Source organism: Eucyclogobius newberryi, unplaced genomic scaffold (assembly GCF_026437365.1).
Source record: "Eucyclogobius newberryi isolate DKJ021-1_F unplaced genomic scaffold, fEucNew1.0.hap1 SCAF_4, whole genome shotgun sequence".
Classification (NCBI taxonomy): Eukaryota; Metazoa; Chordata; class Actinopteri; order Gobiiformes; family Gobiidae; genus Eucyclogobius; species Eucyclogobius newberryi.
The window spans coordinates 12,415,401-12,537,296 of record NW_027316056.1 but is presented as its reverse complement, the minus strand read 5'-3'; the positions used below and the strand labels follow the sequence as shown (position 1 = coordinate 12,537,296).

The following is a 121,896-nucleotide window of genomic DNA, read 5'->3' as shown; positions in this document are numbered from 1 at the left end:
GCGCATCTGTCAGGTGGAGGTGAGACCAGCGCAGCCGCGTCCACAGAGGCTCGGGGTTAATGGTATACAGGCGGCAGGTGCTAAAAGCAGCTGGCTCCGGGGGAACTCTAGGGGCCTCAGGTGAACGAACTGTGGGTGTGTGGAGAGCAGGGCCCAGGCTGAGTGATAGAGGACCGTCCTGTGCTTCAGACGCCGACTTTGATGTTAGTCAAGCCTGACAGTGAGACAAATAACATTATAGACCGAAATGACAGGCGGGAGGATTACGTCTGTCACGGCAACAAATTCTATGTGAAGTATTGCAATCGAAAATATATTTGAATCCTGCAGCACATCTTTGGACACTCGAGAGCAATGTATGTGTATTATTCATGTACTACACACCTATTTTTTTTAATTGTTTGAATTTGATTACAGTTTGTATTTGTTTTTGTCTGTGAAGCTCCTTGTGAGATTTTCTACATAAGTGTCTTGCCTAAGGACAGTTTTGCACCGTCCATCGTCCACATCACATGGCCAATAAAAAAATTAAATATTGAAGATCATGTATATGACACTGATGAGTGGAAACATACAAAGCAGAATAAAACACACTTTACAATAATTATATATTTTTAAACCCTTTATCTACGAGTCATTAACTTAACAGTAATTATCTGACCCCATGAGCTCATATGTTGTTGTTCTTTATGGTAAACAGAGAAGCATTAGTAAAAGGCAGAATAAACTGTCCAATCTGAATGTCTCCCAAAGACTGAAAAATATAAATATTAGGAGTTTAAAGGAACGGCAGGAGGAAAAGCAGCTCCGTGTTTTTTTCAGTCCAAAAATGTGTTTAAAACTTTAAAATATAGCCAAATGTTTTAACAAAATTGTAGGTCTTGTAGTCATTAGTTCCCACAAAGCTGATCCTCAAGCAAACGTTCCAACCTTTCTTGTCCAAATTAATTTACGTCCAAAGTAAAAAGTGATGATGTAGTTCACTGTTGAATCCATAAACTTAATAATTATGTAAATTGACAAAAGAGTATTCGTCTGAAGAACTAGGACAAACCTTAAAAATGTGTTATTCCGGACTTATTAACTGATGATTACACAATTTGTCAAATGTATTTATTCATTTTTAATTGGCAACATTGTTTCGCAAAAAATCGTATGAACACAAATAATCCGCATCAATTCATAATACATTGCACTCCCTCAATTAATTCAAAATGTAGTCAATATTACACAAAAACATTGAAGTGCCATCAGTTTGTGCCCATGAAATACCTGCATCAAGCGATCCTACACCTGCAGCGACGTTACGCTTCAAAAGTCTGAAATAAGAGACAGAACAAACGAGGCGATAAAGAAAGACTGAAACACTTGGGACACAGTGATTTCCTGTTGCATGCCAGATCCCCAAAATGTCCGCTGTATGCTGAATCTCATTCTGTCCACACGCAAGTCCAGTCCATTTTATTACAGGTTGAAGGAGGCCAGCGGAGGACGATGTTGGGCTGGCGGAGTCCGTTTGTTTTCCCTGAAGGAGGACATGTAATCAGCCGTCGTGACAAACCTACAAGAGGTGAAAGTAAAATATGGTAAAATACACACGTCTCTGAGGAAAAACTAAATATGAAGGGTTACAAAGTGTATAGAGAGAAACTGCTACACATGTCATAGTAACTAAGGCCAGAGGGCTTTCTAGGGCACGTCATATTTTATGTTTTACTTAACAAAATACCAAAGTGGTGGTGTTCAAAGTAGTTTAAGAACGCATGGTGCAAATTCAATGTATGGTAAGTATTCTGGTAGAGTCTACTGCCTGCATGTACACCCAGGGTACAGTATACATGCACCCGGGGTACAGTATACATGCACCCGGGGTACAGTATACATGCACCCGGGGTATATTTTACATGCACCCGGGGTACAGTATACATGCACCCGGGGTACAGTATACATGCGTTCGCAGTGACGTCATACAGCCGGGACTTCCTCATAGCGGCCATTTTAAAAGGGGAACGCGATATATAAAAACCAACACGACTGCATCCTTTTCTACGGCATAATGAGCTACGAATACTTTGATCTTTGGACGATAACGGCAAACTAAGGTACACGACAAAGCTATCATTTCTTGGTCAGTCAACAGAGCAATGTCCTGACAGATTAAGCAGGTTTTTGGCATTTTGGCCTCATATTTCCTGGAATTCATATGTAGTAGACGTGCTGTTGTGCCCCTTTCAAAATGGCGGACTTGGTTGCCACTGCACAAGTTCCTGGATGTGCGAACGCATGCATAATTTCCTGGAGACAAGAATGCTTCAAAGTCTCAATCACCTTTTAAAATACACAAAATATGCAGTAGACTCTATCACAGTTTGGTTTCTACTTCCACTTTTTTCAGGCAGAAGTGATAATAATCGTCATATTTAAGTTTCAGCTTTTGTACGTCTACATCGATACAGCAGCACTTTGTTACCATGACAACAAGACTGATGCAGCGTAAAGCGGACGGACAAGAATAAGCTATACGCTTTTGAAAACAATTTACGATTAACAATAAATACAATTCTAAATAATGTGTGTCATAGATAATAATTTAACACCAGAAAGAAAAAGCGTAGTACGTCTCCATGAATTCACTTGTAGATCAAATAAAGAAATATATCAGTTTTCAGACCTCCTGCAAACACTCGATGCATTCCCGCGTGCGCTCTCTCTTTTCTAGGGCTCTCTCTCAGATGACACGTCGCCATCGGCTCCGCTGCTGGCGTTGTTGGTGTCTTGCCTGGCCCTCAGCGCCGCTTTCTCTCGGCCCGACTCAGAAGGACCTTTGGAGCGAGTCTTTTCTTTCCTCTGCTGCTGCTTCTCCTGCTTGGACATCTTACAAAGCACAACAACCGTGAAGGAAACCCAATCGGTCTGTCGCTAATTTCAACAGGTCAGCAGCTTTTATTGACGACATCTGAAGGTTTACAGTCGAAATAGTAAATGGGACGGTCTGGATTTTCTTTAATAGCGGTGGTGAAGATGCTCGTTTTCATTGCACCACAGCATATTGTTCTTTGCTTAATTATGTGCATTTTATCCAAAGACATTTTATTGTCCATTATATAGTAATAATACAGATATTTACAGTCGAAATGCTTCAAATCACGATCAAGAATAATAATGTGTAACCTGCTCGTCGCCAAAAAGCTGTTCTTGCTTTGCCTGGAATGTTCCGCAGTATGGCACTAAACGTATAAATCTTCAAGTGAGAAAAGTGGGTGGCGCTCACAGGCAGATTTACAGCAAATATCCATTTTCAAGGTATTATTTTAGCAGAAAGAGAAGTTTAATGCCACAAGCAGGCGGCCCACGACCAGAAAGGTTTCATAGTGCACCTTTAATAAAGTGAAGCATAAGCATCAGTGTGTGAGCCTGATCTTATGTTGTGATGTAGTGAGAAAAGAACTAAATAGATGAATAAATGGGGAGGTGACAAGATGTAGAACTGACTGTTTTTTCTGCTATTTTAAAATAAAATAAGAATACTGGTAATAATAATTCTGTGCTTTTACATGTTGTTTCTTAAATATCTCTTGTTTAAAAATGTTAATGTTTTTGAATAATTGTTTGCTGCAAGTTTCCCACTTTGGCCCAGGTTTCGATCTCAAAGGCTTTTTTTTACCGGGTTCAATAAAAATTTCATGATTACAATATATTTACGATATTAATTTCACGGTACGATATGAAGATGCAAACAGTATCATAGAATTTATGATTTTTCTTTTAAAAATGCCTTGACGTGACTTTGGTGTGAATAATAATCATATTCCAAACACTTAAGATATAAAAGTGCTTAATAAAAATAGTTATTTCTTCATATTGTCTGAAACAGAGCGAAGAATCATGGTCTATGTAGTTCTTACTGTGTTTTTGTAACTGCTGCTGCAACAAAACAATGCCTTTAAGAAGAAGCTTGTAATGATATATATTGTGAGAATCTATGATATTATTGAGAGACTTTTGATGATAAATGATCACGATATTTCGGTTTATTGTTAAATCCCCATAAATGAACCAAAGCTGCCGTTTACCTGTTTGGGGTCAGTGGGTCCAGAGGGCGAGTTCAGTTCAACGGTCACAGGTCCATCATTCTGAATGTCAACCTGCATCTTTGCCCCAAACTGTCCATCTACAAACACACAAACAACAACAACAATATATACAATGTTACTAGACTTTTGTGTGGTGGTGGTATCATTTAAGTGGTTTTAAATTTCATGCAGTCGTAGTCGATGAGATTAATGGCTCTACTCTCTGAACGCAGTGCAAGCTTCGATACAAAAGGCGCCGTGTCATCATATTGTCTTTATACCGGGGTGGCTAGGTCTAATTAGACTAGAACTAGGTGTTCTCCACGCGTCCTCCCTCGCGGCCTGACCCACTTCACCGCCTCTGCCACAATGAAAGGGCCCCACGCCTCCCACTCTGCGAACCGACCTAACCTTACTATGAAAAAGAAGCAATTAAATACAACAGAAAACACCAGATCAATGCAAAATTACACTTTGAATACTGACTAGGATGACTTAGCAAATCACAAAAGTGTCAATTATTTATGAGATTATGGTCAGTGACTTTAACGACCTGTGTCCCCACAGAGCTGTATTCTGTGGAAAACCTGTCGATATCTCAATCAAATGTTCAGACTCATACAAACGTTATTGTCGATGTCATTTTTCGACAATAGAAACACGTAAATGAAAAGCAGCAGCGGAGGGAGGATCAGTTCTGCAGTTTTCAACAGGAAGTCAATGGAACGGTTTCTATAATTAAGCCGTTTTGCTATTGTTTCAGATTAGATACCTGGAAAAAAATTCCTATTAATGCTCCTGGATGTGTTAAAATTGAGAAATAGAGCAATAATATAGTTTTGTTTTAGACCTGTGTGAAGAGGACACGAGGCAAAATGCAAAAACACGTTTCTTTTGCAAGTTTTTGAAGTGAAATAGAACATACACAAAAAAACACTGTCTTTTTTCATACCATCTTATTTAGAGCATAGAACTATACAGGAAAATATTCAAAATGTATATACTGGCATCGGCATTGATAATAAAAAAGCTGAGAATTGAATCAAAACCACAAGAAAGACAATTGCATATGTTTAGAACTTGTTCAGTCTATGCTTTTGTTTTAATTACTGAGAAGAGAAAGTTTTGAAGAGTCAATACGTTATGCTGTTTATGCTTTGGTGCAGCCACAAGGGGATTTCAAGGAGTCACCTTTAATGAGCTCTGGTTTGTAGGAGCTTCTCATGTTCTCGAGGATGCTGTAGTAGAAGGGCTGGGCGAGCTCTGCAGGCATGGCTGAGTGGAAGTCTGGCTTGTTGCCCTTTAAAATGCACTGCAGCGTGAACTGGCTCACACACAGCACCTCAAACTCTTTCTCCATCACACTTTTAGTCCACATTTTGCCGTTCTCATCTTCGAAGAGGCGCAGGTTGAGGATCTTGCGAACACTAAAAAAGGAAGACATCATAAAACGACTAAATATAGATCAAGAAAGATTGCTTGTTGTCACCATTAAAACACAAAACAGTTTGACGATGTATTTTTAGAAAAGCGGCTCAAAAATAGATTAAAGCTACCAGTTATTTCAATATTCAAGGAAATCATACCAGTTTGCTTAAATCCAGGTGGTGACTTTCTTTTTTTGGACAGGCAGAGTATAATAAAAATAGAATACAAAAATTGTTTGTATTAAATATTGTATGAAAAGAGCCCTTGCTGGGGCTGGGGCATGTGGTGAACTAATTTGGCTCAGTTCATATCTAATCCCTTACATCTAATGCTAAGATAAAATATTATTAAATGATTCCCTTTTGTCAATCAATCAAAGAGAACTATCAAGTTGTTTGGCATTTTAATTAAAGTCAATATTTGTAACAACCTCCTGACAGGGTAGTAAGTATGGAAATGGAAACATTAATCAATACTAAAATTATATATATATTTTAATATAATGGCCTGGATCTCTAGCAAAACTAGCATAAAACCACATGCTAATATGAAGGCTTTTTATGTAATGAATGACTAACAAAACGGGATTTTAGTCTTAGGGATTTAGGTTTTGAGTAGTATACGGGCGTGCGCACACACATACACTTAAGAGGAACAATTCTTACTGTCTTGTCACAAAGAATAATACAGTGTCTACAACAATCGGTACTTATACTTACATGTAGTCTGCATCCTTCTGTGTGTCATCCACAGATATACCCAGCAGCACACACAGCCCTCGACCTATTGAACTGACCTGTTCCTCTCCAACTGCAAGGAAAGTTTGTTTATGAATTATTGAACAGGGATTTCAAAAGATCAAACTCATTCAAAACAGATTTAACGACAGTGTCAAGTGCAAAGATGATGAGCGACCTTGATCTTGAACTAATGCCATAAATGTAAACAGACTGGACAGATGTAATCCACAACAACTACAGTATCTTACTATTTTAATGTTTCTTATAACTAAATCTTCACTTTTAAATAGAACATTAGGGTGATGTACAATCAAGTAATGTTATTAGGTGTACGTGAAATGCCTAGTACAAAATATACTATATATTTTTATTTATTTTGTTAATACAAAAAAGAAAGAAAGAAATGGCACCAAAACATAAAATAAATCATTTTCTGTATAGCTTATGAAAGGATAGTTGGTTAACTATGGATAGCAATGAAATTACAATTTACTATTAGAAATATACATTTGTGTATGTAAATCTGGCTACCAAATAATTGCACATATTCTATATTCAAGGAATATGCCTAATGAAAATACAAGTAATGAAGACTAAAACTAACCAACTAAATAAATTATCCCAAAATTTACGATTACATTTTTTTATACATTTTAAATTCTTAGCATTGTTATGAACAGCTTTCGTTTTATTATTGAATGAGGGCTACTCATGGAGCTAAGGCTAAACATGCTAGCTCAGTCAGTTAGCAAACATGCATGATCAGTTACATGAGTTTATCTCGTTGTATTTTTGGGGATGAGCGGAGGTAAAAGTGGTACAACTGCATGTCACTCACCTGTCACAGAAGCTTTAGTGACTCTCTGGACGATGGCTTTCATTGTGGAGCAGTGTAGTGCTTCTGGTCAGGCACGAGCTGTCAAAACAACTTCCGTAAACGCGTGGACCGTTGTCGCCCTCCAGTGGACATAACGTGTAGCGCGCGAATCTGAACAGCAGTGATTTAGTTCAAAACATGTTCTCCTTCTGATACAAAAGACATCAACCGTATATTCTGACAAGATGTATTTTAATTTTCCACTTTATGCAGTTGGATAACTAGACTCAAAGGTCAGAATAAAAACATATGTTGCACAATATCCAAGGCCAAACCGGGGTCAAATGCAGTTTGATTCTGCATTAACGGGAAGTCAAAAGTTCCATTTCTATCATGAAGCCATTTTAGATAAATTCAGATGTTTACATCAAAATGTAAATGAATGAACTATGAATGTTGAACTCAGCACTAGAAAAAAAAAATCATGTGTCTTCTTTAGAAATCTTCTGTGTTTTTTTATTTGTCTGATGAAACAGAGATATCATTGGCACGTCATACTTTATTGAATACATCATCATTAGTTTGTGTAACACAGTAGTGAATGCAGGTTGTTTGAATCAGATTATTTAGATGAAGATATGATTTAAACACAAAGATGCAAGACACACATTTCAGCAAAACTCAGAATGTAAAATCTCATCCAATCATTTCTTATAGTCTATTTTTCCAGATATTTATTTGCCATTGCCTCGGTCTCCAGGTGCAGCTCCACCGGTGAAGGACTCGATGAAGTTCATGATTCGCGTTGTGAACGGCACAAAGTCTTTCTTATAAATAATCACAGAATTAGTGTGAGCGGTTTGATAAACCACTTCATTCGGATTCTTTGCTTCTGGTTTTGGGGTTGGTGGTTCTGAAACAAAAAATACAGCCAATTACAATGAATACATCTGTAAATAATATACTGAGGTCAAATAACAAGCTTGAGTCATGTAGTTTGTAGTAGAAGTAAAAGTATATAGGTTCGACTGCCGGGGTACATGGGGCCTTTCTTTGTAAAAATATATATAAACAGTCTGTGTCCTAGTCCTTCTGGGTGCTCCATGTACAATCCCAAGTCCCACCCTGGGTAAGGTTGTTACAAGTGTCAAAAAATCAGATACTAATTATTTATAAATATAGAAACATAGAAATTAGATATTAATTTGAGCAACCATCTTCACTTAAACAAATTACATAACCAGTATCAAATGTGACCTTTCCTGAACAGTTTTACAAAGAGCTTAAGCTTAATCAGAAGTACAATTATTTTGAATAGAAAATGCCAGTCTATTATCTAAAACATTGACCTAATAAAAAAGAAAACACTTTTTAATTATTGCAGTAAAATGTCAGAACAAAAGATTAGTTGCCAAAAATGCAATAACACCAAGACTACTAGAAAACACTACTATAGTTTTGTGCTGACAATTACATTAAATTTGTGTTGTGAGCCTTTTTGAACAGCAATACAATCTATAAGAAACAACATAGTTTCAAGTTTGTATCACTGCTCCAGTCTAAGCTACTGTATGCATCAGGTTATGTGATTTACTACAAAAATATGTAGCCTTTAACATAATCAGACATATTTAATAGACATGTAGCACAGCCTGAGAAGTTCTCACTTCACTCCACAATGTTAGCATTATTTTTCTTTAAATCACATTAGATCTCATTTACATTCCATTATGTTTCACATCGCACATTGCTAATTTAGCTTGCATTGTTTTGGTAGTTATTTTGGTGTTCACTGTTACTGTATACCGTTTAGTTATTGTAATTGGCTTGAAATTTGCTTAAGTTAGTGATTTTACTGTGTCTTTTTAGTGTAATTCCTCCCCTTTGTGTTGATTTTGAGTTAGTCATTTTTGTATTTAAATCCCTCTTTGTTTAGTCAGTTTTGTTTCTGTTAAAATTATGGTTTAGTTGGGCCCAATTTTGGATTATTTAAACAATTTTGAGCCTCTGTTTTATAATTGTTTTGCCTTCATTATTTTCCTTGCCTTTTACATTTGGTCCACTACAGCTGACATAGTGTGCGGATCAGTCTGACGTAAATGCCATGTTCAGACGCTGTTGTGTGTTGTTGTGTGTTACTGTGTGTTACTGTGTGTTACTGTGTGTTGTTGTGGGTTGTTGTGGGTTGTTGTGGGTTGTGTGTTACTGTGTGTTGTTGTGGGTTGTGTGTTACTGTGGGTTACTGTGTGTTGTGTGTTACTGTGTGTTATGTTTCTCACCTAGATCGTCGTATTTGCCTGTGTATTTGAAGTAAAAGTAAGACCCGACCATGGTCCACACTCCCAGCGCGTACAGAGCGGACATCCTCGTGTTCCATTGCAATACTTTCTTCGTCTCCATCTCTGTGTGTCTTCAGTTCAGTCCATTCACGGAAACTATCAGTGTTTTTGTGATGAATGTCAGGTAAATACAGCGAGTGCGTTTAGGGCGCCGCCATGACAGTTCACCCGGAACGGTTAGGGCTAGATCAGACCCTTACAAACTCACGGAAGTCGGATACGCCACAATAAAACTTCCGGCATGTTTTTTTTTTTTAGATATGCGAGGGAGGGAAAATAAATAAATATATGTATGCCCCTATTACAACGTGTAGAGAAAATAATGTACAGAAATCCTATGATCCTAAAGATGAATAAAATGGCTCTAAAAGCCACAAGACCAGGTAAGAATTGTTGATAACCTATTGACTGCCCATACAAAAGTTCAAGAGTTACAAATACTAAAGATTAATATGCAGTATTTAAGCATGTCCAATATATGGCTGCAGTGGACAATGTCCTCAGGACAATGTCTTGGCCCTCGGGCCTCCTAGCTTGTAAATTGGCCCAAATTACCAGTACTTTTTTACGGCAAGTTTTTGTCCTCCTACCTTTATAAACCCAAAAACCCCAAATTCTACCTTTTGAGGTTCTCTGTAGTGACTACCAGTCTATGGCCCTCAATCGGATCTCTGCTTTGTCTGTGTTTGTATTGTATTGTATTTGCAGCCCTTGAAAAAAGTTGTGACACCTCTGATTTATTAAGTATCTAGAACTAGTAAACCCGTTATTACTGGGAGTGAACTGTTTTGGGCCCCTGGATTGTCTCTGCTGTGATGTGACTGCAGTATAATTATTACCTGTAAGGTCATGGTTAAAGTGCACTTTATTGTCACCCGAGGGAAATTTGTTGATGGGTCTGCATTTGACCAATCCTTCAGTGCCTCTGTGGCCACAGTGCAGCGCCAAAGTTTTATTTAGTTTTATTCTGTGACACTTCAAAAGAACGCAAAATCAGTCCTTTCTTTGAGACGCTGCATGATCTGAGGCGGTTAGGGCTAGATCAGACCCTTACAAACTCACGGAAGTCAGAAGTCAGGCGGTGACTGAAATGGAAGTTACTGGCCCCAACATGGCGGCGACCGAGACCGGTCCCGCTGATACAGCTCAGGCAATAATTTTCTCTCTTGGGTTCGCTCTTTTGTCCCTAACCCTAACCCAGTGTCTGAAGCGTATCGAGGGCCGCCATATAATTATTGTCTTTAAGATAGTGATTTGGGCCGCCACGAGGGCCGCCATATTGGAGCCAATTCTGACTTCCGTGAGCCAGCTGTTGTCTGATCTACTTCTGACCGATCTGAGGCCGCCTCTCTGTTCTCGGGCTCGTGGAGCGTTCAAGTTGACACTAGGCTGTTTCTCCGCCCCTCGGCTTCAGCTGCCTGCTCTCGCAGATCATCCAGCCAGAGATTTCAGCTTCTTAAACAAGCCTATTCTGGCTTTCAGCAAACGGCGTTGGGACGTTACAAAAATGGTCATGCTGATTTGTCGAAGCAGCAGAAGAAATCTAAATTGTGTTAAATGCAGCGTTAAGTCCTCTTTCTCATCCACAAATGTACAAAGCGCCATTGAGTGCAGGTCTGTATTTCTCCCAAAAGAAGACAAATTACAGCCGTTGGCACCGCCATGTGTGTTTTGGTTTGGGTTGTTTTGACTTTTGCCCAAACCACAATGCTGCTCTGTGATTGGTTCCAGTCCCGTCTGTGGGCCCTAAATACCATGTGATTGGCCCGTTTACCTCTGGTGCGGACTGCAAAGGAATCAGTGGGAGCCTAAAAAGATAAATTCTGACACCGCACTCACGCCAGCAGCGATGTGAGCGACTTAAGAGACCAGCTCCCATTCATTTACAGTGTCGCCTCACGGAGGGAGGAGATTAGAGGACGAGGAGTGCGATGTGATAATATCATAGATCGATGGGTGTGATCCAGACGATCAGAGAGCATTTAACTTCTGAAGTCAACTTCATGCAAATTCAGATCGCTGAGGAGACAAACACTCAGTGAACACCTTTTGACAGACAAGGGATTGGTCGAGGCACAAAACGCGCTCCTAATCACCCCCTCCCTTTGATGACTTCCTGTAGAGAGCAAACGACAACATGAGAGTGAACATCAGGAGGGCGAGTTTGTTGCTTCTGGTGTGAGTGTCAAGAGTTTGTGAACTCACAAAAATTGCGAGAATCAATCCTGCTGGCAAAGTTTGGAAACCGGAGTGTCCAGAGAAAACCCACCTAGACACAATGTGAAACAAATAAACTCCACAGAACCGGAACCTTGTTGTTGTGAGGTGAGAGTGCTACTCGCCACTCTGCCACAACATATTTTGTACAACAAAAGCTCAGATATTATCAAAAGTTGCCTGTTTTATTTGACATTGGCTCCGTAGCCTATAATCATGATCACTAATATGTCTATTTTGTTACTAAGTTACTATAGAAATGCTCGATACCAACACCACGATAATGTCAATGATACAAAAAGACCTACGACTAATAGAACCATGTGCACTTCTGATATAGATCTCTTGTTTAAATGTGTAAATGATTTAATTGTGCCCTAGACAGCCTTGAAAAAAAGGTTTGGATCTCAATGTTGTTGTTGTTTACCTGGTTAAATAAAGGTTAATCGATAAATAATACTCTTCAGAAACAGTTTGATCATTCTCTTTTTTCAGTATCTAGTTTTGACCCTAGTTTTAGTGTGTATTTGTCTCGAGGTATTATTCTTTTACAAGCCTACGCAGAGACATAAACCTGTACATTCCAAGTCTTCAGAGCTTTCATAACTGTTACTTCAGGGCTATTTCTTCAGATATAAAAAAAAACCTGGAACCCTCTGACATTTCCATCAGTGGTTCTCACATGATCACATTTTATTGTGCAGATCTATAGGGCAGCTCGGTGTCGTGTTGCAGCTGTGTTTCAGGTGCGCATGAGTCAGATCGCAGTTATTAGCCCAACACGCGCTCAGATAAAGGTCAGGGCTGACAGCTGAAGAGCCTCCCAGCTACAAATCTTCTGCACAAAAACATGTTCAAATCTGTCCATCAGTTTTTCAAAACATATTTCTATCAAAGAGGTCTTAAGTCATTATTGAATCTACAGCCAATCACAGCAAACTATGACAAGCAGCTTCATAACAAGATGGGCAGTGTTGTGTTTTTTTAAATATAATTGACGATGTGAGACAGGCTTTTACTCTAACAATGTTCAAATCTAAGCTAAAAACAGTTTTGTTTAGCTGTGCATATGACTGAAAGGATTTTTCTTTGCACTCTTCTCTTTTATGTTTGTGATTTCATTAGTTTAGACAATCAGTTGGATTGATTTAAAAGGGAGTTGGACTCCGAAAACACGTAACCCTTTGTGGCTAGGTGTTTTTTTAATTTTTATTTAGTTAATTTTATTTTATTTCTGTTTCTGTAATTTCTCTGTGATTTTAATGCATTTTTCCTGCTGTGAAGCACATTGAATTGCCTTGTGTTTGAAATGTGCTCTACAAATAAACTTGCCTTGAATTGACTGTTTAAAAAAGGGCTGCAACAATTAATCAGAATAACGATAATCAACTAACATTTGATGATTGTTTATCATTATCTGAATTATAAAAACACATTTTTATTTTTTTTAAAAACAAATACAGTTTCATTATTAAATCAAAGGGACGAAATAGGAATTCATAATTTGTTGTCATAAATTATATATATTTGTAAATTATATGTACAAAGAAGCCTTGAGTCAGTATCTTTATCTGGTTTGTATTTGAAAATAATTTCATAAACTGAGCCAACAATCAAAGGACTGGACTGTAATTATTACTGACATATGGAAAATACATAAGACTCTGGACCAGGCTATCTCATGAGCGGAGTCTCCTCTCCACAGACCTGACCTGCTCTATGTCTCCATGGAGATTGCAAAGTTTATGGTCTTACTGAGGAACATTCCAGGCAAAGCAGAAACATCTCCATTTAGACAAGCAGAGGAAGTTGCCCCTTTAAATAATCATAATCTGGATATAACATTTGAATAGTTATTTATATCTTAAATAATCCTGAGGCTTCTTTTTGTGAGGACAATTCAATTTTATTTTACAATACAATTGTGTCAGACTGTGTGAGAAATGTCCCAGAAGTTATTGTGACAAATAATACAAGTGCCAATAATTCACTCTTTTGTGGGTCTAAAAGGTGTGTGTAAAGATGGCACAATGTTTAATTTTAGTGTTAAAATTATTGTGAGAAAAAACTCACTTTATCGATTATTCACGATGACTGAAATCATGACCAAGCCTTAATATTTTTAATTTTCTCTCATTCCCATTATCTCAGCCTTACTATTCTTTAACTTTGGGATCAGCTTTATGAAATAAAAAGATAAAAAAGGTATTTTATATTAAGATGGATTTTTTTGGAGTCAGATTGACGCTTAATTTTGCATGCTAGTTATTTTTTAGCTCTTACGATTATATTGTAGCCTGAACAATCACGGTTATCAATTAACCTGTGTAAAATGTAAAAAAAATAAAAATATTTGTTTTCTTATTTTATAGAAACAAAGCGGTACAGAAAATGCAGCCCGTCCAAGAAGCCGCCAAGTGAGATAAATATTCTTTACATTTCATTCATCAAATAGGTCAAAATGGGGCAACATTTTTTTTATCAATGGTATTTTCATTTCATTAAATAAAAGTTTGATTTTAAGTTAATTTGCTTCATCATCTTAATAACTTCCACTGACTCATAGTCAACCTGAAACACGCAGAAAAATGTGCTTCTTTGAACATTTGGTGGGCACAGAGAGGCTGAGTCAGTAAAGCTTGTGCGAAGTGTGAAACTGCTGTCCAAACAAGATGGAGTGACTCACGCAAAGGGTATCTTTAATTATAAATTCATTACGACATTTATTGATTCTCAGGCAGAAGGACCTGCACACGGCACTAAAACTGTGGCCTGCAGGAGAAATTCAAATATGCATGATTCATGTTTAGCCTTTGGACATTTCTCCTGGTTTTATATGGCCCTTTACAGCAACAAAGTCAGTGCTTTTCAATCGAATCTATATTCTGAATAAAACCATCATGAAAAATAAATTAAAGAAAGAAATTGAATAGTGATTTATTAAAAGCAATTAAATAGACTTATATGCAACTATTTTCAGTGCTGTGCTTTATTCTAAAAATGTGTTGCAGCATTTTGTGCCAAACGGACAAAACCAAAATGACGCTCTGGATTTCAATTGTGTGTGTAAAAATATGAATTTGATAAGCTCCATTGAAAGTCACTATAAAGAGGCAGCTAAAAAGATTTAGATAAACAGTCTGTTGAGCTTAATCTCCAAAAAAAAACTGATTATATTTGTTTTGCCAAAGAGGACTCAGATGTTATTTTGCTGCTGCTGCTGCTGCTGTATTCTTCTTTCTAGATGTACCTATTATATTTAAATAGCTCAGTGAGCACAATATAGAAATGTGAAAAGGATAGAAATGATATGCCAAGCTTTTGTGCCTTTTCTGTCTTTTATTTGATTTATCGAAATGAAACTTCCTGTTATCCTGATTATCCTGACCAAAATAAACTAAAACAAAACGAAAAAGTTATCATGAAGCGTCTTTGTCCCAGCTGTGGTTTAAAAAAACATTAACGATAATGACTGACAGCAAATATGTACATGTGATGTTTGTTCTGCAGGAGCAGGTGTGTGTGTGTGTCTCTGTGTGTGTGTGTGTGTCTCTGTGTGTGTGTCTCTGTGTGTGTGTGTCTCTGTGTGTGTGTGTGTGTGTGTGTGTCTCTGTGTGTGTGTGTGTGTGTGTGTCTCTGTGTGTGTGTGTGAGTGTGTGAGTGAGTGTGTGTGTGTGTGTGTGTGTGTGTGTGTGTGTGTGTGAGTGTGTGAGTGTGAGTGTGTGAGTGAGTGTGTGTGTGAGTGTGTGTGTGAGTGTGTGAGTGTGTGTGTGTGTGTGAGTGTGTGTGTGAGTGTGTGTCTGTGTGTGAGTGTGTGTGTGAGTGTGTCTGTGTGTGTGTGTGTGAGTGTGTGTGTGAGTGTGTGTCTGTGTGTGAGTGTGTGTGTGTGTGTGAGTGTGTGTGTGAGTGTGTGTCTGTGTGTGAGTGTGTGAGTGAGTGTGTGTGTTGTGTGTGTGTGTCTGTATGTGTGTCTGTGTGTGAGTGTGTGTGTGTGTGTGTGAGTGTGTGTGTGAGTGTGTGTGTGTGTGTGTGTGTGTGAGTGTGTGTGTGAGTGTGTGTCTGTGTGTGAGTGTGTGTGTGTGTGTGAGTGTGTGTGTGAGTGTGTGTCCTGTGTGTGAGTGTGAGTGAGTGAGTGTGTGTGTGTCTGTATGTGTGTCTGTATGTGTGTGCGCATATGACTGAAAGGATTTTTTCTTTGCACTCTTCTCTTTTGTTTGTGATTTTATTAGTTTAGAAAATCAGTTGGATTGATAATTTTTAATTTAGTTAAATTTATTGTATTTCTGTTTCTGTAATTTCTTTGTGATTTGAATGCATTTTTCCTGCTGTGTGAAAGCACTTTGAATTGCCTTGTGTATGAAATGTGCTCTACAAATAAACTTGCCTTGCCTTGCCTTGCCTTATGTGTGTGTGTGTGTGTGTGAGTGTGTGTGTGTGTGTGTGTGTGTGTGTGTGTGTGAGTGTGTGTGTGTGTGTGTGTGTGTGTGAGTGTGTGTGTGTGTGTGGTGTGTGTGTGTGTGTGTGTGGTGAGTGTGTGTGTGTGTGTGTGTGTGAGTGTGAGTGTGTGTGTGTGTGTGTGTGTGTGTGTGTGAGTGTGTGTGTGTGTGTGTGTGTGTGTGTGAGTGATCTGTAACGCTCCAAAGTTCTTGAATAGAATAGAAATGTGTGAGGCTCAGGTAAAGGCCCATTACCAGAACACAGGCCGCAGCTCTGTAAACAAAATCATGAATGCAGTCCTGTTTCCTGTTTCATAAAGAAGTAAGTTGTATTTTATTACACGCTCCCAACTTAGTAACTAGGCAGACAATCAAAATGTATGACAATAATATGAAAGAATTGTGTCTGTCAGAGGAACACAAATGGATGATAAGAATGATAAGCTGTTGCCTCATGCAATAACAATATGCTTTATTCAAGTTAAACTCCCCATACTATTAAAATAACAGGTTTTCTGAATGATGTTTTCCATATATAATTATAAGTGTGATGTTAGATTCAATGTACATCTCAATACATATAGAGATTTGTCAGATAAAATGGCATCGCTCTAGGCTGAGCTTTTAGATGGTGAAGTTTACATTCCTCAGATAGTTCTTGAGCGTTTCTCTGTGTGTGTTCCCCACAAACAGCTTTATGATTACCAAACAACAAGCCATTAAATAAATAGGTGCCTGTCGAACAATCACTTTTACTGTGAAGATAACGTTGGTGGTTTGTCTTGGGCTGGGCCGGGGGCGTCTTTCACCTGCTCCTGTACCTGTCACAGACTTCTCTGTCGGGACACGCCGAGTCTGACTCAGACTGAAGCGAATACTTAAGTGAGAAAGTCTGCAGCTGCTGTCACTCACCCAAGCCTGTTCCTCTGGGAATACGGCACTTTGGATTATCGCTACAAATGAACCAAAAGGTAAGAAAATATACTTTTGTCTGATTTTATATTTGGTGTTAATATTTTCTTTTGTACCCTGTGATTGGTTGAACTGTTGCTGCGAGTAAAGAAAGTTCTATAGTGTGATGAAATACAGAAAGAGAAGTTTGATAACACTAGAGATATTTTCTAATCTAAAAGTCAAACATTAAGATGCTCCTTTTTTCAAATAGATTGCATGAATAATAACCTTTATTTAACCAGGTAAGAACCCAAGATCAAGACCTCTTTTTCAAGGGTTACCTGGGCCAAGATATAAAGACATAACAGCACGAACTTTAAAACATTACACATTTAAAATACATTTAAGAAAATAAATTAAAATCTACATTTGAAAGCACAGACTATTTTTTTTTTTTTTTTTTTTTTTTAGATTCTCTTTTAAAATTGAACAAAACCCCCTGATTGAGACCATTTCACACAATCTCAACTCCGACTGAAAGGAATTCCAAGCTGCAGGAGCAGCATAGGAAAAAGCTCGCTTCACCCAGTCAGTCGTCACACGAGAGACAGACAAACCAAACAGGTCGTAATGGCCCTCTGCTCTCTGCACCAGGACACACATGTAGGAAGGTGCACAGCCTCATATAAGTTCATCCACTGTGTGGGCCGTCCAGCCCTGGCATACGTTGTACTGGCCTAGAGTTCACAGTGATGAGTGAGCCTCCCACAGACTGTTGTCAATCTAAATGTACAGTATCCTTGTTTCAGAATCAGAAAAAGTTTATTTCCATTATCAATGAACAAAATTCACAAATATAGGCCCCTGCTTTGGTGATTCGGTGCAACATAAAACAATGAAGAATAATAAAGCATCAAATATAAAATCAAAAAGGGCATGCATTAAAAAAAACAACAACAAAGATGTCAGACATTTTGCAGATACCAGTATGTACAGTATGTATAGGGCATTGCCATAATCCAACAGCCATTACCAGACGTTTGCAGGCTTCAAGGGTAAAACGAGCTTCATTACGATAGTGAAAACAAGGTGTAATCATCCGTATTTGAAGCTGATTTTGTAAACGAGCTTTAAAAGAGAGCTCCTGGTCCAGTATAAACCAAAGGTGCATAACACTGGAAACAAACACAGTAGGATTAACCTGAGAAGTCAGTCATCATCAGTTCCAGTAATGTTGAGCAACAGTAAAGTATTAGTATTATATCATCAGCATAAACATGGTACATAAAATCAGATAGCTCAGCACAACATTGGGCCTTAAATGGAACCCTGAGACACTCCCTTGGTCATACTCGGAAGAGGAGAGAAAAGGAAAAGGAGGCCCTGCCAATTTCACGCATAGTATTTTATAAATGTAAATAATGTTATAATTATTGTATAAATCAGGCACAGTCTCTGCCAGTTTTTTTCTTCTTCTTTCTTGGCCGGAGGCTTTATTCAAGAGGGCAGTGCAGCATGAAATGGGGACGAATTTGGGGAATGACATGGAGCAAATATTCAAGAGCAAGATTTGAACTCACACGCAGCAGCCTGTCCCATATGGCAGGAAACCACCTGTTTTTAAGTCATTTCTAAAAACCTCTGTACTTTATGGGCACCTTGCTAATCTTCTGCAGGTTTGTCTGTGTACGGCACTTTGATTGTTGACGCGTTATGGGCTTTATAAATACAGTTGCTGGTGATGGTTTACATAAGACATTTAATTCATATACAGACGTTCCCGGCAGAGTTGTGCTGACAGAGCAGTGTTTTTGTGCTTTTGGGACATGATAACTGCTGGTGCTGCAGGCCACATCCTGCTGCTCTTACACTCACACGAAACATTCATCAAAAAGTGTCAGCCTCTGCCGTGAAGCAATGCTTTTAATTCACCCGTTTTAATCTTCCAGATCTTTCACAAAAATATCGCCTGCAGGAACTCAACTTTCTGGAGTCTGCCCAAATGTCAGAGCAGGTTTAGGCTGCCCGTGATTAATGTTTAGTAAAACAAAAGTTTTGACTAACCATTCAGACAGCGACAAATGCAGTTTGTGTGCAAATAACACATGTTTAAAGCAATAAATGTTATTAGATGCAATTGAACAATCATTAAATCAGTTAGATGGTAATAAAAATCATTTAAGAATATATTTTTTCCTCAATATGAACTTCTTCTATGTTTGGTGACATCCATCAGAAGTAGATTAAGTGTGCTTCCTACCTTCAGTGGAATGGTAGAAGGAGCTGCACAAAAGGCCCCCAGCTGGAACCGGAGCCCCTGGAACAAAATCTTTCCCCCTCAAATAACAAAAAAGATATGTAAATCCTTAGCATTTACTTCTGACAAATTAACAGCTATTGGCTTGTGTTTTGTGGCCACAGCATTTCCCAATCTTTTTTCTATTTCAATTGTTTTCTATTTTTAATTTGGACAACCACAGTACAACCTGTAAATATGTATTATTGGGAATCCTATCTTTTCCATGTGACATGAGAGATATTGTTAATTTTTGTGCTTTACAATTGACTCCACATTCTTGTCCTGAAGCAGGATACGCCTTTTCTACACAGCTTCAGGGGAGTTCTTTAAATCGGTGAGACTTCTAAAGGCTCAAAGACACAGAGCTGAAAGAAAAGAAATACGATCACACAAAACCAAAAAAGAAATGCATTCAGAGGTTTGTTTGCCTTCAGGTTATAGGCTTTTTCACCACAAAGTAAAGAAAATCTGCCTTCACTCAGCTCCTCTATAGTTCAAACTACAACAGTCTAATAGTAGAAAAAGCTTCAGTTGTAGTCATCTGGACTCAGTTTGAAAAAATAGACGTTTCGACTCTCATCCAAGAGTCATTGTCAATAACAGAATTTAGGTCGAGAACTCCGATATTAATACTGTTCTGTGGTAAGACCCGCCCATTGGGAGGAGCCTTCCTGAAGTAGCACAGAAGAAATACAAGTTCAGGACCACAGAGCGCCGTGCATCTCCATCTTGAAGCCTCTAATCACTCGTTTGAAGACGGTGAGGTGAAGGTTTTAAGCAGGGAGAAAAGATGGTTTGAAAGAGGAGTCAAGGAAGCTATTTTTGTTAAAAAAGAAAGACCTTCTTTAAACAGAAATGGAGGGCTAAGATTTAATCTTCCTGTTATTTATAATGGTATACTGAACCCCTGGAAAGGTGGTAGAGGACCAGGACATTCAGATGCTAATCAGGTACTCAGGGTGGTTGAGCCAGGGTCTCACAAAGACAAAGAGGATTCTAATAGCCCATTAAGATTCTGAATAGGCTAGCTTGGTAGATACAAGGGGGAGTTTCTGTTGAAACAAACAACTCCTTCTACTTCAGGAAGGCTCCGCCCAATGGGCGGGTCTTACCACAGAACAGTATTAATATCGGAGTTCTCGATCTAAATTCTGTTATTGACAATGACTCTTGGATGAGAGTCGAAATGTCTATTTTTTCAAACTGAGTCCAGATGACTACAACTGAAGCTTTTTCTACTAGGGAACACGCCTGGACGAATGAGGGATTACACCGACATACAACAGTCTAAATGTATGATGTGCTTTTGTGTCACAGAAAGACTGAATGGACACAGTCATCTCCAAAACGGTCAGCTCCAACGGAGGAGGGACCAAAGGTAAAGGCAAAATACATCAAAAAATATAATGCAATTCATAATATTAAGTTGTATTTATGAGTTATTGCATAAACTAAAATTGTGTGTCTTTGCAGTGGTCAAAACAACAAAAGTCGTTACACAAAGTAAGCACTTATTTGTCTTATTTAATACTAAAGATCGACTGATGATTTTATAAGATAAGATAAGATATTCCTTTATTGTCCCACATGGGGAAATTTCATTGGTGCAACGCAGGTAGATACAGAGGTAGATACAGAAGAACAGATCACTTATAGGAAGTCTGAAAAACACTTTCAGTAGAAGATCTCCTATAAATAAATAAAAACTCCCATAGACAAATAAATAAATAAATACCATTGCATGTGATCCCGACAGTAATTGCACATGAATATGTGTCACGACAGCACATAGATTGCACATGAATTTCACAGTAATTGCACATGAATTGCACATGAATTCCAACAGTAATTGCACATACGACAGAATTGCACATCAGTATTAGGTTAGGTCAGTATTGCGAGTGTTCAGTACTAACAGTTTTTGTTATAAAGTCTGACAGCAGCAGGAAGGAAAGACCTACGGAACCTTTCCTTCACACATCGAGGGTGGATCAGTCTCTCACTGAAGCTGCTCTCCAGAGTGGACAGAGTGTCCTGCAGGGGGCGACACTCATGGTCCAGCATAGATGTGAATCTAGCCACTTTTATTTAAGATTAAATAAAAGTGTTTTGTTTTTAACTACATTAATAGCAACAGCAACCTCAGGGCTTATTTTGCATTGCCCTTTGTATAGAACAATTTGTTTGCTATCCAAACCAATTTTACAGTTTATTACACAATTCCATTTGAAAATTTTGAATACAATTATAATAACATGAATTACAAAAAAAAAAAGTACAGCCAAAACAAGTGGATGTAGTGCTGTAATTTTTTGCTTACTGAACCCATTGTTTTTATGTAAACACATTTAAATCTTGCAGTATTACATTTAATTACACAGAATTTTCCCCATTGTGTGGACAAATAAAGGCTATCTTATCTTAATGCTTTAACTGTCCTTAAATGAGTTTGAAGCCTGCACTAGTTTTGCATGTCACTGTTGGCACATATTTGACCTTTATGGGGCACATGGCTAAAATAATGTTCATATGAAAGTGTGTTGTAAATCTTTGCCGGGGCGTGACTCCTATACAGTTCCTATACAGGACAAAAATGTATTGAATTGCCCTATTAAACGTGTTGAGGCAGGAGGTTTTAGGGAATTCACTTGGATTTAAAAAAAAAATGCTTTGCAGGTCAAATACCAGTGTGATCTTGTGGTAAAAATATGATGTAATATGAGGCATTTTATTAACTTAAATCAGTCACTCTCTGCTATTTGTTGAGTTATCTGAGATTTCAACTTTGATAATCACATAAACTGTCAGCTTCATCTACTGCAGTGGTTCTCAAACTGTAGGACACGTACCACTGGCAGTAACTTGTCTAATGTGTAATACTGGAAAGCCGCTGTGGATGTTGTGATAAGTTTAAGCTTCACTGTTCTATTGATGAACTTGAGTGTGTGACTCTGTGTCTCTGCAGGTGAGTTCTCCTCATCTGCAGGAGCTTCAGGAGCTTCAGGAGCTTCAGGAGCTTCAGGAGCTGCAGGAGCTTCAGGAGCTTCAGGAGCTTTAGGAGCTTCAGGAGCCTCAGGAGTTCTTCTGTCCGGAGGCTCGAGCAGCAGCGGCTCTGTCCTGCTCTCGTCCTCTTCCACTGGCATCAGCAGTGGCTCAGCGGGGGCAGCAGGGGGCAGCAGAATGCTCACCATGTCCTCTGGGGGTTCTTCAGGAGGCGGGGCTTCTTTTGCTTCAGGGTGCGGGGCTTCAGCAGGTGTACGGGCTGCAGGGGGGTCGTCCTATGCATCCTCCGGGTTTGTGAGCAGCAGCAGTGGATGGGGGGCCGAGGGCAGGAGGGAGGGCTCTGGGGGCCTCGGGGGCCTTGGGGCCGTGACTGGGTCCTCAGTCACCAAGAGCTACAGCTCTGGAGCTGGATCTGAGTCCAGGAACCTCTCCTCTGGGGGCATGTACCACGCTTCAGCCAAAGAGAGCAGGAGTGCTTTGACCGCTGGTCTGTCGGACGTGTTTGACGGTTAGTAACACGTTAGGGGTCATTCATGATTTAACCTGAAAGTCCAGCTCTGTCCCTCAAAGTACATAAGAATGACCTGTGGTGCATGTGATATATTGGATTCTCAGATATTGTAACTTATATCCTCTCTTATGATAATGTGAGTACATTGTGTTATGCACATGTATTTACTGTATTATACAGCCAAGTCTGATATTGTATGAAACATGAAACATAATGTACAATTATCATGTTCTCATCAATATATTCCATGTGTCAAATACCATTTTTCTGTTCCAAAAAAACATGGTTTTCACCAGATTACAGATAACTGCATACTAAATGATTGATGAAGTCAAAACAAATCATTAGTTTGTCCCATGTAAATAAAGAATAACATAATTTTACTTATCATGTGATTAAAAGTACATGTAATTAAAAACTCAGGTTTATGGAATTAAATATAAACAGTTATTTGTCTCATTTTGTTACAGAAAGTTCAAGCACCAATTCCTCCCCTGAGTACAACAGGAAAGACTACAGTAAGTGTAAAAACACCCTCGATCTACTTCACTCTTTTGAATCTGCCTCAAACCTGTAACTTTTTCAGACATGACCAACACAACCTCAACTACGACCACTAGAGGGCGCTCTCAGACCAGAGGTACAATAAATACCACAAAATGACCATAAAATTAGATTCAAAGGTGTTCGTTGTCAAATGCATTGTAATGAATACAGATTAAATATAAATGTATTTATGTGAAATAGCAGGTAAAGATATAGTATTATGTACAGTATATTAAACAGTAAAAAGCACAAGTTTAGAGAAGGAATTTCGAATTAGAATTTTCGACACAACCTACTAGTCTGACAGCGTTTATTGTAAAGTCGTGTTGATTTTGACAAAACTTTTTTAGAGAGTGAAATCAGGACACGTCTTCAGAGTACTTCTCCACCTGGAACATGTGAGTCCAATTATTCAATATCCTTACATTTAAAAAAAAACATACATTCTTGTCAATTTGTCTGCTCCATCTCAAACATCCTGGAGCTGTTGAGTAACCCGGTCTTTTTATATGACGCTGTTGTGGCTGAGCAGGGACTGAACTGGACGACGTGAAGCGTTTGCTGAGAGGAAACCGCTCCACCAGCATCAGCCCCCCTCGCTCCCCCAACAACACTCTCCCAATCCCCAAGAAGGCCAGTGTGGAGAGCAGGACCCTGTCTGAGAGCACCGCGGGAGGTCAGTGCGCTCAATACATTACATCTATTACTTCCCAAAGGTGCACTATGTCACTTTTTGGCGGCAGGTCCTTCACCAGCTTCTGTTCACATATCCAGCTGGCCTTTATTCAATCCCAGATGTTTTAATACAAAAAAAGTGCATTCTTAATTACCACAAAATATATTGTAATGGTAAAAACATACCCAGGACATGCAATAATGTCACATTCATGTGCATATAACTGATGAAAATAGAGTGTTTATTTTACCATATACTGTAGAAATCAATAATCTATGTGCGGCGGATCCGTAAACCAAGTAATAAAATAACTAAGGCCTTATTAGTATTATCTTGTCTAGCTGTTTTTATTTTATTTTATCTTTATTTTTCCCCTCCATTCCTTATTAAGAAATGAGGTTTTGTCTATAGGAGTTTTTGTATATAAGAGTTTTGTTTATAAGAGTTCTATTAAGAGTGTTTTTTAAACTTCCTATAAGTTATTTGACTTTTCCTCTGTATCTATCTGCGTTGCAACAATGGAATTTCCCCATGTGTGGACAATAAAGGAATATCTTATCTTATCTGATCTTAGGACAGTAATTTGATGTTAAGTAATCCTGTAAATCACAATTGAAACACCAAAGCATACCTTAAATCAGTTTCAATTCGCTCAACTTTTTATTTCTGCATCCATCTTCTTTCACTTCATCCAGGGCTGAGGCTGACAAACCATACAATGTTATAGAATGATTAGTTTATGGACGTCTTGTGTAAGTGTTTTGTCTTGTGTGTGCAGATCAGTATGGCAGCGTATGGAACGGCACAGCAGGCGGCACAGCAGGCGGCAGCTACGGCTACAACACTAACCTGGCCAACAACAACCTGGGGATGACCTCCACCATGTACCAGTCAGGTAGTAGACAAAATACTGAATCTATCAAAATACCGAATCAATCTATTTCAAAACAATGAGTTGGTTTCTAGGAAAAGATAAGAATCATAATCACAATGTAACAATCTCCTCTAATTGGCGTGTTGTTTGTTATGTTGCCCTGCGTGTTATCAAGAACTTGCATGTTACTACACTCTTATATTTTTGTCGTATTTGCACGTTATAATGATTCAGATTCAAATTTTAAATGTAATTCTTTGGCAGGAGTTCAGAACAACATGGCGATGGGAGCGCCCTCTGCTGGAGGAGGACTGTCACTGAGCAGCACAGGTGAGTCATGGAGCTTCTTCACCTGCACAAGCTTCACATCCGGGTCTATGGAAAAAGTGTATATTATATATTCGTCTGACCGGATGGATTACACTTTTCACTAAAACATATGTGAACATGAAAAAAAGTTCGACATTTTTTGTGACATTTATAATTGCACTTCCTGGTGGGACATGAGCGGCAGATGTGACAAAGGAAGAGATAATTCCATAGTAACTGTTACCAAGCAACCATTGTGCACAAGGGTCTATACCCACATAAATTACACAGTAGTTATGTTTATGAGAAATAATACTTTATTCTGTCTGATGGTCAAGTGGTTAATGCAGCAGCACTTATGCGCCACATGCAATCAGCCGCAGCGTTGTGTATTCAAATCCCCCCTCCGACCATTTCCTGCATATCATCCCGTTTTCTCGTTCTCATTTCACGCTAAGCCATCCAGTGTAATAAAGCCTTAAAAAAGGAGGGGAAATGAAACAAACTGACAAAAAATGTGTCAGTTGTGTGTAAATTATCTCTGCATTTTGGATGAAATGTCACTCATTGATGACACACTGTAGACAGAGGGATTGAACCCAGCACTACTTCCTATTTTATTTTAATTTTTTTTACAACTTGACTGATGATACTATGATACATATTTACCACAGGTTTTATCCCACCAAACCAAGTCATTATTAAAAAAACACGAGAACCTGTCATTTGCACTTTAAATATTTGAACGCTTGCTTGGGGCTAATCAGCTATGTGGTAATTTATGAGAATAAGAGCTATAATTTTAGACAATTTTGTTTCTGAAACTTAGAAAAATGAGTACGTCTCGCTTACTTTTATGTTTTGTTATGGACATAAGTTACCACACGCTGTTTAGCCTCCGTCGTGCCCTTAAACTCTTAATATTTGATTTTTTCCCCCAAAATGAATGAGAAATTTACCTATGGAACCAGAACAAACTTCAAAAGTCCTTTTTAATCTAACCGCCACCACCAGTGTCTTTCTCATACCCTCCAACGCATCGCTCGTCATTCCCCGTCAGATTTATCCGCCAATGTGATGTTATCATCTTCCTGATGCATTCCGCTGTCTCTTTTGAGTCTGTCCAGATTGAAACTACTGCATGTACTTCCCGCTCCCGCATGATTTGTTTTGTAAATACGTCAATGCGTTCATAAAGAAATCAATGTTCCACACATTCAGTGACTTTACATGCTTATGTTTTTTCCTCATCAGTGCCGCTCTATGGAGTTCAAAATAATCTGGCTGGTGCAGGTCCACTCCTGTCTCCCACTATCTCCACCGCACCAATAGGTAAAAGAATCGACAACTTTGCACACCATTGACAAATAAGTGTGCACCAATGCTTTTGAGCTGTATGTTATGCCACAATAGGGCTTTTTCAATGAATACATTCAATAACAGACACTAAATTGAAGGCTCTCTCAAAGTTATCTATTCATTTATGTTGTTTTACTTATGTCATTATCTTATACAGTATAAAAGGCCATTGTCTGCTTTATTGTTGTGTTAAAAGCGTTTTCAATTAAACTACTGAACTAGAAAAAGGCAAAACGGGCGCCAAGAAAATGATCAAATACCAGAGGAAGTAAAACAGTAATGATTCATCCTGTGCTCATAAAATATGTAATAATGTTGTCTTTGTACAGTGTATGGTGTCCAGAAGAACGTGTCGAGCAGCGGCCTGAGTCCAACCACTGGTGCAAAACGCATTATTCAAACATCGATTACATTAAGGATGAATATGTATCTCATTTCTTTGATTTGCTTGTGATTGCAGTGAGAGCCGGCAGTCTCATGAAAGACGAGTCAACGGCCAAAGATTTCAAGTTCGTTTTTGTGGAGAAGGAAAATGCTCACGTGAAGAAAGAGAGCGAGGGACTGGTCATGGCCAAAGACACAGGAAAGACCTTCTTGTCCTCTGCTCCTTCAAGTTTCACTGGTATCTACCTCACAAAAGCAACAACGTTTCCCAATACATCATATGAAATTGAAGATTTATTTTGTATTTAGATGGATATTCTGAAGATTCGCTGAAGAGGGAGAAACAGAAAATGTCCGCCAGCACAATGGAAGAAGGAACAGACATGAAATGTACAAGTTTTCTTTCATTTGCGGTGTAAATCCATGACTGTTGTGAATGTAATATTAGTGCAAAAGGGGGACATATTACCGTATATAAATATGAGCTTTTAGCCATGTTGTATTTACTTTAGATGGATTCCTGCGTGTTTGAGTAATCCTGTGTTGTCCTGCTTTTGAGTGCTCAGTTGTGTTCAGTCTTTTAACCCTCCTCCTACTGCTCTGTACTGTCTTATTGTGTAATTATTCCAAAAGTCAGACTTCGGGTCAGACATGTAGGCTTCCAAAATGTCACAGAGCCTTTATTCAACTATAAAACACAAAGAAGACCAACTGAATGTTCCTGAAAGAAAAAATACATTTGAATATTGCTGTTCACAATGATTGAATCTACGCAAATTAACTGTGTTTTTGATGTTTGTAGCGGGGAGCTTCAAGACATCTACAAAGGATAAAGCTACTTATGCAGGTAACACTGGAGAGATAATGGCAGCTGGGAATAGAATCGAAGATATAGTTCACGTGTATTACAAATTTGGAAACATTTTTTTCCCCCCAGAGATCCATAAAGATGATGCTGGTCCTGCGTTCTGCTCATGCTGCAGTTGGTGGAAGTGGTTGTTGGGCCTCCTGCTCAGTCTTCTGCTCCTCCTTGGACTCCTGTTTGGACTCATTGCATTAGGTGGGTTAGGACAAGTAAACATTTGGGCTATTATAAATATTTAGACCACAAAAGAGTCAACTGGAAGATATGATAGAGAGAAAAAGCGTAAGGTTTGTAGCATGCAAACACAAGCTGGTGGGTCTGATAAAGGGGAACTATCGGGCTCCAGGGCGTTTAAAATATGACACAAATAAAGCTGTAACTCACGGGAAAATCAACCGTTGATGAATCAGGACCAGTTCTCCAAACAAACAAATTCAAAAAGTATTTTATCTTTTTCCAAGAGACATTATCTTCAGCTTTGACTCAGACCATCTCTCCAGACACCAGCTTTACTCCTCCATTTAACAAAGAAAATCCAGACAGACTTTGAATTTTGAGACTCCTCTGTTTAGAGCTTGTTCCCACCTAAAATCAGAGTATATTAGACTGCAGAGGCCAAAACAGTGTCTCTGCTTCACAAAGAGTCCAGCCTATTGTTAATGCTCCAAAGGGTTCAGAAACATCTTCAGTTTGAAATGGGTTCATTGTAATCAGGTGTTTCAGGGAAAATAGCCCCTAGGTTTAAGAGGTTAAGTTGTTGTATAAGTAAAATAAGTTTATAAGCATCGGATAAGATCAGATCAGTGCAGTACAATACAATTTGAATTCCATAAATTGCAGTATTGAAGTCAATTTGTAAAAGAAAGTTTTCCAACAATGCAAATCAATTCATTTTCTATCATAATCTTGATGTGATGTTCTGAACTTTGGAATATTTTCAGTATCAAACTGCAACGCAGTAAAAAAGACAGTAATCAATACATTCTAATGTAATTACATCTGTTTAAAGCCATGTCAAGTGCAAGTTGCATTATTAATATGTTTTTGTACAATTTACACATTCTAAATGAGTATAAACCTGTTACAGGTGAAGAGGTCAAAAGCCTGAAGGAACGTGTTAATACTCTAGAGGCCATCACTGGTACTGCCTCAGCTCGCTCCAGCCGCCTTTACTCCTCCTCTGGAATAAACATGCTTGACCCTCTGGACACCACCTACATCGACAGGAGTTCTGCAGGAAGCACTCTGACCCGATCTGACCCCAACAGCATCAACATGAACCTGGGCTCAGCTGGGGCCGGACCAGGGGCCGGGCCAGGATCTAGGTCTGGTCAGGACAATGCCGCCCTCCAACAAACCGTGCAGCAGCTGATCAGGGCTGAACTCCAATCAGACATAGTGAGAGGTAAAAATAGGAGAAATGCTATGCAATATGTAAGACAATACAAATATACTAATTCAAATACATTTGTTAGAATCACTAAGAGGAGCAAAGGGTGATCCTGGTCCCAAAGGTATGTTGTTTTACATTTATACCTATTATTATCATCATCATCATCATCATCATCATCATCATCATCATCATCATCATCATCATCATCATCATAATCATCAGTAGTAGTAGTAGTGGTGGTAGTAGTAGTAGTAGTAGTAGCAGTAGCAGTAGTTGTATTATTATTTTTATTTTATTATCATAGTAATTACATCTATTATCACTATTTGTCCTGAGTTACTGAATAAACTGAGGACTGTTCTTTACAGGTGAGATGGGAGGTATAGGACATAAAGGTAAGCTGTAGAAATAGTTCATGTGTTTTGTCCATCAAAAGAAACCTGAATACTACAACATGTGCATGTGTGTATTTTCAGGTGAAAATGGCTTTCCAGGTTTACCAGGTGAGGCTCCTAAAATAAACAACATGCTATATTTAAGATTTTAAATTATTTTGTCATTTTTTGATAATTGTGTTTTCTGTCAGGTCCTCCTGGACAGATGGGTCACCCTGGACTGGAGGGACCACGAGGGGCAAAGGGCAGTGCAGGTGAGGTCATCTCTGAGGGACAGTTAATTGTCATCAGTAATGCCAACTGCATGGGTTAGATACTCTTGTCTGTGACGGCATTTCCACTATGAAAAAAACGATAATGTTATTATTAAATATTGTCATTAATTATGAAATATCTAAGTAAACAGACACACACATTTCCATATGGATGGAACATGTTTAACACATTCACTGTTTTTCTTGTCCAGGTGAACTTGGTCCTGAAGGGCCTGAGGGACAGAGGGGCCGAGAGGGACCGATGGGCCCCAGAGGAGAGACCGGTCCTTCTGGATTTGGAGCGAAAGGAGAAAAAGGTACGATGTCTGAAAATTTAAACATTATATTGTTATTAGCAAACAATATTTGAGAGACTTGTGTTTGGCAGGATCTGCAGGAGAGTCTGGCCGTCCTGGTCTCGTTGGTTCTCCTGGGCCTGTGGGACCTAAAGGTAAGGTCTTTTTTAAAAATATCAATATGTTTGTTAGTTTTAGCTAGATATATGCCATTGACTGCTGTGTGTTGTGGTTGGGTTTAGGTTCAATAGGAGAGCAAGGAGCTCCAGGAACCCATGGTAATGTTTCTACTTTTCAGTGTAACCTGAACACGTGTAGCTGAAGCTAACAGTATAATGGGCTTGACTGCAGGTGCTCCAGGTCTAAAGGGATTTGCTGGTGATGCAGGGGCTCCAGGAGCCAAAGGTACGTCTCTACAACATAGAGGTAGAAAATATTTCTTATAATATTACCGTATTATTTTTGGTTTCATGATAAAGGTGATCGGGGAACTCCTGGGACCCCTGGAACCAAAGGAGACCTAGGAGAAAGGGGCCCACGTGGACCATCAGGTGTGTGCTAAGTTTCCCCAGGGGCAGTGAGGAATGGGTCAAATGCCTTAACCTTAACAGACCAACAATCAACAAAAATACTGTTCTGTTTTAATGTAAGTAAGTAAGTAAGTAAGTAAGTAAGTAAGTAAGTAAATTTTATTTATATAGCACCTTTCACAGACAGAGGTCACAAAGTGCTTCACAAAACACAGAATAAAACAATAAAAACACAAAAAACTTACAGTGAACAATACATATACAACAATATACAGTAAAATCAATCCGTAAAACAAGTGCATTTAAAAGGCTTGACTAAATAAAAAGGTTTTAAGTTGACCCTTAAAAGCAGTAACTGAGTCCAGTGAACGTAGGGAGAACGGAAGATCGTTCCAGAGTCTGGGGGCAACAGCCTGGAAGGATCTGTCTCCTCTGGTCCGAAAACGGGTGTGAGGAACCAACAACAGTTTCTGGTCCAAGGACCTTAGTGAGCGAGAGGGAGTGTACGGTTTAATCAGATCGCTGATGTACAGACCTGACCATTTAAAGCTCTAAAAGTTAAAACAAGAATTTTAAATTGTATCCGGTAGGAGACCGGCAGCCAGTGAAGGGCTTTAAGAATGGGTGAAATGTGGGCCCTTCTATTTGTGCGAGTCAAGATCCTCGCTGCAGAGTTCTGGACCAGATGCAGACAAGACAGTTCCTTCTTGTTAAGACAGGAAAACAAACTGTTACAATAGTCTAAACGTGAAGACACAAATGCATGAATTATAACTTCCAGGTCATTTTGAGACACCATTTTCCTGAGCTTAGATATTTTCCTCAACTGAAAGAAACAGTTCCTCGTCAACAGCTTAGAGTGGTGCTCTAAAGACATGTCTTTGTCAAAGACAACACCCAAGTTTCTAAGACTTGGTTTAGCAGTCTGGCCTAAAACACCCAAGTACTGGTTTATCCCTGGTGGCTAATGGTTACCGTTTTGGTTGATTAAGGTGAACCAGGGCAGCAAGGAAACCCTGGCCCAGCTGGACCAAAGGGAACTAAAGGACTTGGAGGTAAAGACATGGTCAGACTTGTTCTTACCGTGAGAAAGTGGTGTTTAAATCCCTGCTCTTTAATAGGTGAACCAGGCTCCATGGGACTGCCTGGTGCAAGAGGACCACCCGGACTCCCAGGAGACATTGGGCCTCCAGGTGCCTCACTCAACACATATTAGGCTGTGTAATATATGAGATATTTGAGACAGCCTTCCTTATTGTCTTTTTCTGTTTCAGGGGTTGCAGGTATTCAAGGCCCACCAGGTAACATCAAAATAAATAAGTGCATGTTTCACTTCTTCAGCTCTAAGTTATAATCCTTTACATCTGTTGCTGGATTTCACAGGTGTTGCTGGAATTCCCGGCCAACCTGGAGGCAAAGGTAAACGTATTCTGAATGTCACAGACGGATGAAACATACAGTAACTACGGTGTGTGGAATATACTAAAATCAAACTTTTTTCTTATTGCAGGAGAAGCAGGTTCACCTGGAAGAGTGATGGCGTCAGGTGAGAAAACGTCTCACATTACACATTACTTCATTTCTTTCAATTTATCTTTAAATCAAAAGCATTTCTTGTGTTTCTGTAGCTGGCTCTGAAACTGTGGCAATCCCTGGCCCCCCCGGCCCCTCTGGTCCCGCTGGTCCCCCTGGGGCCCCAGGTTTGTCTGGCCCCGTCGGTCCGGCTGGAGTCCCAGGAGCTCCTGGTAAATACTGTCTGAAGTGAAGAGTGTAGATCAACACGCAAAAAAACTAAACATCATGTTTCACCATCTAGGTCCCAAGGGGGAGCCAGGGGACAAAGGGGAACCGGGTGCAAAGGGTGTAAAAGGTGAACAAGGGCAGAAGGGAGAAAAAGGAGAGAGTGGAGAGCCCGGCGCTGACATCAGCTCACAGTCTATCAGTGCCACACATTCCAGCAGTGAGTCTCTAATTATCATCTTCACAAACAGGTGAATGCTTCTACAGTTTACCTGTGTTTTCATTTATAGAACTTGGCTCTACTCCGGGTGCTCCAGGTCCACCTGGTCCTCCTGGACCCCCAGGGCCACCCGGAGAAGACGGAGTAGATGGTTCCCCTGGTAAGAACTACGTAATGTGTTGACTATATTCAGAAATAATATGTTGTGGTCTGCTCACTTTCTGTAACTGTCCATCCATCTATCTTCTCACGGTTATCTGGGGCTGCGTTGCGGTGGTAGAAGTCTAAGCAGAGACTTCCCCCACCCCAGACACTTCCTCCAGCTCTTCCGGGGGAGGGCGTTCCTAATCATAGTCTGTCCAGCATGTCCTGGTGCCCAAGCCACCTCAGCTGGCTCCTTTCGACATGGAGGAGCAGCGGCTCTACTCTGAACTCATCCCCCCTAAGAGAGCGCCCAGCCACCCGCTGAAGGAAACTAATTTCAACCGCTTGTACCCGCAATCCTGTCCTTTCGGTCATTACTTAACGCTCATGATCATAGGTGAGGTTAGGAACGTAGAGTAGAGAGCTTTGCCTTTCGACTCAGCTCCTTCTTCACCACAACAGTCCAATACAGGGACCACATCACTGCAGACGCTGTGAACAGTGAACAAGACCTGGATAACTCCTCCACTTGGGGCAAGGACTCTCCACCCACCTGGAGAGGGCAAGCCACCTTTTTCCGGTCGAGAACCATGGCCTCGGATTTGGAGGTGTTGATTCTCATCCCAGCCGCTTCACACTCGGCTGCAAACCGTCCCAGTGCATGTTGCAGGTCCGGGTTTGATGGAGCCATCAGGACAACATCGTCTGCAAACAGCAGAGATGAGATCCTGTGGTCCCCAAACCGGACACCCTCCGACCCCTGACTGCGCCTAGAAATTCTGTCCATAAAAACTATGAACAGAACCGGTGACAAAGGGCAGCCCTGGCGGAGTCCAACATGCACTGGGAACAGGTCTGACTTACTGCCGGCAATGCGAACACAGCTCCTGCTCCGGTCATACAGGGACCGGACAGCCCTGAGCAAAGGGCCCCGGACCCCATACTCCTAGAGCACCCCCCAAAGGACACCCCAAGGGACACGGTCGAAAGCCTTCTCCAGATCTGCAAAGCACATGTGGACTGGTTGGGCAAACTCCCATGAACCCTCGAGCACCCGATGGAGAGTATAGAGCTCTGTTGCTTTTTCTGTAACTAAGTTAATTTGATCATGTTTTCAGGTGAAAGTAGACCTGGCTCTCCAGGACGCAGAGGTCCTCCAGGCTCTCCAGGTACAGGACAGGTCAAAAAACTACAATACACACAGAGGGACTTATCACTTATGACTTATGTCTGTCAACCTCAGGTATCGGCATACCTGGACCTAAAGGTGACCAAGGAGAACCAGGCAGTTTTGTGCCTACATCCGGTAAAATCAAATCACTGTGGATCTGTGCAAAATGATGTCTGTATATCTATTTATGGAGCCTTATGTCTGTGGCTTTGTCTTTGCACAGAAACCTTCTTTGCAGGACCACCAGGGCCTCAAGGACCCCCAGGCCCCGTGGGTCCATCAGGTAATTGCTTACTTTTCTGTTTCAATTGATCCTATTGATCCAAAATAAATTTACCAATAAATCATAATTTCCTTTTTTGTAGGTGAACCAGGGTTCCAAGGTGAGTTTTTTTTAATGAATTTACTATGTACCGTATGTACTGAAATTATGTCATTAGCTCCTTCCTAATATTAATATTTAGGGAAGTGAAGTGAATAAGTGGAAACTCAAATTTTGTCTTGACAGAATTATATTTTCGTTTACAATGGAACCTACCTGGACAACTGAGGGATTACACAAACGTATTTGAGTGATAAATGTTTTTTCTGAACTATTCTAGGAGAACCAGGTCAACCAGGACTTCCTGGAAGCCAGGGAGAACCAGGCCTCGGTTTGTAAAGAAACAGTTTTTATTGAGCTTCATTGTGAAAATAGCTGTTTTCCTATCTGCATTTTGATACTGTATTATACCGATTACACCGATTTACACAATTTTTAGGTTTCCCAGGTCAGCCTGGAGAACCCGGGCCCCCAGGACCAGAAGGCCCCCCAGGACAACCAGGTGAATATTTACATACAAATGGAATCAAACAGTAAATATTAGGGTCCTGAAAGGCAGTTTTGGTGCAGCCTGTAGCGACACATAACAACCACGCAATACACACAATACAAAAAGCACATTGCATTATATGTGTGTCTATGACAGCTCCTGCTCCCCCACCGGGCCCTCCTGGCCCCCCCGGAGCCCCTGGTTCTCCAGGACATGACGGTAGTGGCTCTGCAGATGTGAGCCAGGCCATCGGAGACTTACTCCAGAGTGAGTTATTGGTTTCTGATAAACTCAAATATGATACATCTGATCTGTTAAATCAATGGTTCACACTCATGTGCAGGTGACAGTATCAGGCAGTACCTGTCTGGTCCTCCAGGGCCCCCAGGGCCCCCTGGAGCTTCAGCTCTCGGCTATGCACAAGGTATTATCATTGCCTGACATGGGTTTCAAACATAGCCTTTGCCCTAGATTAACACTTTTGCCTTTAGGTACAGGCCCTCCAGGTCCACCAGGAGCCCCAGGGACCCCAGGCATCCCGGGATCCCCAGGAGGGGCCCCTTCAGACGCACTTGTGGATGACATAACAAACAGAATCCTCAGCTACATTCAAAGTAAAATTCCTTGTGTGGGAAAATAGACGTTCTTGTTTATTAATTTGGATCCCCAAATACTTTTTATTTTGCTTAATTAATTGAAAAGCATAAAATGTAAATAAAATGTCTTATGTCTCATAGAACTTGTAACATCATAGGCAAAGTAAATTAAAATACATGCTGTATTGTGCTTATGCCACCAAGAGGCCTTGGCATGAGTGAGTGAATATGAACTCTCATGGGTGAGAGAGAGCAGATCTGGCAGTGACGCTGAATGTGAACATGATCTTAGAAATGCAGCTGCTTGTTTATAGCTCCAGAGAATAATAAAGCACTAAAAAAGTGTCCTCCTCTTATTTAAGTACAACACATGGTACAACACAATAGTACAAACAGAGAACAGATAGTTGTAAAACAGAGTACAAACAGTGTACTCTGTTTTACAACTATCAAAAGCTAATCACATACTCAATGTGTATGTTCAGGTCAAAGATATGACCCTGGTTCTGGGTCTCCCGGTGCCCCAGGGTCCCCTGGACCCCCCGGACCCCCAGGAGCTGTGTCTGTTAATGACATCGTGGCTCTCATGCAAAGTAATTGCAATCATTACTTGTCAGTTTCAGTAAATACAACTTTATACTGTAAGTCAGTTTGTTCCTTTAATTGATTGCAGGAGATGATGTGAGAAGATATGTTGGAGGTCTGCCAGGTCCACCAGGACCTCCGGGTGCTCCTGGAGGTGGAGGTTATTCTTTTAACACAGTGGAGGTAGCAGAGAGAGTTCTTGCTCTTATGAATGGTGAGTGCTAGCTTTATGAGACCTGGTTTCAGATGTAATTGTCCCTGACTGATGTGGTTGATCCTCAGAACGAGGAGTTGGAGGTAGCCAAGGACCCCCAGGACCTCCAGGACTACCTGGACATCCTGGAAGCTTTAATGGTACCTATTGAAATTACCTCTCAGCTTCATCTGAGTCCAGATATAATGACATTTATTTTTATATGAAAGCTATTGTAGGTCCCCAAGGATCTCCAGGGATCCCAGGATCACCTGGACCAATGGGACCTCCAGGACCTGTGGGACCCCCTGGAGCTCCAGGACTGGCCAACTACGTTACCAGTGACATCCGCGACTTCCTGCAGAGTCAGTCGTAGTTACTCTGTTTGTATAGTGTTTAAGAGTCAATATATTCACTGTTCTTTGTCTGTTTAAAGATGTTGCCTTCAGGGGTTCTATAGGGCCCCCTGGACCCCCTGGACCCCCTGGACCAATGGGACCACCTGGGCCTTATAGTGGACTGGTCTCATACGCAGGGCATGCTAACGGAGAAGTCCCCAGAGCTGCACTCCAAGACTACAAACAGAGTAGGTCGATTGTCTGTTACAAAGAGGGAAGAATCTGCTCACAAAAAGCAGCATCAATTTCACCAGAAATAAAAAGTTTGTATTCAGCACGGGCATTATTTTAGTTAACAGTTCATTAGTGTTGTACTCAAAATATGAATAAGGCAAAGACAATACACATATCGATACAGTGAGGAAAGTATATCAAGTCATATTTTAAATTGCTTTGTTAAACACAGCTGAATCTGCTGATCTGAAAGAGATGTATTCATTCATTCACTGTGTTTATGATGTTTATGGCTTTATGAACATGAAAGACCAATGATTTTTAGTAACATTTTACGACCCTTTTAAGGGATATGGCTGTCAGGATACGCACCTACTGTTGTTATAGATATTATTTCTACATTCAAATTTGTTAACTAAAAGTGTTTGCAGTTGATAGTTCAGGGGTGCCAATGTTTGGACTCCCTGGTCTCCCTGGACCTCCGGGACTCCCAGGACACAAAGGAGAGCCGGGTGACAGAGGAGACTACTCCAACATGGCCCTTAGAGTCACAGATTACATCAAAAGTAAGAACCACAGCCTGTCATAGGTCTGTGAGACTCGTACTTATCCAGTGGGTTTTCTTCTTGCTCCACTTCAGCCCATGGACTCCTGCGGGACGTAGGTTCTCAATCTGTGGTCCGAGGACCTCCAGGACCCCCTGGGCCTCCAGGTCCTGCCGGATTCACCCGATTGTTAACGAACCACAGAAATGCCACAGAGCTGGTTGATTATATGAAATGTAAGATTTAAAATAATGAATGTATTGTATTGTTCTTGCACATGGCTGAAGCTGTGCTCTTTTGCAGCTCATGGAGTTTTCAGGGACGTGTTAAATGAACACTACTCTCGCTTACATCATGGCCGCCCGGGCCCCCCAGGCCCTCCAGGGCCCCCGGGCTACAGCCGCGTGTTCGGTTCTGACACAAACATAACTGATTTGGTGGAGTACATCAAAAGTATGTATATTTAAATCTTTATCCTTTTTGTAGATGTAAAGTATAAAGTGGTTAAATGTGTTGACAGCGTATGGGGCCATGGAGGGAAGACCAGGACCCAAGGGAGATATGGGACCTCAAGGACCAAAGGGAGAAAGAGGTAACAGAAAGAAAATAACATTTAAAACATAGAACACTGTATGCATTGTACCCATTATTTTGTGCCAGGTGAAAGAGGACTTCCTGGACCTGAGGGACCCAGGGGCCAAAAAGGTAGATTGATATGATTAAACCATAAACAATAAAGTTACTGTGGGTGAAATCTGTGCTTTTTTTCCTTCAGAATATTCACTGACGACCAAAAGAAAGAGGCGGAGTCTCCGTGGAGTTTGAAATGTTTAAATTAATGTACAGTTTTTGTAAGATTTAAAGAGTAATTTTGTTAAATACTTTTTTTTTGCGAGGGGGTGTTGTTTGTGACTTAAGGGATGTTTTAACTTGAAATATTGGAATATTTTTATAGCACTTAAATAACTTTATTCGTTCTTGTACATTGTGTTGCAACACAGACATTTCCCCATTGTGACATAAATAACGGTTCACTTATACTCTAGTCGAGACAGGAATAATTTGACAAGACATTTGGAGTAGAAGAAAATGTTTATTTACATCCAAATGACAAAATTATGATTGACTATTAACATTTTTCTAAAACTATGCAATATAATAATGATTTAAATGAATATTGTGCATTCTTTACTGAATAAGCATTACAATAAATGATCAAGAGCTGCTAAAACTTACATTAAAATAAGCTGAAGCACAGGCGCTGGAGTGTCTAATTTCATTTAAATATCACTTTGAAAAGGTGCACAGCACTGCTTCATGTAACAGACTTTTGTACAAAACAAATGTGAAACCAGAAGAATGAAATCTGTGAACATGGCCTCAACCAGTCAGGTCCATGGTTTTGAATGTGACACTGGTTTTGCATTGTTACAACCCAAATAAAAAATATATTAAAATATAACGGCAATTCTTTTGACAGTATGTTATGATTCATTGACCCAGTAAACAGAAATATCTTGATGTTAATTCTACCCACATTGCACAAACATCCAAAAAGCCATTCAAAGGCTCTTAACTAACACATGCCAAAAATAAAATACAAATAGCTGACAAAGCCAAACAGGCAAAAGCTCCTTTAAAAACATGGTTACAATACCAAAAAGGCATTCGAAATGTGATTGAACAGACTGACGGTTACAAGGTCATAATAAACTTTAGAGAACATTCATAAATGACTACCTCCTGTTCATATAGTGATTTCCTTTGTGTCCAATTAACAGTGATCCTTCCCCGTCTCTCAATGTAAACACTTAATTAATTTCAACAGATTAAGTTGACCAGAACGACAACCCCAATTGAAAAATGTGACACTGCAAAATATAAATTAAAGTTACTACAATGTCACACTGTAAAAGTGGGATTTGTCACCAAGCCATGAAAAATTAGCTTCTACTGAATATCGAAACATATTGAAATTTATAAGGTTGGTCAAGATCACTTTCCCCCTATACTATACTATACTATACTATACTATACTATACTATACTATACTATACTATGACGAATGATTGGATTGACAAAATACTTGACATAAGCGATTAGCTGTGAGCCTCGTTTTCAGATTACGGTATTTTATTTGTACCATAAAAGTCCTCAGTCTTCCTTTGCCTTTCCTTGTGCAGAAACATTACACTAAGATCAACTTTCAAATGAATTAATCCTACCGTTACTGTTTTTTTTCCTAAGTTGTATTTACTGCTTATTTTCCACATGTGTTGCTATAAAATAAACCCTGAAATTCAAAGTTGCATTGACCCTAAAATCTAACAATACCTCTATACAATTCTATTATACATAGAAATGTCCTTCAATGAAAAGTTTACATTCCATTAAATATTCAACTATAAATCAATTAAAGCCTTTTAAAATAGTTTAGTGGTGTAAAAATGCTTAGTTAAAAAAAATAAGCAAAAGTGAAATGAAAGTAATTAAGAAGCAAATTCTATTTCTCAAAGAGTCAAATCAGGCACTCGATTCTCGATTTAAAATTCAAAATGTATAAAGAAGAGAAAAGTGGGTGTTCATTTTAGTGGCATTGTTCTAAATATTTATCTTACAAAAATCAAGTAAAAATGAGCTGGATATTGTCACTTGTAAGTCTTTCTTCATCGTATAAAGTGTCCAGAGATGAAGGAAAAACAGGCACCGTTTTGACCGTGTTTGAGGGTTTACATCTGTAGTATTATTGAGGCCTCAGTTATGAGGAGTGGACACTGGGGATGGGGTAGAATTTGGAGATGCGGCTTTGGGTCGAAGGGTTAAGGCACTCGGACTCTCCACTCATTCTGAAAAACACCTCCTGCTCCTGCAACTTCCGAGCAAACTCCTCCTCCAGGGCCTAAAAACAAAGAAAACAAAACATCAATGCATAGATTCTTTTGTAAATGTCTGTAAATTACGGGGTGGGTCATTATGTCATGAAGTTAAAATATTACTTACATTTTTACTAGAGCCTAGAAATTTATTTAAATAGGGCTCACGGGCTAAAGAGACTAACATTGGAGACCAGAGAGAACATAGCAAATGAACTGAAAAAAATATTCTGGAGAATATTTACAAATAAACTTGATTATTGAAATAGTTTTTGTTTTCTGACATTTTTCTTTAAAAAGGCCACTGTCTTTGTTATAAAAAAGGTATTTTTATTTGTGTCTTTTTATTCAAGAACACAATTTTCAAAATACAAAATATTCATGGGTCATGCACATGTTGTAGCTTGTGTAGTTGTGCAAGTACAGCTTCCTCTGACAGTTTCACACTTCACTGTGATTGGTTGAATCCACTTGTCACAGCATGACAGGGACCAATAGGATGAGAGTGTGAGGAAAAGTGTCTGTATGACGATATCACCAAACTATACTGTGACATGAATCTAATAACGATTATATTTGTATTGTCTTGTTTCACAGCCCTAGTGTAAATGATGTGACGCTCGATGTGTCACAAATTCATAACTGTTGTAAATACATATGAATAAAATTTGGTCTTAAAATAATTACTGTACATTGTTTTCTGAAAAGCTTTCCATAATGAAAAAGATGACCTCACTGATAATATGTTCTATGCCACACAGCTAGAGGGCGCTGTTACTCCCACTGCACTACAAGTACTGGCAATGGACATGAGACCCACTGAATACATTTGGGCTGAAAATTATTTAGATCATTGATTCCCAAACGTTTTAGTTTTGAGTAACCCCTATGTGTACTAATGTTTCTTTATTCATTAAAAATCAGTTTAAAAGTACATTTTTTTAATGTTATAAACCATTATATTTTCTGGTTTTAATTACATTTATTCCAAAATTATCAGATGTACTCAAAGAACATATAAAATTCAAATTCTATTTAGATCCACCTTTCTTTAAAATATGAACCCCTTGCTAAGTGCTCACGTAGCCCTGGTGGGAAATACAGATTTAAACCAGTCAATGATCTTGTGACATCTTCACAGTTTGAAGAACACACCTTCTTCCTGGGTCGTAGCTTCTCTCTCCACTCCTTCAGCTCCAAACTGTGCTCTTCGTCCAACTCTTTGAGCTTCTGTGTCTCATGTTCGATCAGCAGGTGGCACTTCTCATTCTGAAACAACAACAACACTTTAAAAATAACTTTCTTTTGTATATTGAATGAATTTGATGAAAAGGAGGAGTCAAGACTACACTTTTTCCTATACTTTACAAAGCAATATAATTAAGGAAAGTGTCGAAGCTCTGAAGGGAAGAAAGAATGTAATATTCCACAGGGGCAGACAAAAACGTAGATTTGTATGACATCAGACTACAGGTGGTTAATAGTGAAATAAAAACATCAAATCACACATAAATCATGGGCTTTATGAAATGGACTTATAAAACAATGCTGGCAAATTTGAAATAGTGTGTTTTGTGAGGCTTAGAGAAGGAGCAGAGAAGACCATCTGGTAAACAGGATGAATGAAACGTGAATGAAGCTAAATACAACTCCATGGTATGTTTTTGATGAGGACACAATGTCCGTACACTTTGCACATGTGCCATTTAAAAGTGTACAAACAACACGCACGTTCACGTTTGCGCCGCTGCATCTCACCTGCATCTGCTGCAGTTCTCTGACGTTGGCGTCACACTGGAGCTGCAGGTCTCTCATCTGGTTCTCGTGCTTCTGTTGCTGGTGCAGTCGCTCGTTCTTCTGACGCTTCTCCTCCTGAGCTGCAAACTGAGACCAAGACAGACAGAAATGTAGTTCAAAGATCCCATGTCATGCTATTTTTCTGCAGATCAGAGGAGGATGATATAGACTGTACACTAGCTAAAAACAGTGGGAATCAATCAAAAAAACACTTTGGGCACATATATGAAGCACCAATAGCACTGTAAGAAGGTTAAAGGCTCTGAAAAGTCAACTTTGCGTGATATGGGACCTTTAAGTGTAATTTAAGAGTGACACTGACTTTTAAACGTGGCATAGAATGTACAAAAAATACACATCAATAAATCCTAAAAGGTACACAGTAACTTTTCTGGTGGAGAGCCTGCCATGTTATTGTTATTTTAACTGAGGATTTAGTTGATAAAAAGACAGATTCATTTTAGTTACTACCTATTTTCGATAACTTTATGTCTTCTGCTGGTTGGCTGCAATAATATATTCCCAATAATAGTTTCTCAGTGGGAATAAAGTCTGACTCTGGAGATGTTATTATTGTTCATTTACTTTTTTTTTTTTTTTTAGCATCAAGCAGGTGTGGGACCCCATGAGAAAAGATACATGATGCATCTTCAAATAATATCATGAAAGGGCGTTCACTATTTTACATTTACCACATCAAAATTGTGACTAAAAAAGAAAAAAACAAAACTGAACTAGAACAGGACCAAACCTAATCTATGTGAACGCACCCTTAAACAAGAATAACCAGGCTAAAAACAAAAGGTTTGCTGCTCAATATTTAGACTTTCTTGTCACAAAAGGTCAAGAATATAGAAAAAGTGCAAAATGATAGTACAGTTTGTCGTTACTGGAATAAGAAACTATGCATTGTTGTGAGGCTCTGGTGTAAAAATGCTCAAACTGTCTGAAAGCGTGTGAGTTTCACCAGTTTGACGCGCTCCCGCTCCTGCTCGGCCGTGATGGTGGCTGCAGTGATGCGCAGGCTCTTCTTGAACATGGCCATGCGCGTCTTGGCCTCGCTGCGCTGGATCTTCGGGAGTCGAGTTCTCTCCTGGGTCTGTTTGTTCTTCAGCTCCTCGATCAGACGCTGGTTATAACGCTGCATCTGCTCCATCTCCTGCACCAGGACATTCATAAAGACAACAAGTCATCATTGTAGAGAGGGAAAATACCACTTTATAACGTTCTAACCTTGTTTATAACAGAGTTTGAGGAGGGAATAAAAAAACTCAACGTAAAGCAGTTAAAGTATCTTGAAATCCAGGACATATTTTTCTTGAGTTGGACATAATTATAGCATTTATAATGTCATGTAGCCAGTCTCATTACCAGAGGAAGTTGGCTTAATAGTTTTAGTGGTTTACCTTTGTAGCTGTACACAGTGTTTCCCACAGATTTATACGGACACTTGAGCTTTATTTCAATACTTTAACTGGATGAAATGTTTGAACTACTTTCTTGCTTTTACCAATCACAAAAGGACTGATTGAAAAAAATAATACAACAAGCAAAAAGCAGCTTGTCATTCTTTAGTAAACCTTTATTTTAGAGGAACATTATAAACATCAAACTAGCTGCTATATGCACATGTAAGTGGTTAATTTGATGTTAGATAATATTTATTTGTCCCCTTTGGTATTATTTGTTCCAAAAGCCAATTATGATTATAAAATGTCTCAATTTCCTACTAATATGCAGTAATAAGAAGTTTATTTACAGGAAAGAGAAATTAATGTCTAATTAGGATAATGAGGGCTGAATAAATATAAATTAACATAGTAATAATATATAAGATACTGACATAATAATACAACATAATGAACCATTTACATGCATACTAATTAGCTGTTAATTAAGATAACCTAATATATAATATAGTGTTACCCATCTTAATAACAGTTGATTGCTCGGATTGTTTTAGATTATCGGGGCATAAATTAGACTTTAGGGCCACTGCGTTTTCCTTTATTAATGGTAAACACTGTTTAACATTTAAATCAGGGGTTATAGAATATACTGGTTTGCGAAGGCACAAATAAATCAGTTTAAATGTTAGAAGACAGTTTAATTTGAGGATAAATGTGTGAACAGTGTGGCCCACCTTCTCGTGCCTCTTGAGCAGTTGGTGTCGCTGCATAAAGTACTGGTCTTTGAGCTGCTGCTTGAACAGCTGGTGCTTCTCCTGCAGGTGGCGCTCTTCCAGCTCCCACATTGCAGCTTCTCTGGCTACAGGGGAAAACGACAAGTGCAATTTTTATCTTTTTGATCTTTGATTCGTCAAACAAAACCGTGATAGTTCTGTATTGTATTGTTACATTTCATTCATTATGAATATGTTTTGTTTTTTGTGCTCAACTCTATATGGAAATAGTCCTGCTTTTTAACCAGCACAGAAATAAATTAGTCCAATATTGGTTCTGGTTAGTGATTTAAGTCTTAATAAAACCTTGACTTGGCCCTAGTTTAATCAGAATAATTCTTTTGACATGGAAAATGTATACAATGTTTTTGTTCTTGACGTTTGAAAATCACTATAAATAAAACATTGTGGATTTATTTACCGCTCTAAAACTATTATGTCGAAATACTCAACATGCCCCGGCTTTCCTTAATGAGTAATTGAGTATTAGAGAGGGCAGTGAAAGCTCTTTACCAGATGCTTCGCAAATTGGCTCTCGTGACACGGTTCTCAGGGACTTTCTGAGAACTGATGTTTGTGAAACTCCAGGCACCAAGTCTGAGATTAGTGCTTCAAGGAGCTTTAGACCGTGATGCAGTTTTCCTCTTGTGGACTAAAATGTTGAGGAGAGGTGGGCAAAAAATAAATCAAATGTATATCTCTGAATTTTCTGGAGCGTCCCGATAACAACAATAGGAAGATGTATTGTCAATCCAAGAGAAATGTGCTAAAATGTCTTACCAACAAAAGATCACACTTCATTCACTAACAATTTAAATAAGATGATATTTCTGCATTTTGATGTAGCTTTTCCCATTATTAAGGATATATTATTTAATTTTTGACTAAAACATTCACATAATTGACAATTCCATATATTTCCTAAGTTATTATTCATTTACTCTCCAAACTTTGTGGTGATAAACTATTACTACAACCAGCCACAGCTATGAATTTATTATTTTTAAAGATATTATAATGCTTTCCCATGAATTGCTTGTCTTCATAAAATGTTCCCTGTTTCTTGACTTAATAAATGTGCAAAATAATGAAATACACAAAGAGGTCTGGGTTATTGTATATATATAGTTTGTACCTCTGAGCAGCTGCTGTTTGTGGTTGAGACAGTCTCTCTCGATCGTGGCCAGTTCGTGTTTGTGCTGCTGAATGATCTTCTTCAGAGCAGTGTCCAGATCCTGCTGCTGCTTCTGGAGGAACTCTTGCTCCTGAAACAAAGTATTTCATTTAAAAATAATTGGGAAGTACCACATTTATTTAGTCTATTTCACTGGTTCTCAAACTGTGGTGTGACCACAAATACGGATCGTTATGCTGTTGTTGTATTTCTTTCATTTGGAGATCATTTTAACAGAGTTTTGGGACTACTTTGATTTAATCTTATTTTAGATCTGGAGGAACCTTTACTAACCTGGTTTAGCTGTAGTTTAGGCCTGATTTAGTTCTATTATAGACCTGGTTTAGCTGTAGTTTAGGCCTGATTTAGTTCTATTATAGACCTGGTTTAGCTGTAGTTTAGGCCTGATTTAGTCCTGTTATAGACCTGGTTTAGCTGTAGTTTAGGCCTGATTTAGTTCTATTATAGACCTGGTTTAGCTGTAGTTTAGGCCTGATTTAGTCCTGTTATAGACCTGGTTTAGCTGTAGTTTAGGCCTGATTTAGTTCTATTATAGACCTGGTTTAGCTGTAGTTTAGGCCTGATTTAGTCCTGTTATAGACCTGGTTTAGCTGTAGTTTAGGCCTGATTTAGTTCTATTATAGACCTGGTTTAGCTGTAGTTTAGGCCTGATTTAGTTCTATTATAGACCTGGTTTAGCTGTAGTTTAGGCCTGATTTAGTTCTATTATAGACCTGGTTTAGCTGTAGTTTAGGCCTGATTTAGTTCTATTATAGACCTGGTTTAGCTGTAGTTTAGGCCTGATTTAGTTCTATTATAGACCTGGTTTAGCTGTAGTTTAGACCTGATTTAGTTCTATTATAGACCTGGTTTAGCTGTAGTTTAGGCCTGATTTAGTTCTATTATAGACCTGGTTTAGCTGTAGTTTAGGCCTGATTTAGTCCTGTTATAGACCTGGTTTAGCTGTAGTTTAGGCCTGATTTAGTTCTATTATAGACCTGGTTTAGCTGTAGTTTAGGCCTGATTTAGTTCTATTATAGACCTGGTTTAGCTGTAGTTTAGGCCTGATTTAGTCCTGTTATAGACCTGGTTTAGCTGTAGTTTAGGCCTGATTTAGTTCTATTATAGACCTGGTTTAGCTGTAGTTTAGGCCTGATTTAGTTCTATTATAGACCTGGTTTAGCTGTAGTTTAGGCCTGATTTAGTTCTATTATAGACCTGGTTTAGCTGTAGTTTAGGCCTGATTTAGTTCTATTATAGACCTGGTTTAGCTGTAGTTTAGACCTGATTTAGTTCTATTATAGACCTGGTTTAGCTGTAGTTTAGGCCTGATTTAGTCCTGTTATAGACCTGGTTTAGCTGTAGTTTAGGCCTGATTTAGTTCTATTATAGACCTGGTTTAGCTGTAGTTTAGGCCTGATTTAGTTCTATTATAGACCTGGTTTAGCTGTAGTTTAGGCCTGATTTAGTTCAATTATAGACCTGGTTTAGCTGTAGTTTAGGCCTGATTTAGTTCTATTATAGACCTGGTTTAGCTGTAGTTTAGGCCTGATTTAGTTCTATTATAGACCTGGTTTAGCTGTAGTTTAGGCCTGATTTAGTCCTGTTATAGACCTGGTTTAGCTGTAGTTTAGGCCTGATTTAGTCCTGTTATAGACCTGGTTTAGCTGTAGTTTAGGCCTGATTTAGTTCTATTATAGACCTGGTTTAGCTGTAGTTTAGGCCTGATTTAGTTCTATTATAGACCTGGTTTAGCTGTAGTTTAGGCCTGATTTAGTCCTGTTATAGACCTGGTTTAGCTGTAGTTTAGGCCTGATTTAGTTCTATTATAGACCTGGTTTAGCTGTAGTTTAGGCCTGATTTAGTTCTATTATAGACCTGGTTTAGCTGTAGTTTAGTCCTGATTTAGTTCTATTATAGACCTGGTTTAGCTGTAGTTTAGGCCTGATTTAGTCCTGTTATAGACCTGGTTTAGCTGTAGTTTAGGCCTGATTTAGTTCAATTATAGACCTGGTTTAGCTGTAGTTTAGGCCTGATTTAGTTCTATTATAGACCTGGTTTAGCTGTAGTTTAGGCCTGATTTAGTTCTATTATAGACCTGGTTTAGCTGTAGTTTAGGCCTGATTTAGTCCTGTTATAGACCTGGTTTAGCTGTAGTTTAGGCCTGATTTAGTCCTGTTATAGACCTGGTTTAGCTGTAGTTTAGGCCTGATTTAGTTCTATTATAGACCTGGTTTAGCTGTAGTTTAGGCCTGATTTAGTTCTATTATAGACCTGGTTTAGCTGTAGTTTAGGCCTGATTTAGTTCTATTATAGACCTGGTTTAGCTGTAGTTTAGGCCTGATTTAGTCCTGTTATAGACCTGGTTTAGCTGTAGTTTAGGCCTGATTTAGTCCTGTTATAGACCTGGTTTAGCTGTAGTTTAGGCCTGATTTAGTTCTATTATAGACCTGGTTTAGCTGTAGTTTAGGCCTGATTTAGTCCTGTTATAGACCTGGTTTAGCTGTAGTTTAGGCCTGATTTAGTTCTATTATAGACCTGTTTTAGCTGTAGTTTAGGCCTGATTTAGTTCTATTATAGACCTGGTTTAGCTGTAGTTTAGGCCTGATTTAGTTCTATTATAGACCTGGTTTAGCTGTAGTTTAGGCCTGATTTAGTTCTATTATAGACCTGGTTTAGCTGTAGTTTAGGCCTGATTTAGTTCTATTATAGACCTGGTTTAGCTGTAGTTTAGGCCTGATTTAGTCCTGTTATAGACCTATAGTTGTAGTAAACAGGTCTGGTGGCACAAATACATTTTGAATCAATAATTCTCTCTTATACAACTTCAGAACGGTTTAGATTATATATTTAGGAAACTTTTTGAATAATAGTCACTTTTTATTCTTAAAACAATGCAATGGGGATAGTTCTGCACTTTTGTTATTGAGACACAAATTATTGGTTGTTTAATAAGGTTTTTAGCATAACATGCTGAAATCTGAAGAAAAAAAAATCAATAAATATAATAAAAACAAAATCACACTTTGTTGCTTAGAAAATAACTTTTGTTCATTTAAATGTTTTAATCAGATATTTATGTAGCATTTTTTAACTTCAAACTATATACTAAATATTAAAATGTTGCATATAGTCAAACCATTCACGATATTATTCCATTTTGATACAAAACAAAGCATTTGTAGGAGCTCAATATGAAACATAAATTCATCATTATAATGTATAGGGATTGGGTCGAGTGCTTTGTCCTTCTCTGCTGTGTCCAGCAGGCGGAGAGCCAGGTGGAGCAAGGACTAATCTGACCGATCAACCAAACAGAATGAACAATAGGCTGTTTCACCTGCTGTCGCCTCCATTCATGTGTCCTTGGCCCACAGCAAACTAGTCAGGGCATTTGACGGTGTACATTTCACTGTTTCAGTGCTTTGTTTTCAGTTTTCTGCACTTGATTTTTAAAAGCTCTATAAAAAGCTCTGTAAAAATATATTATATGACTTTTCTAGGGGAAATAACCAGGCGCCTTTAAATCATCCATTACTAAAACCATCAAATAACTTGTGTAGACATTTCAAAGAACTTCACTCTTACTTGCTTTTCATCCCATTTGGTACAAAAGTGAGGAGTTTTTTTTTTCTTAAAATGTTCATACATTTCCAGGTGCACATAGAAAGAAAGAGTTAACAGATTCACACATGGATTTAATTAAATAATTCATCATTTTGGAGCATCCTTTTGTATCAAAAAGAAAACAAAACAATCACCATAGCCAAATAATCAAATTAACTGATTTCTCTTTCTTTTTTTACACGCTGAACAGAGCATGGCAATGCGTATATGAGGAAACTGAAAGGACTGAATCATGACGTGGGCCGCTCCCTGTGGATCAGATTACATGAGCCAATATTAAATGCGACAATCCACTGGGGCTACAACTCATCGGATTAATATTAGCTGGAAAACAATTAAGCAGACTCTGCTCCACAGAAACAGTGCTGTTACAAACTCAACATTTCACAAGAAGAATAAAGCGTTTGTGAATTTTAAGAAAAATAACTCACTCAAGAGAAAAGACTATCTGTATTTATTTTTTGATTTACCTTGATCAAGAAGTTTTGGGATATTTTTATTCTGTCAGTGTGATTTTATTTGTATCCCTCCAATACTCTTTAGGGGAAATTTATTTTATTTTTATTTGATACATAATTACAATAGAATATTTTTTTAATGGTCAAAAAACAAACATACGGTACATAATAACGTGTGTCACACCAATGAAACAGTAAAGAAAGTAGAGAGAAAGTATAAAGTATAAGAAAATAGAGATTGGTTTATGCCTTTGAATTTTTTCAAATATTTGAAATCCATGAAAGGAAGTGAAGCAAATCGAGAATACACTCCAAACAGATTATGTGTTACCTCGCCTGATGGAGCTTGGATAATGTCATCTTTGATATGTTTCATTAGGGCGTTTGTCACAAGTTTTGGAGAAAGTCGTACTTCCTGTTTGTCCAATGTCTGAACCGCCGTGAGTGAAATAAATTAAAAAAGGAGATAAATGAGGCGTTGATATATTTGAGCGATACAGGAATAGTAACGTGGTGTGGTTTTAGCCTCTGGTTGTCTAAACACCGCACACAAAAACCCAAACAAGGGCTGAGCCGAGACTCGTATCTGTTCGACAATCAAACACAACACTATAAATAGCAGCTACAGGGCCAGAATAACAGCAGACTTAAACCACTGACCTCTCCTCGGGCCGAAGACGATTACAGTGTGGCACGTGGACTGCACTGACCTCCAAAACTCTAACAATGTCAGAATTTAGTGCCACAAATCACAATTAATGGGAGCGGATTTTTTTTTTTAAGGTAAAACTTTATTTCATTCACCTCAATAAGTATTAATATGTTTTAATAGTACACTTTCAACATATTTCGACATAATTTCTTTCTTCGGCACTTGTAACAACGACACTTCCCCATGTGTGGACATTAAAGGATTATCTTATCTTCTTTTTTTAGGCCAGTTATATCTAAACTATGGCTGCTGAATTGTCCAGAATGATCATAATTATTTGTGATGATCCTACTTGTATCAGATTTTCCATCAGACGCCCTTAGGCCGAGTCGACAACATGTCCTACTTTTGGTTTGTCCCGCACAGCCATTTGGGCCTTTGTTCCTTGTCCCACTTATTTAGAGAAAGCCCCACACTGCTGTGAATTGTATGAAAAGTGAGATTTAGACAGAAAACATTATAGACATATTTTCCTATTTTTGCAAATAAATCAATACATAACGGCTTTCGGGGTTGCAATGTGCTGGCACCGATACGATTCAAGTCTCTCTCTGGTTACTAAAATAAGGCAGGCGGCGCTAGCATCGTGTTAGCATCTTGCACGCAGCTACTGTTAGCATTCTTGGATACACATTTGAACAATTGTATGAGTCTTTGTGTCTGTATTTAATCTTGTAGATGTTGATCAGTGGGGGACAGAGCAGCACTTCTACATTAGAATGAATGGATTGCTTCCCCCACAGAAGTCTGTTAGTTCCCTCAGATGCTGACTGTATCTAGAATACAGTCCTTTGCTCCATGGGTGTGACATTCAACAACTTGTTCCTCTTTTGCATGCCGTTTACAATACCTTTAAATCACATATTTGATACATAAGTAGACTTGGTTAGGTCCAGTTTTCCCCCTGGTTTAGTGTGAATGCATCCTTATACTGTCCATCATCCATAACCTGTACTGACCTCCTTCTTGCGGTTCTTGAGCATGTTCTGGTGCTTGGACAGCTCTTTGTCCTGCTCAGCCTTGATGCGTTTGGCCTCGTCCCGGAGCCGTGTGGTGTGCTCCTGCTCCAGCCGCTCGATGGTCTGTTTCTGCTGCCGCTCCAAGTTCTCCACCTCCTGGTCGTACTGACGCTTCTTACCCTGAAACAAACAATAACAATAAAAGGTCATTAAACACATACAGAAGGGGCTGGAAAAGCTGAATTTATCTTCTACTTTCAAGAATAAATGTATTAAATAAATGTTATGCAGCAAAATTGATATGGCAACGAAAAACATCCATTTATAGATAAAACAATGTGATTTTCAACTCAAATTGACACTAGTTTCTTGACTATGCAGTCTTCGTATAGTGTCTATACTTGTAGAGTACACACTTTCAATACTACTTTTAGTATCAATCTGGGTATAATGTTTGTTTTAGAAATTTTGTGTTTAGCTTTTTATCTTTTAAAGTTTTAAGGCAGAGGAGGGGCCACTGATTATTGTGAAACACTGAGATCTTTGTTTTTATGGTTTCTTGAAACTCAGATCTAAGTTAAGAGTGTGATGGTTATTTGGACCGATGTCTCTTTATGAATAACACTACAAATGGAAAGGTTTGGTGATGGTTTTACAGAATGTATTGAATCAGCACCAATTTCTTTCTTAACACCTTTTTACAAATATCACACCAGCACAGAACAAATTAACACTTATAAATTGATGTTTTTTCATCTGGATGCTTTTTGAGAGCCTTTACAGCTTTGCTTCATGTAGCTGCATAACTACCGGTAATATCATGTTTAATCACTGGATTTTGAAGGAATTGGTCATTTTTTAGGGATAGATATAATTCACTTTTGTAAAGGTTAGGTTTAAGTGCAGAAAATAATATCTTCTTCAGAGTAACTCAAATGATGTGATAAAATGTAAATATATGATTATATTTGTGTGTTAAAAGTTATCTGCATCATTAGCCTGGGGGGAGGGAAAGGCATGTTTTTCTAATAACATGTGTGAAGATGTTGTAGAAGCAGCCGTGAGGAATGTTCCTCCCATCCTGGGGACCAGATGGGTAGAACATTCACCAAGGTTTTTATCTCTAAAGATAATACCAAAGAGTCGTAAAAGACAAGTGCCTTAATGTGAAGCTGACCAATGAGAAATGTGACCCGCCTCCTTTTTATGTGTGATTTTAATAAAATGACTTGTAAGAGGGAGGAACGCTGAGAGTGATTTTGGAAAGTCGTTCAGGTTGCTTACAACATCTTGACTCGGCTAAGCCTTCCTCTCCCTTGCAAGCCACACAAAAGACTGACGTTTCTGTGTCGTTTAATATTCTAAGTTGAATTATGTTCTCTGACTGTTAAGTAATAGCATTGATTCATGTGTAATTTCTTGACAAATGACAAGCACAAAAAAGTCTGTTTGATCTACAAAAGAAACAAAAGCTCTCCAATCTGCCTCAGCAATAATTCTACCAGTATTTCAATAATCCTTTTTAGAGCAACTTTCATTAACTGTAGGCACTTTTTTTTATTATTATTTTAGCTTTATGTTTGTGCGTTTATGACAGACCGATTATTTCCTTTGTTGATCTATTATGCTACTAAAACTAAGATCAAAATGCTCATTATAAAGTGTATAATGGTAATAGTAGTAGCAGTAGCAGTAGCAGTAGTAGTAGGAGTAGGAGTAGTAGTAGTAGTTCGGAGCGTGTAACTGACCGTAGTTTCTTGCTCAAATCGTCTGCAAATCTGCTCCTTCTGTTGCTGGAGTTTGTTGCTGAGCTGCTGTTGCGCTCGTTGCTCCTCCTTCTGCAGCAGGCGCAGCTCCCTCAGCTCCTGACGCCTGAACACAAAAAAAACACACACATTTATATTATTCTGTCAGGAAAGCCGGAATATCTGTAACAGGTTGGGTTCATGTGTGTCATAACATCGTAAAGAACCCATATTTTAACATTGTGGTGGAGGGCAAATGTCTGTTGTTTCTGGTTCTGTAATTACTGAACTGTAGCGCATGAAGACTAGCAGAACGCTCAACATCTTCTCTTGTCAGCACCAATCACTACATTACACTACCAAAGAGTACTTTTTAATCAAAGCATTGTTCTCACTTTTAAGAACGTTGAGCCACAAGACGAGTATGCAATTTTTTCAACAGTGTGAATTAAAATAAACTTTTAAATTAGCCTAAGCATGAAAAGAGCAGATGTGCAGTCCTAAGACTTGAAAGGAGCTAAAGTGTTGCCTGTAAGGTTTGGGAAAGAACTTGGAACGTGAAATACCTTAAAAACCTCATCTCCTCGTTCTTAGTGTCGTTGTCCGTCACAATCTTTGAGGTGGTCACGCTGACTTCAACTCCATCCACCATGAATCTACGGGTTTTCTTCAGCGTCTTCCTCTGGCGTCTTGTTTCCTGGAATAAAACAAAAAAAAAAAACAATTATTGCGTTAATAACAAGTTAATACAGTGCAGTCCAAAATATGAGCAGAGCAGCATCAAAAGCATATTTCTAAACAGCAAAATTAATTATTAAATTAGACCAGATTTTTATGATTTAAAAGCTTGAAACAAATATTTTTTTAACCCTAACCCTTCAAAAGACTTTCTGAAAAAAGAAAATTGTCACATACATTATTTGCAACATTAGCTGGTTAGCTTTTGTCGTGCCTTTAAATAATATAAGTAATATGAGATTTAAAAAAAAAAAAAAAATCAATAGGAAAAATGTATGCGAAATTTACTTCCGAAACCACAGCAGGATTTAAAGCTCCATAACTCCCATCATTATAGTATAAAAACAAACGTATACGACAAAATAGCTCATACTTTCATACACAACTTCAAAAACTGATAGCTTAATGATTCAACATAGGCAATATGTGACATTTTCACCCAGAAATTCCCAGAGTCAATCAAATAAGTAAATCAAATAAATCCGTTAGGACTGTGCTCAATATCATAATATGATCTATCGTGACGGATCTCTTGGCAATACGTGTATCGATACAGAGCTGCGCATCGTGATACCTTTAAGAGTTCTAAACTTAACCTACAGAGAACCTACAGACTGCTGAGGAGCTGAACATGTGACTTAATCTTAGGACAGTTATATTCTGATATTGAGGACGTTGTGAACATGAAAATCTAATTAATTTTGTTCTACTTAACCGAAACATAATTTTAGTCAACTTTTAACACCGGTTTTAAGGGATAGCCATGAATCAGGACGCGTATCATATCAAGTTCCGAGTATCGGGATTCGTATCGTATCGTGGACCCTGTATCGGGATACGTATTGTATCGTGAGGTACAAGGCACTACACATCCCACCACAGTCTCAGCAGAACCCTGTGAAGAAACGTTACCTGTATAGACATTTTCTCCGGGTCTTTCGTTTTGGACAGAAAGCTTGAAATGGACAGGTTCAGGTCCACACTGCTGTTATCCGCCAATGAGTTCTTCTCATCTTTAATGGCCTCCTTCTCTGCCGCCTTCTCTCCGTTCTCTTTATTTGAAGTGACTTGCTCTGGCAGCGTGACTGTAACTTTCAGATGCTTGTACTGCTCCTCCTCGTCCTGCTCCTCTGCCGGCGACATCGGCTCTTGCACGGCTTCCATCTTTTCTTCCTGTGGAGTTTCCGCCGCCTCTGAACCGTCTGTCACGGCCTCTGTGACCTCTGCAGTGTCCACCTCCTTCTCATCCCCGACAGTGAGCTCCAATCGCTCCATTTCCTTTGCCGGTGCGTCTGGTTCCGTCTTGGCGATGTCCACTTCAGCTTCTGTAGGCTTTTCTTCAACTCCTTTCGCTATCTCTTTGACTGGAGTGTCAATAATTAGCTCCTTCTGCTCCACTGCCGCAGGGGAAGCAGGCTTGTCCACGTGATTGGCCACAGGGAGGGCATTGGGAGTAGGTAGTGGGGTAAGAGGAGTAACAGGAGTGAGGGGAGAGAGGGGGGAGAGGGGTGTAACAGGTGTAACGGGTGTAACAGGTGTAACAGGTGTAAGGGTCTCCATGTTCTCAGGCACCGACTCCAAACTGGTGGGAGACAGAGGGATCTTCTCATCCTCTGAACTGGCAACACTGACGTCGGACCGAGCGCGTTTGTGGCCCTGCAGAAAAGACAAAGAGGGTTCAATAAACAAATGTGGGCTGGCAATTTAAATTTTGTTTTATAATAATATTAAAAGTAATTCATAATTAGGTGTGATCATGATTTATCATCGTAGCGATTAACGCGGTTAGACTTGGCAGAAGGAAAAATAATTCAGTATTATCTGAGAACTTACAGCTCGAAGGGAAAACAGGCACAACTTAAAAATACATGTAATGCAGTTGAACGGTTTAAAAAAATACAAAAGAAAATTTAATTCTGTCAACTGGACAAACGTTTTAAGTGTGAATATGTTTCGCTCATTCAAGTAGCTTCTCCATCATAATGCGTCATAATTATAAAGGTTAGAATAGCTTTTCCGGATTAATTTAATTATTTGCTGTACATTGATCAAATTGTGACTGTTATAACCCAAGAAAAGAAGAAGAATAAAACATAATTAAAGCTGCGGAGCGGCAATGATGGCTCTCGCCACCCGCGCGACTGCCTTTCCGTACGCGTCCGCCTTCCCGTGCGACCGCCTTCCCGCCCGTCCATGTTTTCTGCTGCGTTTTGTGGCATACCAAACGAAGGTCAGTAATTCACCGTTGATAATTGCGTAGTTTGCGATTCAAATAATAGTTTGTCCTGACAAATTGCAAGATTGTGCTGAACGCAGACCTGAGCAGGGAGAAAGCGAGAGAGCCTCGGCGACCCGTGACTTTTCATTGATGTTCAGGGGGTCAAAAATACCAGAGTTGTGGCAGAAAGAATAAAGTCTAAAGAATTAAGTCAAAAGAATAAAGTCTAAAGAATAAAGCCTAAAGAATAAAGTCTAAAGAATTAAGTCTAAAGAATAAAGCCTAAAGAATAAAGTCTAAAGAATTAAGTCAAAAGAATAAAGTCTAAAGAATAAAGCCTAAAGAATAAAGTCTAAAGAATAATAATTCTAACGCGGCACGAGGGGAAGTGTCCCATCAAAATAAAAGCGGAAGAGGAAGTGAAGGCATTCATTGCGCCTCTGCTGGCCAATTGTGAAAATACACAATATCTGCAATGCACTTTTTTCATGGCGTCTTGAGGAGAATATAATCCATGAGTTTCAAACAAATCAGACAATGTTGAGGTTTTCACACAATGGGTAGGGGGCACTATAGAGTAAATTTGTTACATGGGTATTAATAATTTCCAATCAGTCCATAAAAACGCATTAGTGAGTGAAATATGAGCTCCGTAGATCAATTCCAATGACTTGTCCTTGAAAAAACAGGAAATTAAGCCTTTTTTTGTGTTACGCAGAGACCGTAAAGAATATCAACATTCTTTTGAATATTTATTAAATTTCAATGTCTTTAGATGCAAAAGGTGTTGTTTTGGGCTCGATCGGACAAAAAACCTAGGACAAGTACGATTTTGAAAAAAAAAAAAGTCAAGCGTGGCGGTGCCACTTTGATTCAACATGGCTGACTTCCTGTTTATCATAGAGCAATGCTGCCAGGTGCCTTTTACTCGTTAAAGGTCAGAGGTCAAAGGTAGCTCTATCACTGTCCCAAGTTTCAAAGATTAAGAGTTTCATGTTTTATCTTTTTTGAACAAGTCGGCACTGTTGCGACGGGCGTTCTCGCAACCTCCATTTCGAGCCGAGCCGATCGCGTTTATGTCCCCATGTGTGACATTCATCAATGTTCAGGGGGTCAAAAATGCCCGAGTTGTGGCAAAATTACCATGCAAAACAATAATAAGACACCTGGCAAGAACAATGTCTCAATCCATTCCATTCTGGAAGGCTCGAGCCAAATATGTCAGAAAAATAAATAAATAATTCAGTTGGTGTGTTTAAAACTGGATAGATTCTTGTACAAACTGAGGTGTAGAGTAAATATCTCTGGTTACTCACTAGCCTTGGCTCCTCCTCCTCCTCCTCCTCCTCTTCTTTGTGCTCTTCGATCTCCTCTGTGACCTCGGCCTTGGCTTCAGCGACCAGCTCCCGAAGCGGCCTGTTAGCCTCCACGCTCGACACAAACGAATGCTAAGAAAAAAATAATATTGGGTATTGATTCTTCTTCCTGGCTATTAAAACAGGTTTGCATTTTAACTACTGTAAATTTTGGACAAATATTGATACTGTTATTAGATTTGCATTTCCACAGGTACTGTGCAATTCATGTGCAATTACTGTCGTGATCACATGCAATGGTATTTATTTATTATTTATTTTTATCTTTATTATTTTTCCCCTCCATCCCTTGTTGGGTAATGGGAGGTTTTGTCTATAGGAGTTTTTGTTTAAAAAGAGATCTTATACTGAGAGTGTTTTTCAAACGTCCTATAAGTGATCTGTTCTTTTCTTCTGTATCTACCTCTGTATCTATCTGCGTTGCATCAATGAAATTTCCCCATGAGGGACAATAAAGGATTATCTTATTTTAAAAGAAGATTCAAGATTCGAGAGTCAGTTTCACTGTGAACTTTTCACAGTTGTGAAATCATGTTCAAGATCACCAAAAAAAAGTCTACAAAGTTTTTTTGCAGCCTAATCATTTGGTAACTGAAACCATTTAAGTTATGCAACAATTATCGATTGTGATTAAGCCCTAGTTTACACATACACATAGTAATCAGCAGAGTGTACAATAACTTCAAAGCACATTCCTTTCATATTTTGCTGTCATCATCTTAAAAGAAAACATTAAATGCACATTTGAAGACTACTAGGCCACCACCAATACTTTCAATCCCACATACCTTCTTTGGGTTAGAAAGAAGCTGTAGATAAAGAATCGCTGGACTCAGAATATGTAGCCTCTTAGATATCAAAACCTTCACTGGTGGCGTTCCACAATTTTCCATCTTTAATCCCATTTTCTTTAGTTTCCCTCAAAAAGTATCTTATTTTAAAGTCTGTTTAAAGGTGCGATGTGCGCTCTACCTCTGCTGCGAGTGGAGTGGTACAGATTTGGCAGTGCCATGAGAAGCTCATGGAAAAAGCACCGGCTGCTCTGACGTCAGCGCGGGACATATTAAGGATGAGGGCCGGAGAACACCTGACACACTCTACAGATAAGTAAGCGCTAATGTGCACCATCTGAATGACAGGTGCATGGAAATCCCTGGGATTATGGTTGATTAAAATAGGCTTATATAGTATATCTATATATCCCATGTCTTTGTAATAAATAATAGCTTTGATTTGCATTCTACAAGAACTACAAATTAAAGCCCATTATTAATTAAATCTTGTTGCCACAGTTGCCATGCTACAATTTTGCGCCACACTCATGTGCAACATTCACAAACGGCAGGTGTGAGAAGTGCTTTGCCCAAGGACACAACAACAAAAAACACTTGTGGAGAATGGGATGGAACAACAAATTCTCGTAACATTAACTTTAATTTTTTTTTAATGTTTTGTAATTGTCTTCTGTGTTACTTACCTAGGGACAGATGGAAATTAAAATGTTTGCCATAATCTGGCCTATTTACAATGTAACGGTTACAGATTTTTTTTTATTTTACACTGTCCTTATAATAACTAATAACAAATAACTAAATGTATAATTTCTGAACAATACAATCTACCACTCAAAACACGTAACAAGCAAACAATAATTTCATAATCGACCACCACACCAACTCTACATGTGTTTTCTAATATCTGGCAGAATATCATAGAAGCTTTATCAAACCTGTAAAAGCTGGGCAGCGTTCCACCTGTTGTCCACGTTCTTGTCAAGACATCGTCTGAGGAAATCAGAGAATTCTGGAGTCCTAAAAGGGTGCATCAAATGTACACAATTTAATACTTTAGTACAACAAACATAAAAGTATGATCCTAAAATGCCATCTCCAACTCTTCAACTACAATGAGGACGGTACAAACTATAGCACTGTTTTTCAGTTTATAAACCTTCTATCCCTTCAATGTGAATGAGTTTTGGACAACACAGACAACGTGTGTAACTACGGTTCTATGAATCCTGGATGATTGCGTGCGCAAAGGGAGTAATTCAGTGTTAAAGTACCGCCACTGGCAGTCAGGAGGGATGAAATAGAATTGCTGTTTGTTACCTTTTATACAACACATGTTACATTGTAGTTAGCATGTATGCAAATTGTGCTGCTTAAAGGCGGTATGGACGATTTTTCGGCGATTTGAGAACGCAGGCGGAAGTGCGCATGCGCACTCGCCCGTGTGGACTGATACAACACACACGTGCGTTTGTTTATTAGCGCAACGGAGCGCATCGCATCGCTCGTCTCCCGTAGATTTCTGTCCACTTCTGCGTCAGCTCGAACTGTCTTTCTCCGTCTTCATTTTGCCCCGTACACTGAGGGAACTATATTATGATAGATCCATGCGCTTAGGCACGCGGAAACGTGGGGACGAGCCTCACGCGGCTGCAGGTGAGCGATAGGTGCGCTTTATGATTGATACGTGGCAGGACAAATGATTTATCCACGCCACGAGGAAATATGATAAAAAATTTGCTGAAAAAAATCGTCCATACCACCTTTAAGTTAATAATTTACACAAAACGCGGGTATTACACTCACCATCTGGAGGGCAGCATGAGGGTGGGAGGATCTGCTTTGGCGATCTTCAGCAGAACTCTCATGGGGTTCATCTCGTGGTTGGGCGGCTCGATTTGGGCCAGCTCAATCAGTGTCACCCCCAGGGACCAGATATCTGCCTTGTAGTCATACGGACGGTCCTTAAAGGTCTCACACATCACCACCTCCGGAGCCATCCTGAAAGAAAGAACAAAAATACTGTTTACTCAATACTGTATTTTACGGACTATAACTCGTACCTTTTTTCATAGTTTTGGCCGGAGTGCGACTTATACTGCGGAGCGACTTATATTTGATATTATTCGTTATTTTCACACTGGCAACCGCAAGAGGGCGCTCTAGGCTCTAAGCGACGCAGAAGATGAATCGGCACTTCCTCTACCTCCGGAGTTTGTGGAGTTGTTTAGAAGTGACACAGAGGAAGAATAATTCAATGGATTTAGTGATTTGGGGTAATACTGATGCTTTGGTAAACTTGTTAGCATGTTCTTTATGCTATAGTTATCTGAATAACTGTTAATATGTTATCTTAACATACCAGACACTTACCACAGTTCACTGTCTGTGCGTCATGTAGCTGAAGGTGTTAGCGTTAGCATACGTACACCTAATCAACATGTTCTTTAATCTGTTATTATTCTAAATTGCATTTCAAGATGAAAGTCTGTTCTTGGTCTTGGATTTTATCAAATAAATTTCCCCCAAAAATGCGACTCATACTCCAGTGTGACTTATATACGTTTTTTTCTTCTCTGTTGTGCATTTTTTGGCTGGTGCGACTTATATTCCGGTGCAATTTATAGTCCGGAAAAATACGGTAATTTATAGCCAATTTCTCACTCTAATCCTCAACATAGTATCTTACCAGTAGGGCGTTCCTATGAAGGAGTCTCTTCTCTGTAGTGTTTTGGTGTTTTTGGCAGACACTCCGAAGTCAGCTGGAAAACATGTGATACAAATAAGGAAAAGGAAATCCTTTATTATGCTAACACAGCCATTCAAATCAATGTGGTCCCAGGCTGCTCCCTCAAGCAAAATAATCAGGGACAAACAGGACACTACTGAGGGATATCAGTTTTCAGATATTCTTAAAGGCGCACTGTGTATATAAAACACAAGATAAAAAAATTTAAGTCAATAAATAAAACAAAATAACCATACAAACTGCATTTTCTACTAAGATCTGTTTGTATTGGTGATTTTCCAATTGAAGAACTTGTTAAAAAGGAGGCCAGCAGGAGCTAATACTCTTGTATTTGTATAATATTTTCCAATGAAAACACTGTGTTTGGTAGAGGATCCAAACACAGATTTGATATTAGGGATGGGACGAGACAATTCCCTCAAGATTGATACAAGATTTTTACACAATTTAAAATAAATTCACTGTGCAGTTCACAATTAGGATTGATTTTCTTTAATATTGTTGCTGTCATTGATGCACTGCTTTTGGAACAGTTTCTCGGGAGATGTAACCCAGCAGCGTGAACCTTTTCTGTTCCCTACCAAACCTTTTAAAAAAAAGATCTTGTCCCATCCCTATTTATCCAAACACTCTTTTTACCTGCCTCCACACCATTAAAGCCCTATAATATTGTAAAGTCATTTTGAAGAGACAGCTGAGTGAGTTATAATGTCACTGGACTCAAGGCTCAGTGTGTGGTTTCAATGAGCTGCAGTGTTCACTGTGTCCAGGCAGGAGTGACTCATACACACTGAGCTGCAATGTTCAGGTTTAAATAACGACTGCAGCTAATTCCAGTATGTCGCTCTGATGTGGATTGTAGCGTTCAATCACCAGTTGGTTTAAGCGTTTATCACGGGGCGGATCATACGGAAGAGTGAGCCATGTGTACGAACGTATTTAAGGAGACGGATTAAAGAATAAATCTAGTTTTGAGCGCTTTTGGTCATGTTATACCACAATTGTTTCCCCTCAGCAATATCTCACTGGAAGTTGTATTTTGAGTAATTTGTACATGTTCGAGTAATGTTAATGGGTGCTAGGTGTTCTCAAAATTCCCGTTTTCCCTCATACACGCCCACTGATCTGTACTTTGCTCTTTAAAAAAACAAAACTGTGATACATAAATTCAAAAATGCCCTTTCTTTGAGCTTTTAAAAACATTAAGAACATTTTAAGCTTAGTAAAAATAATCATGTTTCTTCCAAAGTGTAGGGTTTATGTAGCTTTTGGGGCTGCGCTGGTTTGAAAAGACTATAAACAGTTTGAATGTGAGGCAGTGTTTCCAGGAGTTATATCACAGACCAAGAGGAAAGTAAAAGTGAGCAGTGGATAAAGGAATACAGAGAACAGCTTAGCGGTTCAAGTCTTTTTCACAAAAACATAACATGCTGTTTAGTTGTATCTTAAATCCTTTCTTACCATTGAAGGAAAGGGTTGGCAGGGGAAAATACAGCTTTTGGAATTTGGCTCTAAAGCAAGACTCATTGGGCAATGGATGGTTCATTTCAGTTACATCTTTAATGAGCAATTAAGATTCTGCTTCGTCTTTACTGAATGGATAAATAGTACATTGGGTATTGGTTCAGAATTGGTTACTTACTATTATATTATTTATACCTCTATTTTTTAAACAAAGAGAGAGAGAGAGAGAGAGTTAAACCAGTGTGCTCTAACAATAACATGAAGAGAGCAAATTATACTTATTATACTTATCCAGGGAGTTAATTTTCTATCCTTTTCATAATGAACTGTTAAATTATGCATTTTAAGAGTTTTAAAACCATTGCTTTATTGACATAGTGGTGATACTTGCCCAGTTTGACCTGACCGTCCATGGTGATGAGGATGTTCCCGGCCTTCAGGTCTCTGTGAATGATCTTGTTTTCGTGGAGGTAAACCAGCGCCTGCAGCGTCTGTTTACAAACCACACGGATCTGCGGCTCCGTCAGGGGCCTCTCCAGCTCTGCAGCGACACAAAGTTAAACAATTACAACCAAACCATTTAGAATAAACACAATTACAGTGTCTCTAGCACAGGATTGTGGTGTCACTACAGGTGGGCAGTATGTCAAACTTTAGATAATAGTGTGAATGTTCTTTTGAAGTCATGCTAAATTTAAATATCGGTTTAATAAAACAAAAAGTACAAATTAAACAAAACTTATGTTGTCATCTTTCAAATAAAAAGGTATACAATTATCTCTCTGCACTTTTCCAAAACATTTGAGACATTTCACATTCATCTGATTCTTAAGGGTAAGACATGTTTTAACACATGGATTGACATAGTATTGTCTATGTGTTAGGTTTGGGCACTTTTCCTCCCTATTGGTTATAATAATAATTTGTCTGTTCAGTTTTTGTCTAATGATCTGTTTAGTTTTTTTTTTTAGATTGGCTCCCGGCCGCGGGTGCGCGCCCTGGAGCCTTTAAATGGAGACCGGATGGGCTCATCGCTCTCTCTCAGCTCGGCTCCGCCCATCCCGCTACAGTCCCGCTTCGTAGACGCACTCGGCTCGCCTGCTCCCAGCTGGCTCCCAGTAGCAATAGCACTAGCCTGTTTTGTTTGGCCTGGTGGGACCGGTAGTCCCATTTTCGCCCTATACGGGGCTGGCCCGGTGTCGCTCCTATTTTATTTCTGTTTGGCTGGCCCACCAGGTCCACCTTTCTTTTTATAACTTTGGGGTGATTTTTAGGGCACGGGGGTTCGAAATTTGGCATTTATTTTTGGTGAAAACCTAATAAACTTGTTTAAACTTGTCTCCGTGTCCGTTTAAATATGTTAAACCTCTCTTTGGGGTCATAACATATGAGTATTGGGCAATACTAGTGACCCTGTAGTTATTTGGGTTGTTTTACTGCTCTTTTTTTATATAATGTTTTGGGCTGGTGCATATCTATCTGTTGCTTGCTTACAAAAAATATGGCAGATTTTGCAAATAACTTACGGCTGGTGGTTTTTGGTGTATTGTTAAATGCTGCTTTTCAAACCGATTTTGGTCATCTACAGTAATCTAAAAGAAAAACGATGACTCACCCAGCATGACAGCGTCCACAGCTCCTCCTGCACAGAATTCAATGAGGATCTGTCGAAGAAAGGAGAAAATGGACAAAAAAAGAGTTTTAAAAAAAGCATTATGTCCAGTAAATCCAGCGCGTTATTACTTCCTGTTTGGCCAGGCAGAAGCTTTCTGGACTCCGCTCCATTGTGTGCGACTGGAAGGTTCTGTTTACAGCACTCATTTATCCATCCTGTCCAAGCATCCATTGTGCTCATCCAACCGACAAAACTCACAAATCATCACACTGGATCTCTGCTAGACTTTTAATACCACAGAAAAACTGGTGTGGGTGTGTGTTGGGAGGCATACAGTGAGATGTATGTGACAGTAATATTAACATCCCAACAGCAATTATATTTCAAAGTCAAAATAATCAACACCCAGATACTCAAACTAGTATTTAAACCAGAAATCACATAAGACATTTCCAGAACAGCTTTGAAAGACATTGATCTTTAACAGCAATAAAAGGCCACACTGTGAAATAAATAGATCTTATTATATTGTCAAAATATACGATACACAAGATTAAGTCCACGAGAATGAGACAAGAGATTTTGACGTGTTATAATAAAAAATGGAAGGCAGTTGATGGATTTTTCATTTTATAGATATGTTTTTAAACTGCAGCTTCTCTGAAGACACAGCAGCAACCTTTTTTTAAATGTTCAAGCCAAATGTCAGAAAATTAAATCACAATAACTGCAGTAACGAATATGAAACATTTTCCTTAGTATCAAAAATCAACAAGATGAAAAAATAAATAAAAAATAATTTGAAATATTACACTGCCACTAAAGAAATGTGTGGTCGACTAAAGACCTGCTCTGTGCATTGATTAATCGACTAAAAGGAGTTTTAGCGTTCAACTGGTAAAAGCTGTCAAAATGATTTAAGTGATGATCGGACCCAAAGTGCACTCACAAGTACAGATGTTATCATTTCAAATTTTAATGTAACGATTATTGTGAGAATAAACATTCACGATTAATAACATCACAATCAAAACAAATGCATAACTTTCTTTGCTTCTTGTTTTCTTAACACATGCTCCTCAATATGTGACCTGCTTTATGATATCAAGCCAACTGAATGATCAATTTGACATAAATAATAAGATAAAAAGCATTTTACATTTAGGTTTACTTTTTTGAGCAAATAAAATGTTTTATTCAAAACTCATCACATTTCTTTTAAATAAACTACATTTTGAAATTTGCTTTAAAATTAAATTTCTATAAATAAAATTCGCTTTCCCCCCTTGTCATGATTATAGTTTTTTTCAGCCTTTACGATTATATTAGGATCTAAATAATCACAATTATTGATTAACCAAAAATCTTGACACCCCTACTCACAGGTGCCAAACAACTATGTGTACACTGCAAGTTTCTGTTGTTTTTTTAATTCTTAATCAACTCTTTTTGCACCTTTATATTCTAATTTTGCATTCCTTTAAACTAACAGCTCAATATTCTGTACGTAGACAAAAATGCGACCGCACTTTCTTTTGCAGTAAATACCAGCTTAAGCAGAGGTTGGACTCCTGGTGAATAAGTGTGAGGTGAACTAAATGAGCTCGAATGAACCTCCCCGGCTTGTGAATGAGCTCTTAGGGGCATTTAGGAGCTGCAGTTTGGCGCAGACATAAGAGGATTGTCCCAGCGGAGGCCTCGGTGTCTGGACGTGTTTCACCACTCGGCCAGAGCCTCCCTCATGCCATTAATAGGATTAGAGTTCCTATGGACACAGCACCTTGGCTTTGGCCCGAGTAGCAGATAAAGTGAAGCATCTGGAAGAGGAGGACTTTATTTAGCCTGGACATAGCAACAGTGCGACTGAACGACGAGGCGAAAATATTAAACTGCAAGTTTCAGTTTTGCGATTATATTTAGGACTTATCTTTCTAAATTCAAGTGAAAGTGTGGATTAACATGTTCAAGGGCTTAAACATTAGAGAGAAGACTGGTGTATAAACTGCTGAAGAAAGAAAAGAATCACATGCATTACAAAAGTATATGAATTATTGAGACTAGGATGGAACAATATCAACATTTTGTGTATTTTGTGTGTGATTCTCATGGTGAAAATAACTGCCATTAACATTACCATGATTGGGGACAGTTTAAAAATGTCATGATAATGAAGGGGAATCTAAATATGTTAACCATTACTATATTGTATAACCAACTATATTCATTTTACGAGACTGTTTTAGACATTTTAGACTGTGCGCACAACACATAGTCTATTGTTCTAGTTGAGACACTCACTGCTACTTTTGAGACATTCTCTGATAAGCAAGGACATCGTCCCGGAGAGGCTGCAGACTCCAAGGCCACGGACGTGCGAAAAAGCTCATGGAAGAACACTGGAAGGAGGTGTCAACCGTCATATTCCGCCTTATATCTGAATGTCTGGAATGTTTCCCTCATTTTAACATATTTAGATTCCCCTTCAATGATAATATTTTAGTATTCTGAATAAGTTCCATGGATAAAGAACTGTTATAGAAATGTGCTTACAAAATGTACCACGAACGATATTGTCTGTATTTTTTTATGACGATAAACGATATTATTGTTAATTGGCCAATCCCTGATGGAGACAGTTTGCAGAGGACATCACATCTCTAAAATAGTTCTTCCTTTGTGTTTAGTTTGTGAACATTCAAACAACAACTTGACCAACAATTAATCTTGCCAGGAAGGGGAAGCACAAGTGTAACTTCTGCATATGAGAAAAAGCATTGTAGTGGAAACGGTTGCACAACTACTTTATGATACAGAGTTGGTCAACCATCGGTTTTATTTGCACTGCTTAGCTTAGTTTTGCACCATTGTACCCAGTAACACTACTACACAATAAAGTTTCAAAGGTTAGGCAATAGGCATATGTGGGATATCATTAAATATCCTCGCAGGACATTAGTGTTTTTTGTTAAAAATACTACCAGAAACCTTCCTTCCTAATCTATTTGTACTTTATAGAAGATATTTTGTGCACTGTTGAGTTGAATTTTGAAGGAAGAAAAACATTATTTAAACAGTCATTCAAAATTCATAAAAAATAAATGGTCACATTTATAGAGCGTTTTCTACCGTCAAGGCACTCAAAGCGCTTTACATCAAGGAACCAGTCACACAATCACACACCAGTGTTCACAGATACTTCGGATCAGAAGACCACTGGCTCAGTGGTACCTAAAGCACATACTGTATATTTTATATTTCTTTTTAGTCCTAAAGAGATTTGGTCTTTGCCATTTTATTGTTAATAATGTTTCCTTTACTTCGTTCCTTTTACATTACATTATTAATTCACTCCTCACTCTTCTGTAGCCAAAGATCCGGGACAAGCAGAGGTGGGCAATATATCAAAATATTAATAATATCGGGAATGTTGTTTACAAGAATGTTGAGTATATAGTTTATATAGATTAAAAAGTGAAGCAAAATGTTATATTTCTGCACTATTGTGATTCATTTTACAGACATTTCACACTTGTCTGATAATTAAACCTAACACATTTCTGTTGGACTGACATAATATCGTCTCGACTATTGTTCCATCAGGATACTCCCAAAAACATTGACATATAAATGTTTGTCCATATCGCCCACTCCTATTTACAACATATGCCTCTTGTCAACTATTGTCAAACCTCTTTTTGTTGCATGTTTGCACTGAAAAGCCCGGTTTTATATTGTGAATCTTGTGTCTCTGTCGCCGATTCTGATCCGTCTGCTTCACGAGAGCTGCTCATTTCTAACAACAAAGTCCTTATGCTCCAGTGTTTCCCTAGTGCGTCTGCGGAGAGTCTGTAGGCGCGCTGTTGTTTTAGTCCAGCACAATGGTTTGCTCTAAGGTCGGTGGCTGCAGGACCAGAGGAACTTGAGGCCGGCTTCCTCCTGCTCACGGTTTATCTGACACACAAACCGCTAGTTGACGAGACAAGAAAAGTGCTTGTATATTTTAATGTAAAAAGGCAGAATAAATTCACAATTTACTCCCTAATCTCCATCCTACTCTTTCAATCTCTTCTCCTTTATGCAGTTCTTGAAATCCTTTACAATCCCAATAATATAATCAATTAAACTAATAAAAATTCTGGCCGACTAAGACACTGACCTAAGACGCTGACCGACTGACCACAATCCAACAGAAAGTTATGGTTGTAAAAACAAAAATAGATACCGGATACTAATCCATAGGAAAACAAGTATCAATACGAAAAACCATACTGTATTTCTTCCCTCTAGCAAGAAGCGCAAGCGTTTGACACACTGTAGAAGACGTTGTGGAAGCAATGTCCAGGTGACACGTTGTGTTCTCTGTATTTTAAGCTTCAAAACACTGTGTATTTTATTACAGTCAGACTCATGGAAATTAGTCTAATGAGGAAGTGAATCTAGACCAGCTGAATGCAAAAACACACGTGGAGCTATAAGACTTCCTTGGTCAGATATAACCCCTGCATCACTACCATGGAACACATTTCTGTGTAAATATCTTATGTTACAACTCGATAAGCACAAGCGCAGGAGTAGATGAACCAGATGTGAAGACACAGGTAAATCAGCTCACTCAGAGTAATCAAGGACAGAGGGGACAGTACGGACAGCGTGATGTGTTCTCTGTATGTTAAACTTTAAAATTATGTGTGTTTTATTATGAGAAATTAGTCTAATTAGACCTGTGGCGCACGCATCACTCCCGTGTATTATATGTGTAAATATCTCACATTACAACGTGGGCACCTGTGGCTTATTGACAGGTGCAGCTCGTATATGTACAATTCATTTTTTCCTCTGTAAATTTCGTTGCCGGGGCATTTATTCAGGAGCGCTGTATAGCCCGATAAGTACAGTATATGGGACAAAATTGAACCTTTTAAAGTTTTATAATGGTCTTAATCAATATCAGAACTAATAGAAGAGCATGCAGTCAGAGGAAATAAGCAATTATAGTTTTGTGATGAAAATTACACCAACATGTTAAAACGTTTTTTAAATATACATATATTTTTTCATTTTTTATTATCAATGTGGAATTCAAATTGAGTGTTTGTACCAAAATCAGTAGAGTGACAACATCAGCTCTAATGTTAATGAAACAAAAGAGCAAATTAATCACCTGTAACATTATTTGGAAGAATGAGCCGCAATTCCCAATGATGAAAAACTATTAGAAAAATATACTTGTAGCCAATATATTGCCACCCTGTATGTGGTAGTAAAGCAGGATGTTGAAAATAGCTTTAGATTGTGATGCCAATGCAAGAGAAAGGGAACGTGTAATTTACTGTAATACACGTTTATAGACATTATTCGTAGTCCTGCCTTTCATCTTGAATGGGGAATGACCTGAATAACTTCTCTCTCACATAAACAGTGCCACAAAGGCCGAGATTAAAATCTACAGACAAACTCCAATAGGCTCTAGCTATTGTCTACTACACAATGGAGAGGAAAAAGACTGAGCAGAGAAAGAAACACACAGTATTTTAACGCCGAAGTAATTACTGCAGTATCGACGACATAAAACCAGTGAAAGTGATGATACATTTATGACAGGGACAGGAATTTGGGTAATGTTATAATGTCGTACTCTATTTTATGGTTCTATTTATGGTTTTGTATATTTTTTTGTTTGTAAAATATGCAATAGAATTAAAGTGGATTGGATTGGTTTGTAATGTTAAAGGAGCACTATGCAACTTTGTGAAGGAGTGTCTGACACCTGCTTGTCTCCATGGAGATCCAATAGCGAATGCTCCACAGTATGGCATTAAACTTGTCTATCTTGCATGCATGGAATTACAGGTCTAGTTTTTGCTCAGAAATATCTTGAAAAACAATAATCCTGAAATCTGACTGCTTCTAATTGCGCAGGTCTTATATTGATTGAAAAGACCCGTTAGTCTGCCTTTAAAAAGTCCACCTCGACTCCACTTATTACGGTAATATAAATTACCAGTAGTAGCACCCGTTTTGAGCTCGTTAGCTGCATAAAGACACATGTCCACCCCACAATCAGTCAGACTCCAACTACTGTCATGGGCAAGGCCAAAGAGCTGTCAAAAGACAACAGAAACAAAATTGTAGACCTGCACAAGGCTGAAGAGGTCTACAGGACAATTGGCAAGCAGCTTGGGAAAAAAAAAAGATCAACTGTTTGACCAATTGTTAGAAAATGGAGGAGGCTAAAGATGACTGTCAATCTCGCTCAGATTGGGGCTCCATACAAACTCTCCCCTCACCTCAATGATGATAATAAAGGTGAGGAATCAGCCCAGGACTACACTGTAGATAGTACAATGTTAAACATACAGCCAGATTTTAAGCTCATCTTTTTCCAATTTTTCATCATAAGTCTGTAAAAATAATTAATAAGTAATAAATTACATTGAAAAATAATTAAATTTTAAAAAAATATTGGTGACAAATATCTGCTTTTTTGGGGGCAACGAACGATATCACACATTTTTTTAAATTTAAAATACTGGGACAGATATATCGCCCATCCATAAAAAAAACATGACTAGGAATATTTTTGTTGATGAAATGAACACTGCTTGAGGGGAATACTGTAGTCAGCGTGCAAGCAATTAATTATTATTATCAAACTGTATGTGACTTACAGCTTATTTAAGGAAGGAAGATAAGAGTATATGTCATCTGATAAAATAATGGGAAACACTGGGTAATAAACGACATAAAAAAAAAAAAAAGAAACTACTGAACAGTGGGAAAATATTCAAATCAATTACCAGTAGATGCAAACTGAATGTAATCATTATACGCTGCAGTAAACAGAACTCGGAAACAAGCAAACTATTGTTAAACAAGGAAATAGAAAATATCTCATGTGAACCAATACTGCCTGTGGACTTACAAACAAATTCTCCACGTCTCTGAACTCTGATAAACGGTCAAATTTAAGCGTTACAAAGCTTTTTTCCCCACAAATAATACTTCTTTGTGTCTTTGCGGCTTTCTTCTCGAACCAGTCAAGTCTTATCGCGGACAAAGGAAGCTCTGTTTTTCTCGTATCTGTTCAGAACTCACCCAGAGTTTGTTCTCGTAGTAGAAAGCGTCCAGCAGTTTGACGATGTTGTCGTGGTCACAAGAGGCCAGGATGTCGATCTCCACCATGTAATCCTCCAGCTCCTCCTCGCTTTTAGTGTCTATGACTTTGGCTGCGGCCAGAATGCCAGTCTGCTTATTCTGAGCCTACAAAAGAAGAAATATCAATGTTACAACTGTATAGAGGCAAATTTCAAAAGCCAAAAGAACGGTTATTGTTATCTTCAAAACAACATTGATGATGATGTAATGTATTGCTCACTTCTAATTGACAAGCTCCATGTTTTCCAGAATATAGTGTGTTGTAAGTAGAGGGGGAGATTGTTGTTTTGAAGGAATGCAAAATCAGAGTAAAATAATCTATAATTAAAAACACTGGGAATAACCTCAAAAAGAGACAGAAACGGGTAAAAGTGTTACTTCTGCTCTTTCATAATAGATCTTATGGTCCATTCGTGTCTTGTGCCCTACTGGAAACATCAACCAAAATGTTGCTTTAGTCTTCCTATAAGTGATCTGTTCTTTTCTTCTGTGTCTACCTCTGTATCTACCTGCGTTGCATCAATGAAATTTCCCCATGTGGGACAATAAAGGAATATCTTATCTTATCTTAAAATATCGCCTAAATATTGTTATTGAGCAAAAATAATAAAGATATTCAGTTTTCTCAATATCGTCCAAACCTAATTGCAGCAAAATCCCTCTTCAGAACTTAATCAATGATCTATTAGAATGTTTTATATTAACCGGTAAATGCATTACATTACAGTAATTTCAATGTTCATCTGTTGTTGTTTTTACATGAGAGGTCACTATAGTCTTACACCAGAAGCCCAAATTACAAACTTTGAAAATAAGACGCTGCTTATTTGGTTCTTAAATGCAATCTCTCCTTTTCTCTCAAACAGATCCAAAATAATGAATGAAACTATTGTACTCGCTCAATTTATTGTGGTCAGCAAAAATGAGACTTATATTATCAACCTAAAGTGGAACATTCAGCACTTTGTTTTGGCTTTTTGAGGGCAGAATGTGCTCAAAGAAGTGATATAGGATGTAGTCACTTCCTGGTGACCTAACCCTGCTTTACATTTGGCATTAGGACACACGGAAGCTTTAGTCGCAGCTTAACAATAATGCCTTATTGTAAATGAGAATGTTCTTCATTTTTACAAGGCCAAACATTTTTCATTAATGAGCTACAACTACTGTAAAATACAAAAAAAATATATTCTGTTTTACTAACAAACTCTGCAGGTTTAATACCAGCAAAGTGGGACCTTGTGACTGAATTAATTGTGCAAGAAGATTAGGCTTAAATTAAGTACAATGGAAAGCAACAATGGGGGATAGAAGTGCTCAAAATAGAACTTGGCAGCTAAACAAAAGAGATGTGTCTCCAAGCCAAGTAGTTAATTTCTAGATCATATTTACAGTTAATAAGCAACTGATAGAAGTTATTAACCATTTAAAAGTGTGTAAAGCAAAAACATAATGTGATTTAAATGGAGAAACTGGAATTAACCACGGTATCTCACAGAATATGAAAAATCCCGGTGGTTTTGGCAACACAGATACATCCAAGTGATATCAGAGAATGACATGAAATATCCTTTTACATTATTTTTATATTTAATAGGAAACTATGATGATTTTTTACGATTAGTCGACTAGTCAAACGATTATTTGTACACAAGATTTTTTTTAAATTTTGCAAAATAATAGGTATGGTGGTGACTAAACTCATTTAGTCTGAGAATATTTAAAAATAAAGTGTATTACTGATAAGAATCTGAAACAGTTTTTTCTATTTATCTATTTATTATTGCCACTGTCTTTGTTATAAAAAAGGTCTTTTGGCATTTGTTTAAGAGTCTATATAATCCAAATAATGGTTAAGTTGACCAGAATACAATTAAATTATTAATAATTCCATTTAAATAAAACATTTCTAGAATTAAAATAGTTTACAAAGTGCTTCACAGACACACAATGATTAAACAACAAAAAGTGCTCAATTTGATATTACTGGTGCTAAAACCAGTCAAATCAAAACAAAACCATAACATAGCAAGTCAAATCAATTAAAATAAATCAATAAATATCAAAAAAAAAAAAAAAATACGCCATGTTTAAAGCTTAGTCAAAATTGTTCCGATTAATCGCAATAGCTTGCAACATTCCCAACAAAGCAATAACATCCCCATGGAAACCAGCTTGTCGTGGATCAGAAAAGTTGCATAGTACATCTTTAAACATGGTTTAAGATAAGATAAGATAAGATATTCCTTTATTGTCTCACATGGGACATGTGGGACATGTGGGACGTGTTTCTGGACACAGTGATTGTTTGTAGTGTGTAAGGTGATGTGAAGGGTCGTTTCTAAAGAGTGGAAGTCATTTGGACGAACAATTGTCCAAATGTCATAAATATTGATTGCCAGCACCGTGTCACGTGGGTTGGAGGGTGGCGGTGGCTTGATCAATACACAACAAAGAAACGAAACAGCTGGCTCGTGTGAGGAGGTAAGAATGAGTGAATGGAATTGATTTGCAGGCAATCCGATAATAAACATGCATTATTGAGTACGGTTTGGTGTTCATACCTTGAAGACTTTCCCAAAGGCTCCATCTCCCAATTCTCCAATGATATCCCACATTTCCTCTGGGTTCTCGTCCCTGCGCACGTTTTCGTACTGTTTCTTCTTTTTATCAGCTCCCAATTTAAAGATCTTTCGGAAATTAAAGAATGACATGCTGGACAATGAGTCATCCAACCACTGAGGTGACAAAAGAAGTGGGTTTCGACGGATGAAATGGGTTCAAAACTGGCCTAAAAATGGCTCGCTACTGCTACTTGTGCGACAAAACAAAATAAAAGAACTAGCTTAGCCTTTGACACGTTCGGACCACTTGGTAGAAATCACGACCCGCAAAAAAGTAGTCATTGTAAACCCTTAAACAATAATGGTTAACCTAGATTTCCCCCCAAAAAAGCAGAAGAAGAAAAAAAAAGAAAATCTCCCACTGCGACTTTTATTTTAATGCAATGTAGCGTTGAAAGCTTAGTGTTGTCCAAACTCCTGACGACCAAAAACAACAACCCTCTTTTCCGCTTTTCCTTAACAACAAAAACAAACGAGAACACGTCCTAAAACAGATCAAATCCACGAGAGAGTATATTCCGTCATGGCAAATACAAAATACGAGCGGGTTTCCTTGATTGGAAGCGTGTAACGGGACCAAAACAGTCACTGCTCCTGGCGTGGTGAAGGTTCAGTAATGTAGCGGATTTAGTGTCAATGCGCGTCCACGAGCGCTGCCTGCGCGCGCCCGCGGCTCTTTCTTCGTGTTCCTCGTGTTTGACAGTTGGCGGGGTAAATTTGGTCTTTTGCTGCCCTCGTCCGCACCGGAGATTTCACACGAACAAGTTCTTTTTACGCACGAGTAAAATATGTTTAATGTGATGTATAAGGTAATCATAAAAAGACAAAATGTGTTGCTTTCAGGCGATGTAATGCAAAGACATTTCACTGCAGTCTGGTTTCTTTGTGTTCAGAACACTACAACTCCCATGAAGCAATGCGGTACCGGACACGCTGGAGCTAGCTATGTGGCTAACGGACTGTACAGAACGTAAACTACAAATATGCGTTTTGAAGAATTATTTGTATTTTATTATTTATTCTAGGTATAATTTGAATAACACTTGGTTAAAATTATAGTCTTATTTGAGCTTAATTACATTTTATTATTCCGAATTATACAACGTCACATGATTTCCTGGGAGGCGTCACTTTGGAGACTTGCTGAGGCTAGCCTGCAGTGTCTGTGGCTATACTTTTGTAAACTACATTAAAACCAGAAAGGATCTTGGATATTTGTACACCATGGCATGCAGTTTGTTACAATGGAACCAAAGGACGAAACGCCGTTCATGTTATGGGGACTAGATCCGGTATTTTCTGCATTTGCAAGACTCTACATCAGAGATATCCTACAGATGACAGAGTCCACACAAGTGCCAGGTTGTGCATTATAAACTGCCATTTAGTATGAGATGATTGGACGGTACTTTGGTTTAATATGCTGTCTGTTTATGTGTAATGGGTATTTTATGTATTTTGCTTTATTGGTTAGTTACTGTGTAAATTCCCATATAATTATCATCATAAACTTTCATTTTGTTGTTAGGTATTTACTTCTATAACTCACATCCAATCTACAAAGTTGACGTGCTTGGAACAGTGGTTTACAAAAGGGAAAGAGATGACTTCTTTTGCTATGGAGGTAAGTAAATACTGTATTGAGGGATGGGGCGATATTCTTTGAGCCAATATCTGATATATAGCCAATTTTTACAGGCATTGATATAAAGATTTTACAATCCAAGGCCTACAAATGTATGTCAAGTTATAGTTATTACATTTTCTAATTTTCTAAAAGTTTGTTCAAAAAGATAAATCTGAACTAAACTAAACTTTCAATATCAGACCAAAAAACAATATCTGAACCCATCTCTTGTATACGGTTTTGTTTCAGATAGCTAATTACTTACATGTTTTTGTACTATGTAGTTGACGATAGCACTGGAGTCATTAACTGCCTTTGCTGGAAAAATGATTTGCTAAAAGAGACTTCTGTCCCAGGTACTCAGAGTAATTTCAATGTTTAGTAGATGTTATAATCTAATCGTGTATGACTTATGTATTAATTGTGTTTTATCATTGTCAAAGGAGGTACAAGGCAAACCGGTGGAGCACAGGGAGGGTTTGATCCTTTAGTGGAGATGAGGAAGTTACAGCGTGCCAGGCAGAGTCTATGTTGTGTGGAGATCGGAGAGCTGCTCCGAGTGAGGGGGCCTGTGAAAACCTCAAGGCAGCAAAGAGAAATCAGTGCCTCTGTTTTCTGTAAGTCTGTATGTCATCTCTGTGTGATGGATAGACCATTGTAAGGGCTGGGTGATATTGACAAAAATGAATAACTCAGCTTTTTTTTTGTCATTGATCTATCTTTAAAAGGATATTCAGACAATATTCTAACGATGCATCAGGAATGTGCTAAAATGTACCTGTAAATGCCTTGGTTAAGCATAAAATGTGCAATAACCTTAAAATTAACCACAAAAGAGCAGAAATATCACTTTATGTCATCTTTTTTGGGCGCGTACACTGGCTTTTTCTTTCTGTCTATTGATTTTTTTAATATAGATTTTTTGATTTTGCATATTTTCGAAACAACCATTGTGATATTATCCTTTTTTTATATGTCTCCCATCTCTAGACCATGATAATACTGTACAGTTAATTTATAGCAAGCAAGAACAATTAGAGCAGAGTTGACCAAAAGGCGAAGACAAAAAATACAGTAGAATTTGTTTATTAGAGACAATGCATTAATTTAAATTATGGCATAAGGTATATTGTATTTATCATTATACAAGATGTACAACACAACAAGTTTATGACAAGACATTTTATTTTCAAAATATTGCTGAAAGTCTACAGTAGGTATTCAGGCACAAGAATATGAATAACTAATTTCATCTTCACTTTTTGTTTGATGGAAGTGCTTTATTTATTGCAATAGTCTTGTCCCTGCCTTGTCCCTTTACCAAGAGCTTGTAATAATCCTATATGTCTTTCCTTTGTAAACTGCTGCTCAGACTTTTCCTATATAAGCGCATATGTCAGCTCAGCATCTGTCGATTACTCTTGTGTGTCTGTGTGTGTTCCCAGATAAAGTGGATGACCCGGTGATGGCGGCGCAGATAGCCTGGATGATGGAGGTTCCTGAGCTCTACAGGCAGTGCTATGACAGACCTCTCCAGCTACAATCTAACAACACAAGGTAGCTATCCGTTTCACAGCGGTGTGTCGAGGTGCATCGCAGCACGATGTCAGCCTCATTCAAGATTACGCAAGTGACAACTGACGAGACCGACAATGTTGTAAACAGAAGCTCTAGCTCTCTTATTAGCAAATATAATCTACAAATCTCCCAAACAATTTCAGTATTTAAGTGCTTCAATATGCCTCCTCAGTAAAATATTTTTTGCCTTTATAAGTGATGAAGTGACAACATACAACAATAAGTGATAATGGTAAATAAATATAAGTTATGACAAAAAAGGCATGCGTAAAATGGAGTAAAAATAAACTATATAAAGACATAATGTACATTGATATGGGTTGTATTAGTTGCCTAGTCATGTTGTGTATACAAGTTTTGAATAGTATTTGAAATGTTCTACTAACTAAATATATATATGTAATACTTTCCAAAAATTTGAGGCCAACTCATGATGTCTTTTGATCTTGATAGTCCACACATGATTTTAGCCCCTTATTTTATGCATGCCTTTATTTTATTTTATTCTACTCTATCGCCAAATCAAATACCAAGTTTGTGAAGTTTGTTCACTTACAATTGCCATAAACTTTTTCTGATTCTGGCCTGGTATTAAAAAAAAGAAAGAAAATCCAATCACGTATCTGACCTGTTAATTGTGGTGACTTCTGACAATAAGCATCTGCATGATAACAAAAAAACGCTCTGAAGTCTTGGTGCGATCATTAAACGTCAAAACATGCTCTGCAGAGGCTTCACATTGATGTTCTTTATCTCTAGCGACGCATCAGTCAGTTCCATAAGCAAAGCCACCAACATCATCCGGGATTTCCTAAACCAGAAATCTGTGGCAAAGTTCAGGCCTTATGAAGTTCAAGATCTTTTGCAGCCTCTCATCTTGAGTCAACCTCCAGCGACGTCAGGAGATCAGGTAAAAGAACAGAAATGTTGCATCATGTCATTGTTCTAACGCTATGGCAAAAAAATGGCACAAAAAACGTCTTTACATCATTCTTACTGTGAGCAGCGTTGCATCTCCACAGATCTCACTGTAACTTGGCCTGTGAAAATAAATACGTTAATGTGAAACAGTCCAGGCAAAGCGGTAACCATGGAGACAAGCAGGTGACGGACCGCCCCCCCAAAAAAAGTTACTGCGCCTTCGAAGTGTATAAAAAGCCAGATTTGATAACTTGGCTAATATCTATGTAATTATTTATACTTTTTTCTTCACATGGAAGAAAATGTTTCGGCTAAGTGAAAATGATAATCCCTTAGTGTCATTATTCAAGCATACAGTCATGTATTAAGAGTATCTGCAGGTTTTAGTGTGTAAATAAAGAAATTACTTCAAAAACTAATGTTCATGACTTTGGTGTGCATAGCCAGTGTTTTTGAAGTCATTTGTTTTTCATCAGATTTTTGGTGTTATCAGAAATCAGTCTCGTAAACGATTACATCTGATGTTAGTAATCTGATTTCTTTCTGATTGCTCACAACTCTGCAGGTTTTGACAAGAAAATGTATTCAAAAAAGGCAAACTAATGTGGAAAAGACAAAATGAAAGAACGACTGAAAGTGCTATTTTAAAAGTCATTGTACTTTTGCTTTCCAAATACTGCAGTTCCTCTAAAAGTCCATTGATTAACAGACAATGGGTGTTTTTGACCATCAGATTTCTCTTGAGCAGTCAAACACCCCCCCAATATCATATCTAATTGTTTGGTTATCTGATTATTCTTTTCTGACCATGTAAATACCCACAGACTACCTTTGAAACCTTGTCTTCTAAAATACTGCTCCTCCTGTACTTCTGTGTTTGAACTTGCCTGTTGTCTTATAGGAACCTGTGGCTGGTCCATCTGGTTGCCAACAGCTACGTCAACTCCTGAAGGAAGCACTGAAAACTTTACAAGATGAAGGCCTTATTTATCGCAAGGTTAAATCCCAGGATGAAGTCTACTCTGTGAGGATAACTTCACTGCCCTTTAGTGCCACGTTTCTCCTGATATGTAAAGGTCTGTTCTTTCTTTAGGTGACAGTGCAGGACAAAGAACTTGTCATTGCAGTGAAAGATGTCATCCGCCAAGACTCGAAGAGGGAAAAATGCAAGTCGAACTAATCACATTCTAAACTTTTCATTTGATTGACACCTGTCTGCTTCTTTGCAGACTCTCTTAATTATATTGTCAAATACCTAATTAGCAAAACAATGACTCCTACTTAAGCCATTATGCTAATTCCCTTTCTATTATTTCCACAAAGGCAGTCAGAATGGGGGTGCAGTATCTTTAAGTGCAAACCCGATAGACTTTTTTTCCCCTTCTGTTCTGTAGATGCAGAGAAAGGATGTCACGTTCTTCACATCCTGTCGGCGGTGAGGCAGCGCCATAGCCTCAATTTGACCAAAGCGGCGCTGGAGCTGGTCCTCAAATCACTGGAGTGTAACAGTGACATTATCAGCTGCAGTGACAGTTATTACACAATGCTTTAAAGGCACCACACACCTGACATGCTGAGCAAATGAATCTGCTCCGTTTAAACATGCCCACCATGTGAGTACTTGTAGATATGACGATAGAGATGGGGCCAATTGTTCTTTTCTACTTTTCTACGATTTTGATACTAAGGTAAAGGCTACTTGATACCACAACAGTGATTTTTTTTAGAATTTATTCAAATGTAATGCATTTTTAACACAATCCATTTTAGACCTAGTACAAGAGAACATGATTATGATGATGAAACTGTGTAATATAAATGAGTCCGTATCTGACCACCCATGTTTAGCTCCACTATATATGCATACACAGCTATTCCCAGCTATTGGTGGTGCTTGAAAAAATACTATTTAGAACCTTATGAGTCTGAGTAATATTAAAAATATGTATCATATTATAAAATGTATGTGTTTATTTCTTCTGAGCTAGGGGGTAGTAAGTAACTATTTACAAATACTCATGTTCCTGTCATTGAATCAATGGAATGGAACTGATTTTTAATTCAGTAAATTACCCAGCATGTAATCGTTTACTAGTACAAGGCCCAAATGCATGGCTGCTTCTCTATACCAACAAACAACACTAAACTGATCAGAGAATATGCGGCTAGCGGTTTGAAACAACTAAATTCAGTTTTACACAGTTTGATTAGTCTGTTTTTTTATTGAATACTGATCTAAAATCTTGCTAAATTGTCATTAAAAATTAACTAGTACTCTGAGTAGTATTTTTCATGTGTACTTTCTTGTTTACTTATGTACAAATTTGGCTGTAGTACTTTACTACTTTACCTACTTTTACTTGAGTACACATTTTCAGTACTCTTTAAACCACTGCCAAGTTTACAAACCATTTTTTTCTGTTGTTACCGTTACAGATATAATAGGAAGCATCCATCCATTTTCTACCGCTTGTTCCCTTTCGGGGTTGCGGGTGACTGTCTATCCCAGTGACTTCAGGCCTTAGGCGGGGTACACCTGGCCCTGGACAGTGGCCAACTTGTCGCAGGGCCAACACAGAGACATAGATGTTACAGACAGTTCACTCTCACATTCATTAGGGCGAATTTAGAGTCACCAATTTTGCCTAACACATGCATGTCTTTGGATGGTGGGAGAAGCCGGAGAACCCGGAGAGAACCCACGGTAACACGGGGAGGACATGCAGACTCCACCCAGAGAGATCATGTGATGTTGGTCTGGTCCGGGAATCGAACCCGTGATCTCCTTCTTGGGAGGCAAGAGCGCTAACCGCCTTTGCCACCGTGCACCTGCTGCTGCGTCAGTCTCGTCGCGTGGAGGGGCGTCCTGGGCTGGGCTTTGTCTATTTTTTTTTTCATTAGAAGTAAAAAGATTGGCGTAGCTTTTCACCAAAATTGTAAGGCCTAATCATTATACAACAAAACAAATTAAATACATCACTATCCAGGAAAGTTTTGGTGAATTGGACCTTCTCTCGTCGTAGGTGATTTAAGGTCAATCAATAAAAGTTCCTCTCTTCTAGTTGTTGGAGTGTGTAATTTAAGAGGTGGCCCTGCATGTTGTAATAGTGATGCACTGACAGTCTTATTCTAGCGATAAGTCACGTGACGCATGAAAAGATAAACACACATTCTTTTCTAAGCGCCACTGTTTCTGAGATAACGTCACTCCTTCCAAATATTATGGCTAAGCATGGAGGAGCTAAACAGCTGATTGTGCACGTGGGTGCAGTGGACATGCGGCGGGAACAGACTGAAGTTTTGAAAAAAGATTTCTTGAAGTTATTCGACGTGCTTGATAAAATGGAAATCAAAACATTCATAAGTGGACCTCTTCCAAACATCGACAGGAGGATAAACAAGTTTAGCCGGCTGCTTCAGCTGAACACATGGCTGTCCAAAGAGTGTCCCCCGAGAGGACTACACTATATTGAGAACTTCTATCTATTCTGGAAACGAGAGGACCTGTTTAAGAGAAATGGCCCCCACCTATGCAGAGGTGGAGTGAGGGTGCTGACAGAGAACCTGCTCCACGCTCTGAGGCATTGGACTGGGCCTGGACAGGGTCCTGAGCAGATAATTAGAGAAGAGAGGAATGAGAGAAGAATTCCTGCTCCCTCAGCCAGAGACCGAGCCAATGTTTCAACATCAAAAGCACCACAACCTCAGCCTCCACCAAAGGATTCATCAGCAGCTGCTCCACCACCACCAGCAAAGGATTCAGCTCCAGCTGCTCCACATTCACCTCCACCGCCTCCAGCAAAGGAACAATCTTCAAAGGCCTTGGACCCATCTGTGACAAGCCCAACAACATCCCTGTCATCGCCCCTGCCTTCACACCAGCCCTGGGTTCCCCCTGCAACATCTACTCCCACTAAAGATTCATCATTCTCCTTCTCATCTCCACTCTCACCCATGGGCCTTCCCAGCCATTTTGAAAGTCTGATCAAATCAGGCATTAAGATGGCTCCACTCACGCCCAATATAGCAAGGGCTATGCCGACTACACCAACAAAAGCCCCACCACCCATCCCCCCTCGCCTCTCACCTGGTCCCAAACTCTCCTTGGCTACAAAAGCCCCACCACCCATCCAACCTCGCCTTTTACCTGGTATCTCCCATAGCTAGGATGCACTGGGTCTCAGCGTTGCCGGGACTTATTGTCACATTAAAAATCAAACCAACCCGGGGCCCTATGTAAAAAGAGCCCCCCCTAGTGCTATTTCTGTAGTCACATCATCACACAGATGGAAAAACAAAATGCGAGTCAGGCCCAATCTGAGAAATGTGATTCATATTCCCTGTGAAAAGATAAAGCCCAGTCCCACTGAAACTAGTCTGAAACTTGCTGTGCTAAATGTCAGATCCTTATGAAACAAATCTCTCTTAATTAATAATTTTATTTCTTCTTATAATCTTGATTTTATGTTTTTAACTGAAACATGGCTTGACAAAAACACAGGAAATGTAGTTCTGATAGAATCTGCTCCACCCAACTTTAAGTTTGAATCTGAAACACGAGAAAACAAAAAAGGGGGTGGAGTCTGTGCTGTCTTTAGAGATGAAATAATTACCCGCAGGTTGTCTTTTGGGGTGTTTTCATCATTTGAGTATGTATCCTTTAAAATGGAGCTAAAACGGTCTCCATCCATTCTCTTCATTGTTTTATACAAGCCTCCCCAGCACTGCCAAAGTTTTATTGATGATTTTACTGCGATGCTTTCAGTCATATGCACAGACTTTGATGGTTTGGTCATTACAGGTGATTTCAATGTGCATGTTGATAATATTTGTGACAGAAACGCTAAAGAGCTTGATGCTGTCCTTGAAACCTTCAGTCTTACTCAGCATGTGAGAGGCCCCACCCACAGCAAAGGACACACTCTAAATCTCATAATTACAAAGGGGGTAAATATTTCAAATGTTAATGTGATCGATGTTGCTCTGTCTGATCATTTCTGTGTCTTCTTTGACCTGTCTGTTTCTCCCCAACCTCCGGTTGGTCCTGCAGTTGTTCAGCGGAGACACATAAGTGATGGCACAGGTGCACTGTTTATGGAAATGATAAACTTTGAAAATGTCTCATGTTCTAATGTAAATGATTTGTTGAACTCTGTTACATCTAGTGTTTTGAATGTTCTGGACACCATCGCCCCTATAAAGGCTAAAATGGTTAAAAATAAGCAGAAGGCGCCGTGGAGAAATGATGATTCGGTCAGGGCACAGAAAAGGGAGTGCCGCAGGGCCGAACGGAAATGGCGCAAGTCAAAGCTCCAGGTTCAAAAAGAGATTTACAAAGAAAAGCTGAACATGTACAACCTAATCTTATGTAGAACTAGGGAAAGATATTTTTCTGAAATAATTGGAAGCTGCAGTAACAACTCGCGTGTCCTGTTTGCCACAGTAAACAGATTAACAAACCCTCCAGCTCAGCTGCCGTTAGAACTCATTTCCACATCCAAGTGTAATGAGTTTGCATTATTCTTTAATGACAAAGTTCAGGGCATTAAAAATGCTATAAATCCCACAATGCAAAAAATTACCCTAAAACCACCAAGACACTTAGAGCTAACTCCCTTTGCACCAGTAACTGACAAAACTGTCCATGAGATCATCACCAGTCTGAGGTCATCTACATGCTGCCTCGATGTGTTACCCACCAGATTTCTAAAGTCTGTGCTGAACAATTTGTTAGCACCATTCACTCACATAATTAACATGTCGCTTCAATCTGGAACATTCCCAATGTCTTTGAAAACTGCGGTCATAAAGCCTCTCCTAAAGAAGAGCAGTCTTGATGCCGCAGTACTGAGTCATTACCGGCCCATCTCTAATCTGCCATTTTTGGGCAAAGTCCTTGAAAAGGTTGTTTACCAACAGCTCACAGATTTCCTCTTAATAAACAACTCATTTGATGTTTTTCAGTCAGGTTTTAGACCTCATCACAGCACTGAGACTGCTCTTGTCAAGGTGACAAATGACATCCGCCTGAACACTGACACGGGCAAAGCCTCAGTCTTAATTCTGTTAGATCTGAGTGCTGCTTTTGACACTGTCGATCATGGGATCCTCTTACAGAGACTAGAGGACTGGGTGGGCATCACTGGCACTGCCCTAAACTGGTTAAGGTCCTATCTGGAAGACAGGAAGTACTTTGTTGAAATTGGTAGCTGTGTCTCAGACCACATGACCCTGACCTGTGGAGTGCCCTAAGGGTCAGTCCTGGGTCCCCTTCTGTTCAACCTCTACATGCTGCCGTTAGGTCAGTTGATACGCAGTGAAAATGTGTCCTATCACAATTATGCAGACGACACTCAGATCTATGTTTCACTATCGGCAGGTGACTATGGACCAGTAGATTCACTCTGTCACTGCATCCAACAGATCAGTTTGTGGATGCAAAACAACTTTCTCCAGCTGAACTCAGACAAGACTGAAATAATCGTTTTTGGCCCACAGAAACAAAGAGAAAGTGTTAGCGGTCACCTCCAGAGTCTCGCTCTAAAATCTACAAACCAAATTAGAAATCTGGGGGTAATAATGGACTCAGACTTGAACTTTAATAGCCACGTCAAATCAATAACATCAGCAGCTTTTTACCATCTAAAAAACATTGCCAAAATCAAAAATATAGTGTCAAAACCAGATTTAGAGAGACTTATCCATGCGTTTGTCTCCAGTAGATTAGACTACTGTAACGGCCTGCTCACTGGCCTCTCCAAACGAGTTGTAAAACAGCTGCAGTACATCCAGAACGCTGCTGCTCGGGTCCTGACTAGAACCAGGAAGTATGATCACATTAGTCCTGTTCTCAGGTCTCTGCACTGGCCCCTGTGGCTCAGAGAATAGACTTTAAAGCAGCTCTGCTTGTGTACAAGTCTCTCCATGGCCTAGCACCAAAGTACATTTTGGATATGTTAGTGCCATATGAACCATCTCGGACTCTGAGGACCTCAGGGACCGGCCTCTTGCTGGTGCCCAGAGTCAGGACAAAACATGGGGAATCTGCGTTTCAGTTTTATGCAGCTAAAATCTGGAACAGTCTTCCTGAAGATGTGAGACAGGCTTCTACTCTGACAATGTTCAAATCTAAGCTAAAAACAGTTTTGTTTAGCTGCGCATATGACTGAAAGGATTTTTTCTTTGCACTCTTCTCTTTTGTTTGTGATTTTATTAGTTTAGAAAATCAGTTGGATTGATAATTTTTAATTTAGTTAATTTTATTGTATTTCTGTTTCTGTAATTTCTTTGTGATTTGAATGCATTTTTCCTGCTGTGAAGCACTTTGAATTGCCTTGTGTATGAAATGTGCTCTACAAATAAACTTGCCTTGCCTTGCCTAGGTCCAGCTCAGTCTTTATTCTAGGCCCAGCTCAGTCTTTATTCTAGGCCCAGCTCAGTCTTTATTATAGGCCCAGCTCAGTCTTTATTATAGGCCCAGCTCAGTCTTTATTCTAGGCCCAGCTCAGTCTTTATTCTAGGCCCAGGTCAGTCTTTATTCTAGGCCCAGCTCAGTCTTTATTATAGGCCCAGCTCAGTCTTTATTCTAGGCCCAGCTCAGTCTTTATTCTAGGCCCAGGTCAGTCTTTATTCTAGGCCCAGCTCAGTCTTTATTCTAGGCCCAGGTCAGTCTTTATTCTAGGCCCAGCTCAGTCTTTATTCTAGGCCCCGCTCCTGGACGTACACCGCCGCGTGCGCAGGGGGGCAGTATTTAGTCGTTAATTGGCTCTTTCATGTGAGGCTCGCTGCTGATTGGTCGCCTGCGAAACATCTGTATCCATAGTTGAGTTGCCCGTGTCTCTGGCCAGAAAGCGCCCGCCGCCTGCACATGACACAGACTGCGGACTGTCAAACTGTCCACGAGGCTTCAGCCGGGACCGGGCTGTCACCGCGCGACACTGAACTATGGTCTGCGGGAAGATTCCACCTACATTAGGCCAGGGAACCATCATCACGCGCTCGACGTGAGACTGAAAGTTCCGGACTGAAGATTGAATTGCCCGTTTATGAGCTGTGTGTTGGTCGACCCTCCACAAACTGCATGTTTGTCATTCTGTGGCCGGATTGAACGCGTTATTGAAGTAGCCTTGGGGGAAGCTCAAGCCCATCCCACTCCCGTCCCCCCAAAGCCGCTGCGCCTGCTTTTACGCAGGCGGTGTTTGGCGCTGGATTTGCCGGCTCTGGGACCACCAGGTACAGGCTCCGATGCCCCCTTTTCCCCCGCCAGACACAAAGAAACTCGCCTGACATCTTTATATTTTTTTTATAGTGACCACCTTCTGTACCGCTGCCGGTGTCCAGTGTCTGAGCCGCATGTAGCCGGAGATCGCTGCATTGTCTGTCCCAGCGCCACGAACCGACGCGAGCCTCCGGACTATTGATAAGTTTTCAATCACATCGATGCTCGTTACGTGAGCGGAGGGACGCGCGAGCCCCGGACACGGAGCCTGTCCCCGCGGAGCGCAGAGCCGTTAGATGACACGATGCTTGTTGTGATCTCTCTGTGGTGACACATTAGCTGATCTGGAGCTGCAGTAGCTGTCTGCCCGCCGCTTGTATGCAGAGCCTTTGCAGGATCAAGATGCAGTTTCGGACTGTGCTGGACGTGAAAGTGGTGGACGTGGAGAAGAGGCGCAATCCGTCCAAGCACTACGTGAGTGTCTCGTCCTCTTGTCTCCACACACCTTGTCCCAGAGCGGTGCCAGCAGTGGCCTGTTCACCAGCCCCAGCATGGCACTAAATGCACTATTATAATGTGATGCCAATGTGAGCAGTGAAGCTAAGAGCTTTCTGCAGGCTAAGGATATGAAAACACCATGTTCAATAGCAGTCTGCATCACATCACTAGACAATAGTAGGTTTTTCACTGACAGTTTGTCTTCAGAGATGAGCTGTCATCAGGCATCATTCACACACAGCCATAGTAGTGCTCTTATAGAGGATTGGTGGCTCTTATAGAGGATTGGTGACTATTCTAGAGGATTGGTGGCAGCCACATATTTCTGACATTTATGCCATAATGAAAAGCTTTGGTTTATTTGGCTCGATGTCACCAAAGTCACACACTTTTGGGGTTGTCATTTTCAGCTAGACCTTTGTTTGAAGTTTAGAATTAAAAGTTATCATTGCAGTAGTCAGTTCAGCTTATCAAAGCCAAACGTCTGCATAGCAACAGCCCAGAGAAACAGCCCAATGCCACGATCACGCACATCATTTTTATAGTTTGTACATTTATTTTGCTACAACACTCAACACTGACTTCTGTAGTGGTCTGCTTCATCAATACAACACTTGTTCTCTCGTTGGGCCCGTGGTCATCTGCTTCTATTTCGAGCTCACAAACAAGTCGTAATAAATGTGCGCTGAAAAGAACATGATCTTTTTTTTCATATGCAATTACCGTCTTGTGCACCCTGAGCTGTGGGGCTGTAATTGCATATGAGCTGTGACATGCAGACACGATGAGCCCAGAGCTGTCTTAAAGTACGTGTAATGATCAGTTTTGCACCCAGCCAAACCTCCAAATGAGATGGTCCAGGGTTGTGTTTTTGAACTTGTCTAAATGTTACAATAGGTTCCATGCTTTTAATTGCATTTGCTTTAGGGACTGATTTGACTGTATATTGTTGTTGTTGCTCACTGTAAGTTTGCTGTGTTTTTATGGTTTTATTCTGTGTTTTTGTGAAGCACTTTGTGACTTTTGTCTGTGAAAGGTGCTATACAAATAAAATGTACTTACTTACTTACTTACATACATTTAACTCCGCTGACCAATCGGCTGATGCTGATGCCTGGTCAGGGTCGTAGCGCCGTGAGGCTAAATCCACTTCCTTTCACTCCCATTATTGAATGTAAGTCTTCAATTAGACGCCAAGTACAGTTACAGCACACTCGTAATCACACTCCAGTCAGTCCTAACATTTCCTCCAAAGCTATAGCTGTTTACAATATAACCTCAAGATGGAAATAGATTCTGCTGCTCTATTATTTTTAAGCACTTATTGTTGATTATCCGTTAGAAGTGTGTATGCATTGACCATACGCGCGTGGGCTCCATTGTTATAATTGCCTCGAAATACCTTGAAAACACCATTTAAAAAAAGGACACAAATGATTATCTCGTTGTGTATTATGTCAAAATACGTTGTAGAAAATAGTCTTTTAATTTGATAGTACTCTAGACTACATGCAGGGAATGGTTAAAGTGGTTAGAGGCAACAGAGAATCTCAGTCGCATGGAAATGGACCAATTTCCATTTCTGGTGATAGTTCCGTAGTAATAATAGTACCAGTATAGCCTAGTTATAAGAGTTCATTGGCGTTCACATTTGCAGGCTCTGATGTGCAGCCATTTGTCTTGCATACATCAAATAGAAACAAGGCTTTAGCAAGAATATCATTATCGTAAATTATTCCCTTCCGTGTTAGAACTGCTGACTGTAGACTTTGGTAATGCAAAGATAAGTCACAATTGAAATACCTTTTTTGTGTCCTTTGGTGCAGTCTGCAGTCGTTAATTTATTCTAGCTCAATAACTAAACGTGCAACATAATATTACCCTGATACAATGGTGCGTTTTAGTCTTTGTAGATTCTGTACACTTTTTTATTTTATTTTATTTTGTGGATTTATACTCTTATTTGTTCTTGTATCTTAACTTGGTACTAACATGGGGTCAGTTGTAGTGGTAATGGCATGAGTAGACAGTTTAAATATCAGGAGAATGGGAAATGACAGTAAAACTAAACACAGAATTTAGAAATATCACCATATATATATGCGTTTTTGTTTCTTTTGTATTATTTTTTTCCTGTAAGCAATATACTCGATATTCAAATTTGTATTCTTATTTGTTGCGTCTTAACTTAGAACTTTACCTGGGGTCAGTTGTAGTGTTAATGGCATGAGTAGACACTGTTCACTGTATCACTACTGACTATTATATTATTGCAGGAGCAAGTACAGCAGTATCTTAGTAATACTATCATTTTTGGGGTAAATAAGTACTACCCTTGAAAATAATTGGTACTCGAGTCATTACAATATTAGGACAGTCGACTAAAAAAGTTCCAGGTGGACTAAAAACATACCTAGTCGACTAAAACGGGATGTGGTAGCAAAAGCTCTCACAACTACTGTGTATTTCTATGATCTGACCAATTTGCCCCAAACAGCACACAAAACACTACGAGCACACTGGATTTTATGCAATATTTCATGCATTATTTGTACAGAAAAGTACTTATAAACTAGGTTTTCACATTTAAGAAGGCACTACAAGCTCACAATTTACTCCTGAATCATTACAATCCCAGTTAAATAATGAATCAACTAATAAAAAATGTGTCAACTCTGATAACACTGACCGGGAAATTGACCAAAGCAAGATACTGTGGCAATATCCGGTCACGGTCACTGCTGTAGTTAAGTGGACTAAAGCAGATCATCTGTAGTAAACCAGTACAGTCGCTTATTATATAGTGGACACATTTGAGACGTACTTTAGCTCTGTTTATTGTAAAACTCTGTTGGTAGTGCTGTATGAAGTTGTTATTGAAAGGTGAGCCGTTTAAATAATTTCTGCCTGTGTTGGACCTGTTGTGAAGAGGCGTATCAGTGTGTGCAGTTAATGTGTAACAGGAGCTAGTGCTGGTCCCAGGCAAACAGAGATTGGGCCGGGCTCTCAGCGGGACGGTCTGTGGCCTAGTTTCCCCAGTTACTCTGTCTCGTGGGACAGCTCCAGCCCGTGTGAGAGGAGAGGCAAAGGACGCTGCAGTGTGGATCAGCTGCTGAAGTTTGTGAGATATGCAGTGGGCCTGTACAAGTGCAGTGTAGTGCTTCAGAAAATATGGCGATTCATGATAATTGTTATGACCGTTTTAGCAGGAGATTAAAACCCTTTTGAAGTATATTGTTACAAGCAAAAGTTCCTGTAATAAAGGAAATTGCACAATGAATCACACTAGATGACTATTATCAATAGTCATAGATGGATCAATCTCCTACAGCCAAAATGTTACAAAAATTAAGAAAAAGTATATATGTTACTAGTGCAATTTTCTTTTAATAAATATTGAGGCAAAATATTGTGTGTTCTTTATTTGTGGAACAATAAGTAAATATAGATCATTACAGTATAGTAGTAGTAGTAGTACTATAGTACTACTACTACTATACTGTAATGATCTATATTGACTACTATAGTATAGTAGTCAATATAGATATAGATAACAGTATAGTAGTAGTAGTACTATAGTAGTCACTATATATCATTACAGTATAGAGGTAGTAGTACTATAGTAGTCAATATAGATCATTACAGTATAGAGGTAGTAGTACTATAGTAGTCAATATAGATCATTACAGTATAGTAGTAGTAGTACTATAGTAGTCAATATAGATCATAACTATAGTAGTCAATATAGATCATTACAGTATAGTAATAGTACTACTATAGTAGTCAATATAGATCATAACAATACTAGTGAGAAAAAGTGTAAAAAAGGTAGTCAACTTAACTAAACACAGCATTTAACTTATTTGGGTAACAAGCTCTTGCAATTTTGTGATTTTCTTTTCTTTTAAATGTATCACCAGGCAGGTTACATAATATTAGACTTAGACTTAAGTACCTAAAAATAGGTACTAGTGATATAAAATGTCAAGTCAAAAAAAATATCTGTGAAATATGTGTTGATGTCAATTAAGGGTTGACGATATTTCTTTAATAAATATCTCGTTAATGATATTCAGACAATATTATGTCAATGTGTTGAAACCTAAACATATTAGTTGAGGTTTAAATCAGGAAAATTGGAAATTACAATAAAACTAAACATTTAGAAATATCACCAAATATACACATTTTTGTTTCTTTTGTATTATTTTTCCCTTAAAGCGATATATTCGATATTCAATATCTTCAAAACAACATTCACAATACTATCTAACATTTGCCATATTGTCCATCTCTAATGTCAGTTGTCAAAAGCTCTTTTGCACTGAACCAATCTTGTCATTAAGGATTTGTCTTATTCCAGTTGATCCGCCACTTACTTGTCTCCTTGGAGATGTTTATTGCTTTTATGCAACATTCCGCAGTATCAAGTGAAGCCTCCAGGCCAAGTTATAGGTCAGATCTGTGGGCCGGAGTAGCTCGTCTTCTGATCTAAAGTTTGGTGGTTTGAATCCCACTCCCGACATAAACATCCTTGGCAGAGCTTGGCCGTGCGATGTGCGTCGTCATGTGCTTGGACAAGACATTTAAGTGTGTCTGCAGTGCGTACGCTGGTGTGTGTGTGTGTGTGTGTGTGTGAATGTGTGTGTGTGTGTGTGTGTGTGAATGTGTATGGATAATGTGTGTGTATGTGTGTGTGTGTGCCTCTATGATGTAAAGCAATTTGAGTGACTTGAAGGTAGAAAAGCTCTATATAAATGTGACCATGTGACATTTATCAGTGAGAATGTGTGTTTTTTAAGCGATTTTCTCGTACAAAAAGATTAACAAGTTAAGTGCTTTACTGTGGAACTTTTCTGGCAAAGCAGTAGCATATCTCCATGAAAAGTTACATTTAACTTACACCAATTAGGATCTGGAACTACAGGTTACCATGATATTCCTCATCTTTATTTAAACCACGTTGGCTTCTCCTTGTTCCGGGAGCGCTGGACAGAACCACAAGCGCACGTTTGTGATAAAAGTGAAAGCAGGACTGGCAACAGCTCTGTTTACCTTAAGGTTGTGTTTCCCTTACAACTCCCAGTCTCATAACATTTCATTTTCAGGAGGTTCCCGTGCTGCGTTCGGGCCCAGACGGTATGACGGTATTGTTATTTGGCGCCATAAAACATCTCTTCAGAGACCTGTTCCACTCTCAAATATTTATTGGCCTTTCAACACAGAGTGATATCTCGCCGAAAAGAGTCCCCGCTTTCAAACGCTCACCCCTAACAGAAAGATGCATGTGGCGGAACAGTTTTATGAGTGCTTTGTGTGATTTTAGCTATTGTTTGAGAAAGCTTCACGACTTTTGAGGCTTGGAACATTTACGGCCTTGTGGATGTGTTTTAGACAAAGATATGAGCACTGGGAAACGAGGCTTTTTGGCTTTATAATAGAAGATGCGTCTATTATTTTGGTAAACATGGACTCTAAACATTCTACATCTTGTACAGTGAAGCGTTACATTAATTACATACATCTATACGCCGTACAGCTTAGTTTACAGTACTGTACAGGATTCAGCTTTTTCAGCTTTGCAATTGATACTTGGGCTTGGCATATCTGCCTACCCGATTGTTTTTTTAATTATTATTTTTAGTAATACTGTACTAACAGTTTTTTCAGTAATTTACAGCTTGACAATGTACAAATATACACAATTAAACCAAAATCCTGACTGAAAGGGTTGGGACTGAAGTAAAAAAGTAAACAATATAAAACACAATCATTCCAAGAACGCTTGCAGAATTTTTTTTTTAATAGTGTTTTGTACCTTCTTTTAACTGCTAATCTATTATATATGTTTTTAATTCAGCATCCAGTTTGTTCCATATTTAACTTTGTTTATTAGTTCTAGTTTATTTTTTTTTATTACGCCTGTTCTGCTAAAGGTTATACTGACTCTTTCTCTGTTCAAATAACCTTTGTATACGAGGAGGGAGCATAAGATTACGGTAACTGCTTTATACATCACTACGGCTGTACTTTATAGAGGGAAAACCCAATGAGAGAAGTTATCTTTTACCATCTATCATGGGTGCACTGTTAAAACACAACACGAAATAAACAACAGACAAACAGGATACTAAAACATTAATAAAACATTCAATCAAATTAACCAATACATTTATACATACAATATGAGGTAAAATTATATAAAACAAGAGCACGATACTGTGGGTAGTCCTTGACCAGTTCTTTAAAATCATTAAAAGGCATAAAATGATTTGTTTTGTTCCTGAGGGAGGGAGCAAGGTTGTTGAATGCCTTTTTTTCTGTCTCTGTGTTGATACAATGTGTTCAAACGGTGAAAACTTGCACTGATGTGCAATGAACTTGATAAATAATCAGGCAAAATGCCAACTGGAGCCTTATACACAAACAAAAGGCAGTGTTCTTGTCTTGCATCCAATGATTGCCATTCAACTTTAGAACATACTTGACAGTGGTGAGTTCTGTGTCCTTCTCCTGTAATAAACTTTAGAGCTGAACCTTAGAGCTGAATGATAAACCGAGTTGAGAGGTTTTAACACTGCTGTAGAATGCATAAATGTAATATCACCATGATCTAGAACTGAAAGAAATGCAGCCTGGACTAACTGTTTTCTACAATTAAGAGGAAAACACAAGAAAGATCAGGATTGACAAGTTGATAATCTCGATTTATTCAATTCAATTTATTTTTGTAAAGCCCGAAATAACAACAGCATTTGCCTCGACAGTGAAAAACAGATTAAACAATGTTCATTGGAAAGTAGCAAATGTCCCAGCATCCCCTGTCATTAGACAAATGTTCCACAGTCCCCGGTCCTTAGACCCTCCTTCCTGGCTAGGAGAAACTATCAAACCTCTTTGGGAAAAAGTGGAAACCTAAAGGAGGTCCACAGTAAAGAAGGGATCTGACTCCCTCAGACGGACAGGCGGACGCTCTTCAATTTGCAGACAGACAGTGGAGCCGGAACCAGTCCAAAGGAGAACCAGTTCTTCCAGACAGATGTAGAACCGTTTCAACAGATGAAGAGCTGTTCATCTGAGTACAGACTGTTTCTCCAGGCATTTCAGGAGCGTCCATATCCACAGGGTAGTTTGTACCTGAAACAGTGTCACAGTGGAAGAAGGAGAAACAGATGTGAACAGCAATGAACAGATTACAAGTGAAATAAATGATTAAATATTGTTTGATAGAATAAGTAGTCTTTAGCAGAGGATAGTGTTCAAGATGCCATACTTCCCCCAGCACAGTTGCTCCTAGGGCAGCGTAGCTGAAACTGTAGGTTTATATTTCTGTTCCTAACGGTCCTGACCATAAGAGATTTCAAAGAGCAACGTTTTAAGCCTGGTCTTAAATGAAGAGACTGTGCCGGCCTTTTTAACATGGCAGGGGCTGATTCCATAACACAGGAGCTTGGGAGCTAAAGGCTCAACCTCCTACTGTGCTTTTAGAGAATAATCTGTTTGATTAAGCACTGTATCAACCGATAACGGGGTTACTTTCATTTCTTCAACATGTCAGCTCAACCTCCTAAAAGACAATTATACCATAATAATACATTGTACACGCATTACAGTATTTTCTATAGGTTCTTAGCTTTAAAATGAGGTGTCACATGTCAATATTTACAGGATTTAAGTTGGTAAAAATATGCCATTTGTGTTCTCAAAACTAATTTGAGTATCGGATCAGTATTGGAAAATGATGATGATTGACGGTATTGAAATTGATACTCGATCCACTAAATTGTCCGGTACAACCCTTAGATTGTGATTAGATTTGCAATTTATATTACCCTAACTCTTTTTTCTGGTACATTCAATCCCCTAAATAATAGCAGTCTTTGTGATTTCATGATTACACCTGCTCAAATTTCCCTACTTTACCATATGATACCAGAACAAATGTGCATATAGCAATTAACCATCACTTCAAAATGTGTTATTGTGACATCACTTTGACCTTTATAATGTATTGGTCCCATGCGAGTCCCGTGTTGTCCTGTTTGTGGCCTCAGTTTGCCTGAGATGATCCATAATGTGTGCTCTCTGTGGCAGGAGCAGTGTTATTACCAAGTCGTCTCACACATGCTGCGCCCTGCCTTCACGCCCACAGCACCACCAGATGTTGTTTGAGACTTTATATTTGTCTTCAGAAGAGGATAATGGCAGTTCAGTGTGGTCTTTTCGCTGATTTCTGTTGCATTGTACAGTTTGAGCCCGCGCCTCCTGGCATCTCTCTCAGCAGCTTGACATGCGATTACATCATCATAAAGGGCCGTGTGAGAGCATGAGTGGGCATCGTCATGTGGACTAAACTGACTTCTACTTTTGGTTGCCATGGGGAAATTGTACTTGTACAAACGGACTGTAATTGTTATTCAGATTAACGCAGCACAACAACAGCTAGGCACAGAAACATGTTGAAGAATTGAAAAATTGCCAATGTATTTTATTTCAAAATTTAGTTGGCCCTTTACAAGTAAATGATGCTGGAATCTGCAGGTTAGTACATGATCAATGATTAAGTGACATCAGATGGGAACACTGCTGATTCTAAGTCTTTCTAACAAATCATTTCCAGGGAAGAAATTTTAGTTTTTTTCTCTGTTATAAAAAAAATCACTTTTCCAGCCTAAAAATTGTATTAGAGTTTCACAAAAAGTATAATTTGTCTTGACAAATACAATGAAAAACTATTAGGGGAACATTTCCAGTTTCTCCAGTAAAACCGAAAAGTCAAGATTTTGCTTTCGTCAGAAACTGTGCAAACTCTGTTATGTTGACTTGACAATCCCCTTTTTGATATATAACTTTTCATAAATAGAAAGTGCAAAGGGCTTATGGCCGACCAAATTGATGTGGGCTTCAAAAACCAACAATAAAATCTTAAAAACTCGTAAATGAACTGAAAGCACAGAGTACAGACGCTAAATTCTGTGAAAAGATAAAAGCATTTTTAGTTTAGTTTGGTTTAGTTTATTTGCCATTTGTAGTTTGCAAATCCACTTGTGAAATCATGTGCACTGCATAGATTTTTCATATTATTCTAATTTCTTGATTGAAATCACATTGTTTCCATTTACATTTTTTTAAACAATTTCCTCCAGTACAGAATAAGAATGCATTTGTTAACAAACTTTTAAAGGGTCAAGTGTAATTAACACAGCATTGTGATGAAAACTAATTCTTTATGTTATCTCTAGAGTGACACTTGTTATTGGAAATTGGTTGCTAACATTCATTATTTATTTTTTTTTACAGGTAAAAGATTGAAATGCATTTAATCAGGTCTGACTTTGTTAAAAACGCTTTCCAGCAGTAAGTGTAACCATTCTGGGCAGTTTTACAAGAGAGGTTTTAATAAATGAAGATTGACATGTCTCGCTTGAGGTCCTTTTGTGAGACAAACCGATAGCCAAGGAAATTGGATAAAATGTTATTAGACTGGATTCATTCAGCACTAGAGGACTGCTCCATACAAACGTGTGTCTGCTAATACTGTATGTGCAAAGAATGACAAGGATATGTACAACTCAAATGTGTTACCAAGGTATGACATCAAATGTGTTAATTGTGAGGGTTAAGGAGAGGAAAGTACTATTGCTACTGCTAGTGTGTGATATAGAGTGATACATTTTTCAAGCAGAATTCTTTCCTAACATGTGATTTTGTGGTCCATTATTCCCACTATTTCTACTACATCTATGTCCACTCTGCTCTGCCTTTTAGTGCTGCGTTTACAAAGATACTTTACTACTTTACTACTCTACTACTCTACCACTCTACTACTCTACCACTCTACTACGCTACTACTCTACTACTCTACTACTCTACTACGCTACTACTCTACTACTCTACCACTCTACCACTCTACTACTCTACTACTCTACTACGCTACTACTCTACCACTCTACCACTCTACCACTCTACTACTCTACCACTCTACCACTCTACTACTCTACTACTCTACCACTCTACCACTCTACTACTCTACCACTCTACTACTCTACCACTCTACTACGCTACTACTCTACTACTCTACCACTCTACCACTCTACTACTCTACTACTCTACCACTCTACCACTCTACCACTCTACTACTCTACTACTCTACTACTCTACTACTCTACTACGCTACTACTCTACCACTCTACCACTCTACCACTCTACCACTCTACTACTCTACTACTCTACTACGCTACTACTCTACTACTCTACCACTCTACTACTCTACCACTCTACCACTCTACTACTCTACTACTCTACTACGCTACTACTCTACTACTCTACCACTCTACTACTCTACCACTCTACCACTCTACCACTCTACCACTCTACTACTCTACTACTCTACCACTCTACTACTCTACCACTCTACTACTCTACTACTCTACCACTCTACCACTCTACCACTCTACTACTCTACTACTCTACTACGCTACTACTCTACCACTCTACTACTCTACTACTCTACCACTCTACCACTCTACTACTCTACTACTCTACTACTCTACTACTCTACCACTCTACTACTCTACCACTCTACTACTCTACCACTCTACCACTCTACTACTCTACTACTCTACTACTCTACTACGCTACTACTCTACCACTCTACTACTCTACCACTCTACTACTCTACTACTCTACTACTCTACTACTCTACCACTCTACTACTCTACTACTCTACCACTCTACCACTCTACTACTCTACTACTCTACTACTCTACTACTCTACCACTCTACTACGCTACTACTCTACTACTCAGCTACTACTCTACCACTCTACCACTCTACCACTCTACTACTCTACTACTCTACTACTCTACTACTCTACTACTCTACTACTCTACTACTCAGCTACTTTACTACTTTACTACTTTACTACTTTACTACTTTACTACTTTACTACTCTACTACTCTACTACTCTACTACTCAACTACTCTACTACTCTACTACTCAACTACTCTACTACTCTACTACTCTACTACTCTACCACTCTACTACTCTACCACTCTACCACTCTACCACTCTACCACTCTACTACTCTACTACTCTACTACTCTACTACTCTACTACTCTACCACTCTACTACTCTACTACTCTACCACTCTACCACTCTACTACTCTACTACTCTACTACTCTACTACTCTACCACTCTACTACGCTACTACTCTACTACTCAGCTACTACTCTACCACTCTACCACTCTACCACTCTACTACTCTACTACTCTACTACTCTACTACTCTACTACTCTACTACTCAGCTACTTTACTACTTTACTACTTTACTACTTTACTACTTTACTACTTTACTACTCTACTACTCTACTACTCTACTACTCAACTACTCTACTACTCTACTACTCAACTACTCTACTACTCTACTACTCTACTACTCTACTACTCTACTACTTTACTACTTTACTACTCTACCACTCTACCACTCTACTACTCTACTACTCTACTACTTTACTACTCTATTACTCTGCTACTCTACTACTCTACTACTTTACTACTCTACTACTCTACTACTCTACTACTCTACTACTCTACTACTCTACTACTTTACTACTCTACTACTCTACTACTTTACTACTTTACTACTCTACTACTCTGCTACTTTACTACTCTACTACTCTACTACTTTACTACTCTACTACTCTGCTACTTTACTACTCTACTACTCTACTACTCTACTACTTTACTACTCTACTACTCTGCTACTTTACTACTTTACTACTCTACTACTCTACTACTCTACTACTCTACTACTTTACTACTCTACTACTCTACTACTCTACTACTCTACTACTTTACTACTCTACTACTCTGCTACTCTACTACTCTACTACTCTACTACTCTACTACACTACTCTACTCGCGCCTGGCTCATCTCAGAGAGGAGAGTGATGGGATCCTTAAGTACATAGTTGTAGTTTTAGAGACCACAGCTTTAGGGTTCGAGTTGGCCATAAACACCAGTGCCAGCCCTGATACAGTAAGCAGCACATCGCTCATAAACTTTCATAACTGTCGGCCACTGGAAACAATTTCATGCCACAGTCGAATTGGAGATAGTTAAAGCCCCATTACACTTTTAGGTTTGTCCGTCTCTGTCTGTAACATGCCTTATGTTGTGTGTTTTCATACATGTTTGAGCATAACCATCTGCAACTATTTGAGCGCTCAAAACGCTCACTCAAGATGTTGTTTTTTTCATATTGAACGAAATAAAACAGAACAAAAAGTCGTACATTGATAGAATTAACGTAAAACGCACACATTTAGGGTGTGTTCACATTTGCACTTTCACCATCAAAACTGGGACTAAACCAGAACTAAACCCTAACATTACTTGGAATGGATCAGAGCTGAACTAGGACAAGAACAGGACAAGAACAGGACAAAACAGGACAAAACCAAGTCTACATCAGGACTAAAATGGGCTCAATTTAGAACCAAATAACAAGAAGTGCAAATGCAGACTTGCACATTCAAATAAGAACTTTCCCACAGCTCGGTCACTGCTCCTTCCCTCTCGTTCATCCTCACCTGCATGTTTGCCTTCTCACCTTTCACATTTTCAGTATAGGAGAATCTTACACTTACCATCTTGTTCCTCTGTGTTTTTAAAGTCCATTCACCTTCATCAGACTCATTCTGATTACTGCCTTCACGTTCTAGACTTTGATTATGCCGTCATTTCAGCTGAAGTGCAATGGACTGTAAAACTCTATGGGAGAGTCGCTGCTGTTCAAAGAAATAACCCAAATAAAATAACAAAATAATCAGTTGTTTCATTATTTTGTTTGCGATTGGCTCCACAAGTTTGCCGTATTGATCCTATCGCTTAGAGTCCTTTCACCTGACAACAATTTTTAGGTTTGAATAATGGCACCACTTTCTGACTCTATTGTGAAAAAAACAAACTTATGCGAATAGAGAAGACACTGAACTTTGTGACGCAGACAGAGCCAGTAAATACAGCGATAGCAATCGTAAACCGGGTCAATAATTCTGCAATCTGACTGTCCCACCAGCTGCAAACATGTTTTTGCCTGATTTAAACCTCTCCACTGTTTAATTGCCAGCTGCTACAGCATTGGCTACTGCTACGAAGGAAAAGAGAAGAAAGTTCAGCCTTGGCATTGTAACTTTGGCGCAGAAATTCACAAACCTGCTTTCTGGGAACTCCTGAGGCCTCCATGCCAAAGTGAACATATCCCTTATTCCCCGCCATTTGCCTAACCTGTGTGACATTTGAGTTGGCTTGCTACTACTTGGAAGAAGGAGTCGTGCTTCTGCAGGAATATTAAAACTATAGTGACTGTGTTTTTTACAGGTTGTGGTTTCTGGAGGGAAGGCGTTTCTAAACCTGGCTTTTTTGTTCTTAGCTCATGGTTTCTTTCATGGTCTGGGACTTCAACGTGCGTCTGTTTTTCAATGCAACTTTAGATTTAGTGGTTTAGGCGGGGTTCAGTGCATTTAGTGGCTGGCTCTCTGCTCCCATTTGCTTTCTTCACTTGTAACTGGGGCGAGACTCCTACTTCTCCACTCAATCTGTAAGTAAATCTATGTTATATTGCGTTGACGTTCATCTTTAGTATGTTGTAAGAGTTGATTTGATCCTGGTTTAATGTCAGTATAGACCAGGTTCAGTTCTGCCTCTGATTATTTAATGAATTTTGTTGTCTGTGGTTGTGTTCTCTTTTAGTTTAGTCTTGGTTTGATACAGACGTGGGTTAAGGTTAAGTTAAATTAAAGTCATTTCTCACGGACCTGGTTGACATACAGTTAAATCTTGTTTTATATCTGTTTTAGACCTAAATTAAGCTTGTATTAGTCTTGGTTTTTACCTCGTTCAGTTTTGCATTGTACATTATGTAGTTTTGTTTACTATAGCGATGTGTTGATTCATATTTTTATGTTACGAATCTGAATATTGCAACAATTATTGAGCCCAAACTATTCATTCATTGTTCACTTTCTTATCCATGGTCAAATAGATCACACCATTTGTCTGTGTCTAGTGTGTGACCAGTTTTGATAAAGTGATTAAAGTGAAATAAACAGCCAGATAACAGCCAGAGGACATTGATGGATAGCTTAAATATACATTTTTATTCTGTCCATTATTGATTCATGACGTACCTATAGTATAGTTGGAGAGGACATATTTTCAGAGCTTGTAGTTGAGATGCATTGCCAGTCACTGAAAAAGTTATACACTCTATTATTAATAACTGCCATTGATGCAATAAAGCAATCACAAGTCTAATTTGTACTCTTGCAGGATTTAATCTGTCTTTGACTTTGTGCATGAATAGAACTTTAGTTGTTGTCGCTCCTCCTCCATGGGAACAGCAGATGTAACCAAGGCTTGTACTCACTATCTGGGACACTCAAGCCCCCAAAGCCCTTCTTGTGTTTTTTCTTTTCTTTCTTGTTTTTTTGTCTTTTCACTCATTTGTTCGTCTTGCGTTTATGGAGCATTTTCGGTTTGTAAAGAAACCCGGCAAATGGAGTATTGACATGTGACTCACTGTGAGAAACTAATCTTTGATCACAAAAACAGCTCATTGTTGAAACAAGGAGCGTTTTTTTTATTCAATAGCAGTAATTACAGATGTAGACTAAAGCGGAGTCCCACAGCTACTATCGGGAATGGTGACTCGCCTTTTCTGTCTTGAATGTTCTTTGTCATTTTGCAGTTATATTTAAGCACTGCGATGATAATCATGCCTCAAGGGGACACTTTGATGCTTTCATTTTGCATAAATCGAACGTATAATATTAAATCTCGATGTTCACATGCCCAGATATGACCTAATGAGGGCCTGTCTAAAGTGGTGCAAAGTTTAAGTGGATTAGCTTCTCCTTTCTTTTACTATTTTAATTAACCCAAACTTGGTCACAGTCACAAATTACTAGAAGTAGTAGTAGTACTTAAAATCTATACCGTAATACAATGTTATTACTTTCAAATTTACTGTTGTAGTTATAGTAGGGCAAAACACTGAAGTAATTGTATGTATTTGAGAACGTTGTTTGTACAGATCTAAACTGCAGGGTTCAGAGTTTTTTTTGCTGAATAAACCAGGTTATTTGCTGTTTGTGGAGGTTTTATGGTACTTAAAATATTGTATTATCTATATTACGGGTAGTTTTATAAAATGTACTGCATATAGTGGTATTATTGATATGGCAGCCACATTAGTCCCTGCATGATCTTTAACCGGGTCACTTAAATCCCCAGTGGGTGCATTTGGGTTCACTGATACACTTGAACTATGAGTCAGACGGACTATTTTAGAGGTTGCAGGACTGTGTGCAATTCCTCAGCCGAGGTACAGAACTGGCGCTTTGCACTAGAAACTATCCACGTCAATTTAAATAATCTTTCCCTGTGTGATTTCAGTGACTTCGTTTGAATGTAGTCTTTTTATGAGTTAAAGACGGGCATTGAGGTTTAGCGTGATATTTTGGGATTTGGTTTGAAGACCACGGTTGGGGTTTCCGTTGTGGTTTTCCATCACATGCATCTGCTTTTAGCCTTGACCTGAGACTTTTTTTATTAAGCCTTCAAAACACTGTCAAACTTTGAACACATTTTAATGATATGAATGTTGGCAAATTGCTTTTACTCACCTATTTCACATTTTTGAGTTGTCTCGCATCTGACTGAATCATTTATGGGGGGCAAAGCAGGGAACTCTTTAGTCTTGCAATCTTACTATTTCAAGTTCAAGTCTGTATTGGGAGTACTTATTATTTAGTAGTATTAGCAGTCTTCAAAAGTGTCTTCCTGATCAAGCTGCATCTTTCCAGTCACATAAACACCGATAGCGTTAAATCCAAGCGCTTGTTACTACTGACCCAAAGCCCACACAGAACTATAACAGGAACAATAAGACATATGCCTTTTTTTTTAATCCGTCTGGAGGTTTTGTGTCTCGTCATTTTCTATACCATTGTGAGCTGAATCACATTATAACTGCTGTGCTGTGCGGCGTTCTCAATGTGCACAGCCAAAATGAAGCCGTGACTTACAGCATCACATGGACCCCTAACACCAGACTCCCAGTACAATTTAAGGACACTGCCAGACATGGATATTAGGTTATTTTGTTGTGTGTATTCCTGTCAATGAGTAAAAACACCACCTTTGGCATATGCAAAATGGATGTTAGCTCCTCGGAGAGAATACAGGCGGTTGCTGTAGTAGACATTTTGCGACTTTGGGGATTTTTGTAGCGGCGCAGCACCCCAGGGAGCCCATTTTGAAAGCAATAAATGCCAAAGCTAATCGCTGCAGACGCCCCTCTGTGCTAAGGACAAATTTGACAGTGTAGTGTGACTGTGACAGGCTGTGATGCCGGTAGCGCTGTTTGGATGGCACGGAACATAACGCCGTGGCTCGACTCCAACTGCAGCTGAACCCGGTCCAAGTCTAACAGGGCGTTTAACCCTTTGGTGTGCTGTGGACTGCCTTTTAGCTCCTACCATCATCTTCATGTCCAGGCTAAGAAAATAAACTGTATACGAAAACAAGCGTGATATGTAATACAAATGTTGAATATTATTGGTTTTTAGACTCAAACAAGAATGAAAAGGCCTTAATTCACTTTGTCAAAATAAAATAAAAATATATAGGAAACTAAACTGAGGGAAAAACAAGGTGAAATTAAGAGCATTTTGCGCAACTAGGCATGTCGAGATTATTCAGCTCGTTGATAATTGGCACTATTTAGGTCAGAATTTAATCGCAAGAACTAAAAACCTAATAATTATGAATTTTTAGAAGCTAAATCAGGCAGAATTTTTGTAAAAAAAACACAGACCAATCAAAATGTGTGTGTAAATAAAGATACAGTCCAGTGACATTGTCAGAAAAGAAAAAAAAAAGAGAAAGAAGAAGAGAAAAAAATTAAATAAATAAATAAAATAAAAAGGAAAAGAGAAAAGAAATATTTTTAAAAAAAAAGTGCGGAGTGGGCGAAACCAGAGAAAATACAAAGTGTGTATTGTTTGAGATGACCGTTTTTAGAATAATGCATCCAAATGAAAATAAAATGCACACCTGATCCATAATGTGAGTCCCATTTTGTCTAGTTTATGTCGAAATCAAGTAATTTCAATTCAATCTTTACTCCAAATAAGTACACCTAAATGTATTAACAGAAACTAATCAGAAGTCTTTTTAAACAAATCCATGTCTTTGGTCACTGCAGCCATGTGGCTATTTACAGAACATTACTAAACTTCAAGTTGATCAACTACTGATCTTGAATTAAACAAATCCTCACATAAACTCCTGCAATTAGAACAAAAAGCTGCTGCAAGGTTTTTAAGTGGAGTAAACAAGCAAACACACATCACTCCAATTTTATCTTCTCTGCATTGGCTTCCTATTCAATTCTATATTGATTTCAAAGTCATGGTTTTAACGTATAGATCTCTAAACGGAAAGGCTCCTCCGTATATCAATGACCTGCTGCGCCCTTGCACTTCTAGCCGGGCCCTCAAGTCCTCAGGCCAGGCCTTGTCCCGGGGGAACCTGTCCCCAAATTATGGAGTGCCCTGCCCAAGTCCTCCATATGGCAGACTCTGTGAATCCTTTTGAAAAGCAGCTAAAGACACTTTTATTTAGACTAATGGCTCTATGCTCTATAAATAAAGTTTTACTTACTCAATTTCTTACTTACTTACAGATACTTACAGTGCTTTTATGTGGCTGTTTATACCACAATAACTTCACTTTTGCACTCAGAATATATGATTACTGAAACCTGGTCACATACTATAAGAAAAGTACTGTCTTAGAATGAAAGAAAATTGAGGATTCCACTTTAGTTTTGCTAGGTTTCAATAATCGTGAATTATTACAATAATGTGAGGTTTCTTCTCACAGTAGTTGATATTGTGCTTGATATTGTGACATTCCTGCAATGCACAGCTTTTCAGTTGTGTTTCCCACCACCAGCTTTTCTCTTGGGTGATATTATTGCTCAACCTGTAATGTTTCGTAATATGGCATTAAATGTATCTTACCTCAATTTCATTACGGGTGTTTTCTAGGGCTCGGCCTTATCTGTTTAGTCGATTTGGAGTCTCAAGTGACTAACCTTTTTTATTAACGGACACATTTTTTTAATGGGCTTATAAAGATTTATATGGGCCACAACAGCAAAGAGAAGGCTTGTTTGAGTTTGTTTGGGAGTGAATTGTGAGTTTTGTTTGCCGTTTTTAACTCTTTACTTGTACTTTTTTGTAAATAGAAAATAAAGAGGAAAATAATTATGTGAACTTTATGCACTTTGGGTCAGAGACATCTTTAGCCAGCACAATGCTTTTAGTGGACTAATCAGTGCACAGGACTTCTGTAGCTCTCCATAGAAACAAGCTAATAATCTAATAATAATAATAAGAATAATAACGACAACAACAATCATTTAAAAAACTGTAATAAAAGTAATAATTATAGTGGACTTTATTGCATATACACCTATTTTAATGTATTGTTTGAATTTAATATGTTTTTTTAGTGTCTCTATATAATTGTTCTCACATCACTTAAAGAAACAGTACCACTATTGTTGAGGTAAGTTTATCCAAATAGAAGTCCAATTAGGAGACCGAGTTCAAGTCCCTTCAACGCCTTTCCTCTGTATTTAGAGTCAGTGACAAAGAGAGCGACTGTTGAAGAAAAGTTTATCCTCCTGAAGGAAGCTACTGTTTCATGTCACACTGGATATCACTGGATCCACGCTAAAGTGATTTCTATTTGCAGTGCATTGGCAGACTGTCAACATCTTGTTTTATTCAGACTGACTTTAGTAGTTATTTTATCTTTATTTCAAGTACACCCCAGATGTCTCTGTTTTGATGTGCTTCCTTGATAGATTACTACAGAAACAGCATGGGCCGTTTCACTGCGGCTGAGAAGAACAATAGCGAAGGAATCAGGTCATGACAAAGGACGTGTTTCGCTGACTTAGTTTGCGTGTCTTAGCTGGATTCTAGAGTGGCTTTTGATTTAGATAAATGGATTATGTTGGTAAGTGATCGGATCAGACAGAGACACATTACTGCTCGCTGTAAACACCATTGTTCTGCAGTTAATAAACACGGTCTACCACTTCAAATGAAATCCTCTTCCTTTGTAAAACTTGGTTGGACGACGATTGTATATGTAGGAATGTAGCAATAACTGAAATATTGTAATATCGTATCGGCAGAAGTCTCACAATAATATCGCAGGACGTCTCAATGTGTCAAAGAATATGCGACTTTGCTTAAATGCATTGTTTTGTTGCAGCAGCAGCTAAAAAAAACCCAGAGTGAACTACAAAGACCATGATCCTTTGTTCCAATTCAGCGCAGACAACATGAAGAAATATTGTAACTGTTATGAAGCGCTCTTATATAGTCTTTGGAATATGTCAGAATGATTCACACCAAAAGCTTGCATTTTAATTACTCTAATATTGTAATAGATATCGTCCAGTGAAATCAATGTAGTTATAATATTGTATAGTGAAATTTGTATACCGTAGATACACTGCTGGAATAATTTGTCTGCAGTTTGTTTAATTTAGAGTCAATCTTATTCACATTTGTCTTCTTTTAAGGTGGACTTTTTTGCGAACTTGGTGGAGTCCAGTTATAGCCCCTTTTTTAATGAATTTGCTGAACTATATGAATTTATGAATGTGTCGACTGTAAAAATAAATAACTAATAAACTAACTATTATATATTATTAGAAGTGCACACCGACAAAGGCCCATAGCTGCACTAAACTAACGCGACACATTATAAAATACTATATAAAGCTATAATAGAAAAATGATCTTAACGCAGGGGATGGATGAATTTGAATTGATGTTCACACAGCAAACATAATGATGACCCTGAACTCTAAAGAGACTTATAAAGTGGTTTAATATTGGATTTCAAAAAAGCACCTCAAAGCAAGAGCAGCCGAAAGATCCCGCTGTGAAGCTTTACTCGTATCATGTGAATAACCTCTGTGAACTCAACAGAGGAAGGACATCAAAACATGCTAGAATGTTAGAAAGCTGCTGTGTTTCGAGCTGAATGATTTTGGGAATGTTTGTGATTCTTCTGTTGTTTTTGCTTTCAAACCGTGAAGGCCGTTTTTAAATTACAACAAAGAAATCCGTAATTTCCAATGAAGCATCTCAAACTAACACAAGGATTCACACACTTTTAAAAAGAAACATTAATAGAAGTGCAGATTTGATTGCTTCAAAACTTCAAAAGTAGAGGAAGTTCTTTGATATTGTTTACGCACAGAAACATCCACAGAGCATATATTTTAAAAAGGATTGAAGCATTTACACCACGTTTGAACTGTATTACTGATATTGCTCTTACATGAACTTGCATCATAGTTAATCTAAATTAACAACTTGACCGTAGTCATTTTACGCTTCAATTGCCGTTATCTACTTAAATAATTCACTATCAGCTGTTAACATCATCTTATATCTGAAACTGTAGTGCAAACCCACCTGCTTTCTACCCTTCTGAGCGCTGCGGATCTGCTACACTGCTTTATCTTTCCTTTATTATATTAGGGCTCGCACTTAGCTCCTCTTGAAGCGTAAATGAACTCCACCATCGCCGTGTTATCGAGCTTCTCAGGGCCGCTGCATATCTCCAGCGCCGGCTAAAGGCTAACGGGCAATTCTAATGATGGATGGGGAGTGTTGTCACCGCTCTAACCTCCAAGTTCTGACAAATTTATTACCGTGTCTAGAGTAGGCACCTGGGTGTGACTCAGGGCGGGGATGGGGCTGGCTACTGCAACTTAGAGAAACGATAACTGATAATACTCTTACTCGGATTGTCAATAATATCTTTATATCCATTTACATGGTACTAAAACTATATTGAAGCTAGATACTCTTTTGAGCAGGTATCAGTTCTGAAAAAACTAAGAATGCACGAATTGTCTTGGTCTATATTAGAACTAGTATACAATATTATTAATACAACTTATGATAACTACACCTTAATTACCTGTAGCCTTAAGAAAGCATGATTGTTGATTTAGTGGTTATTTGATAATGATTCTGCTTTAGTAACTACTTAATTAAAGGGTTGGGGTATTTATTAAGTATTTGCTAAGCCCATTGTTTTTAATGCTTTGTTAAGGCTACTTCTAATGTTGTTATGCTTTGTTTGTTAGTTGTGTAGTTATTATACACACGCAATGTCACATTCATGTGCATATAACTGATGTAAATAGAGTGTTCATTTTACCATTATTATTAGTATTATCTTGTCTTAAGCTATCTGTTTTTATTTTATTTTATCTTTATTTTTCCCCTCCATTCCTTATTAAGAAATTTGAGGTTTTGTTTATAAGAGTTCTTCTATTAAGAGTGTTTTTTAAACTTTCTATAAGTTATCGGTCCTTTTCCTCTGTATCTACCTTCGTTGCAACAATTAAATTTCCCCATGTGTGGACAATAAAGGAATATCTTATCTTATCTTATCTGATATACTGTTATCCAAATATCAAATTATTGTAGTATATAGTATTGTTTTATTTGAACCATTAGGAAACAATAAGAATATCCATCATTCCACACAAACCATTTGATGAGGAGTCTAACCAAAATCTAAACAAAGTATCATCCAAAGTATAATTTTTAATAACAAATTCAGCTGTTCAGTTCACAATTTTGTCCTAATAATTGTTGGTTTATTTTCTTTAATATTGTTGCTGTCATCGTAACTACAGGTTCTCGAGCGATGTCACCAGCATCAGCAGTTATGTCCGAGCCAAATGTAAACTGGAATCTCATCAGATCAAGATTCCCTCATGTGTGGCCAAGTTTTGACACGAGTTCTTGTTCCATCTCTAGCACAAAACTAAATATTTTTTTCCCTGAAGCCAGTTTATTAAGTCATCTTTTATTAATACTATTCTAATAAAAAGTAATTCCAACTTAATGTTTTCGCGCAGTCGGTCGCACTTGTGTTTTTACTTTTCTTGTTTCAATTTGTGGAGGAAGTGAAGTGAAATGCCAAAACCAGTTGCAATATTCCTCCCACCACTAGGTTTGACTCTGTAGTGTTGTTTTGAGTGCATAGATTAACCTTTTATAACGAAATCATGGTCATCAAATAGTCATTTCATCTGTAACCGGGATGATTAGCTTGTCTAAAAGTCAATGAAAACATGTTTGTATGTTGTGTGGATGTGATTTTAACCCTTCTTATGCTTTTTCAGGTTTATGTCATCAATGTAACATACTCTGACAACACGTCTCACATCATCTACAGAAGATACAGCAAGTTCTTCGACCTCCAGGTAATTGTCAGTCTTTCAGCTTTCCCGCAGTACGCGTTCAGGCTTTTCATGTCTAAATAAATTGACTTTGACCTCAAAAACTGGCAGCTTGTTAAATATACTCTGCCTGTCAAAAAAAAAAAAAAAAAAAAGGATTCAATTAAGCAAATACTGTAGGTTCACTCCTCCTACTGGAGAACTGCTGCATGTGTGATGATCTTTCAACTGCAACACTGTATTTAAACCCAAATTATGCAGTGAGTGAGTTCTTATTTCTGAAAAAAAACATGTGGAAAGACAAATCCCATAGTCATGAAAAAGATAGTGTGATTGAGAAGGGTCAAATCATTGGCATCAAGCAGAAACTAATGTGTTAATGTCACTCTTTCACATCATAAAAATAAGATCAACTGTGGAAAATAGTGCAACACTGGATGTAAATAACGCTTAAAATGTCTGGGTCATTGTCGTGGTTATTTTTGAGTAGCACTTCATGTGTGTTATGATGTTATTTGGTCTTAAATCTGAGCCCTGTCTGATGTGGACGTGGTAAGGTCTTGTTCATGTCCCTGTTTAGCCCCGGTCCAGGTTTAGTTTTGGGTTTAGCCCTGGTTTACTCCCAATTTTGATTTCGGTGAATGTGCAAGTGTGAATGCACGCTTAGTAGCAGTTTAGCTCCAGGTTTGCCTTGTGGTCAATCTAGGTTTTCTTTGGTTTAGTCCACATTCCGGCCCAGTTTGACACGGTTTAGACCTGGTTTAGATCTGTTTTAGGCTTGAGCACTTGTTCAAATTATAACTGGTTTTAGATCAGACACATTTTGACAATTAATTCCAACTCAATTATGACTTGTTTAGTTTTAATTAGTGGTTTCGTCCTGGTTTTGCCCCACAAATTAGAATCATGATCACTTCAACTCCTGCTATTGTCCTAATTTCCTTATTTAAAGACACTTTAGATGAAACCGAACAATATACAGCGGCCATTAATGGTGTGAAAAGTTGTGCACCGCCGGTATAGATTAATGTGTAGGGCTCACGGCTGTGCACTCGCTCCTGCCTCGTGTTCTCCACACCTCGTCGCCTCCCGAATCAATGTGTGTGTTAGTAATTGGTCGGGGAGCGGGGGAGACACGCTTTCTATCCCGTTGCCTTGTAGACTCAGCCGTGCGCAGCCCCTCTCTCTCTCTCTCTCTCTCTCTTTGACTAACTCTGAGTCGTTCACTATAGCGAGCCCCCCCAACTCTCATCTCCGCGCCGGCTTGCCCTGAAAATGTCAGAGAGCTTGACAGGCCTTTTTTAAGAGTACAAGTGCGAAATTCACACAGAAGTCAATTTAATGTCACTTTAAAACCGGGCCTGTTGGAGTCGATGAAGCTGGATCATGATTGGATGCTTTTGAATTTAGTTCTATACAGTATCTTTTTACCGAAAGTCACAAGTTTGCAGGAAAACACCTGTGCCTTTTCGAATCATCTGCTTTTCGAGTCTGCTAGAGCGGTGGATATTGGATTATTATGTATGTTACAAAAGAAGGGCAGATGTCAGCAATGTGCGGTGAAAAGTTTCATCGAAAGGGTCATCATTGGTTGGTAGATTGTACAGAAGTAGAAGTACATTTAACTTTTCTGTGGTAACTAAGGAGTAATTTTGTTGGTGGCCAAATCCCTACTAGAGTCTACTTTTTCAGTTGTGTATTGTTGGGTCGAGCTTGGAAGACCGTGGTCGTCGGCACAACTATTTGCCAAATGTGTCCACCATCTCTCGGACGATATTATGCTACAATTGTAGTGTAGAACATTGCATGTCTTAGTTAAGCCATTAAAGGAGACATATTATGCAAAATCATCTTTAATGAGCCATCAGTCATTTGATTGATTGATTGATTGATTTATGCATGTTTGATTAATCCTGTATTGTCCTTCATCTGCAGCTCTTCTGCTTAGAAAATCCTTGTTATCGCCTTCCTCGTATCCCCTCCCACATCCCTGTACTTCGATGTGATCATTTAAAAAAATCAAGATCCAGAGTCAAACACAAGGTTCAGAAATGTTTCAGAAGCAATTCTTCAAAAATAAAAACCTATAAATGACAATCCACAGCTTATTACTGTGAAATGTCACTATGAGGAGGCGGAGCTTCTCAATTCAGCAGTTTTGAACAGGAAGTCAATGAACCTGTTTCTATTACTGAGCTGTTTAAGATCAATATTGCATCTTATAATGAACAAAATGTAAATTGGTGATCTACTTTTGCATAAAATGTAACCTTTAACACAAAATATAACAATTTGTTAGGTAAAAGTAACATTTAAACCACCCTTATCTGACCAGTACTCTTAATGTTGCCCTTATTCTTTTGATATGCTATTGAAACACTATAAAATATGTCAATAAAACATTGCACTTGGTTGTGCATGAAGTTATTATTAGGTTTTATAGATAGATATTTTTGGGAGTTTAATAGCATGGATTTAAAGTCAGTCTAGTTGTTATATTTAGAAAAATGAAAGAAAAAAAAGGAATTTTAAACATTTGCGAGAAAACTGAAGTGTGTAGCATTAATCTAAACTTATACTAAAGATCCTGCCTTTCAGAACATGTGAATTTATGCTAGTGTTGTCAAGAAGAATTCAGCTTCTCTGACTATAGAGGCTGTTACTATAGAGGCTGCTATTCTCTATTGATCGTGTGACTGAGGACATTCTCCCCCATGCGGCGTTTTCCAGGGGTCCACGTGTGCGCTGCAGCAGAGGTCTGTGGGTCATAGTAAATATGAAAGGTCTGTAGTTAGAGTTAGTGGGGGGGCACCACTCAATAGCCCCACTGTGCTTCAGTCCGAGGAAATAATCAGTGCAACACCAGCTTTTTCTGAACGCTTCCACTGAAAAGCACAGAGACACTTTGAGAGGTGAGAGCGACCCCAATGTTTCTGATTATAGCTCCAATGTGAAATGAAAGACAGAGGAGGAATAATAAACAACCATAGCTGAATGCATGTCTGTTTGTGAAGGTGACTTATACAACACCAACACGAGATAACATTGAATCATGTATATTAACAAGATGATTAAAACATCAAGGAAGGAATATCATAAGGTGATATTTTAGCACTTAAGTGATTCATTTGACAAACATTTCACATCTGTCTGAGAACCTCAACCAATACATTTAAAGACATGTTCGACACATTTTTGTTGGATTGTCAAATCGTCTGATTATCGTTATCTGGGGATACTCCAAAAGTCAATATTGCCCAAAACCTTGGTCAAGTAAAAACTTAAGTAATTGTATCACTTTAATTTAATCCTTTTGTCCGAGGGCAGTGTAATTAAATCAAATTTCAAGAATATAAAGATCCAAATAATGAAATATCAGCTAATGGAGAGGCCTTCTGATCCTTCCAGCCTTCCAATGCTGTGACAGTTAAAGCATGACGGTTTCATTGGAAAAAAAATCAAATAGATAATTGGGATTAATCAATATGAGGAAAGGAATTTGAGTTAATGGTGACGTATTTTTGTGGTTATTTTTACTGTCTATTAAATCAAACTTCAAAACATTACAGGCACATTTGAACACCTTTCTCGGGTTTGCAAACATATCATTGTCAATGTAATTCCGTCAAAAAACACTATTCATGGTATTCATGTTTGTCCCTATTACCCTCTGTTAGCAGGCTGGCTGGGGTTTTCCCTCTATTTTGCGTTTACGAGTGAAGATGCTTAACTGCAATGCAGGAAGCTAATGAACCTTAATGGGTCATGGATGGCTTGGCACAGAATTTCCTCCCGTCAGCAGCAGAAGATTGATTTTTCTGAGCCTCGTCAGATGCGGCGGGGCAAAGGTCAGACGACTTGGTTTCCTCAGATTGAGTTATCAAAGAAAGACTTCTGTGTCCGAGCAAAGAGTTTTATTCATAGTGGTAGCTAGTGATGGGACATTAAACAACAATATTGTTTATTTGTGTTAAAAAGGGTGGGAAAAAATCACCATATTTCACCAAATAGTTCCCAAAAAATCGACTTTCTCTCCTAGATTTTTGATCACAATTCTATCTTAGTTGTTCAAACACAAAACATATTCATAATTATTAATGTATTTTTAACTTACTTGGTGTGTACAGACTTTGAGTGTATTTCCATTTTAAACCCGTCAGCCTTCTAAATAATTATTGCAATATTATCGTTAATTGCAGTTATTTTGGCCTCATTATTTCTTTCCTCTATTATAAATCCTTTAAATATTGTGCCACTAATTGTCTGTCAAACTCTAACCCTTAGTTCTTAACTTCTACGTTTAAACCTCTCCTCGAACTGTGTTATAATTTTTCTATTGTTGCAGTAAATATTGGTTGGACTCTGGCTCTGTCAATGAATGTAGCCCCCCTGTTTAGTTTTGGTCCCACACTGAGCTTTTGATGGGTCTGTTTTGATCCCTTTTTTGGAGCTACCTGGAGTCTGTCCTGCACAAACAGAATGACGCTGCAGAGATCCTGCTGAGCGCCCAAATGTGACCATAATAATGCGTGTTCAAGCTCGCCCACAAGGGGTGTCGCCATATTGTTGTGGGAAGAGACAATAGACATTTCAATTTATACAACGACCGTTTGCAAAATGTCTCTACCCTCTCTCTTCCCATTTCAGGCTAGAACTGTTTTAATGACATCTTCAGGCAGAAAAATCTTTAAAAATAAAATAAAATTAAAGCCGCAAGCGGCATCCAACGGCCCTCGCGGGCCGCCGGCCTTCCGACTCTTCGCTTTCGACTTGATAAAGATGGCGCCCTTATTGTGTTGAATTAAAAAAGAACTTGACAGACGGAGACACATTGGACATGGCCAATCCAGTGCAAATCAACACAAGTGTCAGTCAAATTTGCTGCGCCGCCGCACAGAGACCGTAGCACTTAGAATATAAATATGGATAACTTTTGATGCCCCGCTTGTGTAGATGATATTTCCCAAAGTAAAGCTTGATCGAGCTATTGCCCACGGAGGAGTTTGTTAAAGTGTGAAGCATAAATTTGAACATTTCGTAGATTTAGCGTTTTTCCCATTTGTGACAGTATATTTGCAGCTCCACGGCACAGAGACCGTAGCACTTAGAATCAAAATATGACTAACTTTTGATGCTTCCTTTGTGTAGATGATTTCCCCCAAATATGAGCTTGATCGGGCAATCGCCCTAGGAGGAGTTTGTTAAAGTGTGAAGCGTAAAAATGTGGTCATTTTAGAGATTTCGCTGTTTTCCCATTTCTGACATATATTTGCGGGTCCGCCACACAGAGACCGTAGCACTTAGAATAAAAATATGGATAGCTTTTGATGCCCCGCTTGTATAGATGATTTTCCCTAAATATGAGTTTGATCGGACAATCGCCCTAGGAGGAGTTTGTTAAAGTGTGAAGCGTAAAAATGTGGTGATTTGAGGGATTTCGCGATTTTCCCATAAGGATAACATGGAATATTTCTGTCATGGCTACGGTTACGCCGTACAAAATATGACTTTGTCTCTCATACTTTTATGATCAGGATGGCAAATTAGAATTTTGTGCAAAATATCATGTCATTTGGAAAAACTCTATTGTTTATAGGCCACTCTGAAGGCCAAATAGTCAGAATTCTGGGAAACGTTTGAGGCTCCGTCGCACAGAGACCTTAAAAGCTATCCTTAAAATTTGGATAACTTTAGATGCCCCACTTGTCTAGAGGACGTACACCGATTTTGAGGTCGGTGGGCAAAACGCACTAGGAGGAGTTCGTCAAAGTTTGAAACAGAAAAATGTGGATATTCGAGAGATTTAGCGGTTTTCCCATAGGGATAACATGGGAGATTTATGTCATCGCTACGACTACGCCGTAAAAATTAAGGCATTTGTCTGATTGGCTTTTTTGATCGAGACGCCAAAATAGAATTTTGGGTAAAGTTTAGAAAATTTTGGTAAAACTAATTTTTGACCTTCAATGTTAATTTAAAGGTCACTCTGTAGGGGGCGCTATCGCGCCCATTTCAATTTTGTCAGCCTAAACTGGTCCAAACTAGAAAGTTTAACAACTGATTCAAATTTGGTCCTAATCGGACTGGTTTTGATCAAATGGGAGCAATTTTTAGATCTGCAATATTCCAAAATAAGTTGTCCAACTTTGCGGCTGCGCCGCACACAGACCGTAAAAGGTATCTCAAAAAATTGGATAACTTTAGATGCCCCACTTGTCCAGAGGACGTACGCTGATTTTGAAGTTGGTGGGCAAAACGCCCTAGGAGGAGTTCGTCAAAGTTTGACGTGAACAAAATGGCTAACACAGCGTGTTTTCATTTTCAAAGGAAGATGGCGGCCATAGGGTAAGTCTGGGGGCGTGGCTACAATGATTTTTTTTGTTTGTCCTCACGAGAGGAATGCGTGTCCCGAATTTCGTAGCTTTACGTCAAAGTTGACCTCGGGGCGTCTCCCATAGGCGCAATGTATTTTGACTTTTGTCGGTGGCGCTGTCGCGCCATTTTTTAACGAAAAAAAAAATGGCCCAGAAAAAATTTAATTTTTCGCCGATTCTGAATTTTGGGCAAAGTTTGGTGAGTTTTTGAGCATGTTCAGGGGGTCAAATTAGAGTTCAAAGCGATGAAGAACAAGAAAAATAATAATAAATATAGCCGCAAGCGGCAATGATCGGCCCTCGCCACGCCGCCGCCACACCGCCGCCACGCCGCAAGAGGAGGGGGCGCTAACGCGCCCCAATTGTCCTTTTATTACGCCTACTGCTGAATCTGTGACGCTGTCACATCTTCTCCCCTTTGTTTTACCATCAAAAAGCTATTTTATTTTGAATTCTTGGCAAAATGTGCAGCTTTGCCGCACAGACACCGTGACTCTTTGAATGAAAATGTGGATAACTTTTGATGGTCTTGAAGATGAGTCTCACCAAATTTCAGGTTAATAGGGCTGACGCCCTGGGAGGAGTTTGTGAAAGTCTAAAGTGTAAACATGTTCTGGCGATTTCCCCATTGGAATAACATGAAAGGTTTCGGTCATCGTTACGGCAACGCCATAACAATTATGACATGAGTCATTGACTTTTTTGATGGGGATGCTAAAATTGAGTTGTGTGTCAAATTTCATATAATTTCGCAAAACTAAACATTTAACCTCCATATAAAATCTGTAGGGGGCGCTGTGGCGCCAAATGAATTTATTTCACTTCAAGTAGGTTTAGGGCAAAGAGTTTAACAACTGATTCTAATTTGACGCAATTCGGACTTTATCTGCGCAAACGGCAGAAATTTTAAATATGGGAGATTTCTGAAATTCTAGCTACAGTTTGCGGCTTCGCCGCACAGAGACCGTGAGAGGTATCAATATAATTTGGATAACTTTTGATGTCCCACTCCTCAGTAGCATTTTCACCAAATTTCAGCTTTTTAGGGCCAACGCCCTGGGAGGAGTTCGTAAAAGTACGACGTTTGGAAAAACTCCGAAGTCATGTTTAGCCATTTTTGAAGCAATATGGCCGACATTTGGTTGGGCGGACGGCGTTGCCGTAATAATATTTTTTACTTCTCTTGTCACCATCTACCTCTGCGCCAAATTTCATGATTCTACGATCAGATTTTTTTTGGGTCATTTCCCATCTCTCAATGCATTTTTGGTACATTTGGGGGCGCTGACGCGCCAATTTTTTTAATTTTAGAAAAGGGAAATAGCCAGAATGTAGAGAGGCACGATTTTTAGAGGCGTGCAAATTTTTGTGACTTTTCGTCAATGTTCACTGGGTGAAAAATAGGGGGGTTGGTCCCGAGAAGAAGAAGAAGAAAGAAAGAAAGAATAATATTCCGATGCGAAAACAATGTTTCCCATTTTTCAAATATCATAAACTATACATTTTCGGAAAGCGCTCGCGCTTTCCTACCTCATGGTGTGGGTCCCTGGTCACTGACGGGTACTTTCGATAATTTTGAGTGGGCTCCGCCCACTTTGTGTTTTTGGCCCTCTATACAGTAATAATGTTCAATTTTTGCCTTACATGCTTATATGCACGGAACATGCAAGAGATGGGGAACGTATTCGTGAGCTACTTAGCGCAAATGAACCGCGAAGCGGTCGTCATCCCAATGTAAAGTGCTCGTTTAGTGCGAACTTTTGCACGGGCTTCGCCCGTTTACAACGGTAATGTTCCATTTTCCTACAACTAATTAGTATGCACGGGGCGTGCATGAGTGGAGGAGTGCGTTAGTGAGTGTTTGGAAGTGGGCGAGCGCTTCGCGCTCGATTTTGTGCGCACTACGTGCGCACTTTCGCAGCCGTGCTTCGCACGGCCTTACGAGATTAATAGGCCTCTCGCCAGCTTGTGGCGCTCGGGCCTAATAATATTTTTAGCAAAAACAATATAGCCGTTTCCACTATAACAACAAATTATACATCGTTTGAAAGCTCTAAGCCTTCCCGATGCCGTCATGGGGTGGAATCATCATTACGAGCGCTTACGCGCTCGTCACTCCCTATTCCGTCGGGATGCCCCGCCCACTCCCCATAGACTTCCATTGATTTGAGCAGATACAAGCATGACCCATGCCTGCGGCATGGATTTTCGCGTACGGGACGATGCCAGGAGGGTTTTTGGAGGAATGCAGCGCTTCGCGCTGCTGTTGTCAACAATGAGTGAATGGGCTACGCCCATTCACTCATTGTTGACTATTTCTGTCATAGCAGGAGTAAGTATGCATGATCCATGCCTTCGGCATGGGCTAGTTCACTGTACTTGCCAGGGGCGACGGGGTACCAAACATGCGGGCTGCGCCCGCATGTTTGGTCAGACAGTTGCAACGCTGCCTTCGGCAGCGTTGCGGGAGCAATAGGCCCTCCGCCCTGCTGGGGCTCGGGCCTAATAAATAAATACAGATAGATTCCTCATGTACATCCTTCATGAATCACAATTTAAATAACTTTAAAGTATTTTTATGTCACATTTTATTTATTTAAGGTAAGGCTTTCAAGGTTATGGCACTGTATTTCATTTATGTATGTGTTTATTAACATTTAATAACTGGCACACCATTTTTGTAGGATTCTTTGTTTTTCAATTTAGCGCAAAAATCCTCACCTCAGCAACATTGAAATATTTTTAATGACCGAGGAAGTAATTGAGGCGTTTTAAGAGTTATACGGTTGCTTCGGGATGTTTTTACTGTATTCCCATGTTAACCTCGCTGCTCCACGAGGTTGTTTAATCACAGCGGACTTGTATCTGCCTCAATATATTACCAGCAGACATATTTCCGTCCTTTGTTTGTGCAGGTGTGAGTGCCGGCCACAGAACGCTCCGCAATCGTTCCTGAGCATTTTTTTTGGCACGGTTCAAAAAGCCGTTATTGCACGACACACAGGGAACATAAAGCAGCTTTGATGTAGTGGTTGTAGCATGGACCATTAGGCACCTGTTTGTCTCTGTCTTTTAGTCCCATATGGAGCTGTACAAATCCCTGTTTCTTTACTTGGAGGAAGTGATGTATTCGGATGGAGGATCGGTGTTGTCCTTCATTTACAGCATCGCCTCTAACGATGTGTAAATGTGGTCTTCAGTGCCCCTCTGTGAAGTCTGAATGAAAATACATTGAGAATAGTTTTTGTAATGTTTTATTTTTCAACAGTTGACGACACACGTTTTAATCTAATGTTTCTGGCGCTTTTTAAACATTTTACATTAACAAAAATTACAGAAATATTTTGACAAATCTGTTTTTGTATAGTATAAAGTAAAGAATAATGCTTGGAATTTCAGAAAATGCTGAAAATGACCATATATGGACAACATGGCAGGGATGACAAATAATCTAGCTTTAGTTTGGTATTGGTTTTATCCTCCTCATAACTCTTTTAACAGTGATTTAGTCCTGTTTGATTTAGTCATGGAAAATAAAAGCTGAAATGTGCCGGCTCTCTCCACGGCTGCTGCCCACATCTACATTTGTGTGGTTTTGCCCCAGTGAATCAGACCCTTGGCCCTTCTGTTTTGTGGAGCAGAACGTGGCTTACTCACTCCCTGCTCAGGCGGGGTTAGTTTCTAATTGGGATTTTTCGGACCATCATTGGGATTATATTTCCATTACCGAGACAGTCACTGCTATCATCAGCATGTACATTATGCTAAATGATGTGATTACTTATCTGCAATCGTCCAGTGAGGTTCGTTTGCTCTTCTGATGATTATTAAGACCAGACTTTTGTTTTTTTTACCTGACAGTTTCGACTTTTCACTCGCAATCTTCTTTTTCAGCGTGTCTCTTGATTTTCCTGTGACGTGTCTTGATTCACACAGATTTTGTGCTGTATTCCTTCCTTACTTAAGATAAGATAAGATAATAATCCTTTATTGTCCACACATGGGGAAATTTTGTTGTTAAAACGCAGTAGATACAGGGGGAAAAGACAGATAAGTTATAGGAAGTTATCTCTTAATAGAAGAACTCTTATAAACAAAACTCCTCTCATATCTTAATAGGGAATGGAGGAAAAAAATAAAAATAAAATAAAAAGATAAAGATAAAAATAAAATAATAATCAAATAAAATAAAATATAATAATAATAATAATAATAATAATAATAATAAAGTAAAGTAAAAAAAAATAGCTAGCATAAGACTAAATAATACTAATACTAATGGTAAGTAAACAAAACACTCTTATTTACATCAGTTGTATGCACATGAATACTTGCAATCGTTTCCCAATGTTGCGGTGCATTCACACTCACATTCCCCATCACAAAATTAAGACTAAACCGGAGCTAAACCTGAAACTGAACCTGGGCTATATCAGGACTAAACCAGGACCAGAACGGAATAGGACTTTCGGGCCAATTAATGAATGCACACAGTTCTTGATAGAAAATCAGCGAACTTGATCAGAAACTTCCTCCACCACTGCTGATAATATTGTGCATGTTGTTGATGAAGATTGAGGCGTCCGTTGCTACGCTGCAGAGGAGTGATGTGGAGATGTCGTGGGTGCTTCAGGGTCATTCATTACAAAGGAGCCTTTTAAACTAAGTGTGTTTGTGGAACCTCCCAGAAAGAGTGAGCGATTGTGCCCAGCAGCCTGCAAAGTTTATATATTTAAAACCACGCCAGGACTCGCCGTCTGAGGAAGGCCAAGCAGTGACTCACAATGGGGCTTTGATTTTGAGTCCAGGTTTCAAGTAAATGCAACAATATTGAATACTTCTACACCAGCTTTGAAGATAGAAGGTTTATATGAGGAGTTTATGGTTAGTTATTGTGCATAAACATGAAAAGATTTGTCAAGATGCATTTAATATTAAAAAAATGCATATTAAAAGACAATTTATGTGCTGTGGAAAATAAAAACTTGCAATTTACATTTAGTAAAAAACCCAATTGAATTCAAATGGTCTATATTAATTAATTTTCGGGCTTGAACAAGTGAATTGATTAATCTCAACTAAACGATTATTGAACTAATTTAGTAATTGAATAATCGTTTACTGAGTTAACTAAGGACAGAATTGTTATCAGTGTCTTAAATGGCTTTACTAGAGCCTCTTTTGAAAAGGAAGAAAACAAAAATGTTAAAAATATAAAATATGTCCAAATTAATTGATAATATAATAATAATCAAATTAGTTGACGGTTCAAAAGTATGAGTTCCATGACTAAAGTAACTTTTATAGTATTGCACTGTATTATAAGTGAAAACAACAACAATCTAGATGAGAACATGATAGAAAAGCAACATTTCCTGCAGACTCTGGTGGTAAAACGGCAACTGTCACGATCTTTCAAAATGTACCACAAACTATTATTGTCTACCCTATTATCTACTATTATTGTCTACCCTATTATCTACTATTATTGTCTGCCCTATTATCTACTATTACTGTCTACCCTATTATCTACTATTATTGTCTACCCTATTATCTACTATTATTGTCTACCCTATTATCTACTATTATTGTCTACCTTATTATCTACTATTACTGTCTACCCTATTATCTACTATTATTGTCTACCCTATTATCTACTATTATTATCTACCTTACTATCTACTATTATTGTCTACCCTATTATCTACTATTATTGTCTACCTTATTATCTACTATTACTGTCTACCCTATTATCTACTATTATTGTCTACCCTATTATCTACTATTATTGTCTACCCTATTATCTACTATTATTATCTACCTTACTATCTACTATTATTGTCTACCCTATTATCTACTATTATTGTCTACCTTATTATCTACTATTATTGTCTACCCTATTATCTACTATTATTGTCTACCCTATTATCTACTATTATTGTCTACCCTATTATCTACTATTACTGTCTACCTTATTATCTACTATTACTGTCTACCCTATTATCTACTATTACTGTCTACCCTATTATCTACTATTATTGTCTACCCTATTATCTACTATTATTGTCTACCTTATTATCTACTATTATTGTCTACCCTATTATCTACTATTATTGTCTACCTTATTATCTACTATTATTGTCTACCCTATTATCTACTATTATTGTCTACCCTATTATCTACTATTATTGTCTACCCTATTATCTACTATTATTGTCTACCTTATTATCTACTATTATTGTCTACCCTATTATCTACTATTATTGTCTACCCTATTATCTACTATTATTGTCTACCTTATTATCTACTATTACTGTCTACCCTATTATCTACTATTACTGTCTACCCTATTATCTACTATTATTGTCTACCCTATTATCTACTATTATTGTCTACCCTATTATCTACTATTATTGTCTACCCTATTATCTACTATTATTGTCTACCTTATTATCTACTATTATTGTCTACCCTATTATCTACTATTATTGTCTACCTTATTATCTACTATTATTGTCTACCCTATTATCTACTATTATTGTCTACCCTATTATCTACTATTATTGTCTACCCTATTATCTACTATTATTGTCTACCCTATTATCTACTATTATTGTCTACCTTATTATCTACTATTATTGTCTACCCTATTATCTACTATTATTGTCTACCCTATTATCTACTATTATTGTCTACCCTATTATCTACTATTATTGTCTACCCTATTATCTACTATTATTGTCTACCCTATTATCTACTATTATTGTCTACCCTATTATCTACTATTACTGTCTACCCTATTATCTACTATTATTGTCTACCCTATTATCTACTATTAT

At 38.6% G+C, this 121,896-nt stretch overlaps 5 protein-coding genes across 6 annotated transcripts; 2 read left to right on the top strand and 3 right to left on the bottom strand.

The window, feature by feature from the left end:
- Positions 1–1,137: 1,137 nt before the first annotated feature.
- dtd1 (D-aminoacyl-tRNA deacylase 1) lies at positions 1,138–7,211 on the bottom strand. Its single transcript, XM_072463591.1, has 6 exons — positions 7,080–7,211; positions 6,221–6,311; positions 5,265–5,500; positions 4,074–4,171; positions 2,672–2,874; positions 1,138–1,561 (listed from the first exon to the last, which is right to left on the bottom strand). The coding sequence occupies exons 1-5, from the start codon at positions 7,120–7,122 to the stop codon at positions 2,716–2,718; spliced, it is 627 nt and encodes a 208-aa protein (XP_072319692.1). The 5' UTR covers positions 7,123–7,211; the 3' UTR covers positions 1,138–1,561; positions 2,672–2,715.
- A 388-nt stretch (positions 7,212–7,599) lies between these two features.
- On the bottom strand, positions 7,600–9,563 carry LOC140377964 (small integral membrane protein 26-like). The gene is made up of 2 exons (XM_072463592.1): positions 9,338–9,563; positions 7,600–7,971 (listed from the first exon to the last, which is right to left on the bottom strand). The coding sequence occupies exons 1-2, from the start codon at positions 9,456–9,458 to the stop codon at positions 7,793–7,795; spliced, it is 300 nt and encodes a 99-aa protein (XP_072319693.1). The 5' UTR covers positions 9,459–9,563; the 3' UTR covers positions 7,600–7,792.
- A 7,370-nt stretch (positions 9,564–16,933) lies between these two features.
- LOC140378268 (uncharacterized) lies at positions 16,934–38,820 on the top strand. The gene is made up of 54 exons (XM_072464031.1): positions 16,934–17,021; positions 20,561–20,621; positions 20,717–20,746; positions 22,209–22,754; positions 23,228–23,275; positions 23,344–23,397; positions 23,654–23,701; positions 23,836–23,979; positions 24,758–24,874; positions 25,118–25,183; positions 26,417–26,494; positions 26,851–26,901; positions 26,982–27,143; positions 27,215–27,295; positions 27,708–27,752; positions 27,843–27,965; positions 28,858–29,175; positions 29,246–29,284; positions 29,532–29,558; positions 29,640–29,666; positions 29,750–29,812; positions 30,025–30,129; positions 30,201–30,263; positions 30,351–30,386; positions 30,460–30,513; positions 30,588–30,659; positions 31,631–31,693; positions 31,760–31,831; positions 31,913–31,939; positions 32,022–32,057; positions 32,149–32,184; positions 32,267–32,383; positions 32,455–32,598; positions 32,669–32,758; positions 33,861–33,911; positions 33,986–34,048; positions 34,137–34,196; positions 34,279–34,296; positions 34,516–34,566; positions 34,675–34,737; positions 34,882–34,992; positions 35,069–35,149; positions 35,217–35,339; positions 35,807–35,914; positions 35,995–36,120; positions 36,189–36,260; positions 36,330–36,464; positions 36,536–36,685; positions 37,103–37,237; positions 37,312–37,452; positions 37,520–37,669; positions 37,737–37,808; positions 37,877–37,921; positions 37,992–38,820. Exons 2-54 carry the CDS (start codon positions 20,570–20,572, stop codon positions 38,039–38,041), a joined length of 4,839 nt encoding a protein of 1,612 aa, XP_072320132.1. The 5' UTR covers positions 16,934–17,021; positions 20,561–20,569; the 3' UTR covers positions 38,042–38,820.
- LOC140378269 (STE20-like serine/threonine-protein kinase) lies at positions 38,290–74,084 on the bottom strand. The gene is made up of 18 exons (XM_072464032.1): positions 73,414–74,084; positions 70,790–70,954; positions 63,695–63,743; positions 62,471–62,620; positions 60,556–60,628; positions 59,673–59,867; positions 58,805–58,886; positions 57,016–57,147; positions 54,394–55,137; positions 53,310–53,440; positions 52,747–52,870; positions 50,999–51,178; positions 45,204–45,333; positions 44,030–44,154; positions 42,854–43,045; positions 41,848–41,973; positions 41,245–41,358; positions 38,290–40,115 (listed from the first exon to the last, which is right to left on the bottom strand). The coding sequence occupies exons 1-18, from the start codon at positions 73,561–73,563 to the stop codon at positions 39,975–39,977; spliced, it is 3,003 nt and encodes a 1,000-aa protein (XP_072320133.1). The 5' UTR covers positions 73,564–74,084; the 3' UTR covers positions 38,290–39,974.
- A 509-nt stretch (positions 74,085–74,593) lies between these two features.
- On the top strand, positions 74,594–79,151 carry stn1 (STN1 subunit of CST complex). 2 transcript variants are annotated; one of them, XM_072463810.1, is made up of 8 exons: positions 74,594–74,835; positions 75,002–75,097; positions 75,385–75,456; positions 75,547–75,717; positions 76,546–76,657; positions 77,438–77,588; positions 78,501–78,623; positions 78,693–79,151. In XM_072463810.1, exons 1-8 carry the CDS (start codon positions 74,703–74,705, stop codon positions 78,777–78,779), a joined length of 945 nt encoding a protein of 314 aa, XP_072319911.1. In that variant the 5' UTR covers positions 74,594–74,702; the 3' UTR covers positions 78,780–79,151. The 2 variants fall into 2 exon arrangements, with proteins under 2 accessions (XP_072319911.1, XP_072319910.1); XM_072463809.1 differs by having other exon boundaries at positions 75,544–75,717.
- The last annotated feature ends 42,745 nt before the right edge of the window (positions 79,152–121,896 follow it).

Excerpts from the sequence above, each read along its gene's own strand:
- dtd1 (XM_072463591.1), bottom strand. The coding sequence starts at position 7,122 with ATGAAAGCCATCGTCCAGAGAGTCACTAAAGCTTCTGTGACAG. Across the intron at positions 5,501-6,220 it reads CAGAAGGATGCAGACTACAT|TGTTCGCAAGATCCTCAACC; the intron begins GTAAGTATAAGT and ends TTCCTTTTTTAG. Across the intron at positions 4,172-5,264 it reads CAAACCAGAGCTCATTAAAG|ATGGACAGTTTGGGGCAAAG; the intron begins GTGACTCCTTGA and ends GTGTGTTTGTAG.
- LOC140377964 (XM_072463592.1), bottom strand. The coding sequence starts at position 9,458 with ATGGAGACGAAGAAAGTATTGCAATGGAACACGAGGATGTCCGCTCTG. Across the intron at positions 7,972-9,337 it reads AGGCAAATACGACGATCTAG|AACCACCAACCCCAAAACCA; the intron begins GTGAGAAACATA and ends TTTTTGTTTCAG.
- LOC140378268 (XM_072464031.1), top strand. The coding sequence starts at position 20,570 with ATGGACACAGTCATCTCCAAAACGGTCAGCTCCAACGGAGGAGGGACC. Across the intron at positions 20,747-22,208 it reads AACAAAAGTCGTTACACAAA|GTGAGTTCTCCTCATCTGCA; the intron begins GTAAGCACTTAT and ends GTGTCTCTGCAG. Across the intron at positions 37,922-37,991 it reads GGGACCCAGGGGCCAAAAAG|AATATTCACTGACGACCAAA; the intron begins GTAGATTGATAT and ends TTTTTCCTTCAG.
- LOC140378269 (XM_072464032.1), bottom strand. The coding sequence starts at position 73,563 with ATGTCATTCTTTAATTTCCGAAAGATCTTTAAATTGGGAGCTGATAAA. Across the intron at positions 52,871-53,309 it reads GAGGAGATGAGGTTTTTAAG|GCGTCAGGAGCTGAGGGAGC; the intron begins GTATTTCACGTT and ends TTTTGTGTTCAG. Across the intron at positions 51,179-52,746 it reads GATTTGAGCAAGAAACTACG|GGTAAGAAGCGTCAGTACGA; the intron begins GTCAGTTACACG and ends TGTTTGTTTCAG.
- stn1 (XM_072463809.1), top strand. The coding sequence starts at position 74,703 with ATGCAGTTTGTTACAATGGAACCAAAGGACGAAACGCCGTTCATGTTA. Across the intron at positions 75,457-75,543 it reads AAAAGAGACTTCTGTCCCAG|GAGGTACAAGGCAAACCGGT; the intron begins GTACTCAGAGTA and ends TCATTGTCAAAG. Across the intron at positions 76,658-77,437 it reads CTACAATCTAACAACACAAG|CGACGCATCAGTCAGTTCCA; the intron begins GTAGCTATCCGT and ends CTTTATCTCTAG.